The 129,639-nt window shown below is 48.8% G+C and overlaps 3 protein-coding genes and 3 long non-coding RNA genes across 8 annotated transcripts; 3 read left to right on the top strand and 3 right to left on the bottom strand.

Annotated features, from left to right (window-relative positions):
* Positions 1-25,301: 25,301 nt before the first annotated feature.
* Gm41405 lies at positions 25,302-27,249 on the bottom strand. Its single transcript, XR_875680.2, has 3 exons — positions 27,167-27,249; positions 26,507-26,721; positions 25,302-25,545 (listed from the first exon to the last, which is right to left on the bottom strand). It is a non-coding gene; the product is annotated as a predicted gene, 41405 (long non-coding RNA).
* Positions 27,250-40,540: 13,291 nt separating this feature from the next.
* Positions 40,541-44,351, bottom strand: Krt18 (keratin 18). The gene is made up of 7 exons (NM_010664.2): positions 43,893-44,351; positions 43,019-43,101; positions 42,588-42,744; positions 41,784-41,948; positions 41,547-41,672; positions 41,048-41,271; positions 40,541-40,726 (listed from the first exon to the last, which is right to left on the bottom strand). Exons 1-7 carry the CDS (start codon positions 44,286-44,288, stop codon positions 40,606-40,608), a joined length of 1,272 nt encoding a protein of 423 aa, NP_034794.2. The 5' UTR covers positions 44,289-44,351; the 3' UTR covers positions 40,541-40,605.
* A 10,966-nt stretch (positions 44,352-55,317) lies between these two features.
* On the top strand, positions 55,318-61,976 carry Gm41404. The gene is made up of 2 exons (XR_875679.1): positions 55,318-55,701; positions 60,197-61,976. It is a non-coding gene; the product is annotated as a predicted gene, 41404 (long non-coding RNA).
* Positions 61,977-63,121: 1,145 nt separating this feature from the next.
* Gm36026 lies at positions 63,122-66,424 on the bottom strand. The gene is made up of 2 exons (XR_875678.2): positions 66,032-66,424; positions 63,122-64,550 (listed from the first exon to the last, which is right to left on the bottom strand). It is a non-coding gene; the product is annotated as a predicted gene, 36026 (long non-coding RNA).
* A 1,800-nt stretch (positions 66,425-68,224) lies between these two features.
* Positions 68,225-75,856, top strand: Krt8 (keratin 8). The gene is made up of 9 exons (NM_031170.2): positions 68,225-68,669; positions 70,942-71,150; positions 71,927-71,987; positions 73,041-73,136; positions 73,629-73,793; positions 74,051-74,176; positions 74,494-74,714; positions 74,849-74,907; positions 75,434-75,856. Exons 1-9 carry the CDS (start codon positions 68,328-68,330, stop codon positions 75,625-75,627), a joined length of 1,473 nt encoding a protein of 490 aa, NP_112447.2. The 5' UTR covers positions 68,225-68,327; the 3' UTR covers positions 75,628-75,856.
* An 86-nt stretch (positions 75,857-75,942) lies between these two features.
* Krt78 (keratin 78) lies at positions 75,943-126,566 on the top strand. 3 transcript variants are annotated; one of them, XM_011245680.2, is made up of 13 exons: positions 75,943-76,986; positions 79,329-79,557; positions 79,943-80,079; positions 117,132-117,304; positions 118,634-118,708; positions 119,124-119,338; positions 120,278-120,338; positions 120,730-120,825; positions 121,545-121,709; positions 122,055-122,180; positions 123,926-124,146; positions 124,362-124,396; positions 124,478-126,566. In XM_011245680.2, exons 4-13 carry the CDS (start codon positions 117,143-117,145, stop codon positions 126,397-126,399), a joined length of 3,078 nt encoding a protein of 1,025 aa, XP_011243982.1. In that variant the 5' UTR covers positions 75,943-76,986; positions 79,329-79,557; positions 79,943-80,079; positions 117,132-117,142; the 3' UTR covers positions 126,400-126,566. The 3 variants fall into 3 exon arrangements, with proteins under 3 accessions (XP_011243982.1, XP_006521177.1, NP_997652.4); XM_006521114.4 differs by lacking the exons at positions 75,943-76,986; positions 79,329-79,557; positions 79,943-80,079; positions 117,132-117,304 and having other exon boundaries at positions 117,797-118,708; positions 124,478-125,646; positions 125,977-126,566; NM_212487.4 differs by lacking the exons at positions 75,943-76,986; positions 79,329-79,557; positions 79,943-80,079; positions 117,132-117,304 and having other exon boundaries at positions 118,280-118,708; positions 124,478-126,563.
* The last annotated feature ends 3,073 nt before the right edge of the window (positions 126,567-129,639 follow it).

Genomic DNA, 129,639 nt, shown 5'->3' with positions numbered 1-129,639 from the left:
GGTCTACATATCCAGTTCCAAGTCAGCCAAGGCTACATACACACAGACCCTGTCTCAAAACAAAACTAAACAAAACAAAATAACCCCTAAACCAGCCAACCAAACAAAAACAAAACAAGAAGACAGAAATACTTTTCTTAGCTCAGTATGGAGCACCACATACAAAAGTGGTAATCACCGTGCTTGGTAGATTGAGATAGAAAGATCAGTGGAAGGCAAGCTTTGACTACAGAACAAGTGAAGATCAGACTGGGCTACAAAGAGACAACGAGATCATTTGTCAAGGTTTGATAGCCGTACCTACCCAGTCCCTCTCCTTTAATTTGCTATTGCTTTTCCCCAATGGTTTTCAGCCTGACCACTGTATTAACTTCCTAGCTGGGTTTCTTGCCTGAAGGCTTTGTCTACTGCAATGCATGCAGAATATGGCTGCCACACGTCTTCCTGGAGGAGAGATCTGAACAGTTGCTGAGAAACATGGCCACACTGACATGGACAAAATAAGACTTTTTTTTTTTTTTTTGAGAGACAGGGTCTCTCTGTTTCATACCTTTGGCTGTCCTGGACCTCACTCTGTAGACCAGGCTGGCTTTAAATTCCCAGAGATCCACTTGCCTCTGCCTCCTGGGTGTTAGAATGAAAGCTAAATAAGCTTTTATAAGGCCGTGTGCAACCCACTGCCAAATCACTAATCCAAACCTCTCTCTTTCTCTCTTTCTCACTTTCTCTCTCTCTCTCTCTCTCTCTCTCTCTCTCTCTCTCTCTCTCTCTCTCTTTCTTTCTTTCTTTTGCTTTCTCGCTGTCATTTTGTTGCTTTTGAGAAAAGGTCTCACTATTTAGCCCTGTCTAGCATGGAACTTGCTATGTATATCAGGCTGACTCATAGAGATCCAGATCCTCCTGCCTCCTAAGTGTTGGGATTAAAGGTGTACAACTCTACATCTAGCCCTTTCTTTAGTGCATGCTTGGTGCCCTCAAAGGTCAGAAAAGGGCACCCGATCCCCAGGAACCAGACTTACAGACTGTCTTAAGCTGCCATGTGGAAGCTGGGAACTAAAGTTGGGTCTTTGGCAAAAGCAATGAGTACTTGTCTTAGTTTGGATTGCTGTGAAGAGACACCATGACCAAGGCAGCTCTTACAAAGGCAAACATTTAATTAGGGTTGGCCTGCAGTTCTAAGGTATAGTCCATTATAGTGGAAGTATGGCAGTGTCCAAGCAGACATGGAGCTGGAGGAGCCAAGAGTTCTACATCTTGATCAGAAGGCAGCCAGGAGAAGACTGGAAGAGACTATCTTCCACACTAGATAGAGCCCGAGCATTGGAGACCTCAAAACCCACTTACATGATGACACACTTCCTCCAAAAAGGCCACACCTCCTAATGGTGCCGCTCCCTATGGCTAAGCATTAAAACACATGAATCTGTGGCTGTAAAATATATTTAAACCACCATAGCACTTACAAATTCTGAACCATCTCTCCAGCCCCCTCCCTTGACTTTTTTTTTTTTTGAGATAGTGTCTACATAACTCTGGCTGTCCTGGAACTCACTCTGTAGATCAGACTAGCCTTGAGCTCACAGAGATCCCCCTGCTTCTGTCTCTGAGTTCCGGGATTAAAGGCGTGTGCCACGGAGCCTCGCTTTCCTTGACTTGTGTCCCTGTCATATATGCTGTTTATTCCTAACTTTCGAGTCCTGTTTTGGTCTCTTGCTCTTCTCTCTGTCTGGAATTCTTCCTCTGTTGGGGGTTGGTCTGGTGCCATGTATACAAATGTGAAATTCTGAACCTCAAGATCTGGTTGTGGTCCAGCATATACTTCTTAGAGTATATGCTCACACACGCAGCCTTTGTTGTATAAACCTTGCTCCCCAATTTAAAGTTGACCGGTTGATAAAAGGCTGGAGCCTGTGATAGGGCAATAGAGCTCGAGGAAGGCGGGACTTGAGGATCTGAGTTGGGTGTGTGTGTGTCTCAGGAGAGACCAGGGTGAAGAGCAAGGAAGAAAAGGACTGAGAGAGGAGGAGGCCGCCTTGAAGCCAGATGAATCATGAGCATATGGCCAGGAGAAATGCACCCTGAAGACGGGCTGGTGGAGCAGAAACAGCCCCAATGAGACTCAAACAGCAAGCAACAAGGGTTTGGATCTAGGTGAGACTATAGCACAGAACCTGCCCAATCTAGGCTTACAGCTTTAAATAAAATACCAGGTCTCTGTGTCTTTTATACAGGTTGGCTAGATTCATATACATTACTGTCAATGATGAAGCTTGTCCTTCAAGGTCCCTTTAAATGTCACCTTTTGGGAGCTGGAGAGATGGCTCAGTGCCTATGAATACTGGCTGTTCTTCCAGAGAACCTAGATTCAATCCCAACAACCCACATATGTTCAGAACTTTAACTCCACCCCCACCCCCACCCCCCAGGATCTGATTTGCCCTCTGGCCTCTATCTATTGTGCTGCATCTTCATGGTGCAAAAACATGCATGCATGCATGCATGCAAAACCCCTATATACATAAAGTTTTCTTTAATGGCAAATGCCTCTATTCCTAGCAAGGTCAGGTTGGTTTACAGAATGAGTTCCAGGATAGAGCTACTCAGAGAAACCATATCTTAGAGAAAGAGAGAGGGTGGGGGGAGGGAAAATTAAGGAGCTGTTTGAAAAGGGAAAGAAGCCCTTCATCTTGGATCAAGTGGCCTCTTGCTGACTGAGTCAAGAACCTCCACACAGCTAATAAAGCTGAAGCTGCTTACAGATGGGCTGCATGTTTTCTCAGAGACACCCAGACAACAATGTTAAAAACATCAAACTATACTCATCTAGGGCCAGGATGCTTGTAATGTGTTACTGTATCAACACTCGCCTCTGGACCCTAAATCTAAACAGCGCATCTCATAAAACTGTCTTCATGGGGTGGGAGATGGAGTTTCGTTGATAGAGGGTCCGCTTAGCATGCCTGAGACCCTGGGCTTGATCCTCATCTCTGCATAGAAGGGCACGGCGACAGAAAAATCCCAGCACTTGGGAGGCAGAAGTAGAGTACTCCGGTGTTTAGTGTGATCCTCAGCTGCAGAGGAAGTTTGAGGCCAGCCTCAGAATTCCCCGTGGGTGGGGGTAGGGGTGGGGTGGGGGTGGGGAGGTTGTAAGTAACATCTACCATTCTTTCCAAGGTTTAAACAACAACCTGAGGTAGACTTCTCTCAACTTCATGCAAGGGAACCAATGGGCTCATTAGCTTCCTTGTACAGGGAGCCTAGGTGAGGGGTTATGTACAGGAGTGTGGGTGCTCCCCAGCCCACAGCATCTGCAAAGCCTTACCTAGCAAGGGGAGGGTTTCCCTGTAGCTCTGCATAGATGGAGCTCGAACCAGTCTTGCCCAACCTAGCCCTTCCCCAGGCCAAGTGCAGAGTTGCCAGGTGGTTGGGAGCAGCTGGTCTCCCAGATGTGAATCTCATGCCCTCTGTGTGGGGTGGAGGCACATATACGTGCAAAAGTGTGCATCTGCACACACACAGGCTTAAAAAATACTTTTATATAAATAAATATTTTAAAAAGTAATCATTAAAAAATAAATGAATAAATTTTGTTATAAGCTTTGGCTGCAAAAGTATTCTGAATTGTTAAAAAGTTTATTCTCAAATGATCAGTTACAAGGCTTTGGTGGCTCAATGGGTAGAGCACCTGAGTTTGATTCCTTGAGCCCACACAGTGGAAGGGGAGAACAAACTCCTGAAAGCTGTGCTCTGGTTTCTACATGCAGGCATGCGCACAGAAATAAATAGATACATAAATTACATTTTAAAAAAATAGATGTGGAAAAACTTTGGGTGGCCTCTGAATTGACTTCCATATGGACCACCGTGTTTTCTAAAAGGTAAGTAATCAAAGTGTGTTCACTGGGAACTTCGAGTTTATCGTTAAAAACTACCCTAGCTGGACATAGATTGAGGCTAGCCTGGCTGTTCATCAACATCCTGTGTCAAAAGAAAGGAAGGACCCCCCCCCCCGACACACACACACATAGTATTTTATCTCTGATCTTATTTAGAATGGCCCACATGGGGACAATAAAAGACAGTTTGGGTTACTGGAGAGACAGCTCAGTAGTTAACATCTGCTCTTCTAGAGGTCCTGAGTTCAATTCCCAGCAACCACATGGTGGCTCATAACCATCTGTAATAGGATCCAATGCTGCCTTCTGGTGTGTCTGAAGACAGTGTACTCACATATATAAAGTAAACAAATCCTTAAAAAAAAGATAGTTTGACTTTTAGTCACTTTTACTATTTTAAAATTCACTACAGATACAACAGTCCCATATTCTCCAAGTCAAGACAGTCTCTTTGATAGTCCCCGAATGATGCTGCTTGCCTTGTTAAAAAAAAAGATGTGTTATTTTCAGGGGACTCAAGTTCAAATACCCTCAAGTGTCTGTAAGCAAGTGTGCAAAGCTACGTATGGGGCTGTGGTGTAGAGTCTGGAATATAGAAGAATACATGATCGCTGGAAGGCACTCACATTTTTTGTCTTACTATTTGACATCTGTCTACCACTGTCTCCCAGGAGAGCTAACAGTTGGTAATGATACTGACTAATCCACAATATGATGACTTCTGAGGATTCTCTGCTAGGCCATTTAGCTTTGCCCAAACCTTTTGTATCATGGGTCACCAATACCTATTCCCACATGCTTTAGAACCACCCAGTTGTCCTGGCACACTGTAAGCACACAGAGCAGTAGATCTGTATCGGATGAGTGAGTGCTGGGGATTTAGCTCAGCTGATGCAGTGATTGCCTAGCATCCGGGATGGACTGAGTTGGAGTCCCACAAGTCCAGGGTCATCCTTGACTACATAGTAATTTTGAGCTCAGCCTGGGCTACACGAGACCCTGTCATAAAACAAAACAAGTGAATACACACCAAACACTATACAGAGATTTCTAAGTATGATTTGGAATGGTGTGAACATAAAAGTAAAAGAGCCCCTTATTTTTACACTAAGACAGGAGGTAAAATTAGACAGATACTGATTCCTGTGCCAGTGAGAAGACAACAAACCTGAGAATCCTGGGAAGCAGAGAACTGAAGTAGGTGGTCCGTAAATGAGATGTGAATCTAAGCCCACTCTGCTTCCTGGTGTGTGGGTTGGGGTAAAAGAGATGGGCTGCCCTGTCAGACCCAGTCTGAAAGTATGGCTCTGCATGAATCTCAAGAGTAGGCTCACAGTTTGTATCAGACTGTCATACTTGAATGGGTAAGTGTGCTTTCTGCAGGAACATCTGCAAAACAGCTTTTAAGTGGCCAGAGGCCAGTGCACTTGCCTAGCATAGGAAGGTCCCAGGCTCAAACTCCAGGACACACACACACACATACATGCACACACACAGCCAGAGAGATTGCTTGTTGAAGTTCAGTTTTTGATGGCAGTAGATTAAAAACAATATAAACATCCCAAAATAAGGACCACTTACATAAAATTATGTGACATTCATTGAGGGGATACAGAGTGAGTTTCAGGACAGCCAGGACTATACAGAGAAACCCTGTCTTGAAAAAAAATACCAAAAACCAAAACCAAAACAAAAAACCCCATTTATTTGTACGTGCACGCGTGAAAGTCATGGAACAACTTCGAGGAGTTGGTTTTCCCCTTCTGTTGTGTAAGTCCTAAGGGTTGGACTTAGGTCATGAGGCTTCATGAACAATGCCTTTACAAGCCAAGCCATCACCCTGCCTCTGCTTTTTTGTCTTGTTTGTTTGAAACAGTTTCTTTCATATGTCCTCGTAGTATTGGCTGTCCTGAACCTCACTATGTAGATCAGGCTGGCCTTAAACTCACAGAGATACTCCTGCCTCTGTTTTGGTTTTTTGTTTTTTTAATTTTCAAGGCAGGGTTTCTCTGTGTAGCCCTGGCTGTCCTGGGTCTCACTCTGAAGATCAGGGTGGCCTCAAACTCAGAAATCTGCCTGTCTCTGCCTCCTGAGTTCTGGAATTAAAGGCATGCGCCACCACCGCCCGGCTCTGCCTCTGCTTTTTGAATTCTGAGGTCAAAGGTGTGCACCACCACACCCAGTCCAAGCCCTTGCTTTTGTAATAAAGACCAAATAAGGGGTTGTCGAGGTGGCTCAGCTGCCCTTGCAGAGGACCTGGGTTCCACAAGGCAGCTCACCACTGTCTAAGATGCCTCCGTGGGTAACAGGCACACACTTGGCTCACACAAAGACACACAGGCAAATACTCATACACATAAAACTAAAATGTAATAAGCATTTGTTGTTTGTGTGGTGATGGATAAGCAGAAGTCAGAAGCTGAGGTAGTAGGATTGAGGAGGACTGGGAAGTAGCAAGGTGGACATAAAGGATGTGCCAAGTGCTGAAGGAAAGTGGGAGGTGCTGGAGGGGACAGGCAACAGGGAACCTGGGATAGTTCGGGCACAAGTGAGATGACAGAGATTGAGAGTCACAGCCAGTTCCTTGACTCCTATCCACACCTCTAGCACGGCCCTTCATGACAGACTGGCATGGATGAAGCTCTGGAGGGGGATTTAGACCTATTGATGTTACCCACATTCAGCATACTTTAAGTGGAAAATTGGGAGAGGAACGCGGGACAGAGCGACCGCCTGTTAGTAGAACCGTCCAAATGGTGGCGCTGTAAGCCAGGAAATCAGAGCGCGGCACCGCGGCTGCTGGTTAGAAAGAAGCCGCTGCGTTTGCAGCTAGAAGGCCACCAGGGGGCAGAGAAGGGCAAGGGCCGCTAGGGCCGGGACTTCAGCTGCTATCAGTAGAGTGGAGACTGCTGATGAAGCTGTGTGAGGACAAATAAGCGGGTTTGGAATGAAATGTCTGAAGGGACAGTTCGAACGGTTATCCAAAGCGAAGCTTCAGACTTCCTCTGTCCCGAGACATGCACTTGCTCAGAGCCTGGCTCTCTCAGATGTTTGGTTTTCTCTTCCGTCTCCCTCTTTCTTTCTTCCTTAATACTGAACACCTCTGGTCACCAGAGTCCGAGAAAGCAAAGGAGACATCCATGAGGATGAGGTAGGAAGGGATTGGGTGTGTGTGCGCGTGTGCCAGAAAGCAGGTTGGGGAGGAACGGCTTTATTTGGCTTACATGTTCAGCTATCACGGAGGGAAGTCAGGCAGGAACTCAAACAAGGCAGACAGTTGGAGGCAGGAGCTGATGCAGAGGCCGTGGGGGAGTGCTGCTTATTGGCTTGCTCCCCCATGGCTTGCTCATTTTGCTCTCTTATAGAACCCAGGACCACCAGCCCAGAGATGGCAACGCCTACAGTGGGTTGGGCCCTCCCACATCAATCACTAACTAAGAAAGTGCCCTAGAGTTGGATCTAATGGAGTCATTTTCTCAACTGAGGCTCCCTCCTTTCAGATAACTCTAGCTTGTGTCAGGTTGACATAAAACTAGCCAGCACAACATGACTAGGGAGTATGGTCAAGGTAGAGAAGCCAGCCTAAGTGCTGTTGGAAGGGATGCGGAGGAGGAGGAGGAAGAGGAGGAGGAGGAGGAGGAGGAGGAGGAGGAGGAGGAGGAGGAGGAGGAGGCGGTGGCTGCATGAAGACAGGAAGTGATGTTAGAAGAGGGGGCGGGTCCAGACCTTGGCCAGGCTTTTCCACCCACCTAGGATGCCCTTCCACACCGGGTGCGCATTCATTTCCAACGGGTTCCTTAAGGGCCAATCAGAGGTCACAGCTTTCTTGATTCTCCAAGACAACTTTGTCTTTTAATAGCTGGATCATAATTTATATTACTGGATACTGAGGATAGACGTCTCACAGCAGTGCTAGCATGGTGTCTGGTCTAGTACAGGCAGGACAGACACACGGACTAATGAATGATTTGTTGATTTTTTTCACCTTTCTTTTAAGAAAGATGTATTGCGTTTAAACCATGCATATGTACGGGTGTGTGTGTGTGTATTTTATTTGTGCAAAGATACTCTCAGAGACCAGAGGTGTTAGATCCCCTAGACCCGGAGTTGCAGGCAGTTGTGAGTTGAACTTTGAAAGAACAGCAAGCACTCTTAACTCCTGAACTCTCCAGCCCTGAATTCCATGACCTTTCTGTTGAGGAGAGCGTGGAGAGAGGCAGACTGACTGAGAGACTCAGGTATTTCCCTCCGAGGCTGTTTCTGATATTTTGTACGTGAGCGTTCTGGGGTGTGGAGGTGTGTGTCTGCTTGAGTGTGTGCGTGCGTGCATGCATGCATGCGCCTGTTTGTCCTTTTAGGGCCCTGAAACTTCCAGGCCCTCTTGTGTTATCTTAGGAAGTGCATCTCAAGGGATGATTTTAGAGTAGACAAGGAAAGAGAAAATGGAGACAGACTCCTGTTCTCTGTCCTTCCAGTGGGCCAGACATCCAGACAGCAGGGTCAGAGGTGCAGGCAGGGGTGGGGTGGGGAGGGTGCCAAGCTGAGGGAAAGGCTGGCCCTTCTCTGCTTTGTATAGAAAGAACACACTACAGTTGTTTTCTCATGAAGATGAGAAGCTGCAGGGTCCTCTGGAATGTAAACAGCAGATAAGACTGCCCCCCTCCAAGTAAAGTTCATTTTCTTTAATCTAGAATACATACCCCGTTCTTTCTCACGATTTGGTTTTGGTCCCTTTAGCCTCTGTAGTCAGGTTCCTAATCTACCTCCACCCCTTCCTTCCTCAGCTTCTGTGTCTCTCTTTGGGCTTCTCTACTCTGTTATAGTCTCCTTTTACACATGACCTGAGCATCTGGACTTGGAAGGGGTCTCTCATTTAAATCAGTTAAATCTCTTAAGTTCTGGCTAAGAAGGTTCTGCCCCTCCCATTGTGGAATTCTTTCTTGTCTCTTTAGGAAGAAGAGAGCAGATCACATTTTGGCACAAATGCAGTGTTCATTCAAATAACTGATGCCCTAGATAAAAAGCCAAGGGCTGTGAGGCCAGGCTCTCCAGTTAGGGAAAGAGCAATCTCTCTGAATGGAGCCAGTGTAGTAGAGAGAGTAGAGGGGTGTCTGAGGAGAGAGCCCAGGAGCTGAGAGTTAGGAGAGGAAGGCCTCAGGGAAGGAGAGTGTAAAAAGGAGCAGGAAGAACCCCTGGCAGGCGGTGCCTTAGGCAAGCACAGGGCTCAAAGGGGTCTGGGAGAATGAAGGAAGGAGCCAACTATGGGGGACGGTGGAGATGGAATGTGGGGATAAGATTAGATTTTGTTTTTAACTTTGTGAAGTTTAATGATGTTTACAGAGCCAGGAGGGAGTGGAGACAGAAGGTGTGTGTGGTGGGGAGGTGGGGGGGGGTTGAAGGTAACAGGAGGAGGGAGGGATCACTGTGGACTGTTATCAGCAAAGGGCTAGGTGAAGGGTCATACACCGATCTCCATCCCTCCACCCCCACTCCATGTCCTCCTTGCCCTACCCTACAGGCCTGTGTGTTTGGGGGCTGGTCATTTGGCCTGTTTCTAGAAAAAAATTTCACATTATTTATTCATCTTATGTGGGGGAGGGCCAGGTGTCAGGGTGTGAGAGAGGAAGGGGGCAGAAAACTTTCAGGAGTCAATTCTCTCCATCACTCAGATCCCAGGGGCTGAACTCTGGTGATCATCTTGGCACTTTTATCCACTGAGCTATTTTGCTGGCCCAGACACTTGCTTATATAAATGTGTGTGTCATGCTTCTAAATGTGGGAAGAGGGGCTTCTACATTTTTAAACCAACATTTCTACTCTATAATGTCTGCCCCCTCCAAAAATGGCTCCCACTTTAATTCTACAAAGGAAGATTTCCCTGGACCCAGCCAGATGACTCTATGAGCCCTCATGGCTCTCACCACTCCCTGTCTCTACCCTATGTTACATTCACCTATCAGCATGTTACCCCCCCCCACCCCCCCGAAGCTCTCTCCCCTTCCTACTCCCCATGACCCTCCATCTCTGTAATGCTGGGCACAACCTTTTGTGACAAAGAAGAGCTGGATCTCAGGCTCCTAGCTTTTCCTGTGGACAAGTCTTTCTGGTGTAGGCATGGACATGTTGTTTTATACTCAAGACAGCAAGGCTGCACCTCCTCCATAAAGCTCTGGCTTTAGGAAAGGGGAGGGGAGCCTGTGTGAGGGATCAGGAGGAGGAGGAGGAGGTGTGTGTGTGTGAGAGAGAGAGAGAGAGAGAGGGAGAGAGAGAGAGACAGAGACAGAGACAGAGAGAGACAGACACACACACACAGAGACAGAAAGACAGACAGAGAACACAGGACTTGGGATCTAATGATGCCTGCCCCAGCATACCCAGTCCCTGTTGCCTGACACTCGCTGACATCACCATTACTGTTCTATTGAGTGTATAATTTACTTTTCTATTATCACTGCTACTATTTGGTATGTGCATGTGTGTACAGTGCACGGTACCAAACCCGGGGCCTCACATATGCTGAGCAAGTAATCTACCACTGATCTATTCCCACAAACAATGGTTATTATTATTTTGGCACTGTGGATAGAGCCTAGAGCCTTCTACACAGTAAACTCTCTTCCCATTCTGTCACTGAGCTGCACTCCCGGTCCTATGATTGGAATTTCATTCACTACATGAGCAGTAAGCTCCCTCTCTTAATGTGGGACATGTCACATCACACCGGGGTTCTATGGTTTATTTCTGCATTGGCATGCCATGAGCCTCTTTGAGTCTGGAGTTTGAGTTCCTGAGCCTCTGCCAGTTAGACCTGCTGTAAGGCTCAAACATTAAACAGACAATGGGGTTAGTTGATAAATTTACAATCAACTCAAAGCAGGCTGCTTTAAGGTTGAGCTTAGGGAACTTAGGACAGAGAGGATCATGTTGTCACCCACTGTGACTTACTACCAACGTACAAGTGCCAGCTCATCTTTCTAGGATGAGGAGAGGCAGGCCGCTCTCTTACTCTAGGGCCAGGCCTTTGAAGCCCTTCTTTTGGGAGCTTGGCACAGTGGCACACACCCGTAGTTTTATCACTATAGCTGCCAGAGGCAGATGATCAAAGTTGTCCTCAGCTGCACAGTGACTTTGAGGCCAGCGTGGGTTAATGTGACCCCTTTTCAAACACAGCAAGAACAACGGAAACAAGTCTTCCTGGTAATCTGCCTCTTTGCACATCTTCACATTGGGTTGGTTGACTGCTGGGAATGAAATGACTAGGTTGAATCATTTCATGCTAAGAGGCAGGTTTGCGAACATGACCTCAAACAAAAGAAGAGAGGCCCTGAGGCCAAATCTGCATTTTGACAGTGAGGGAAACTGTCTACATTGGACATGGTAGCACACACATCAGCAATATCCACACTGGGGAGGCTGGGCAGGAGGCTTGAAAGGTTCAAAGTCAGCCTGGGCTATGCTGTGAGTTCCAGGCCAGCCTGGGCCAGAGATATAGCTCGATCGAGGGTGTTTAGCATACACAGAGCTCTGGGTTCAGTCCACCGGAACTGCATGGACAAACTGGTGCTGTACAGCTGTAAACCCCATGATTGAAGGTGGAGGTGTGAGGATCAGAAATTCAAGGATTCAAAAGACCCTGATTGTGTGTGTGTGTATATATGAGAGACAGAGAGACAGAAGGAGACACACAGCACAGCCAGCCAGCTAGCCAGCCAGCCAGCCAGCCAGCAACACACACACACACATACACACACACACACACACACACAGAGAGAGAGAGAGAGAGAGAGAGAGAGAGAGAGAGAGAGAGAGAGAGAGAGACCTCGTCCTAGTCTAATATTCCAGACTGATGTGACCAGGGCACATTTCTTTTTGCCTAAACTGTTTTCTTCCAGCTTAGCCTCTCTTCTAAAACATTGCTTTAATCTACTCAGTCCAATTGTTTGTGTGCATTCTGCTCTCTTCTATGGGCCTCCTTGAGACTATTGTTCATGGTGCCCATCACGAATAGAGTGACCTCACAGCATGGTCAAAAATTACCCCTGGGTAAAGAAACAATAAAAGCTGAGTTCCTGAAATGTGTTCCACGTGTAGTTCTTTCATCTGCACCAATGCTCAGGGTGTGTGTGTGCGTGCCTGTATGCTTGTGTGTATAGTGTGTGCCAGTGTGTGAGTGTATGTGAATGTGTGTGCTCCTGTGTGCTCGTGTGTGTGTGTGTGTGTGTGTGTGTGTGTGTGTGTGTGTGTATGGGGGAGGGTGGTTTCCTTCAAAAGCCAGGAAGCTCTACCAGGGAGACCTGTGGTGTTCCAGGTATGGCTGCAGCAAGAGACAGGCAAGGGTATGGCTGATGAGCAAGGGCTACATTCTCTTGGGCACACAGACACTAGCCACTATCTGGCAAACAGCCACTGACCTGTGCAGCCCAAGTTCTCTATTTTGCCTCTCCCTTTGTCGTGAGTCTTCCCCTCATCCCCAATAAAGCTTCTCTAGGCCCAACAGGCATATGAGATCCTCGGCTCTAAACTTAAACCTGGATCTAGGTAACATGCCCACTGTCCCTTAAAGGAATTCTGGAACCCAGACGATACTCAGAAGTCAGAACTGTCTTGATTCTAGAAAGGAAATGTGGCATAGATAACAATTAATAGAGGAAAAAACATAGCAAGTTTCAAGGTGACCCTCAGAATCACAGGATTAGCCACACTTAATACTCCTGTGATTAAAACAGATGAATGTTTGCAAAACACAAGATGCACAAAGCCCACAGTTCCAGTACAGCTTTTACATGTGAGTTATCAAGAACTTTCTGGAACCTGGAATGTTTGCATGGAGAAGGGCTGGAGAGATGGCTTTGAAGTTAAGAATGGGCCTGCTCATCTCAGAAGATGGAAAGATCTCCCATGCTCATGGATTGGCAGGATCAATATAGTAAAAATGGCTATCTTGCCAAAAGCAATTTACAGATTCAATGCAATCCCCATCAAAATTCCAATTCAATTCTTCAACGATCTAGAAAGAGCAATCGGCAAATTCATCTGGAATAACAAAAAACCTAGGATAGCAAAAACTCTTCTCAAGGATAAAAGAACCTCTGGTGGAATCACCATGCCTGACCTAAAGCTTTACTACAGAGCAATTGTGATAAAAACTGCATGATACTGGTATAGAGACAGACAAGTAGACCAATGGAATAGAATTGAAGACCCAGAAATGAACCCACACACCTATGGTCACTTGATCTTTGACAAGGGAGCAAAAACCATCCAGTGGAAAAAAGACAGCATCTTCAACAAATGATGCTGGCACAACTGGCGGTTATCATGTAGAAGAATGCGAATTGATCCATTCCTATTTCCTTGTACTAAGGTCAAATCTAAGTGGATTAAGGAACTCCACATAAAACCAGAGACACTGAAACTTATTGAGGAGAAAGTAGGGAAAACCCTCAAAGATATGGGTACAGGGGAAAAAATTCCTGAATAGAACAGCAATGGCTTGTGCTGTAAGATCGAGAATCTACAAATGGGACCTAATAAAATTGCAAAGCTTCTGCAAGGCAAAAGACACTGTCAATAAGACAAAAAGGCCACCAACAGATTGGGAAAGGATCTTTACCTATCCTAAATCAGATAGGGGACTAATATCCAATATATATAAAGAACTCAAGAAGGTGGACTCCAGAAAATCAAATAACCCCATTAAAAATGGGGCTCAGAGCTAAACAAAGAATTCTTACCTGAGGAATACCGAATGGCTGAGAAGCACCTGAAAAAATGTTCAACATCCTTAATCATCAGGGAAATGCAAATCAAAACAACCCTGAGATTCCACCTCACACCAGTCAGAATGGCTAAGACGAAAAATTCAGGTGACAGCAGATGCTGGTGAGGATGTCGAGAAAGAGGAACACTCCTCCATTGTTGGTGGGATTGCAAGCTTGTACAACCACTCTGGAAAGCAGCCTGGCGGTTCCTCAGAAAACTGAAGATAGTACTACTGGAGGATCCTGCAATACCTCTCCTGGGCATATATCCAGAAGATGTTCCAACCGGTAAGAAGGACACATGCTCCACTATGTTCATAGCAGCCTTATTTATAATAGCCAGAAGCTGGAAAGAACCCAGATACCCCTCAACAGAGGAATGGATACAGAAAATGTGGTACATTTACACAATGGAGTACTACTCAGCTATTAAAAAGAATGAATTTATGAAATTCCTAGGCAAATGGATGGACCTGGAGGGTATCATCCTGAGTGAGGTAACCCAATCACAAAGGAACTCACACAATATGTACTCACTGATAAGTGGATATTAGCCCAGAAACTTAGGATACCCAAGATATAAGATACAATTTGCTAAATGCATGAAACTGAAGAAGAACAAAGACTGAAGTGTGGACACTCTGCCCCTTCTTAGAATTGGGAACAAAACACCCATGGAAGGAGTTACAGAGACAAAGTTTGGAGCTGTGTCAAAAGGATAGACCATCTAGAGCCTGCCATATCCAGGGTTCCATCCCATAATCGGCTTCCAAATGCTGACACCATTGCATATACTAGCAAGATTTTGCTGAAAGGACCCAGATATAGCTGTCTCTTGTGAGACTAGGCCGGGGCCTAGCAAACACAGAAGTGGATGCTCACAGTCAGCTATTGGATGGATCACAGGGCCCCCAATGGAGGAGCTAGAGAAAGTACCCAAGGAGCTAAAGGGATCTGCAACCCTATAGGTGGAACAACATTATGAACTAACCAGTACCCCAGAGCTCTTGACTCTAGCTGCATATGTATCAAAAGATGGCCTAGTCGGCCATCACTGGAAAGAGAGGCCCATTGGACTTGCAAACTTTATATGCCCCAGTACAGGGGAACGCCAGGGCCAAAAAGTGGGAGTGGGTGGGTAGGGGTGTGGGTGGGAGGGTATGGGGGACTTTTGGGATAGCATTGGAAATGTAAATGAGAAAAATACCTAATAAAAAGTATTAAAATAAATAAATAAATAAATAAATGGAAAAGAATGGGCCTGCTCTTGCAGGGGACCAGACTTTGGTTCCTAGTACCCATATCTGGTGGCTTACGACCTCTATAACTCCACTCCAGGGGGTTAGTGCCTCCAAGAACACCTTCAGTCATGTGCAAACTCACATACACTTATATACATGTAATTAAAAACCAAAATAAATCTTCCCAAAGAGCTTGGATAATATTGCAATACCCCCCACCCCCACTGAGCTAGAGCAGGAACCCAGAGCCTTCTGTGTCTGTGTGCGAGGCAGACACACTTTGAGCTCTGACCCTTGAGTTTACTGTGCTGTTTAACCATGGCTTGCGATTTCTTAGAAGGAGCTTGGGTGTCTGGAGAGCTTCCTAGGAAGCAGAGTGGAAGGAAATTCTAGAAACGGGGGCAGATGAGAGCTGGTTCCGGAAAAAAATTGGGAAGGTTTCAGCTTGATCAGAGTTGGGTTGGCCAACTGGAGGCAGGCTTTAAAGTCCTCAAGAGTGCCCTGTGACTGGCCCGAGCTGAAGACAGTGCCCCATGGGGACCAGGGCTTTGAGCGCTCACCTGGGCAGAGCCACACTCTTCATGTAGATGCTGTCCCTTGTCCAGGCCCAGGTCCAGGCCCGGGCCGCTGGAAAGCTAGGATTCCCTGATAGTGGGTGCAGGGACAAGACCGTTTTTTGTTAGTGCTCTTGGCTCAGCTTGGCCCCGCTGTGTGACTGGCTGTCCCTGCCAGCTCAAGGTTATCTCCCCTGTGATGTAGCGTCTGGGACTTGGCATTTAGGCCCGTGAACTCTTGGTACTGCTGCAGTCAAGAGCAAGGATTTAGTTTCTGGGACCCTAGTCACACAATTCAGTAAAGTCAGTGAACTTGTATTTACTGAGTACCTCCGGCGTGCTAGACCGAGCGGTTGCATATCAACAATTTTGTTCTCTTTTTCCTCATGTGACATGAACACCTGAATGGACACACCCCTCAGGTTCTGCGTCTACCATAGGTCACAGTCACCACCTTCCTGTGATTATCTGCCCACAGCCTTTGTTACGAATGAAACCTGTCGCCTTTGTTGTGCCTTTGTCTTGTGTTGTGTTGCTTGAAGTTTGGGTGAAGGCTCTGTTTTGAATGAGGGCTAAAACCCAGGGGATGACCTTGGGTCCAAGCTGTGCCTCTGCAAGGCACCTGCTTTTCCTTCCTTGAACACGTAGAGAATGTGGGAATGACCCCAGGAGCAAAGAGGAGATGTTAAGTGGTGCCTGGTACCTATAAATATTTGTTCTGAGTCAATACAAGACTGCAAAATTTATAGTTGTAGCAACTTGTTCTTTACAAAAACTGTGTGGATGACCAAGGAGCACCAGGTGATATCCATACCTAGAAAACCACTCTATCTTCCAAGTCCTTGGGCTGTGGGCATGAGTCACTGTGGCCCCAGTACACCTTTGTGGACAGTTAATATTTATTCAGTAGCTTTTATAATGTATGATTCTTTTCTCTGGTTGCAGTGACAGATGCTGAGACCTGCTATGAGGCTTTTGGGTGTCTGCAAGCTCGGGTAGAGAGAAGTAGGATGTTACAACTTGAGGAAATTCAACTACTCTCTCATTAGGTTCTTCTTGTCAGGTCAAAGAGGAGCTATAAAGGTGAGAAGAAGCTGACATTTGGAACATGTTTGCAATCTTTTGACTCAGAAGGCAGAGGCAGTTGGACTGGTAGGTGTTCAAAGCCAGTCTGGTCTACATAGTGAGACCCCACCTCAGAAAACAAAGCAAACCTGGCTTTGTGGCAAACACCTTTAATTCCAGCACTGGGGAGGCAGAGGCGGAGGGGGGGGGGATCTCAGAGTTGGAGGCTGGCCTGGTCTAACAGAGAAAGTTCTAAGACAATTAGGGTGACAGAGAAACACTGTCTCCCATAACCAAAACCAAAGTAAAGACTGGGGATGTGGCTCAGTGGTTATGGGTACTAGCCATTCTTCCAGAGGGCCCAGGTCTGATGGCTACTACCCACTTGGCAGCTCATAACTATCTGTTACTCCAGTACCAGGAGATCCAATGCCATCTTCTGCCTTCCGTGGACACTGCATGCCCATGGTGCACAGGCATACAAGGAGGCAAAACACCGGTACACAGAGAGTAAAGTAAGAGGAAAAGACAACAAAACAAAGGTAGAAGAAATGATTCCTATGGTAAAGAAAGGCACCTGTTGCCAAACCTCACAACCTGAGCTCGATCCCTGGAACTTGCATGGTGGAAGGAAAGAACCAAGCTGGGTGAGGTGGGGCACACCTCTGATCCCAGCACTCAGGAGTCGAGGCAGGCAGATCTCTGTAAGTTCCAGGCCGGCCTGGTCTACAGAGCGAGATCCAGATAGCCAAAGTTACACAGAGAAACTCTGTCTTGAAAAATCAACCAGCCAACCAACCTATCAAAAACAAGAGAGAGAGGGAAGGTTGGGCTCCAACGGAGAGATCTGCCTGCCTTTGCCTCCCTAGTGCTGGGATTAAAGGCATTCACTGCCACACACGGCTTGAAATAAATAAAAAATTTAAAAAGTAGTAAAACAGTCTTCCTTTTAAACTTAAAATACAGATAACAAATCCAAGCTAGAAAGATGCCTATTGATGGTGACATTTTGTTTACTTTCTTTTTTTGAAGATGGGAATGTGGTATGGGATTCAATATATAACCTTGGATGGCCTGGAACTTGCTTATATTATATACCTGGCTGATCACAAGCTTTCCTGCTCCTGCCTCCTGTGTGCTGGCATTGCAGGCAGGAACCACCATGCCCGACTAAGGTCCACATCTTAACTCTCTTTCGTTCTGTGTCTTTTCCTTGGGTGTTTAGCTGCAGAGCCCTTCTTAGCAGGCGGTCTGACTCATATTCATTTATTCATTCGCATATGCAACGTTTTCAGAAGACTATTAAATCCAGAAATTTCAATTAGAGTAATTAAAGCAATTGAAAATTGGTCACAGTGGAAGTATTTGTACTATAGAAGTTGACAGACACTACAGGTCACAGGTGCCTTTTACAAACATTTTCGTAGAGGCAGAGGGGAGAGGGAGGGGATGGGGATTTGTGGAGGGGAAGCTGGGAAGGGGGATAACATTTGAAATGTAAATAAATAAAATAATCAATAAAAATGAAAAAAAATGAAATCATATTGTGTGTGTGTGTGTGTGTGTGTGTGTGTGTGTGTGTGTGTGTGTGTGTAGTGAGACATTTTCAATCCCAGAGACTGAGGAGTACCAGAGCAGGAGGATCAGCCTGAGCCTGGTCTACACAAACACAGACACACACAGACACACACAGACATACACACACACACACAGACACACACACACACACACACACAGACACATACAGACACACACACACACACACACACACACACACACACACACACACACCTCAAACCACTCAAAACTAAAAATGTCCCATTTATTGGTGACTTAACACAGTTTGGAATGACCTAAGTCTGGGATATGATACTGAGCAAGCCCATCTCTGCTCACGGACACTTACAGCCTGAGGTGCACTGCACTACTTAATACAGTGAGGAACATTAGCCCCCTAGCTACTGGTGTGCATTTTAAAATGTAAAATAAATGACATTCCAAAATCATCTCTTTGTTCATGCAGCCACATTGAAAGCTGTATATGATTGGTGACTATTGAATACACAGAGGCCATTATTACAGAACGTTCCAGCACAGGTGCTGCTGGAGGCAGCAGGAAGAACAGGTTATGTGATCCAGATGAGACCTAACAAAGGAGAGAACTGAGCACTCTGCGTTGATGCCCCGTCCCCCCTGCCCTGCCCCCTGCACCAGGGTGGAAGTCAGCACCATGAACCCATGAGACAAGAACTACCACTGAGCTACACTTTCAGCCTGTCCTGGGGATTCTAAATGTTTTAAAATTAAAGTACACAAAACATTATGGCTGGAGAGATGACTCCATGGTTAGGACGGCTTGGTTTTGTAGAGGGCTTGGGTTTGGTTCACAGCACCCACATACTGGTTTACAACCATCTGTAACTCCAGTTTCAGGGGATTTGATACGCTCTTCTGACTTACATCAGGAGCCAGACACTCATGTGGTGCATAAACACACATGCAGGCAAATATTCATACACATAAAGTAAAATGAAATATACAAATGTATGTATATACAATATACACATATGTATTTTCATAAAAGAATAATAATTTGTTTTTTCACACAAGATATATTCTCACCTGATATACCTTACTTTTTTCTATGCATTTTACCAAAAAAAGTAATTAAAAAAGGATTTATTTATTTATTATATGTAAGTACACTGTAGTTGTCTTCAGACAAACCAGAAAAGGGCGTCAGATTTCATTACAGATGGTTGTGGATCACCACATGGTTGCTGGGACTTGAACTCAGGACCTCTGGAAGGGCAGTCAATGCTCTTACCCGTTGAGCCATCTCTCCAGCCCTGTATGCATGTTTATATGGAGGCCAGAGATCAATCTCAAATTTTGTTCCCTAGGAGTCAATGTTCTCTTTTTGTGTTTTTGTTTTTTTGAGACAGGGTTTCCCTGTGTAGTCCTGGCTGTCTTAGACCTCGCTCTGTAGACCAGGCTGGCCTCAAACTCACAGAGATCCGCCTGCCTTGTCTCTTGAGTACTGGGATTAAAGGCATGAGCAACCACAGCCTGACTTGCTACCCTCCTCCACTTTTTGTTTGTTTGTTTGTTTTTTCAGATTTATTTATTATATGTAAGTACACTGTAGCTGTCTTCAGACCATGTGGTTGCTGGGATTTGAACTCAGGACCTTCCGAAGAGCCGTTGGTGCTCTTAACCGCTAAGCCATCTCTCCAGCCCGCCTCCTCCACTTTTTAAAGACTTATTTTGTGTGTAGGGATATTTTGCCTGCATGTATGTATGTTCACCACATGGAGGTCAGAAGAGGGTGGCAGATCCCCTGGAAGTGGATTTATAGAAAGTTGTGGGTGCTGGGGTTAAGGCCTGGATCCTCTGCTAGAGCAAGAAGTGCTCAAAACCACCAAGCAAAGCCATCTCTCTAGCCCATTCACTTGCTTTTTGTTTTGTTTTGTTTGTTTCCTGAGACAGGGTCTGGAGCTGCCTGACTAGGCTGGGTGGCCAGGCAGCTCTTGAGATTTACTTGTCTGTCTGAAGTGCTGGGGTTACACGTGGAAGTGATGGGATTACCTCTCACTAGCCCCACTCTTGGCTGGGCGCCGCTGAGGGGCAACGAGGAACTGGAAGAGAAAACGGGCTTGTGCCCAGGTGGGAGCCACTGCCAAAATGATCGATAAGAAAGGTGCTGAACCCAAGCTGAGCTGGAGTGAGGCCGCGGGGCTGGAAGGGCGCACCTGCTTAAAGAGCAGCCTGGGCTCTGCGCCATGCTCAGTCAGTCCCGACCCAAACCGCGTGGGGAAGCCGCGTTTCTGCCTGCCCTCCCTTTGCCTCACCGCGTCCTGGGACTCTGGGTACGGGGTGCATGGTGGGCGGGTTGCCTCCCGGCTCAGCTGCGCATGCTCTGTAGTCAGAAGGTGGCGCATGGATGCCGTGATCCAAATGCCCCCCCGCGCTCCCCCCCGCGCCCCCCCCCCCCCCCCGCTGCCGCAGCTCAGCAACTCCAGGCTCCTGGTCTCATTGAGTCTATTGGAATTCGGGGCACATTTTCTGCGCCTCCTTTCTTCGCTTCCCGACAGTCCCTAGCTGGAAGGATCTTCTGATTTCCAGATAGCTCTTGGACTGGAGAGAACCTTCGAGTCTTGCGCTCCAACAACCCCACACCAATTTCCCAAGAAAAGTTCGTGGGAGCTCTTTGTTATCATAATTACCCAAAGAAGAATTAAATAATTTTGGAGTGCGTGCTCATGTAAGGGTCGGGTTTTTTTGTTTGTTTGTTTGTTTTTTGTTTTTAAATCAATCTTGTGGCACACGAATGAAAATCCCATCCTCCCACCCCCAGCATGCGCAACCAGGAGGATAGGTTCTGGGTCCTCCTTGGTAACATAGCCAGTTCAAGGCCAGCCTAGGGAGCAAGCTATCCTGTCTCAAACACAAATTCTGTTATAGTTTGACAAAGTCTGTAAGTTCGAGCCTCACAAGCTGGGGGTATGTGATAAATACAAAATCTTTATATATTTTCATTTTTACTATTAAACATTTTAAATTACATTTATCTATTTGTGTGTGTGTGTGTGTCTGTGTACATAGGCCTTGGTGCATGTATAGAGGTCAGAGGACAAACTTGAGCAGTTGGGAATCTATCCACTACGAGGGTCCCTGGAGGGAGCTTAGGTTGTCAGACTTGGGACTAGTCACCTTTGTTGAGCCATCTTGTATATGAGTATATGTGTTTATATGTGTGTGTCACATGTGTGTGTCCGTGTCCGTGTCCGTGTCCGTGTGTGTGTGTGTGTATGTGTGTGTGTGTGTCCATGGAGGACCTCAGATGCTCTGGAGCTGGAGTTACAAGCAGTTGTGAGCCACTTGAGGTGGGTGCTCGGAATCTAACTCAGGTCCTCTGGAATGTTGATACGAATGCTCTTAACTTGCGGTTTCTTGGTCCGCAGGTCAGTCAATGGTGTCTGCAAGAGAGAGAGAGAGTGGGGACTGAGGAACAAGAGACTGGAAGAATGGAGACAAGACAGGCTATCTGATCAAGTCTCAAGTCTTTTTATTGAAAGGCAACTATGGGCATATAAGCATAAGTCAGGGAGTGCAGCTGGAGACACGTAACCACAGGTCCAGGATGTGTAGGAGAAAACCAAGATGTTATCAGCGTGTGGTGGGCTTCTTGCAAAAACATCATGCTAGGAAAACAAGTCTCTCGTCAGGGTGGAAAAGTTCCAACCTGTAAGTAAATAGCCCAAGATGGCTGCAGAGATGATAGCCGCTTTCTGCTAAGAGTCGGCTCCCAACAGTTTCTGCTATCCTGTTTAAAATTGCAGTTTGACATCATTGTAAAGAGAATTATGCAGTTGTAGGAGGTAAAACAGGGATCCATGTACTTTTTTACCCAGTTTTTCTCCAATTTTTATTTATTTTATTTTTAAATAGGTTTCACTCTAGCCCAAGAGGGGCCTGAACTCACTACATAGGCTAAGCTTAGCCTTGAACTCCTAATCCTCCTGTCTCATCTCTGCAGTTCCAGACCTGATGGTTACACCTGGGGGGAATTATAGCACAATATCACACGACATCGGCATGGATGAGGAGCTCAACATTTGGGTTTATAATCCCAGCACTCAGGAGGCAGAGGCAGGCGGATTTCTGAGTTCGAGACCAGCCTGGTCTACAGAGTGAGTTCCAGGACAGCCAGGGCTACACAGAGAAACCCTGTCTCGAAAAAAACAAAAACAAACAAACAAAAAAAGAATGTTGCCTACATGGAATTATATGGCTTGCAGACTTTGGAAGTTGGCTGTTTTCAGTCAGCTAGTTCTCTGGAGATCTACCCAGGCTCTCAAACATCAATAGTTTGTTTATAGTTGAGTATTTCACAGGATGGATGGACCCCCCCCCCCCCATTTGTTTAACTGTTTACCCACTGAAGGGCATCTGGACTAGCTCCAGTTTTTACTTGGTCAGGATAAAGCCTTCATTCTTGTAGAATGTTTTTGTGAGTACAAGTTTTTATTTTTCTAGGATAAATGCCCAGAAGTACAATTGTTGTGTTGTATATTTGGCTTTTAAAGAAACTGCCAAGCCATTTTCCACAGTGACTGCACCATTTTACATTCTGACCTGTGGTCTATATAAGGGAGTCAGTAAATTCTTATTTTATGGGGGCTGGAGAGATGGCTCAGTGGTTAAGAGCACTGGCTGCTCTTCCTGAGGTCCTGAGTTCAATTCCCAGCAACCACATGGTGGCTCTGTAATGGGATCTGATGCCCTCTTCTGGTGTGTCTGGAGACAGCTACAGTGTACTCATATACATAAAATAAGTGCATCTTTAAAAAGTTATATGTAAGTGTATTTTGCCTCTGTGTGTGTATGTATATCATGTATGTACAGTGCTCTCAGAAGCCAAAAGAGGACATCGGATCTCTTGAAACTGGAATGGCAGACGACCATGAGCTAGCTGATGTGGGTACTAGGGACAGCAAGTGCTCTTAACGAATGAGCCATCTCTCCAGCCCCCACCTCCCCTTGTGATTCTAATACACATTTCCCTAGTGACTAAAGATGCTGAACATCTTTTCTTGTGTTCATTTGTTATTTCTGTATTCTCCTCTGGGGATATTTTTGTATTGGATAGTATTATGTCAGCTTGACATAAACTAGAGTCAATTGATAAAATGCCTCCATAAGATTGAGCTATAGGGCATTTTCTTAATTAGTGATCAATGGGGGAGGCCTCAGTCCATGGTGGGTGGTGCCATCCCTGAGCTAGTGACCCTGGGTTCTATAAGAAAGCAGGAGGAGCAAGCCATGAGGAGCAAGCCAATAAGAAGCACCCCTTCGCAGCTTCTGCATCATCTCCTTCCTCTAGGATCCTGACCTGCTTGACTCCATCCCCTCACTGTTTCTGATGATGGATGAAGCATTTGTATATGGAACCAAATAAACTCTCTCCCAGGTTGCTTATTGGCTGTGGTGTTTCATCACAGCGATAGTGACCCTGACTAGGCCAGCTTTCTAGCTGAATGGCTTCACTGCTGAGTTCTGGAGTCCTTCATGTGTTTTGTGGCTGTCATCACCGGAAGGGTTGCAAACTCTCTCCCAGTTTGCTGCATGCTCATTTGCATGCTTGCATCCTCTCTGTCTCTCTCTTCCCTTCCCCCTCCCTTTCTCCTATACTAGGGGCTAACCAGCCCCTCAATCACTGAGACACCTCTCGTCTTTTTGGTATTTTGTTTTTATATTGAGACAGGGTCTCACTAAACTGTCTAGATTACCCTTGAATTCACTCCGTTACCTAAGCTGGCCTTGGATGTTTGAGCTTTCTTGGAGTGCTACAGACTTTTTTTTTAAGATTTATTTTATTTATTTCATGTATATGAGTACACTGTAGCTGTCTTCAGACACATCAGAAGAGGGCATCGGATCCCATTACAGATGGTTGTGAGCCACCATGTGGTTGCTGGATGTGTTGCTGGGAATTGAACTCAGTACCTTTGGAAGAGCTGTCAGTACCCTTAACCACTGAGCTATCTCTCCAGCCCCCTACAGACTTTTAAAAAGTACAACTTACCAAGTCCTTGATTTTAAGTGCAACTTACCAAGTTTTGTTTCTATGAGGTGAGGCTATTATAAGCTACCACGTCTAAGAACTCTGCCTGGTTCTGAATCCCAAAGTTTTTCTCCTACTTTATTTTTTTCCCTAAAAGTTTATAGCTTTCCAATTCTTAACTTGAATTTGTGATAATTTTGAGTCGGTGCTCGTATAAGGTTGTGCGAAGGGTCGAGACAATTGCTCTTTGCCAGCATTGCCTCCAGCTTCCTTGGCACCATTTGTTGGAAAGGCTGGATTATTTCCATGGGATTGCATTTACACCTTTGTCAAAGAAACAGTTGAGCAAAGGCCAATGTGTAATCCAGCACTGGAGAGGCCTGGTCAGGAGGAGGGCAAGTTTGAGGCCAGGCTGGGTAGCACGATGAGATTTTCTCTCTAAACAAAAGTAAGTTGGACATCTTTGTGTGTTTCCTGGCTTCCTCGTGGTGTCCCCTGGTGGAGGTGTCTGTCATCTGTGATCCCTCTGCCAGGACAACATACAGTTTGAATTACTGCACTTACATAATGTCTTCACACCTGCAGGTTGTTTCAATGATTCTTTCCACCTTCCATAACAGCCTCATCTATCCTAGCTCTTATATTTATATTTCCAAGATTTAGAGTAATCTTGTCTGGATCTTTAGGCCATGTGCGTGGCAAGTGTATGCCTATGGTCCTAGCACTTTGGTGATAGAGACAGGATATCAGGAGTTTAAGGTCAACTTGACGAGTTGAAGGCTACATAGTGAGTTGTGGGCTAGCCTGGGCTACATGAAACCATGTCTCAGAAAAACAAAAACAAAATCCCATTTTACTTGCTGATTTTGGTAGCTCGTCTACTTTCTTTTTAAATTTGCTAGTCTTATCAATTTTATTGGTCTTTTCAAAATAAGTACATCTTTAAGGCTATGGTAGAATGCTTGTTTTGGATCCCCAAAGCCCTGAGTTCAGTACCCAATCATAGAAAACAACAACAAAAACACATAGGTTTTTTGTTTGTTTGTTTGTTTGTTTCATTGACTTTCTCCCTATTTTTTCTGTTTTCACCTTAGTTTTTATTTTTGTTTGTTTGAAACCAAGGATTTGCTATGTAGCACAGGTAGATCTTGAACTTGACATTTGCTTTGCCTTGGTCTCCCAAGTACTGGGATTATATCATTATACATGACAACAATAGCATATCCCTACTTAAAATGTGAATGTTGTGTAGGCAGTATATAATTGGGTCATGCATTTTGAGTTTGGGGATTGGTTTTATTATTTGTTTGGAAACAGGGTCTTACATATCCAGACTGACTTCAGTTGTAAGTGACAATGGCCTTCAACTTCTGATCCTCTTGCCTCTGCTTAATGCCTGCTGGAGGTACAGACATAGACCACACCTTGTTTTATGTGGAACTGTGGATGGATCTGCAGCTCCTAGAGGGAGGGCAGAGAAAAGTTTGCTGTTTATGGCAGGAGGAAGTGGAGATGCCTTTGGGAAAGGGAGACCTTAAGTGTCTTTCTACATACACAAACCGGTGTAGCAGGCCAGAGAGTGCCCAGGAGGCAAATAAATTTATGATTCATAATTAGTAAATATTTGATTTATAGATCCATACCTATGAAGCCTGGTTACATAAAATTTCTTGGGAAAATACAGTCATAAATGGAAGTTTATTTATTTGTGTTTTCTATTTATTTTATGTATATGAGTACACCACTGCTCTCTTCAGACACACCAGAAGAAGACATCAGACCCCATTGCAGATGGTTGTGAGCCACCATGTGGTTGCTGGAATTGAAATCAGGACCTCTGAAAGAGCAGTCAGTGCTCTTAACCACTGAGCCATCTCTCCAGCCCCAATTTAAGGTTTTTTGAGACAGGGTTTCACTATGTAGGCCTGGCTCTCCTGGAACTCACTCTGTAGACCAGGCTGTCCTTGAACTCAGAGATCTGTATTATTCCTCTGCCTTCCAAGTACTGGGACTAAAGGCCTGTGCTACCACCACAACTGGCTATGAAAGGAAGTTTAATATATAAACTTGTCCTATATAATGCTACTTTTCCCAGAGATATTTGTTGCCTTATGAAATTTTAGTTTTCTTTTTCTTTCTTTTCTTTTCTTCCTTTTTTTTTTTTTTTTTTTTTTTTTTTGAGATGGGATTTTGCTGTGTAGCCCTGCTTGGCCTAGAACTCACTATGTAGACCAAGCTGGTGTAGAACCATCTAGTCCTCTTCCCACTTTTGCCTTCTAGACCCTAGGATCACAAGTGTGCATCATCATGCCCACTTAGTGGTTTTGTTTGTTTCTTTAGATAAAGCCACCTATAGTCCAGGATGGCCTTGAACTCACTATGTGGGCAAGGATGACGTGAACTTCTGATCTTCCTGCCTCACCTCCTGGGACCACACAGGTGTACGCCATGTTGGGGATCAAGCCGAGCTCCGTTCCCAGCCCTACTTCAGTCTTGTCTGTTACACAGATTATCACCTCACACACAGTTCTCAGGCTCCGCTGTACCTCTGTCCCTTTAGCCACAAGCGCATTCTTTGCATAAACTGGAGCTGAGTCGCCTTCACTTCCTGCTACCGTTGAGACAACTCATCGAGACCTTAAAGCAAAGCATATTTTCATCCCTCAGTTCTGTAGGCCAGAAGTCTGACCCATGACTCACTGGACTGTCATTAGGTGAGGGTCTGGATGGATGCCTTTCCATCTGGATTCCCATGAGACTGCCCCGTAGCAGTGTTACCTGAGGTGCTGTGACGGCAAAGGCGGTGTTCACCATCTAAGGACATACTGAACGTCGTCTGTATCTCCGTCAGAGAGGACAAACCACTCTGTCTCTCACGACAGAAAGACGTAATTGTCTCTGTCCTGGTTACCATGGCTACTGTGCTCATACCATGGGAGCAGTGTCAGAGGTAGCTGAGAAATGGAGCTTACCAATAGCAAGACCAGAACATCCGATGCACAGGTTCTTAAATTCTTTGTCTCCCAGGGACCCCCCGCCTCCCATCTTGGTGAACATTCACAATACATGAGAAGAGTCTTACATTTTTGACTTATTTTAGTCCGTGACTCCATTTCTGAGAACTCTTGGTCACCAATCCCCCAGTCTTCCAAGTCCTCAAACATCTGACCAAAATTAGCCACTACCCAGGAATCAATATGGATCTGACCTTTGACCACCTTTCCTGAAGGTGGGCCATGAAATAGGAATTAAGAAGTCACATGAGTCTCTGCTCTTTGGATGAGAAGCTGAGTCACATGCCTGACTCTAAGGCTTTAGATCATGTCTAGTTTGTTCTGGGTGCTTCAGTCTCTCTCACTTGATGTCCTGGGGAGTGGTGAATTCTCGCCAGAGTGTAGGAGGCAACCAGGAGCCATTTTGAAAGGAAGGTCCCAAGGCTTGCTGACTGTTACACTATGGGCTGGACTAGCTGTAACCTCACACATCAAAGCTCCAGGATTTTTGGTTACTTGGCAACTGGATAGAGCAGGTGTTTTTGCTATCTTGTATGTCTTTCTTAGTGGCAGGGACTCCAAAGTCCACAGTCTGCAGGAGCCCTCTGGCATTCTTCACGTCTGAACTCCAGAACCGTTATTAGACTTTGAGTTTTCCAGGGAGTTATGAATGGAATAAACCTGGCATATTATGCATCTAGCCAAGGCATCTAGGGTCTATTAGCATGATATTATCATAATCTTATGAGACGGTGAGGCATTCAGAGGTCTTTTTTTTTTTCAAAATAAATATTTTTATGTGCACTTTGTTTTGCCTGCATGTCTTTCTGTTCGTGTGAGGGTGTCAGAAGCCCTAGAACTGGAATTATAGACAGTTATGAACTGCAATGTGGGTTCTGGGAATTGAACCTAGGTCCTCTGGAAGACTAGCCATAACTTAATAACTGAGCCACCTCTCAGCCCCAATGATGATTCTTTTCTCTTCTGATACAAGGTTTCTTTGTATAGCCCTGGCTGACCTGGAACTCACTCTGTAGATCAGGCTGACCTGGAACTCACAGAGATCCACCTGCCTCTGCCTGCTGAGTGCTGGGATTAAAGGTGTGCTGGCTATGGTTTCATTTTAAGGAGGAATTTTCTCAATTGAGACTCCTTCCTCTCAGACTCTAGGTTCTGTCAAATTGGCACAGAACTACCCAGAACAAACAATAAGCTCTCTTTAATGCTCAGCCATCTCTCTAGCCTCCAGTACAACATTTTAAAAGAATGCTACTTTATAGTTCATCTCTATAATCTCAGGAGTCTGAGGCAGGAGGATTGTGAGTTTATAGTCATCCTGTGTTGTATATTGCACTTTCCTTGGAAGGTAGAGGCAGGCAAAATTGTATAACTCCCAAGTCAGTCTAGGCTACATAATAAGACCCTGTCTTAGAAAAAAGAAAAAAGAAAAAAGAAAAAGAAAAGAAAAGAAAGAAGAAAGGAAGAAAGAAAGAAAGAAAGAAAGAAAGAAAGAAAGAAAGAAAGAAAGACGGATTCTGTGGTAGAGATCTGCACAGCTGTAAGGGTGGGCAGCTCTCAGAAAGGTTAACAACAACGAATCTGCTTTATGGGTGGTGATGAACCCCAATTCCTTAAGGATAGAAGTGTGTGTGTGTGTGTGTATTCATGCACAGATGTGCAGATTTGTGCTTTAGGATTGAACCCAGGGCGCCTTGTACATGCTAGGCTCTACTATTGAGCTATTTCTCTAGTCCTTTTATGTCTTTTAAATATCTTTTCAGGACTGGGGATGAAATATAAACATTTTTAAGTCCATAGACTGAAGCAAAGGGTTGCTACAAATGATTTAATTTAGTTTAATTTTGTATGTATGAGTGTTTTACCTTCATTTCTGTCTGTACACCACTTGTGCCTGGTGCCTGCAGAGGCCAGAAGGAGGTACTCGATCCCTGGAATTGGAGTTGCAGACAGTTGTGAGCTGCCATGTGGGTGCTGAGAATCAACCTGGAGTCTTATGGAAGAACAGCAAGTGCTCTTAACAGCTGAGGCATATTTGTGCCCAGAATTTGCTGTACGTTTGAGGCTAGCCTGGGCAACAGAGTAAGATCTCATCTCAAAAACAAACTGGCAGGGAGGCAGAGGCAGGCATTTCTGAGTTCAAGGCCAGCCTGGGCTACAAAGTGAGTTCCAGGACAGCCAGGGCTATACAGAGAAACTCTGTCTCGAAAAAAAACAAAAACAAAAACAAAAACAAACAAACAAACAAAAACAAACAGGCAAATGCTTCGTCAACTGGCAAGTTTATCAGTGTCTCAGTGAAGGGAAAGTCCTCTGTGGGCGGGTGAACTGAAACACACCCTTAATCTCCAACATTCTTCTCTCTCCAGCCTTTTGGATTCTGTTCTCCATGTTATGAAATGACTTTCCGCTTTAGTATAGTAAGTCTATTGAGTCCATGATTTACCCAGTCATAAAGGAGACGAGATGAACGTGACACTCCCCCCCCCGCCCCCCCCCCGCCCCCGCTAGAGTTAGCACGTGATGCTTGGACCCTCTGAACACTATACATAGATAGCTACAGCTTCATCTGAAACCCCGACTCTTCCTCTCCCGCCCAGCACTTTTCAGATCCAGCCCCACATAGTCTCTAAGTTTGTGCTGTATACACTCCAAAATTCTTGTGATTCTCTGTACTCATGAGTCTTCTCTAGGCCTAGCTGTCATGCCTGTCACTGTCGCCTTACTTCTGAGGGATCCACGCATATTAGCCTCCTTGGGTAAAGCTGATGCAGAACCTCTAACCAACCTCTTTGATGGAAAATCGGTGGCCTTTGCCAGCCAGTGAGATTTAGAAGGCTCTGGTCATAAAGCATCCAAGAGTCTATCCCAAAATCTTATTCTTAGGATATAAATAATAAATGAACCTCAGTTCATCTCCTCCAGGATTTCTGTAAGATCCAGACCTAACTCATCAACCCACAGGACCGGCTTCAGCTACATTAGCTGGTAGCCTCAGGAGTTGACGTATCTACTTGGGAGGAGCAGCCCTGTTCTTATTGGCCAAGCATTTAGTTCTGCCGGCTTCCCCGAGTTCTCACTGTAAACTGGTCAGCACAGCCTGGGCATCCATACCCCTCTAGAGCGTTTGGTTTCCTTTCCCTGCCATAACAGCGTGTGTCAACAAACACAGAATCTTCTGAAGTCCTCTCTCAAAGGCCAATTCCCTCTGAGGGAACCGACTGAAGTAAACAGAGACAGCAATTTAGCCAGTTACAAGGAGGTGATTTTCAAGCCCAGTCAAGCCGGGTCCCTTTCTCAGAGTACTCATGATTGCAGTACGCATGCGCCATCCCAGTCGGGGAGCACCTGGGAGCCCAAGATTACTGCAGCTGTCACCCATGGGTCCTGCTCTCTCCCTTCCCTGCCTCTGCCTCTCTGTCCTCACAGAGGGAAGGGCTGGCTGCTGAACATGGCTTCAGACACACCTGAGAGCCCCCTTACCAGCTTGTTACAGCAGCAGTCAAATTGGCAGGAGATGGGCTCCACCCCATTTTTGCCTTTCAGATACTGTTTCTCTGTATCTGATCACATCCTAGCAGCAGAGATGCCTAAGGAACGTACCTTTTAGCTTTTTGGTCTCCAGTGGAAAGGCTCAGATTTGAGTGTCAACCTATCCCATTTACTTCCTTTGATTTTGCCACCAGACAGCCTTGATTTGAATTCTGGCTTTGTGCATCTTAAGCTGTGGGACTTTGGGAAAGCTATGTAGAGGCTGGAGGATTGAAGGAGCGTATTATTCTTGCAGAGAACCCAAGTTCAATTCCCAGTCACCACATTTGGCAGCTCACAAGTGTGAGTGCCCGACTCGCCAGCAAGAACGACGCCACAATAGGATCCTTCTGCAACACGTTTATTGGGAGAGCTCGATTGCTTAGGCGAAAGACCCTGAGCCCAGAAATGGTGCTGCTTATATAGGCCTAGGAGTGACGTGTCCATACCTGATTAGTTATGCTATCAGTACCTCATTAATATGCGTCGGGCCAGGCAGTGACTCGGCAAAAAAACTCTTATGCACATGTGCACATTGGTTGTTTACCCATAATCACGGGCAGTGGCCAGTGGTAGCCAGCGCCATCTTGTAATGGCGTTTGCGGCTTCCCACACACAAGTGCCTGTAACTCCAATGGCAGGGATCTGACATTCCTCTGACCTCTTTGAACACACACACACACACACACACACACACACACACACACACACACGTACACACACGTACACACACTTATAATAATAATGATAATAATAATACTTTAAAAATCAGATATTTTAGCCAGGTGTTGGGGAATACACCAGGAATCTCAGAACTTGTGAAGCTAAGGCAGAAGGATTTTAAGTTTGAGGATAGCCTGGGCTATACAGTGATTCCCTATATTAATAAATAAAAGAAGCTCAGTGAGGTGGCACAAACCTTCAATCCCAGCACTCAGGAGGCAATCTTTACATAGTACGTTCCAGAGCAGACCAGCCAGAACTACATAGTAAGACCTTGTCTTAACAAAACAAAAACAAAGAAAGAAAGAGAGAGAGAAAGAAAGAAGGAAAGAAAGGAAGGAAGGAAGGAAGAAAGGAAGGAAGAAAGGAAGGAAGGAAGGAAGAAAGAAACCCAGGTGTGACAGTGCATGCTGATAGTCCTAGTACTCAGGGAGCAGGGGCAGGAGGATCGTTGCAAATTCAAGGCTGGCTGAGTCTACACAGCAAAACTCTATTTCAAATAAAAGAAAAGAAAGGAAAGAAGAAAGGAAGGAAGGAAGGAAAGAAGGAAGGAAGGAATGAAGAAGAAAATGGTGGGGGTGGGGGGCCAGTAGGATGGTTCAATGGGTAAAGGTGTTTGCCAAGGGAGCTTGATGACCGAGTCTGATCCCTGGTACCCCACGTAAGGACAGGTGTGGTAGTCATTCCCACATTCCTGAGAGGAAATGGGAGGTAGAGCAAATAGACTTATCTGGAAGCTTTCAGGCAGGCTGGTGAGCATGGAACTCCCTGGGGCTAGACTCTGGCAACACAGCAGAACAACCAAAGAGAGAGGTTGCCTTAACAAGGTAGGAGAGACCTGGCTCCTGAACGTTGCCCTCTGACCTCCACAGCATGCTGGGACACACACTCATCCACATTCACACACCATCGTACACAAAGGTGGCAATGATCAAAGCAGTGCTGCAGATTTGTTACATTTATTTATGTGCATGAGTATTTTGCCTGCATGTGTACCAGTGCATGCCTGGTGCCTCTGGAGGCTAGAAAGGAGCACAGAATTCCCTGGAGATAGACTCTTGTAAGCTGTGATGTGGGTGCTAGGAACTGAACCCAGGTCTTCTGCAAGATCAGAAAGTGCTCTTCACTGCTAAACATCTCTCCAGCACCTATAATTTTTATTCATTTATTTATTTAAGCTGGGTGGTGGTGCCTTTAATCCCAGTGTTGTGAGGCAGAGGCACATGGATCTCTGAATTCAAGGGCAGCCTGGTTTACAGAGTGAGTTCCAGGACAGCCAGGATAGTTTTCAGGAGTCAATTCTCTTCTATCTTGTTAAGGCTTTTCTCTCTGTCTCTCTCATAGGTTGTACTGTGATTCTGCAGTTCTTTTCTCAAAAAAAAAATTTTTTTTTTAAAGAAAAATACTGGTTGGAGAGATGGCTCAGCTTTTCCAGAGGTCCTGAGTTCAATTCCCAGCACCCACATGGTGGCTCACAACCATCTGTAATGGGATGCGATGCACTCTTCTGGTGTGTGCTTGAAGACAGCTACAGAGTACTCATATAAATAAAAGTAAATAAAGAAAAATACTTTGCCTCTGATCCTTCACATTGCTTGATTTGTAGGGTTGAGTGGGTTAACATAGCACATGTCAAGAGCTTGGTGCAGCATCTGACACAGAAAGTGCTCACTGAACGCTGGTTATTGTGACTACAATTATGTGATTACTTCCGTTATTGCCACTGTGAGAGCCTTTCCAGGAGGATGACGGTGTGAATAACATACTGTTTATCTTCAAGGTGTTTATAACCTCATGAGAGAGGTGACATAAATAGCCAAGTGTGTCACGTTGCAGATTAAAACCAGAACAGCTGAAAAAGACAAATCTGAAGCTCAAGAAATAGAGCTGGAGGGATGGAGATGTGGGATTTCTCAGTAGTTAAGAACACCTGCCGCTCCTCCATAAGACTAGAGTTTGAACCCAGCATGTCAAGTGTCAGGTGACTTACAGTTCCTGGGGATCCAGAGCCCTCGTCTGGCCTCTATACACACACACACACACCACCACCACCACCACCACCAAATAACAGTAGAATAAATAATAATAAAAATATAAAATAAAAAATAAATAGACCCGGACACAAACTGATGGTCCAAGGAGAGGGCTCAGAGGGCTAGCAAAGCAGGCAGGCAGGCAGAGGTTAGAGTCAGCAGTGAAGTGATTCTGGTCTTCACAGGAAAAGAATTCCATGGTCACAGAGGCTGAAAAGACGAACACAGAGGAAGTTGCTAGACGTCAGTGCTGTCCCTTGGGCAGTGTAGAGCACAGGAGAGGTAGGGAGAAAAACTTTGGATAAGGCAGTCTGACTGTTTACCCTGTCTTTATAATGTCCTGAGGGTTTTCCAAGGAAGAAGGAGTGTGGTAGAACTAACAGGAAGTGGTGTGGGCGAGGATACTAGCTTACACTCAGAATCACGTCCTTCCTTACTGCTGTGCCAGGTCTACACTCCTACCTCCCCCAGTCTTGTCTCAAATGTCACCTGTTTCTACCCAGTCTACCCTGCCTAATGGTCTCCTCCTCCAAGATATCAAAGCCCTAATCCCCGGGGCCTGTGAACATGTTATGTGACCTAGGAAAAGAGACTGTGCAGCATAAACCAGTCATCTTGAGATGGAAAGATTATTCTGGGTGGGTTTGGTCCATGCCTATAATCCTGGCACTTGGGAGGTGGAGTCAGTAGGATCAGGAGTTCAAGGTCAGCCTCTGTTATATACTGGAGCAAGTTTGGAGTTTGAAGCCAACTTGGGCTACATGAGACCCTGTCTTAAAACATCCCTTCAGAGAAATTCTAGATTGTCTAGATATATCAGAGGTAATTAAAAGGTTACACCCCTAGCCATCCTGGAGGGATTGTAGCAATATAACAGTAAACATAGCAATCACAAAATGACACACACAACAACCAACGTTTAGTGTGTTCTATCTGTGTCAAATATGGGCTGTGTTACCTCATTTAATTCTAACAACCCTGTGAACTGGGCAGTATTATAATATAAAACCTATTACAGATGAAAACCTGAGGCTCAGAGAGCTAAGGCATCCTTATTCTTTTTCTCTCCTTCCTCACCCCTCATTTTTGCTGTTGTTGGGACTGTAGCTCAGCTGATGGGTGCCTGTCTATCATGCCCAAAGCCCTGGATTCAATACAAATAAACAGTCAAAGGAAGAGGAGTGTAACCTAAGGTCTGCAAGAGTTCTGTACAAGGGTGGTATACTCAGGTCATCCCAGCTTGAGGGAGGGCATCGAGGTCATCAATGCCTATATGGTGAGTCTGAGGCCAGCTTGGACTATAACAGACTATGAGACCTTGTTTTTCTTTCTTTCATACACATACATACATACATACATACATACATACATACATACAAAACAAAAAAGTCTTGTAGGAAGGAAGGAAGGAAAGAAGGAAGGAAAAAAGGAAGGAAGGAAGGAAGGAAGGAAGGAAGGCAGGCAGGAAGGAAGAGAGTGGAGTCAGAAAAAGATAGTAGAATTGTGGGCTAGAGAAAGAAGAGAACCCAGGGAAAGAGTTGTGTGAATGAAGAAAGTGTGTGTGTGTGAGAGAGGGAGAGAGAGAGGGAGCGAGACTCTGATTGAAAGCTATTGCGATTTGAGGGGTAAGGGTACAGATCAGAGGAAAAGAATTTACCAAGTATATTCAAGGCCCTTGGTTCAGATCCCAGCACCACAGAACCCCTGAAACCACGCTATTCTATTATTGGTGGTTGGAGGTGGAACCTTTAGCCAAGGGCATAGGTAGACTAGTAGACAGTTTTCAAGGCAAGGAAAAAAGGTCCTGTCACCTCAGCTCAGAGCTCTGTAGACTAACGGATGGTCTTGTAATGAGACACATACATCACTCTTACGGGAAGATTGGTTTGTTGTGGTTCATATTTTTCTGTTTATGAGGCAGTCCTTGCTATGTAACTCAGGCAGGCCTAGAACTTGCTGTGTGGTCCGGGTGGGTCTCAGACTTGCAGTCATCCTCCTGACTCTGCTTCCTGAATGCTGGCATTCCAGATGGGGCTCCACTACACCTGGGTTTTGGGCAAGTATTTACCACGGTGACAGGAAACATATCAAACTTCCCAGTCTTGATCTGCTTTTCTCCACAATACTTAAGTTTCTAATACGTTATACAATTTATTTTATTTACCTTGAATTGTCCCTCTCTATCTTTTAGTATATGAGCTCTATAATAACTATACGTATATACAATATATTTATATTTTCTTCAGCTCTGTATCATGGAGCTGTTCTTGCTGAATGGATGCTGTGCATCATATCGAGTCGGGGGTCGGAGCAGAAGCAAAGATGGCTGCAGTGTTTGTTTTCCTGGCATGTTATGGGTTCCTGAAACTTTACAGAATGGAGCAAGACTGACCTTCAGAGCTGTTTGGGAGGCTCAGGCAGGAGGATCACAAGTTCAAGGCTTGCCTGGGCTACAGTGTAAGTTCAAAAGGGAGCCTGGGTGACTTAGCAAGACCCTGTCTCAAATCAAAATTGAAAACAAAACAAAACAAAACAAAACAAACAAAGAATTGGTGGTATAGCTCAGTGCTATAGTGTTTGCTTAGCATGCCGGAGGCTGTAGGTTCAATCCCCAGCAGAACTTTTGTTTGTTTGTTTTGAGACAGTCTCACTATGTAGACTAGGCTGCCCTAGAGCTCACAGAGATCTCTGCCTCTGCAGCACTGAATCAAAGGTGAACCCCACTATACTCAGCTTAGTACCTTAATATACAATGCCCATCTTTTTCTTTTTTTTAAATTTTCTTTCTGTTTTTTTTTTTTTTTTTTTGTTTTTTGTTTTTTGTTTTCTGTTTTTGTTTTTTCAAGACAGGGTTTCTCTGTGTAGCCCTGGCTGTCCTGGAACTCACTCTGTAGACCAGGCTGGCCTCAAACTCAGAAATTCGCCTGCCTCTGCCTCCCGAGTGCTGGGATCAAAGGCATGTGCCACCATGCACCGGCCATCTTTTTCTTTTCTTTCTTTCCTTCCTTCCTTTTTTCTTCCTTCCTCCCTTTCTTATTTTCTTCATTTCCTCTTTCTTTCTTGCTTTTTTTTTTTTTTTTTTGAGACGGGGTTTCTCTGTGTAGCCCTGGCTGTCCTGGAAGTCTCTCTGTAGACCAGGCAGTCCTGGAACTCAGAGATCTGCCTGCCTTTGCCTCTCAAGTGCTGAGCTTAAAGCATGTGCCACAATAACCTAGCTAACCCCCCCACACCTTTAAAAAAATTGTGTTAGTTATAACCGAATTGGAAGAATGTCGACAGACACAGATTTGGAAACAAGTCTCCAACCTTCATTACGTCCCACACCAAATCAGGTGCAACCATTAATTCCAGTTTCTTATGTATCCATCAAGAGATCTTTACATAATCGTAGGAATTATCTAGCTAAATAGTTTTACTTTTGCTCCAAGGGCATCATATGATAGATACATGCTGCTTGCAGTGTTCGGTACTATTGACTAGTTTATTATCTGAGCTGAATGGAATGGGACACGTACAGCTTGGGACAGGTGACTCTACATCATCACCTTGGGATGGGTCATCTTCCTTTTTAGTGCGTAGGGACATCGCAGGCTGCCCTGCAGGCAGTCGCCTTTCCCTGCTGGGGAATGAGGAGAATTCGGGTTTCTCCGGTAGGATGATGCTCAGTAAGAACGGGTGCAGCTTGACCTGCGACAGGAAAGAGTGCTTTGGAGCAGACACTAGGGACAACATGGCCTGCCTCTTAGGATCTCCAAGGAGATTTTCAAATATTTCCCCTGAGCCCTGGAGCCTCACCCTTGAGCAACTGAGTTAGAATCTCTGAGTTTGAGGACTCAAGCATCAGCGTTTGTGTAAGGCTTCCTGCACGAACCTGGCCAGCCAGCCATCAAGTCAAAGTACACCAACCAGGTGTTGTGGTACACAATACCACCCCAGCACACAATCTCAGCAGTAGGGAAGCAGAAACTGGAGGGTCACAGGTAGGGCTACATAGACAACACACACACACACACACACACACACACACACACACACACACACACACACACACACAGTCAGTCAGTCATTTAGACACCCCACCCAACAGCAAAACCCAACCAACCAACCAACCAATCAAAATAGAACCAAAATCAAGTTAGACACACTCTAGAAAGAACCTAGAGATGTGAGCTCACTTCTGCTTCAAGTTCCTATCTCTGCAAACTCAGACAGGTCATGTGATGTCTGTGGCCTTTACTGTCCAACTCTGATCCAGAGCCAATAATAGCCACTGGCTTGCATACCTCACAGGATTGTAATGAGGATCAAATGCGTAAGAGCCCTGGGAACTGCGAAGCCCTGTGTATACGGGAGGGGATAATCAGTCAGGTGCCTCGGCTCAGGTTTCTCGGGTCAGCTTGATTCAACTTGATTCTGCTGTAGCCGCCACTCAGGCCCTGCCAGGGACTTTCTGTTTGGCTTTGGGCAGGCTTGGCTTCCTGCTTTGAGAAGACACATTTGATGCCATACCTTCATATTTGGAAGACAGTGAAGAGGGATGGGGCAAGGAAACCATCTCCATTGCTCTTCCCATATAAATCTCAGAAAGTATGGTGCAGCTGTCTCTCCCCACAGCTCTGTCTCCTGCAGACACCTGCTAGGGAGGGAAGATAAAGTAGTGGTTTGAGGAAATGGATCTACATGATCAACGGAACAAAGGATCGATTGCTGTATTCATTCAGGAAAGGCCGGTGTGAACAGTATGAATCATCTCCCCTTGTTCGTAAGCAGAATGTGCTCTCTGAAAGTCAGATGTGAGGGGCCCTTCCCACAGAAACTTCCAGTTAACTTCTTGTGTAACTCGGACCTTGCTCGGGAAGGCGCCGAACATCCTCCCTTTACTCTCTGGGCCTGCACTTAGTGTATAGCTGCGCTGGGTGCTGATACCAGGGATTTCTGAGCTAGTGCTCTCCTCTGGGTCTCAGGAAGTGAAGGTCACAAGTGACGTGACCTTTATTTTTCCCACTCTGGAAACCCTAAACACACTGCTCTTCTCAGTAAACACTTTCCTGCCTGAATGGTGACTATTACTCTCCCTCTCTCCTGACATTCCACTTCCAAGGATCCTTGCCTGCCTCCGCTCAGCCTGAAGACTCAACCCACCCCTGACATGCTGTATAATCCAGCTTCTTAGCATCTTTATAGGCTTTTGGCCTTTCCCATCACCATAATGTAGTTTCCACAGTGGTAAGGATTCTTTTCTGTCTGTCTTATCCCAAGCACCAATCAGAGCGATTGGGGCGGAGCAGATGAGTAGAAACCTCCAGGTCTTTGGTCTTAAGATGTGAGTTTTGTGAAGGAAAACCAACAGGCAATTTTATTCAGTGTATATAGTGAAGCTTAGCACAGGGCCTGGCCTAAAGTAAGTCCTTCACATGTGTGTTTAAATGGTACGATTTTTTAACTAAATTACTCCACAGACATGCTCATGGAGTGCAAAAGTACACATAGATATCAGCTGCAGACTTTTGCTAAATTAAAACTGCTAGAGACCAAGACATCTCTAGGAACTAGAGTATTTGGGTTAAGTAACTTTGTACTCCATTCTATAGCTGCAAGCAGCTGTTCAAATGAGTGAGGTGAAGGCTTTACTTTGTAACCACACTGGTCCTGAACTCTGAGTAATCCTACCTCCCACTTTAGCCTACAGAGGGCTGGGATTACAGACCTGAGCCACCACATCCCCCATTTCAAGATACATTGTTAAGTGAAGGATGTAGAATTGAAACAATTAAGGTGCAGAACTTATAGTATAACCCTACATCTATGAAGTAAAATAAAATATTTGTATATGCCTGTCCTAACGAAGTATTCAACTGGGATAAAGTACTTTGGGGGAACAGAGATTTGTTTTCAATTTTATTTCCCTCTTTCCTTTTGGACAATATATTAACTTCTATAATTCTTGAAACTAATAAAGATACATTATCCCCCCAATTGAAACAGATTGTTATTTTTATTTTAAATCATATTATTTACTACTATTAGTAGTAAAGACAGGACCTCTCCATGTAGCATTGACTGTCATGAACTGGCTATGTAGACCAGGCTGGTTTCAAACTCACAGAGATCCGCCTGCCTCTGCCTCCTGTTGCAGGTGTATGCCACCATGCCTGGTCATGTTATTTCAGACATGTGTTGTTTCCATTGCTTTGTCCTATAGCTCCAAAACAAAGCCCAGAATGGTGCCATGGGGCTCCTATTTTTACCTGCATGGTGCCCACCCTGGTGCCTACCTGAGATCCACCATGTACATTGCTTCATGTTCTCTAATCATGTCTCCTCACTTCTGGCCACACCCCTCTGAAGAGTGTGTCTTCACTGAGTGTCAGAGCAGAGCCCAGGGGAGCACAGGTTTCTGGGTAGTGAGTGTGGGATGGGGTTTGAGAATCTTTGGGTGGGAAAAACTAAGATTTAGGCAAAGGAAAAAGTAGTAGAACAGGGGGCGAGTTTTCTCTGGACTCTGCTGGAGAATTACACATTTTTTCTTTTTTTCTCTTTTCTCTCTTTCTTTTTTTTTCTTCAGAGAGGGTGCTGTAGACTGGCTTTGAACTCAAGATGTTCCTGCTTCTGTTTCTTTCCCAGGTGCTGGGATTATAGGCCTGTGTCAACATGCTTGGCTTCCCCAAGTCCCTTCCTAGACTCCCTTATGAGACAAGGTCTCATGTAGCCCAGGCTGGTTTCAGATTTGCTATGTAGCAGATGATCACCTCAAATTCTTGATCCTCTCGCCACTACCAAGCTCAGAGATTTTAGAAGCGCACAACCATACCCAGCTCTTGTTTTAGCAGGATATTTGCATGTGATGCAGGTTGCCCTGGAACTTGCTATCTAGCCCAGACCAGCCTTGAACTCACGATCCTTCTGCTTCAACCTAAACCATGTGTGTACATCACCACCACTGGCTTCTTCACCAGGTCTCTTGAATGGGAGGTTCTAATTTTATTACACTTTCACCTCCACCTAGGACAGTCATATCTCCTACTTCGTCTCCTAGATGTCTCAAGAACCCAGACTTTTCCTCTCCCACAGGCCAGTCGTGTGAAACTCTAGGGTCAAGAGACTCCTGCCTAATGTTTGTGTGCGCAAGCAGGAAGACTGCCAAGGAAGACACAAAGTGATGTCCAGTGAGCTCTCAACTTTTATTGGTCCCTCAGTTCCCAGGGGTTCCCTCCTTCTCTGCCTCAGTGCCTCAGAACTCTGGTGTCATTAGTCTCGGACACCACTCTGCCATCCACGATCTTACGGGTAGTTGTCTTCTGCACAGTTTGCATGGAGTTGCTGGAGTCCAGGGCATCGTTGAGACTGTAACAGATGACCAAGCCTTAGTTATAAACAGCCCAGAATAGAGGGGAGACAGAGTATGTGGAAGAAGGGTTCCCTGAGGCCCTTCCTTACCCCCCCAAAGTCTCCTCAGCCATTTCTTCCAGAAAAGAGGCACTCGGTGCCATCCCATGGACAGCCAGGGATAATATGTAATCATTCTTTTCTCACGGGAGGGAGCCCATAACTCACTCACTTGAGGCCACTGGTGAGTGGTTACCAACAAACAGACCTTGGCACTTCCCAAAGCTCCGGGAGTGGAGAAAAGCCCCTCACTTGTGTGGTTAGCAGGGTACCACTCACCTGAAATCTTCTCCATCCTCCAGCAAGCGGCGGTAGGTGGCAATCTCTGCCTCAAGCTTCACCTTGATGTTCAAGAGGGCTTCATATTCCTGGGCCTGGCGCTGGCCCTCTGCCCGAGTTTGTGCCAGCTCTGACTCCAGATGCAGAAGGACCCCATTGAGCTGCTCCATCTGTGCCTTGTATCGGGCCTCCACATCCCCGAGGCTGTTCTCCAAGTTGATGTTCTGCAGGACACAGAGATGGGAGAGTGAGTCTCTACTCTTAGCCTGCTCAACCCTTCTTTGAAAGGGTCTTGATGCCTCTTGTCTATCAAATGCTAGGCTACAGTGTGGGAGCAATGGAAAAAAAAATCAAATAGAAGTGATTCATCTTAGGGAATCGCTTGATTGGGAATGGGGGTGTGGAGCAGGCTTAGGGGTGAGACAGTTGGGGCTGGGGCCACCAAGTGTCTGAGGTCTGGGCCTAGCAGAACTGCAGCAGGTGACTGGAGGATGCTCACCTGGTTTTTCATGGAGTCCAAGTCAATCTCCAAGGTCTGGAGGGTGCGTCTCAGCTCCGTGAGTGTGGTCTCAGCGTCCCTGATTTCGGCAGACTTGGTGGTGACAACTGTGGTACTCTCCTCAATCTGAAGGGTGAGGAGGGTCAGTCATGACCTGCTGTCCTTGGCACCTCCCCTTCACACAGAGCTTACCTTAAGCGGAGTGGGGGCGGGCAGCTAGCCTTTCCTAGTTTGTACCTGCTGAGACCAGTACTTGTCCAGTTCCTCGCGGTTCTTCTGAGCCAGCGCTTCATACTGGGCGCGGATGTCCGCCATGATCTTGCTGAGGTCCTGAGATTTGGGGGCATCCACTTCCACAGTCAATCCAGAGCTGGCAATCTGGGCTTCCAGACCTTGGACTTCCTAAAGAAGGCAGAAATAAAGGGGGGTGGCAGGTGACACTTAAAGTCAGTTCAGCCCAGCCTTTCATTACTGATGGCCTTTTCTAGAAGGTGATGTTGAGTGTAAAGGCAGAAGAGAGCAGAGGAAACCCTTGGCAAGCCTAAGACTGGGCTTCTGCTCCAGCTGGTTGGGAATGCCACTCCTTGACAGCCTGAACCTGCCACTCGCTGGTGATATCCTCTCCTCGTTGTAGCTGCTTTTTCCTTCCACAGATCTTACCTTAAGCTTCTTCCAGAAGGCCCACATGAGCACCAGCTCCTAAGACTGGCAGTCCCCACCTTTGCCTCCAACTCAGGGTCTTACTCACACAATCTCTGTTTTACTAGACTAAGACAGGATGGCATTGAACTCAATCCTCCTGTCTCAGCTTTCCAGGAGGTAGTGATGCACAAGCCAGGCCTTAACTGGCTTAATGTTATCTTGACTCTCAATAGTGTAACTTAGGTGAGCCATAGAACATGTGTGAGCCAATGGCTCTGCTCTTAATCAAAACAGGCTAACAGCCGGGGCTTCTGCTTCCATGCTAGGCTGCTTTGGGGGCAGCCTGGCCCGCCTAGTCTTGGCCCTTAGCTCCTAGGCCTGGTCAGTGGCCCGGCTTACCTCTTCATGATTCTTCTTCATGAACAGAAGTTCTTCCTTGAGTGCCTCGATTTCTGTCTCCAGCTGCAGCCTTGTGATGTTGGTGTCATCTACCACCTTGCGGAGTCCATGGATGTCGCTCTCCACAGACTGGCGCATGGCTAGTTCTGTCTCATACCTGAAGGAGTGGAGGTGATCAGAGGGCCTGAACCTTCTCAACCAGTGCCACCTCCATAGACTAGCCCCGTGCCCACCATAAACAGTCACGGAGTCATTCCCTTAGCACGATTCTTGGCCTTGGAGCGTTTGCTTAAACTGGGCTGCACAGATGAAGAGCTAACTCAGTAGTCAATGAACCCTAACCTGAATAAACTTCGGAAAGGAAGGAACCCTACTCTAATACAGTTCTGGGAGTAGGCCATTCTTAGCTCCAGCTGCAGCCCCGGACTTACTTGACTCTAAAGTCATCGGCGGCAAGGCGGGCATTGTCGATCTGCAAGACGATGCGGGCATTGTCCACAGAATTCGCAAAGATCTGGGTGGATTAAAGTGGAGAGAGTCGCTTTGAGAGTTCCGGGTCACATGAGGGTGTGTGTGTGTGTGTGTGTGTGTGTGTGTGTGTGGAGAAGTGGGGGATGAGAAAACACGTCTTGTGTTTCAGTGAATCCATCCCAGTCCCAGGAACAGTCAGAGGCGTGTATTTCTGTCTTCCCTTCCCACCTGAGCCTCCTCTCCCTTCCTGGATTCCTTGCCCCTCTGCCAGGGCCTGCACTATCTGGATTGCTTACAAAAGAGCAGCTTCCAACAAGATTTCTCTGATCCTCTCCTGGCATCTTCTCCAGGTGCACCTGCTAACCCCCCCCCCCCCCCCCGTCCTGGGACGCGCCCCCCCCCCCCACTTGTCCCGCTGGCCCCTCCTACAGGTAAGCTCCTGTTTACTCCTAGATGACTCAGCCTTAGCCACATCCGCTTAACCCTCTAACTGTTCCTACTGGAAAAGAAGTGAGTGTCTGAGTTCATTTTATGATTCCCCCACACACACCTTTTTATTTTATTTTTTTTCCAATCCTGTTCTCTTCCCACTACACTGCTTGGGGGAAGCCGGCTCGCGTGTGTAACCACTACGCTTGGAATTCCTACAGGTTGTGGGTGAGAGTCCAGAGTATTCCTAACTCCGTCCCATAGAGTGTGTGTGGGGGGATGTGGTGAATGTGGAAAGAGTGGAGGGAGTCAACAGCCCACACTCTATTCAAGTTTGGGGGTGTGGGCACACTGGATAGACAGAACAGCCCGGAGCTACTGCCCCTCCCCCCTTAGGCCCCTTACCTGAGCCCTCAGGTCTTCGATGATCTTGAAGTAGTGGCCCCAGTCTCTGACGCCCTGGGGCCCCTTCTTCTCCAGATGTTCCCGGATTTTGCTCTCCAGTCTCCTGTTCTCAGTTTCCAGGCTCTTCACCTTGTCTAGGTAGCTGGCCAGGCGATCGTTCAGGTCTTGCATGGTCTCCTTCTCGGTCTGGATTCCACCCATTCCCGCCAGGCCTGCGGACCCCACAGAGCCACCCCAGACAGAGCGGGACACGGATATCCGGGACCCGGAGCCCCCAGCACCTGCATAGACGCTGGCTGCGCTGCTGGCAGGCCGGACCCGCTGGCTGGGAGTTCGCACAGAGCCCAGGGACCGGTAGTTGGTGGAGAAGGTGGTGGAGCGAGTTGTGAAGCTCATCTTGTCTGGAGAGGAGAGCGAAGCGAGAGACCAGAACAGGAGTTCCGCCGCGGAGGGTGGCAGTCCTCGACCTGTTGTTATATCGCCGCGGGAGGAGGTAGGGACCTCCCCCAGCAGGCCACGCCCCAGCCACCGGAGCCGGGGGCGCCAGGATCGGGATTCCTGTGACCTAACAGGTCGCAGCCCTTCTCCACTTCTGCACACGCCCTCAGCATACCTGCCATCCTCACCGACACAGGGAGTGGATAACTAAGGGGTGCACAAAGGATAGCAGGTGGTGTTAGCCCCTGAGTGTCTGTTTTCAGGGCAAAAAATGGCGTTTTAAATATCCGTTTATTCCGGGCGTGGTGGCGCACGCCTTTATCCCAGCACTTGGGAGGCAGAGGCAGGCGAATTTCTGAGTTCGAGGCCAGCCTGGGCTACAGAGTGAGTTCCAGGACAGCCAGGGCTACACAGAGAAACCTTATCTCGAAAACAAACAAACAAACAAACAAACAAACAAACTCCATTTACACAGACAGAAGAGGGGTTCACTAGGGTGAAGATTTTGTGGCATGTCGCCAGCTTAAGTCTGGGGGCAGTCCTAGAACCCCAGGAATCCTGGGGAAAGAAAATTGGGAGCTCAAAAAGAAGAGAAACACGAACCTGAGGGCAGGTCTCTTGGTTTTTCTGCTCCGGCCCCATGGTTCCAAGACACTGCTGTGGCTCCATAGGGAACCGTGGAAATACATATCCTCAAACGCGTGGGTACACATGTCCTCATTCAACTCATTCCCTGGAGGCTTTATCGGGGCCTTTGTGATTATGTAGAAGAGGTATCCCTATGTCTGGACACCTACCATTTACCTCCTCCTCCTCCTCCTCCTCCTCCTTCTTTTTTGAGACAGGGTCTCATGTAGCTCGGGCTGGTCTTGAACTTTCCATGTAGCTGAGGATGGCCTTCAACTCCTGATCTTCCCGTCCCACTTTTGAAGTGCTGGGATCCCAGGCATGAGACTCCATCACTTTCAGGTTACAGGGTGCTGAGGACCAAACCCAAGGCCTCATACTCCTCAGGCAGACCACTTTACCAGCTGAGAACACAGCCAACCCAAGAGCACATAGATTTAACCAGTATTTGCTAGACACCTTCTAGTAGCTATGGGAACAGCAAGGAAGAGAGAACCACTGTCCTTCCTGTAGATTATACTGTGTCTGGACAGGTTGGGGTCTGAGTCCATAGACCAGATATGTAGAAACAGCTAAGTTTGAACCAGATTGCCTGCCTCTCCATCCCCCACCTCAACCTCTGCCACCCCCTTGCATCTGTCCCCTTCTCCTGCTCCCCGGGCCTTTTCTTCGGTCCTTCCTGGTCAATTTTTATAATGCTTTCTGGCTTTCCAGCTTGTTTTCTGGGGGAAAGAGCCCCTCTGCACCCCCGCACCCCCTCCTCGCCAGCTGGATGACCACTCCTGCTGAATGAGGAGGGAGAAACCCTGAGGTTGGAATCGGTCAGCACCAGGAGCCCGTTTTTCCGGCAGGACTTGGTGTTTGCTATACCTGTGGCCATGCTCTTTGCTCTGGAGTGGACCTATTGATCCTTATCGAGCGAGCGGCCAGCTGAACTGACTGTGTGAGTGCGAGCACACAGAAAAGTAAAATCAGAAGAGCAAGGGGGAGGGGGAGGGGCTACGAAGAACCTAGGTCAGCAGATCAGACTAGAGGGAAGCAAACACAGGGCTGATGCATGCTGGGTGTGATGGATTGTTCGAAGCCTGCCTCCTTCTGGACCGGAAAACCTCAGCGACTCCGTGGGACTTGGCTGGGGAGCCTGGGTGTTGCCAGAGACAGCCAGGCAAATGGAATGCAAAATAACATACAAACAAATGCCCACTGGCTTTGCCTAAAAGCTCCTGGGGAGGGGGTGTGTTTGGAGATCCCAGGCTTTCAATTTTACAAACTCTCCCCCCCCCACCCCCCCCACCCGAGTTCCACAATTGCTCTATTTTATAGAACTATACAATGAAGTGTACCGATGGGCAACTTTTCGCTGTTTTTAAGCTTTACGTTTGTTATCCAACTTGGATACTTTGCTGGTTGGGTGACTTCAGAAAGTCACTAAACTGAACTTCCGTTTTGTTTTTCACTTCTATGGGTAGAAGAAAAAAAAAAAAGAATCGTTTGTCTATCTTCTAGGAGGCAGTGCACGGGAATGTTAATACAGCACTCACTGCTGAAGAAATAGGAGTTACTTATTGCAGAGTGAGGCCTCCGTCAGGAGGGGACGGGAAGGAAGCTTCAAGTCACCGCCAACCACTGGTGGACTTTCAGTTCTTTCAGTAATGACTAGAAGACCCTAGAATTCTTCTTTAAGCCCCTGGGTAGATCCTGCTTTGATCCTGCCACACCCCTGCAGTGCTGGTCCGTCTGTGGTGGGAAGGTTTGCTGTGTGGCCGAAGAGCTGCAGTATCTCCTTATCTCACAGCTAACGTAGATGGTCGCATTCCTGACCTCTTGCGGCATCCGAGCAAATACCGACCTCCAGAGTCCGGTGCCAGCTTGCCCTTTTCCCAGCAGTACCTGATTTTTCTGGAATCGGGCCTTAAAGCTCGGCCTGACAGGCTTTAGAAGGGTTGGGGAGAGTGGCGTGAGGGAATAGTTTCGATCCAAGATCCCCGGGGCTGGGCCTCGGGGCTGTGGGTGGCCAGGTGAAGAAGGGGATGGAGCAGTAGCAAAGCCAGGCCGGGGGATGGGGGTTGGGGGGAAGGGAAGAGCGAGGCGGCCAGCCAAGGAGCTTTCAGAACAAAGACCAGAAAAGAGGAGGTTGAACCGTGGGGTGAGGAGTGGACTGGGGGGAATGTCTGGGGTTGGGGGAAGAAGGAAGTGGACCTTCCCCCAGGCCCTGCATTCCCTCATCCCGCAGAAGGGGAGGGAACTTGCACTGCAGGTTTAACTAGGAGAAAGCTCAACGGGCGACACAGGGGTGGGCTGCGGCTCCCTCCCCTCAGGCCTCCTCTCCCACTCTGATATGCACTCTCCTACCAGGAGCTACAGCCATGCTCCGTGCAAACTAGATAGTGGGAGATTAGAGGATTAGAGAGGATTGTGAGGGTCTGGAGTCAGTTGGTCCAGAGATTGTTATCAGTCAGGCTACTCCCCCCTCCACCCCATCCCCCCAATCCCTGCCCAGCTCTGAGGAAGTGTTCAGAAAGTCATTCCAGGTCTGTGTGGAGGGTCTCTGCCAGTTCCACCATCTTTCTTGGAGCACACTATGTGGTCCAGATTGGCCCTGGAACTCAGAGATCAGTCTCTGGGTCGTCAGGAGTTCGGGGAATAACAGGGGTGTGCCCTGTGATTATTAATCACTTTTGAGACAGTTTCAAAATGTTGCCCAGGCTGGCCCTGAATATATGATCCTCCAGAGAGCTGGGGTTACAGCCCGAGCCTCTCCTTGAAGAACTAAGTGACTCAGGTTGGAGAAAATGGGAGATGAGGTAGGGGAGAGTTTTAGAGATAAGGAGACTCAAGTCTCCCTCAGAGCAGGTGGCTGGAAGAATGAGGTGGAACTAAGGGTAGAATGAGTTTGGTGCAGAATGGGCTTGGAGGGGCAGCTCAGCAAATGGTTTGGGTTTAATCAGTTACTGAGAAGGGTGAGCTGGGCAGGTGGGGCACACCTTCAATCCCAGCACTGGGAAGGCAGAGGCAGGAGGGCCAGACCTTCAAAACACATAGGGAATTTGAAGCCAGTCTCTCCAGGGCTCTCCAGGGCTCTCCAGGTGCTAAAGCTGACACCCTAGAAACTCCATGGCTCCTGCTTTCCACTCCAGCCTCCCTCCTTAGGGTGGCTTTGCCTTCCTTCCCTTCCCTTCCTGTTCTGTCTTCAGGTGCAGCCCCAGGACCTTAGAGCCCCCTCCCTAGAGTCTGCCTAGGGGAGAACATTCACAGCCCCTCTTTGGTGTTTTGAGACAGGGTCTCTCTGTGTAGCCCTGGCTGCCCTGGAACTCACTCTGTAGACCAGGTTAGCCTTGAACTCAGAGATCCACCTGCCCCTGCCTCCTGAGTATGCCAGAATTAAAAACACGCACCGCCACACCAAGCAAAGGACATGATCTTAAAGCAAACAGCATTAGTTTTGATTTCTTCAACAGTAGCAATGTAGGGCTAAGGGGTGTGGCGCTAAGGGCAAGTCTGCAACAAAGAGAGTGAGACAGAGCAGTAGCGTGGCCAAGAATCTGTTCTAAAAAAACACGTCGCCAATCTCCTGTGACCGATACTTTTCTCTTCCTGCCTTTTGACTTGGCAAAGCTGCAGGCAGTGAGTGCCTGGAGAAATCTCCTTATAAGTATGGAGAAAACAAAGGCTGGAGGTGAGAGAAGCAGGCAGTTGGCAGTAGGTGTGTAACTGGCCGTCTTGCAAACTGGAAAGAGGCAGCAGCGTCTACCCTACCCTTTGTGTCCTTGGTTGGGGTCCTGGATCCCTGCATAGCACTGTGCAGGGTCCTCTCTGGAGTCACTGCCTGAGAGGATTTAGGTAGAACTTGAGTGTGGAAGGAAGGAAAAGATGTGAGAGAGATGTCCAGTGAAATGGCACAGTCCGTAAAGGCGCTTGCTGCTAAGCCTCAAGACCCGAGTTCAATCCCTGGAACCCACATGGTAGAAGGAGCTCACAACCATCTTCCGACCTCCACATGTGTGTGCACTCACAAATAAATATGGGTAAATATAAAAATGGACAAGCCCTGGCCCGGTGTGCAGTCCTTTAATCCCAGGACAGGAAGACAGAGACAGGAAGATCTCTGTGAGTCAAGGCTGGCCTGTCCACAGAAGAAGACCCTACCTCAAAATAGACAAATACAGTTTTAATAAAAATAAGGTTTTCCAAGGAGATAGGGATGTGACTCTCTGGTGCAGTACTTGCCTAATATGTACAAGGCCCTAGTGTCACAGCAGGAAGGGCACCATCCCCTCGGAGGTGGCAGGGTGAGTGGAAGGTTTCCCTAGCAAACATGGCAATGCACAGCAAGGCTGCACTTTTTTTTTTTTTAATATAGAAAAAGAAGCCAGGGATATGTTTGATGGAGGCGCGGTATGGTTCGGGAAAGGGGGTGTCTTTGCCAGCCTATGCTGAGGCATCTCTTCCCCCTGAGGTACCAGCCACACAATAACTATGTAGTATAGAATAGAGTTTATTCAGGGCACGGGGAGGGGAGTTGAAGGGGTAGTAGAGACAGAGAGAGGGAGGGAGGGGGTAGGGAGAGAGGGAGGGAGACAGGGAGAGGTAATAGAGCTGTAGAGGCTGGCCATGAACACATAGAGGTGGGGGAGGGTAATGGGGAGAGAAGGGACACAGTAGGAAGAGGGTAAGAGAGCAAGCGAGTGAGGAGGGGGCAAGCTGCCCTTTTAATAATAAGTCAGGCATACCTGGGTGTTGCTAGGTAACTGTGGGGTGGAGCCTAGAAGGAATGCTAACAGCTCAGCCGTTACAGAAAGTCGAACCCTGCCACTCTTTATGGTTCTATGGTGAGAAGACCAGAGGCAATGGACGTTGGTAGCAGCAACCTCTGAGCCCAGCGAAGAGTCTTGAGGAAGTGACATTCAAACTGAAACAGGAGCACCCATTGCATTAGTAGATGGCAGAGCTGGTAACCTGCCATGCCCCTCCCTCTCCTCCTCCGGTTGGGAAGGGCAAGGGAGGTGTGTGAAAGGCGACCAGAAGGCCTCAGTGGAAAGCTGGTGAGGAGAGTGGAGTTCCAGACATCTGAGGTTGACACGAAAATGACACCAACTGTGTGAGAAACAAGGGAAGGAACCAGGCACGGTGGTGCTTGTCCCTAATCCCAGCACTTGGGAGGCAGAGGCATGGGAATCTCTGTGTGTTCAAGGCCAGCCTGGTCTACAGAGTGAGTTAGTTCCAGGATAGCCAGGGCTATACAGAGAGAATCTGATTAAACATAAGCAAGCAAGAAAACAAATAAGTAAAATGAAAGTATAAGCAAGAAAAGGCTGGGCGTATCGGCTCATTTTTATAACTTTAGCACTGGGGGTGGGTGAGAGGGTTCATGAGTTCAAGGTCAGCCTCCACTACATAGCAAGTTTGAGACTAACCTAGATTACAGGAGACTGTTTAAAAACAAAACAAAACCAGCTGGAGAGATGGCTCAGTGGTTAAGAGCACTGACTGCTCTTCCAAAGGTCCTGAGTTCAAATCCCAGCAACCACATGGTGGCTCACAACCATCCATAATGAGCTCTGACTCCCTCTTCTGGAGTGTCAGAAGACAGCTACAGTGTACTTACATATAATAAACAAACAAACAAATCTTTTAAAAACAGTCATATACATAAACAAACAAACAAACAAACAAAACAAAACCAAGTGAGCTAGAGAGATGGCTCAGTGGTTAAGAGCAGTGACTGCTCTTTCAGAGGACCCAAGTTCAATTCCCAGCACCCACACAGCAGCTCACAACTGTCTATAGCTCCAGTTGTAGGGGATCTGACACCTTCACGAAAACACACATGCAGGCAAAACACCAATGCACATAAAAATATATAAATAAATAGATTTAAAAAAAACAAGTCAAAACAATAACAAAAAGCAGCTCTGCTATGGGAAGTTGGAGGGAGATGGGGAAGGTGGATGATCAGAGGGGTCTGGGTCCGAACAAGGATGACTGAAGCTCATAGAAGGGACACTGTTATGTAGCCCAGGCTGTCCCATTTCTGCCTCCAAGTGCTGGGACTGTTGGTGTGTACTCATCTAGCTTGGCTAAAGCACTGCTTAGAGCCAGTTTCTGATCTACATCTCCTCCTCCTCAGTCTTTTCTTCTAAAATTTATTTTATTTATTTATGAAGTAGTTTTGATCTGTAGTAAAAATTGGCATGGGACTTACTACACAACCCAGCTGGTCTCAAACTTGAGGCAATTCTCCTGCCTCAGTCTCTCAGGCACTACAAGTAAGCTTGACTCTCCGTGCCCAGCTTATATCTCTTCCTCGATTTGTCCACTCAAAGCTTTTGCCCACCACAGAAAATTATGGGCTTAAAAATTATGAAAATTTGAGACTTTAAATATATATGTGTGTTATATGTACCTATGTTGTATGTGTATATATTAACACGTTTATATTTAAATTCTTCATCACATATGATTTACAATGTCCTTTTTTTTTTCTTTCTTCCTTTTTAATTTATTTTTTGCCTGTTTTGTACTGTTTTCAAGATAGGGTCTGATTATGTAGCCCTAGCTGTCCTGGGACTCAGAGTTCCCTGTCTGTGCGGCCCACTGGGATTAAACATCTACAATACTATGCCTCACTTCTTTTTTTTTTAACTTGTTTTTTTTCTCTCTCTTTTTTTTAATTAGGTATTTTCCTCATTTACATTTCCAATGCTATCCCAAAAGTCCCCCATACCCTCTCCCCTATGCCTTGCTTCTTTTGTCAAATTTTTTTTTATATTGTCTCTCTCTCTCTCTTACTCTCTCTTTTGCTGTCTCTCTCTCGTGCAAACCTGTGTGTCTGTGTGTACGTGTGTGTACATGTGTATGTGTATACATGCGTGTCTGTACATGAGTGAGTGTGCGTGTCTGTATGTGTGTCTGTGTGTGCATGTGCGTGTCTGTGTATGTGCGTGTCTGTGCATGTGTGTGTGTGTACATGTGTGTGTGTGTCTGTGTCTGTGCATGTGTCTGTGTGTGTACATGTGTCTGTGTGTGTCTGTGTGTGTATCTGTGTGTGTGTCTGTGTGTGTACATGGTTCTGTGTATATATGTGTGTGTGTGCGTGTGTGTGACGGGCACATTCTACAGAGCACCTATGGAGTCTGATGACAGCCTCTCCTTGACAGTCAGTTCTCTCCTTTCACCATGTGGTCATTGGGGATCCAATCAGATATCAGGCTGGAGCCAAGCACTGTTACTGTTGACCCATCTTGCTAGCCCATCCTTTTCTTCTCTTAACAACATCTCTTAATGAGATGTTCTTAATGTTTTGTTGTTGCTTTGGCTTTTGAGACAAGGCTGGCCTTGGATTAGCTGTGTAGCTGAGGATGAATGACCTTGAACTACTAATCCTCCTCCTCCCACTTCTACTACCACAACATATACCTCTTAAAACAGCAGTAGCCCACGCTGAGCATGTGTGGTGCATCAGGCACAGCACTTTACAGACATCACATTGCTTAGTTTCAAGCAGTTCAGGGAGGCAGTGTCTGAGCTTCAGGCAATGCCAGGCTTCTGGCTTCAGAAGCAGGCGATGCTGCCTGCCAGGCAGGGATTAATGGAGGTGGTCCTTAGCTGGTATTATTTAGCTATTCAGTTTGGAACCTGTTTAGTTAGAGTTTCTGTTGCTGTGATAAAACAGCAGGATCAAAAGCAACTTGGGGAGGAAGAATTTCTTTTATCTTACATGTCCACATTATCCACATCGCAGTCCATCACTGAAGGAAGTCGGAGCAGGAACTTAAAGCAGGAACCCGGAGGCAGGAACTGAAGCAGAAGCCCATGGTCCTTACTCGCGTGCTCCTCATGGCTTGCTCAGCCTGCTCTCTTGTATGATCTAGGACCACTTACCCTGGGATAGTACCAACCATAGTGGGTGGGGGCTTTTCCATATCAATCATTGCTCATGAGAATACCCTACTTGCCTACAGGCCAGTCTTACGGAGGCACTTTCTCAATTAAGATTTTCTCTTCCCGGGTATATTTGGGTTTGTGTCAGGTAGGCAAAAGCCCCCACCACGGCACCTGCAGATTTCAGGTGAGATATAAAGGTGACCACTGAGATGGATGGGCAGCTGCCATGAATGTTCTGAGAGGTTGGCTTACCCAGGGATTACCCAGAAGAAAAGAGATGGAGGCAGATTCGAATAGCCTCTGTGGGGGAGTTCCCCGTGTTAGCAGTGCATCTCAGAGTTCCAAAGGGCACAAAGTACACTATTAAGATTGATGGTTGAGGGGCTGGAAAGATGGCTCAGCGGTTAAGAGGACTGACTGCTCTTCCGAAGGTCCTGAGTTCAAATCCCAGCAACCACATGGTGGCTCACAACCATCCGTAATGAGATCTGCGCCCTCTTCTGATGTGTCTAAAGACAGCTACAGTGTACTTACATAGAATAAATAAATCAATCTTTGGGCTGGAGTGAGCAAGACCGGAATGTGCAGAGTTCCTGAGTTCAAATCCCAGCAACCACATGATGGCTCACAACTATCTGTACAGCTACAGTATACTCATATACATAAAAATAAATCTTAAAAAAAAAAAGAATGATGGTTGAGGTGGAGAGATGGCTCAGTGGTTAAGAGGACTGGCTGTCATTCCAGAGGACCCAGGTTCAGTTTTTGGCTCTCATGTAGTGGCTCAAAACCATCAATTCTAGTTCCAGGAGATCTGATACCTTTTCCCAGACTTTAATGACATCAGGCACCCACTTGCTGGACTTGCATAATGCAGGCCTGACACTCACGCACTTAAGATAAAATAAAAAATAAAATCTTTTTTTTTTTGTTTTTTTTCCGAGACAGGGTTTCTCTGTGTAGCCCTGGCTGTCCTGGAACTCACTCTGTAGACCAGGCTGGCCTCAAACTCAGAAATCCTCCTGCCTCTGCCTCCCAAGTGCTGGGATTAAAGGCATGCGACACCACTGCCCAAAAAAATAAAATCTCAAAAAAGAATTGATGGTGGCAGCCATGGGGACCTGCTTGGGTAAGAGTTCATGATTTGGTAACAGAAAAATTCAGTGAAGATTCCGGTCCTTCATACGAGCCAAGAAACCCCTCTTTAGCTGGGAAGGCTTTGCTGGTTTTCCCTACTGGATGATATTCATTATGCTCTCTCTCTTCTCTGCAGTTAGAGCAGTTCCTCATTCTTTCTTCCCTCTGACACAGAAGTCGGAAGGCCTCTTATCTTAGGCAGTGTCTGTTTCTGGTCTCAGTTGAGAAAGCACACACAAGGCTTGAGAAGGGTTACAATGTTTCTCTAAAATGGGTGGCCCCTCCTCAGCTCTGGGCGGGCTCCCACTTGGCCACAAGGGGGTGCTGGGTCAGAGCAGGCCTCGGTGGCGGTGGCACACATGTGGCACACATGCTGGCAGCAGAGCCTTGGGGCTGGGTTTGGCCCCACCCCTTGTTCAGGACCTTTGCTCCCAGCCGGTCAATGCTCTGGCCCTAGTTGCCATGGCAACCTTTAGTTTATATAAACAGAGTCGTCCTCATGGTGTCCAGGTAACTGACACCTAAGTGTCTCCCCAGGGATAGGCTGGAATTTCAGTGTCCAGCCCCTAAACTTACCTCAGGGGAGGCCAGAGGAGGGTGAATCATTGCATTTTGGTCCTTTACCATATTTGGTCTTGTCCTGCTGCCCCTCGCCCAACCTATGTCCTCCTAGAGTTGGGAAGGGCTGGAGAGAAGGCCTGGGACTCACTGGGGGGGGGGGGGGCATTAGCACATGTAGTGTGTGTGTGTGTGCAGGGGGTTGGCTTTGCCCTGCTACCCAGAGACTTAGCTGCCAACCCTAGGATCCGAGAGAGGCAGTCATTGATCATTTCTTCCCTATTCTCCACATTCTTGGATCCGGCGGAGAACAGAACCTGTCTGGGTGGAACCGGCTCGCACACCCGCTCTGCTGAGCAGAACAGGGCAGTGTCCTGAGGAAGGTGCTACGGTTTGCAGTGGGAGAGCTGTGGGCATAGAACCCCAGACCCTGCTCGAACCCTGACCGCTACGCATGGCACGAGTTGCTTCTCAAAGTCCTGGGTTCCTTACACGAAGATAAAGAAAATTATACTGAACTCCCACCAAGGTCATTGTGAGGATCCGATGGGACAATAAATAAATAAATAAATAAATAAAGGAAAAGTGTTCACAGTCCGCTCACGGGCTGGAGTTACAGTCAGGGTGCTTAGCTATACCCACAGCAAGAGAAATCTAGTCCAGGGTGCTTAGCTATACCCACAGCAAGAGAAATCTAGTCCAGGGATGGGACAGATAGTCCAGGGATCTAGTCCATGAGAAGCCTCCTGTTGGGAGGCTTCTCTCTGGATGCTGGGGGGAGGGGGGAGGAGGGCTGCCATATTGTGTTCATTCAGCAAATGTTTGCTGAATGTTGGGTGTGTAGAGCTGGCAGGGAGTCTCAGGCTTCAGCAGCAGGTGCAGGTGGCCAAGAGGCACAGGACGAGGAAGGGAGGGCACAGCCCTGGGAGGCGGGCTCAGCGTGGCAGCCAGTGCCAGGTGGGCAAGACTCAGCCTCAGGGGACAGATGAGAGCTATGACCTTTATTCAGAAGGTGATGGGAAGCCGGGGCTTGGGAATGGCAGGATCAAAGCAGTGTTTGTAGAAGACTGGTCTGCCTGCGTGCTGGCAGAGGACTACTCAGATCGAGTGGGGGAGGAGACAGGAACATTTCCTTACCTGGCAAGGGAAAGTGTGGTTACCAGAGGTCAGTGATGTCATCGATACCACCTGCAGAGGGGGGTGACTTGCATATCTCCCTGACAGGTCTCACTTGCCTGTGAGGAGGGAGGGGAGCTTGGCAGGGGGTTGGGGAATTTCTCAGGGACACCAGGAACCAGAGAACAGAGCCTCCTTTTTCTCCCCTGTCCCTTTCCAGGTCTGCTTAGGGTGGAGGCATGACAGGGGCCACAGGCCTGACAGTAGGCTGTCTCTGTTTCTCAACTCTGCTCTGGTCTCCTAAGTTGGATCTAAGGTTTTGAAACTCACAGAAAGAGAAACCGTTGGGCCGCATTAACTTGAGATTGTCAACGAGGGCTCAGAACGGAGGGGAAATCGAGGGACCGTGTTGTGCCTTGCTTTTAGGGCTGGCTGATAAGACTCTAGGTCCCTAGCCTTCATGAGAATCAACCACCTGGCCCACCTCTGCACCTAGATGTGCAGAGAGGCAGATCCCCTCTGCTCCCATTCCACTTCAGAATGACCACACATCCGGGAGTGAGTCAGGTGTGCCTCAGGCCCCAGCCCTGGGTTCTGACTCAGCCTGAGCTCTTGGAACCTCTGGAGAGCCGGGGAGATAAGGTTTATGGCTCTGGCTTGGGTAAGGCCGTGCATACAGGCCACCCAGCTGCATTCCACCTGGGAGAGAGGGGGATGGCTCACTCAGGCTTCCTCAGGAATCAGACTGTCTGACAGCTCTGGTTTCAGAAGCCCATTAAACATCTCAGCTTCTGGAGGTCATAGCTGCATGCTCAGGCCCTGTCCTGTGGAGGCTTGTTTTGCCCACTATGTGTTTGGCAGCTGGGCAGCCTGATCCTGACAAGAGAGAGAGGGAGAGGGAGAGGGAGAGAGGGAGAGAGGGGGAGAGAGGGGGAAGAGGAGGGGAAGAGGGGAAGGGGGAGATAGGAGAAAGGGTTCTGTTTGAGGTCAGTGTACTGAGAAAGTAAGTTGAGGCAGACTAGCCTGGATCTTTTTAGGTAAGGGAGGGAAACAGGAGAGAGGGGCCAAGAAAATTCTTTGTTTCTTTCTTTTTTGAAACAGGGTTTCTCTGTGTAGAACTCACTCTGTAGACTAGGCTGGCCTCAAACTTAGAGATCTGCCTGCCTCTGCCTCCCGAACGCTGGGATTAAAGGTGTGCTGTACCAGCCCTCAACCGAGGAAACCTTATAATTGTGTACTTTATCTTACACAAGAGAGAACATAGGCAACAGGCCCAAGCCAAAGCTGATGCCTTCCTCATGCTGTCTGCTGTAGATCAGCAAGTAGCTCCTCCATGTAACTCAGCACCCCAGAGACTCACTGGCACCGGAACTCAGCTTAGTCCGGTCCCAAGTGGAATTTTCTTGCTAGTTTACATTGTTCTAGATTAAGACAATTCTCAAAACAAAAAATTTACTGCATTTTGTTTAAAAGAAAATACCCCCCCCCAGGTGTGTTTGTTTGTTTATTTTTTGAGACAGAGTTTCACTAGGAAGCCCTGGACTAGCCTGACACTCTATACACCAGGCTGGCCTGTGCCTCCCTAATGTTGGGATTAAAGGCCATATTCCACCACCCTGGCATTATATTTTAATTAATTAAATAATTTAATTAGTGAATGTGTGTGTCCACATGGACACCATGGTGTGCTGGTGAAGGACTAAGGACAAATTGGGGAACAACTTTTTTTTCTCCTACTATTTGTGTCCCAGGGATCAAACTCAGGTCTTCAGGCTTCGTGGTGGCAATGGCTTTACCTGCTGAGTCATCTTCCTGACCGGAATTTTGTTTAATTTGAGTCATAACTCCCCAAAACAAATGGATTTTGACCACAAATCCTAGTGTTCTTTGGAAGTGTGTGGTGGGTGGATTGGCAGATGAGAGAGGAAGTGAAGATAGCTAGTTTGGGGGTGAGTGGGAAAGGTGGCTTATCTATGTTTAGGGTTCCCCCCCCCCCCCGGCCTCCCCCCTCCCCCGCTCTAGTCTCTGGACACCACCTCCCTTATCAGAGGTGCTGGCTGGTCATAGTCTGGGTGCTGACAGATCCAGAGAAGAGGGAACCCAACTTTGGGTATTGGAGCGGGGGTGGGGTGGGGAGAGGTAGGGGGTGAGAGGGGTGGGGAGAGGGGGGAGGGGGAGCCAGAGAGAGAGGGAGAGGGGGAGGGGGAGGGGGAGGGGGAGGGGGAGAAGGGGAGGGGAGAGGGAGAACCATGCTTCTGCCCAGGTACAGTATGCTCTATGGCCTCAGGGGATGTCCCTGGAGTCCGCTCTTCCACATCCTCATCTGTGAAAACAGGGTGTTTGAACAGTCTTCCTGGTTTTAGCTGAGAGGTTTTAATGGGTTATAAAGCAGACACTGTGCGGGAGAGTACCGGGAGCAGAGGAGACAGGGCCCAGTTCAGGCATTCACTGGCTTCTAAATTTTAACTGCCAGGCTCGGGACCCTTGGCTTATTTCTCATCCATGGTATGGATTACAACCTTAAGGAAACCCTAGGCGTACCTGTGCATACCACATGCCCAACCCTGTGATGTCCTGTGGAGCCAAGGCTACACAGTAGAGGCTCTAAGCTGGTAGGCCAGAGGGAACCCATGTTGGAGGCTTCCTGGGGGAGACTGTAGGCAAGGCCAAGGTAGAGGAATGGGTGGATAGGGCCTTAGGACTGCAGAGGTGGAATGTTCATGGGAAGCTGTCAGTCAAAAGGGACAGGCTCAGGCCACGGGGGGGAGGGGGGGGGAGTAGGGAATGACTGGGCGTGGAGGACATGGTGCCATGGGCCCATGGGTCTACGAAGATGTCTAGGAAATCAGGGGAGGTGCAGTTGGAGGCTTTGGAGTGAGGGACACTGGTTTGGAAGTGAAGAGTCCCCTCCCCTCTCCTGTTGGGGCGGTCCCTATGCTTTCTGGGTTCCTGAAGCTGGTTTTCTGTCACCAGTAACTCTTGGTGGCCCCTAGCTGTCACCTGGGAAACCAGGGCAGGCTAGGTGGGTGATACGTTGGGGACTGGATGACAAAGTTCTGTCAGGAATGCAGAAACTGCAGAGTGACTCCCGTTGCCATGGGAACATACCTAACAAGTCTCAGAGGCTAAACTGGCTCTGGCTGGCCTTGAGCCAGTCCAATCTCACTGTCTAAGTCAACAGATTTCTTTCTCTGAGACCTATGAATGGGTCACTGTGTGAGGATTTGGAGTTATCTCAGCCCATAGAGACCAGGGAATGTGAACGATAGGTGTGTTAAAGGGTAGTGAGGAGCAGGTTAGTTCTTTAGCTAAGCTAAGCCTCTCTCTCTCTCTCTCTCTCTCTCTCTCTCTCTCTCCTTCCCTCTCTCTCCCCCTACCTTTCTCCTTACTTCTTTCCTCCCTCCTCCCAGGTAGGAATGAAACCCACCTTCATTCTAGGAAGAGCCCTACCACTGGGCTGTATTCCTAGTCTGGTCCGTCTGGTTTTATCTCATGGTAGACAAGGCCAAGTCAGCCACTGGACCCACTCAACCAGCATGTTCCAGAGTTCAATGAGATGGTTTTCTAGTGCAAAATGTATGCAGTTTGCAAGGCAGTCAAGGTTTCTGTCCCACGTAGCATTCCACAGCACTGGGCAGAGGTCCTTTACTCATGCTGGAGTCCCTCAGTGGGGATAGCTTAGAGACTGGGCAGATAGTGACTGTGTGACTTGATGTGATCGATTTGTGTGGCTTTGGATTTGAGAGCATTTTCTTTGTGTTCTTGACAAGCACTGCTTTTTTTTCCCTACTATTGTTTTATTTTCTTAATTACATTTATTTCTATGTGCATACATGTGTACATAAGAGGGGAACATGTCCTATGGGTCTTGTGGAGTTCTTTTCTGCCACAAGGGGCCTGTAGGTTTGCCTCAGGTCACCATTGCCAGCCCGACTATTGCCTCCCTCCAGCCCCAGCAGGGATTCTCTGTGTAGCCCAGGCTGTCCTGGTACCACCACCCAGCTTGACTATTGCTTCTTTTATTTGGACACATTTCCTAAGTGGAACCACGGTAGAAATTACTTAGAGGCTTTGGAAGTCGCCTGGGCCTGGGCCTGGGCCTGAGCTCTGACCATATTACTCTGGCAGGAGGAATTTTGAACTTTATTGTTTGTATTTGCAAGTGGGAATGCTGCCTCTCCCACTGGCTGTTTTAGGATCATAAGTAACATATGCAGGAAAAGAAAGGACACTGTGACACTTAGAAGCCAAACAAATGAGAGCCACCACTGCCACTGCCACTCTCCTGCCCACCCTCAGAACTGCCTTTACCACTGGCAGGGACCAGGTCACAGGCAGGGCACCATTTGCATGGCTTGCTCCCTAGGGACTGGATTTGCAAGCGTCTGCTTTGCATGGAGGGTGATTTTTGCCTGTTATCTCTTCATTACAACCCTGTAGAATCCTCTCTCTTTCTCTCATCCCAGTTGCCAGCTCCTTTTGGGTGGTCTCAAGCCTTCTCCTGAGCAAACTCTCCTCTTCAGTCGTCTCTTGTCGCCCGGCAGGTGCTGCAGAGAAGACACTCATCTGTTCCAAGGAGACTGTTTCATGCAGAGGGTGCCATAACAGTCAAGCTAATGTGACCTGAAGCCCATGACTGTGCTCCAGCCTGTCCCCTCTCTGAAGGATGGACAGACAGACATATGTACATTTCTGGTTGGTGAAAAGGGATCTTGGAAAGGCTAAGTAACCAGCTCACCTCACACAAGAAACTTCTCATTGCACCTGTCCTGGGCTGCAGCGGGACACTAGAACTTTTGAGAAAAAGCAGGGACCCTCCCCTAAGTGCGAGGGGTCTGATAGGTCCCTCGCCTATCTCAGCTGGGTGAGCTTGGGTGCACAATGCCTCCTAGCCGCTATTTAGTGCTGTCCTGCTTCTTCAGGCCAGTTGTGAAAACTAGGTAAGAGCAGAAAAGCTAGGGATGTAACTCAGCGGTAGAGCAGGAGTTCAGCATGCCCCAAGTCCTAGGGCTGATGCCTCCCTCCCTCCCTGCACCCCCCAAAAGAAAATGTCACCTTTTTCCAGTGTGGCATGATCAGCAGGGGAGAAAATAGGTCACCAGGTCACCATCATCAGCCTTTGCTAACTACTGAGTATACTCTGGCCTTTCACACACACACTCACATGCACACATATACACACAGACACACACACATGCACACACACATATACACATACCTGTCCCACCTGTTCCACTCTTCCCTAGGAATTTTGGGCTTGGCCCCTTGGCTTTTTACATTTTCATATCTTTCTAACTACCTTTTTTTCAGGTTTCTGATTTGTTGTTGTTCGTTTTTTTAAAGACAGCATCTCTATAAAGCCCTGACTGTCCTGGGGTGTGCTGTGTAGAGCAGGCGACTTCAAACTCACAGAGATCCACCTGCCTCTGCTGCTGTTCACACACTTCTGGTTTGTAGCTGTTTGTTGTGTTTTGTTTTTTGTTTTTGTTGTTGTGTTTGTATGGGGCTGGGATTGAACCTAGAACTTCACAGTGAACAACAAGTACTCTACCTCCAGCCTTTACACCTTACTTTTCTAGTCTGGGTGTGGTAGTGCATGCCTGTATTCCCAGCACTTGGAGAGGAAGCTGAGGCAGGAGCATTGCCATGTGTTGAAGGCCAGTTTGGATTACATATCAAGTTCCAACCCAGCCTGGGTTACAGAGTCTGACTCAGCTATCCTACCAGACCCTCATTATTTATTATTTTTCTAAATTTAGCTTGCTCAAAGGTTCCCTTTCCCTAAAAGTTCTACAGCACATGTCTTAATCCTTTATTTATGTGACATCAATGGTTTGTTGGCAAGACATCGGAGGCTGGCTCACTGTGTATGCTGACATCTTCATGAGCCTGTAGCTCTTTGGGGTTCCACATCTGTATTTGTGTACATTTGAGTCAGTGCCAGTAATGAACATCTGTTGTTTTTGCCTGCCTGGCCTCTCCCACTTCTCATTTTGGTGAATGGCCTCTTTTCTCTCCTTGCATTAGTTTGGGTGGGCCTGACCCTCCCCGATTTCCCACTGGCTCATCTTGGGATCTGTCTGGCTCAAGTGATAGCATTTTATTATTCTCCTGACCAAAGGCTTGGTTCAGAAATAGGCATGTGATCTGTCAGCTGATGTAGCGTCACCCTTGGAATTTCAGCTAGACACATCTGGAAATAAGCAGTCCCTTGGTGATATCCATCCTAGTCACAGCTTGGGGACAGCCTGCTGAGGAGGAGGGAGAGTACAAGCCAAATGCACTCCCAACTGAGAAAACAAATAAATGATCTTTTATGCTGAAGCTGGGTTGACTGGGTATCAGTCATTTGCTATCAAGAGCCTAGTTCTGTGTTGTGTGTTGGACATGTGTGTATGTGTGGTGTGTGCTGCTGTGCACATGTGTCTTATGCACATGTCACAGGTATAGGAAGGCAGCGTTTATGAGTCTGAGATGGTGGGAGCAGGGCGGGAAGAAAGGATGGCACATGCACTTATGCTCATACGCATCATGGGGATGTGAGCAGGCCAAGGGGTTGTGGGCCACACGTATGAGAGAGGAGGAACACATGTGTATGTGTGAGTGTGTGTGTGTGTGTGTGTGTGTGCGTGTGTGTGTGCTGTGCTCATGGTGAAAGGGAGGGAGGGGCTCTGAGGACAAGTTGAGGTTGTGTGGAATGGGAGTAGACCTGTGAGTTGCTCTTCTGGGAGAGAACCTGAGGTCCTGCCTAGCTTTGCATTCAAATGTATATGTACCCCCAAAAGCACCTGCCTGGCCAACAGGATGGCTCAGCCTGGAAAGCCATGTGCTACACAAGCCTGGTGACCTCAGTCCTGTCTCCAGAAGTCACATGAAAGTGAAAAGACAAAAAACAAACAAACAAAAAAACAAACAAAAAGTGAAAAGAGAGAAGAGACTCCATAGTTTCCCCTGACCGATTATCACACACATGTTCAACTGTTCATGCACATGCCATGCAACCTCAGTTTGACCTCACAGTCCCTCTGTCTCACACACACACTCACACACACTCACACACACTCACACACACTCACACATACTCACACATACACACATTTACATACACAACTCACACACTTACATACACTCACACACAGACACACATACACTCACACACACACACACTCACAGATACTCACACATACACACATTCACATACACAACTCACTCACATACACTCACACACACTCATACACAGTCATATACACATGCACATACACACAGTCACACACACACATACACACATTCATACACACACTCAAACATACTCACATACACTCACATACATACTCACACACACACAGATTCACATACACACTCACACACACACTACTAAAACTACTTATAATTAAAAAATACAGCCTGTCTATTATCAGATCCACCCAACTACAATCATCAGCGCTTTCCAATGGCCGAAGACAAATTCCTTAGATAATCGAATGTTATATAGACTCATAAAATTTTTGTTGATGTTGGTGAAGCTGGAACGATCAGAGGCAGTTTAGGCACACCCATGAGTATCAGAGGAGGAAGCTGACAGGGGAGCGAGGTTGGAGCACAAAGATTTCCCCAGAACAGAGGCATTGCTCCCTCAAGTCAATGGGGACTGTGGGCAGGGCTGGCCTTGGGGCACTCCCTTCTGAGGAGCCTCCCTCAGCCCTTCCTCTCCAAGGTTGCAGTTGCTTTTATGGCTGATGATCTACTAAAGCTCCTGCGATATCGGGGTGTCTGTGGCCCCCAGTTCTGAGCTGTTTCTAAGACAGCCCTGGATGCGGCTGTTTCTTTGCTGTCTATGCTTCGTTGCATCAATCAGAGGGACCTTCCTAAGCCAGAGTCTCCTGGCCAGGGCTGTGCAGAGTGATCTCTGACCAGGTACACATTGGCCATCCAGCCCTCTGTGCATCCAAAGCCCCTATCTTCTTACGCCTAGTCTCAAAACCCTCTGCTCTCCATCCTGCCATTCACATGACATGACTGTGGAGAACAAATGGTGATGGCCTTGGCCATGGTGGGCTGAGACACTGAGGCTAACACACCTCCCAAAGGCCACCCTGCCATTGTCTTTTCAGGGCTCTTCTGGTCTCTGAGGCTTCTCCTTATGTCACTGATCCTATGAATCTGGGAAACAGAAAGGACACTTCTCTTCATCCGGGAGACAGTGCTTAACATGTAGTCCTGGCTGACCCTGAACTTGCTATGTTGCTGAAGATGCGTATAAACGTCTGGTCCTCTTGTATCGACCTCCTGAGACATAGGATTACAGGTGTGCACCACCATGCTTAGTTTATGTGGTGTTGGGGATGAAACGTCTGTGCATGCTGGGCTGGCACTCTATCAACTGAACAGCCCTTGGCCCAAGAGTCTCTTCTTGGCTAGTCCAGAGCACCCAGAGCCAGAAGCATCTGCACCTGACTTGTTAGCTTCCTGGGGTACTCCGGAGAGTTATAGGAAAGCCAGGCATTCAGAAATTCTTAGCCAGATCCCACGAAGCACAGGCTTTTAGGAGTAGATGACTGGAAGATGTTCTTTTCCAACTTCAAAAGATTCCCATTAAGGGAGGCTCTAGAATGTTCCGAGGGACCAGAGAAGGTAGGAAAGGGCCAAATGAAACTTGGAAGTTTTCATTGTAGACCCGGTGGGCTTCAGGTGGCAGCGGTGTGAAGAAGGAAGCTTCGCCATCTCACTTGACCCTGGGTCTTCCGGCTTCTTGGGGCCGATGACACAGTCCTTCCCATCAACTATGCATCTTCTGGTGCTGTATGTACCAGAGTGAACACTCCCTGACTTGGAAGCTTGATTCTCTTCAGGGTAGTCAGTCCATTTCCCGTTTTGAGGCTTTAATTATCAGAGCCATGACTTAAAATGAAGAAAAGAAAAAAATATATCAATCACTCGAGCCTGGTGGTACAGGTCTGCAGTTCCTTGAGTCTGTCTGACAGGCTGAGGGAGGTGATAAGCTGGAGTGACCTGGACTACACAGCAAGTTTAGCCTGAATGAACAACCTAAACAGTCTCAAAACACTGGAGAACGGAGAGAAGGCTGGGGATGTAGCTCTGTGGTGGATCACTTGCCCCCTCCGTTTGTTAGGCGCAGACAATGAACAATGTTGCCTGGAGGCACACAGCAAGGAACCAACAATCAACTTAATTACTTGTTCTGTGGCTTACAGATGGCAGTCCACACCATCTGTGGCTTCCTATTTAAGCTGTTCAGCTGCATACCCCCAGCTGTTTATACTCCCAGCTGTTTATATGCTGCCGCTCTCAATATTTAAAATTGCTCTGTTGTTCAAAGTGATTTTGGTACTTTTAGGACATTACCCCCCATGCAGGGACGGCCTTTACTTTGCCTCCTGTTCCTAGCCCAGGGTCTGGTGTACAAACTCACTGCTCTTTTACGGAGCTCATTTATGCTTCTGCAACACCCCCCCTTTCCTCCTCTGAGACAGAGTCTCTTGTTCTCAGGTTGGCCTTAAACTCAAAATGTAGCTGAGGAGAACCCTGAACTTCGCTCCTCCTGCCCCAACCTCCCAAGTGCCAGAATTATAGGCATGGATCACCACGCCCAGTTATGTGGTACTGGCACAAAACCCAGGTTTTGTGGCATGCAAGACAAACAATTGAGCTACGTACGTCCTAAGCCACTAACCACCCCATGATTATATTTTTAAAATTACTTTCATTTACTTGTGTATATGTGTTCAGTGGCAGAGGAAGGCTGGGTCTTAACATAGGAGGCCTCCTTTTCCCCTTGGCTTTCCAGGAAAGACATATTAGGGCAGAGCTGTCTGTGCAGGGCACCCTCACCTCCTCACAAGTGTGTATGACTCTTTTGTTGAACAAGCTTTGGTGACCACAGTGGCCAGAGACAGCCTTACAAGGACTTATACCTGTGGCTGCCCTAGTTTGGTTCTTTCTTCTCTGACCACTTGGCCCTAGTCCCTGAGCCCTTTCCCTTTTACCTCTATCTTGGGGAAGTTCCAGGACAGAGCAGCTCTGGTTTCTCTTGCTGAGCAGAGACCATATTGGGAGGGGCTGGTTGGGGGGGTCTCTGGAAATAACAAAGAGTTGACAAATGGTAAGCCCTGGGTTGAGCTTTGAGCTGCACAGCACAGGGGTCTCACCTTTACTGCCTCCTTACCCACACCTTGAGAGACACTCCTGGGACCAAGAAACCAGGCAGCTAGGGTGGAGGAAGCTGAGATTTCAGAAAGAGAGCTGGATGACGAGCTTTTACGAGTTGCCTAAATCAGTCCTTCCCTTCAGGTCCCTCCAAAACTGGTGTGGGGGAAGGGGAGAAAGGGAGAGTTGGCTGTCCCTCCCCAGGGCTGTCATACCTGTCTGACCAGCTGCTCCGTTTCTCCTTCCGCTTTCTCTCACAGCTCGGTGCGGCGCCGGCCGCGGTTCCCTCCCTTTGGTTTGCTGGAAAAAAAAATCTCCAATCTTGCTGGGTGTGGGCCTGTGTTAGAGAGGGGGTGATAAACACACACCTAAATTGATTTTCACCTGAAAACGGAGTGTTGACTGAGGGGGATGTGAGAGGGCCTGGTGTAAATAGGATTTCCCTTTTCCTAGCATGCTGGAAGCCCAAGGCTGGGGACTCCTAGCAAAAGACAGGCAAGGAAGGAATATGGTCTCTGTGCAATCCTTGGGGATTTCTAGATTGGTCTTTCTGGAAGTGTCCTCAGACAGACAGACAGACAGACAGACAGACAGACAGACACACACACACACACACACACACACACACACAGGTAGGGGTGGCTTCTCAGACAAAGAGGGAGAGAGGTGTGCCGTGTAGGGAAGGAACATGTCTGTGTGTCTCTAGGGGTGACTTTCTGGGTCTCTGTCCCTTTTGGCAGGAACATATATGTGCCCATCCTGGGTCTCTGTCCCTTTGCCTATATGTGCCCATAGAGCAGTCCTGGGTGTTTCTCCTAGGGGGGCGGAATCCATAGACAGTTCTCTTAGTAGGTGCTTACTCTTTTCCCTGGCTATGGGGTGGTGTCTGCTACCGCCCAGTTCCCCAGGGAATTTGGATATCTGTCATCTATTGGTTTCCTTAATTGAGATCCACCCAATCCCCACATCACACCCTGAAGTGCCTTCCAGAGAGCCCAACCCATCAGGTAATTTAATTGCAGGTGGAATCTTTGCCTTGGGGACCCAAACCTCTTGCCTGCTTGCTCCACCCAGGCCTGGAGGGCCTTGCTCTGCTCCCCAGTCTCCAACCTCTCACAGGTGCAGGCTGTGCCCCAGCTTGTTCTCCTGACTCACTCTGATAATGGGATAATGAGTTCAGAGAGACAGGTGCAGGGAGACAGGGTACTATCCTCATCACATCTGGCCAGCCTGGGGCCGGGGGCAGAGGAGAAGGGTCCAGGTGGCTGGAGAATGAGTCACCACCAGCAGGGCCATCCCGTTCCAAGGCACCATGAGTCACTGCCCTGGCAGCCTGGGGAAGGTGTCTCCAAAGAAGCGATTGCAACAAAGCCCCTGTGCCTCTATTCTCTGGGGTCTCCCTTTTCTGCCTTGGCCTCTGTCCCTCAGTCTTTGTTATTCCTCGAGGCCTCTGTCTGGTCTGGGGAATTCTCTCGGGTCTGGGTAGGAAAGGAGAATACTGTGCTGTGTCCAGAGAGAAGAGCTGCGTTTGATTTCTCTTTACCTTGCACAAGAGAGAAGACAGCTAGAAGCCTGTGTTTCATTCATTCCTCAAATATCTACCTACCTTCCCACCCCCCTTTGCCAGCCTATGGGTGCAGGATGCTGCACAGGTAGCGGGGTGGGGTAGTGGTGTTAGCTGTAACCTGGGCAGACAAAGCAAACAGGAGCTTGGGAACGAAAGGGCCCTGCTGGTCAGCCTGGCCAGCTCCACCTAAAGGAGGTCTCTTGGAGGTATTAGGAGAGACCAGCCAGAGATGTGGTGGATGAGGCACACCCTCAGTCCTAGTGCTGGCTGGTAAAGGCCGGTGCCGGCTTTGGTTAGGCTTCAGGGTACTTATACCCCCAAAGGGGTTGTGACCCCCCCCCCCCAAGATTCTGAACCACAGGATATTTGATATGTCACCTCTGGGAAAACATAGCTCTATCCCTAGAGGGATTGCAACCCACTGGTGGAGAACCTACAGCATATCTGTTACGTGACTCCCGAGGAAGGGCCCTTCCGACCTTCCTTGAGTTTCAACTTCTAGTGAGTTCTAGTAGCTTGCCTGTGTTGAGTTGAGACCCAGTGTTTTAAACTAAAATGCCTGGGAACCCTTTCAGCCCAAGTAGTTCTCACAGGAGGGCAGGAGATAAGACAGCTTAGGTCAGAGATCCCAGGCTCACTTCCTGCCTTCACAGGGATCAATTGCTCTCTCCTGGATTTTTAGGGTGGGGCTGGAGAGGGATCCCGGGTGGGAACAGCTCTCTGCTGCCCTCACCTGAGTCCCGTCTGGAGGTTGCAGACGTTGGGTTAGGCCCTGCCCTCTAGTGTCTAGCCACTCAGGTAAGAGGCCCTTTTCCCTCCCCTGGGGCTGGCCTCTTCTTTTATAAAGGGCCTTCGCTGGGCGCTGTCCCACCGTCTAGAAGCAGCTGCTTAGCTCGCTCTCGAACCTCCGTCTTCAGCTCACTGCCTTCGCTCCAGACTTCACCATGTCCATCAGGGTGACTCAGAAATCCTACAAGATGTCCACCTCCGGTCCCCGGGCCTTCAGCAGCCGCTCGTTCACGAGTGGACCCGGTGCCCGCATCAGCTCTTCCAGCTTTTCCCGGGTGGGCAGCAGCAGCAGCAGCTTCCGGGGAAGCATGGGCACCGGCGTGGGTCTGGGCGGCTTTGGCGGGGCTGGTGTCGGGGGCATCACAGCCGTCACGGTGAACCAGAGCCTGTTGAGCCCCTTGAAGCTGGAGGTGGACCCCAACATCCAGGCTGTGCGCACTCAGGAGAAGGAGCAGATTAAATCCCTGAACAACAAGTTCGCCTCCTTCATTGACAAGGTGAGACCCCTCTCTTCCCGACTAACCGTCCTGCGCTCGCTCTTTCTTCTGCTGACACAGAGATGCGTACATCTCTCCTCGCACCCCCCATGAGCTCCTGTTGGGACCCACCCATTCTGGCCACACTCTCTTCTACTTCTCTCATACCCTTTGGCTTGGGCCCAGAGGGTCTGAAGTGCTTGTGACTAAATCTTGGAGCACCTTCCCATTCACTGGAGGGCCTGGTCCCTTCCCTGTGGCTTTGCTCTCTGGTGGCGGGGACGCCCCCTCGCCCCCCCGCCCCCAACTGCCCCAAGGTTTCCTCATGGTGCCCCGTGCATTGTGTATTTTTCTATCTTCCTGTTAAATAATGGAGGGCGGTGTAAGGATTTTAGAAGGTTTCAGGTGTCTTGATTGAACCCGACAAACGCATATGGAGGTCTTTGGTGCCCAAGGCTAGAGAGTGGGGGCTCCAGGCTGAGTCACTGCTCGGCCCCTGCCCTGCTCCAGTGGGCGGGGCCGCTGTAGAGCCAGGGCGGAGGTCTTGGGTCTGCCCTTCCACCAGGAGTGGGGTGGGGTGGAGGGGAGGGTGAGTCTCAGGGCTCCGCCTCGGGAAGGCCCGTGCGAGATTCAAAGTCTGCGGGCGTTGGACACTCCGCTCCTGTTTCACGACCTGTTAAGACCGGAGTTTATGGCCTCAGATAGCGTCGGCCTACCCACGCCCCTCTGCGAGCTTGGCCCTTGTACCCCTTTCACTCTTTCTACGGTGGCTCCGCCCCAACTGCCTGGTTCCTTTGCAAGCCGAAAGCCAGGCCAGGTTTTGCAGTCCTGTGGCACAGTGGCCTTCGTGGCCCCGGGACGATTGGCCCTTTTTTGCTGACTGGCTCCTGAGAGGCGGTGTGGGAACGGGAGGAGGGAAAACACGGGGCTGAGCCTGTGGAATCACAGGACGCCCCAGGAGCGTCTGCCTCTTCTTCACAAGGGTTTACTAGCTCCAACGGTCCGGTCCCTAACTCCCCCTAGAATCCTGATGGAGAGCAGTTGGCTCAGACATGGCATGTGCCTTGTGGTTACAGGGCCCGGCAATTTCCTCCAATGGGCCATCTTGTCAAGTTTGACTTCCTCTTCTGTAAAATGGACACGACAGGCCCCAAATCAGTTTCTCTGCCTGTTCAGCTCAAAGTGTGACGAGCTTTAGCAGCACCTGGCCCGAATTCAGCATTCCATTAGAATGGATTACTTGGGTTATTATTATTATTATTATTATTATTGTAATTACGGGGAAGAAAGGATTTATAGTGTGGGTTGTGGGAAGGTAATCCGATTGTTCCCACAGGATGGCTTTCTAGTTTCCCCCCAGTTTAAAAAGTTAGCGCTCCGGCCTGAGAGTGTGAAGTGCATTTTGCTCCTATGGAGCAGTCAGGCTATTATCCTTACAAAAGGCTTTTCCCTGTACCACGTCTTGGATTGTGCGCTCTAAGATGTGAAGGGGGCAGGGAGGGCGGGGTTGGTTGTGGACAAGTGGGAAGAGGGTCGTGGGACTCCCAAGGCTAAGGGGTCTCCAAGGCTGCTCCAACAGGGTGGGAAGGATGGAAGGAGACGTACCTGCCTGCTCTCTTGCTTCATCTTCTGCTAAAAGTGGGCCCTTGTGGAGAAGGGGCTCCCAAAAGCGCCTACCTGAGCCTTCTGGAGCTATTTGCAGGGTTGGGGAGACCCAGACCAAGTTACACAGCTCAGGGTAACAGTAGTGTTGCTATAGGAAGCAGGGAGAGAGTTCCCTACAATTCCCAGGATCTTTATTCAAGATCCCTTCGAATGATCATCGATAGTGTGATAGATGCCATTCTCAATCCTACATACAAGGTAACGAACAGAAAACGAGGCTGTGATGTATCATCTATTCAAATAAAAGCCCCTCCGCAGCTACAGCTGCAGCCTCCCCCTCCGCAGCTATGGCTGCAGCCTCCCCCTCCGCAGCTACGGCTGCAGCCTCTCCCATCCCAAGTCCTGGAGGAACATGGCTCCCGACGCTGCCATCACCAGGACACTGCACTATTTCCCCAGGACATACGTGACCACGGGAAGGGACAGTGATTCCCTCCCTCCCTCCCTCCCTCCCTTCCTCCCTCCCTCCCTCCCTCCCTCCCTCCCTCCCTCCCTCCCTCCCTTCCTCCCTCCCTCTCTCCCTCTCTCCCTCCCTCCCTCCCTCCCTCCCTCTCTCCCTCTCTCCCTCCCTCCCTCCAGATCCTGACTATAGCCTGATGTGGAATTTTTTCGTGTCCTCCCCATGCAGGTGCGCTTCCTGGAGCAGCAGAACAAGATGCTGGAGACCAAGTGGAGCCTGTTGCAGCAGCAGAAGACGTCGAGGAGCAACATGGACAACATGTTTGAGAGCTACATCAACAACCTCCGCCGGCAGCTGGAAGCCCTGGGCCAGGAGAAGCTGAAGCTGGAGGCTGAGCTTGGCAACATGCAGGGCCTGGTGGAGGACTTCAAGAATAAGTGAGCCCCCTCCCTGAATAAAGTCCTCTTACGCCGCCTCACTTTTGGGGGGCACGGGCCTATGTTCTCGTGACCCTCTGCATAGGGGATAGTTTGGTCCTGTGGCCACATGGTCAGTTTTGCTTCAGTCTCAGGACTGTCTAGCCCAGGACAACAATTTCCTGGTTAGGTAGTGTGTACCTAAGCTGGGTGCATGTTTGTATTATTTCACTCAGGAGACAGAGGCAGGAGGATTGCACAAACACACCCTAATTTCAAAGTGAGTTCTAGGCCAGCCAGAACTACATAGTAAGATTTATTTATTTAATTTATTTTGCACTTAAATGAGAGAGAGAGAGAGAGAGAGGCAGCCAGCAGTTCTCACTTTTTTACTTTAACAGCTATGATCTGGCAAGCTCTCCAAAGAGTGCTCTGAGGTCCCATGACAGGATCCATGCTAACTCTCTTAGCATGCCAAGTCTAACGTGTATCTGGAGACTGCTTTCCTGCTCCAGGCCTCCCCACTGGCTGAGCATAAGGTTGGGTGGGGGTTGGGAAATGAGTATGGGGGGCAGAAGGACCAGCCTTGCATGCCCTGTATCTCTGAACTGAGATATTCATCTCCCCTACCCCCCCCACCCCCCGTTCCCATCAGAGAGCAAGGTAGGGTAGGATTGTCTCTCTTTGTGCACACATTTCGCATGTACAAAGCCTTGGGCTCCATCCCTGGCAGCAGCAGACCCAGGACAGCCTTTGCCTTCACCTTCACCCGCTGACTCCTGGTCTTTTCTTACCAGGTATGAGGATGAGATCAACAAGCGTACAGAGATGGAGAATGAATTTGTCCTCATCAAGAAGGTGAGGGTCTGGGGGTAGGGCTGCGGAGATGGCACAGAGGTTAAGAGGACTTGCCTTTCTTCCAGAGGACATGAGTTCAGTTTCTATTAGCCATATCAAATGGCTCACAACTGCCTGTAACTGCAGCTCCGGGGAATCCGATGTCTTGGGCCTCTGAGACACAGGAGACACCTATATGCAGACACAGGAGGAGACACCTATATGTAGACACAGGAGGAGACACCTATATGCAGACACAGGAGGAGACACCTATATGCAGACACAGGAGGCGTGGCTTTGGGATTTAGATTAGGAATTCTCTGGGACTTTCTAACGAGCTCATTGCTTTCTAAGTAATAGGACAAATTCTTTTGCCAACCGATGCCTTCTAGATAACAATAGAAAGGTAGACAGGATAGAGAGTTAGCTTCCTGCCATTAGACAGAATACCAGATATCAAGTTGGACAAGGTTATCGGTCTAGCCTAGCTTTCTGGAGGGGTGGAAGCCTGCAGGAAACAGAGATAAAGAAACATGGCTGGAGGGCTGGTGAGATGGCTCAGTGGGTAAGAGCACCCGACTGCTCTTCCGAAGGTCCAGAGTTCGAATCCCAGCAACCACATGGTGGCTCACGACCATCTGTGATGAGATCTGACTTCCTCTTCTGGTGTCTGAGGACAGCTACAGTGTACTTACATATAAAATAGATAAATCTTTAAAAAAAAAAAAAAAAAAAGAAACATGGCTGGAAATGGCTCAGCAGTTGAGAGCACTGGATGCTTTTCCAGAGGATCCAGTTTCGATCCCCAGCACCCACATGACCGCTCACAACTGTCTGTAACTCCAGTCTCAGAGGCTCTGACACCAAGACATAGACACACGTACAGGCTGAATACCAATGCACATGTAATAATAATAATAATAATAATAATAATAATAATAATATGCATGGTTGCATGGCTGGGATCCAGGGGAATAGAAAGAGGCTGGGTTGGAGGATCGGCAAGTGTCAACCATGGGCAGATGTTGGGGAGACCCTGCGCACTGAACTCGGGCTCCTTGCCTTAACCCTCAGGATGTGGACGAAGCATACATGAACAAGGTGGAACTAGAGTCCCGCCTGGAAGGACTGACCGACGAGATCAACTTCCTCCGGCAGATCCATGAAGAGGTACGTTCTCAGGGGCTGGAACGGACTGGACCTCCTGCCTGTCAGTGTCCTGCTCTGCACCAGCCAACAGGCTGTTTCTGTCTTCCGGCACACCGATTAGCAAGGGCCCTCTGTTCAATAACCACAGGCAGCGGTTATAGAGGCTCTGCTCCCTACTTGACATGGGGAAGTAGGCTGAGGAGTGAACTAACCCACTCCAGGTCCTCATATAGAGTGGGAACCCAGCCTAACTTAGGCTCATGGTGTCCTCAAAGCCCCTCCCCTGGTCTTTGAGCTGTTTTGAAGACCCCTCCCCCCGGCTGTTTAACTAACTTCAGGTTTCTCTTGATGCTGCCCTTCATGGCTCAGTTTTGACCCTAATCCTAACCCTGAGTCTTCCTTCCACTGTAAATTTGATGTCTTCAAACCCTGGCTCTCACTTGCTCCTTTGTCAGGTTGCAAAGGGTCCTGTGAACAGGGACAGAGCCTTACCACCCACCCCCTGCCCTACAGGAGATCCGTGAGTTGCAGTCTCAGATCTCAGACACGTCTGTGGTGCTGTCTATGGACAACAGCCGCTCCCTGGACATGGATGGCATCATCGCTGAAGTTCGTGCCCAGTACGAGGACATTGCCAATCGCAGCCGAGCTGAGGCTGAAACCATGTACCAGATTAAGGTAAAGAGCAGGGGGGTCACAAGCCTGGGTCTCCCTTCCTGGCCCGTTCTGTGTCCTGGATCATTGAGGAGGGAGCAGAGAACCAAATCCCACGCTGCCTGCTGTGGACTGGCTCCACACAATGGAGGCCTGGAGGTCTGGAAAGGGGCCTTCACTGGTGTGTGCATGTGAGTGTGTGTGTGTCGGTGTGCACACGTGCAGGAGCTTGGTGGGTGAGATGTCAGCTGAACCCTCACCTCCCTTCTTGCCCCCTGCAGTATGAGGAATTGCAGACCCTGGCTGGGAAGCACGGGGATGATCTGCGCCGCACAAAGACAGAGATCTCCGAGATGAACCGCAACATCAACCGCCTGCAGGCGGAGATTGAAGCCCTCAAAGGCCAGGTACTGGTGGGCTCTGCCAGGACTGGGAAGAGGGGGAACAGCTCAGTTGCTCAAGGACTCGCCTAACATGCCCAAAGTCCTGGGATCAGTGAGGCATAAAACGAGGCATGGTAATATGCACTGGTAACTACAGCAGTTGGTAGGTTACCAAAGGAGGGTTGCTGTAAATTCAAGGCCAGCCTGGGTTATATAGTGAGTTCTAGGCTAGCCTGGGCTTCAAAACAAATGACAACAAAGAGAAGCCCAGTGCGGATGGGCCTTAGGGAGGGACATACACCAGATGCCACCTGGGTGCTCATATGTCTCCTTCCCCACAGAGGGCATCGTTGGAGGCAGCCATCGCTGATGCTGAGCAGCGTGGGGAGATGGCCATTAAGGATGCCCAGACCAAGCTGGCTGAGCTGGAGGCTGCCCTGCAACGGGCCAAGCAGGACATGGCCAGGCAGCTGCGCGAGTACCAGGAGCTTATGAACGTCAAGCTGGCCCTGGACATCGAGATCACCACCTACCGCAAGCTGCTGGAGGGGGAGGAGAGCAGGTGGGTTTGGAGGTCTCAGGAAACTGGGAATGGGGAGGGGTGGGTGCTGCCCGGAGCTCTCCTGGGACTTGGATTCTGCTCCGGGATGAAAAGAGTCACGGGTTGGCCCTGATGCCCCACGCATCTGGTTACAGGCTGGAGTCTGGGATGCAGAACATGAGCATTCATACGAAGACCACCAGCGGCTACTCAGGTGAGAGTCCTGGGCCTTGGGGATGGAGGGTAGGGGGCCCAGGAGGTCAGGGTGGAGGTCAGGGCTTTGAAAGACGCTGTTCTCAAAAGCAGTTGATAGAAACAAAGGGAAGGGGTTGGACTCTTGTTCTCAGCAGAATTCCAGGGTGATTAGAGACAGACCAAGGACTCAAATAATATGCTCAGTAACAGAGTCCCACACAAATGCTCACCACGGGCTGGACCTGTGCTACGTTCCTCATGTATGTTATTGTCTTTTACGCTTCTTCACATTCTTCAACCTCAAAACTCCCTCCATGTAGCTTGAGAGACGGGCTCATTTGAGTGCTAGTCAGGGCCTTGCAGCTAAAAGGGGAGCTTTTTTGATGTTCAGTCTGCTTTTCCGTGTGGATGAGGAGTGACCCAGGCAGGAATCGGTCAGGTCTATACCAGCCTCTCCATCTGTGGTTGTCAGAGGGTGACTAGGGAGAAGAGGCTCTACGCCCATGCTCACACAGCTGTCTCTACCCCTTGTCTCCCTGGACTAGGAGGACTGAGTTCATCCTATGGGGGACTCACTAGCCCTGGCTTCAGCTACGGAATGAGCTCCTTCCAGCCCGGCTTCGGTTCTGCCGGGGGATCCAACACTTTCAGCCGCACCACCAAGGCTGTGGTTGTGAAGAAGATTGAAACCCGAGATGGGAAGCTGGTGTCCGAGTCTTCTGATGTCGTGTCCAAGTGAATGGCCACTGAAGTCCTTGCCAGCCTGAGCTCCTGCAGCTGCTCAGGGCTCACGGGGAGACAGCTGTATGGCAGAGTGCAGGGAACTAGAGACCCGTCCGAGGATCAGCCCTAATCCTCTGGCCAACCTTAGGAGGAATTTCCTATCTGGGATATCCCAATGGCTTCTGCCTCCCATCCAAACCCAATTCAGTTGTATTTTCTAAAATAAAGCCTCAGCTGGCTCTGTCAACTAGCTTTGCTATGTATGCATTCGTGTAGGTGGGAGGGGGTGGGCAGGAGGCTCCTTCCTGGGATATGTGCAGAGCAGGAGTCTTTCTCCTCCAGGCTGTTCCAAGAGAATGTCTTGTTGGTAGCCCAGCTCATACTCTGGCTATGGAATATGGTTCTTAATCAATGCATTGCTTCTCACAGTTTACATCAGGGTCTCAGATATCCAGGTTCACTCCAGCTTTGCAGCACCCTTGCCAAGGAATCAGGTTTTGGGTGGTCCAATCAGAGAGAGAGAGAGAGAGAGGGAGAGAGAGAGAGAGAGAGAGAGAGAGTGAGTCAGTGCACTGTACCCCAGACCTCAGGCATCAAAGTGGCTAAGTGGGGCATGGAAGTAAGGACTGTCCCATTTTCAAGCCTGTCCTTGGCCAGACACATAGCTTCCTTGTGTTCGGCCTTTCCTATTTCCTCAACAGGGATTTAGGAGGTCTGGTTTCCCACCCTTCCAGATGTACAAAGTCTATTTTTAGTAATAGGGTGTGTTGGGTCTGCCATTTCTAGATGCCAGGATAGTTCACTATAGGACTTGGCACAGATTCCTGGGTTGGCCCCTGTTCCTCACCCACACCTACACCCACACTGCTCTTACTGCTTCTGCCTCCCCGCTGTAATCTTGATAGAAAGGGTGTGTGTGGAGGCCAGTGTTTGCCTGTGGAGGGTGGGCCGTATGCTTATGGGTGTGTATAGGTCCATTGAAGTGTGTGAATAGGTTTGCCTATCTGTCAAGCAAGTGTCCCAAGGTTTAGAGCAGGGGAGGAGAGTATTAAGAGACAGCTGGGTGAGGCACCACCAACACCATTGCCACCAATACGGAGTTTCCCACAGTCACATGGTCCATGCAGCCCTAGGCTAGGTGTGCATCAACCCTTGGCATGGCCTCTGAGGCTTTTGCTGTTTCAGATTTGTTGAAAACTGGTGGAGAACTGGAACAGAGGGGACAGGAAATCGACCAGACTGAACAGGAAGTAAGACCAGACTAGACAGGAAGTAGGAACAGACTAGACAGGAAGTAGGAACAGACTGGACAGGAAGTAGGAACAGACTGGACAGGAAGTAGGAACAGACTGGACAGGAAGTAGGAACAGACATGGTATGGGAAACTCCTACTTATCTCCCAGTCCCCTGACTTCAGCCTTACCACCTTCCTAGCTACCTGGCTCTGTGGATCTGGGCTTTTAGGCTGTCATTGTCCTTCCAAGCCTTCTACCATGCTCAGCCAGAGCCAGGGAGCCTAAGTAAGGATCTTAAGTCATAATTGTGTTAGTCAGAACCTGGGCTCCAACAGCCCCAGTAGATTGGGTCTGTCTGCCTATCCTTATTTATAAGGCAATTAAAGAAACCAATAATAGTAGTAAAAAAAAAAAAACAAAAAAAACAGAGAAAGGACTCTTTAACATGGCCACATTGGGAAGAGGAACAAAGAGACAGAGTGATACCCCAAATCCATTTTTAGGATGCTGGGTTGAGGTTTGGGGTTAAATAGGACACTAGAGCTATGCATAGCTGGGCAGTCATGGCCAGGGAATGGCCCCACCCACCACTGAACCATCATTTTCTTGGCTCCAGCGAGGTGGTCTGACAACTTGTCAATCTGAAGGTGAAGGCACATCCTTTGTGCTTTCAAACATTTACATTTTATTATTTATTTATTAGTTGGGTGTAGGTGTGCATGTCAATGTGGAGGCTAGAGAACCACCTATAGGAACTTTCTCATCTTCACTCTGTGGGTCCTGAAGGTGGAATTCAGGTCGGCAGGCTTGGCGCCAGGTGTCTTTATCATCTGAGTTATTTCCATGGTCTTTGTACTCTTTTATTTTATTATTACTTCTAATACAGGATCTTACTGTAGCCTAGCCTAGACTCCCCGTCCACCTGCCTCAGATGGGATGACAGGTGTACACTGACACCCTTGGAGGTAAATGCAGTTTTATTACCATTTACAAACACATCCGAGTGAGTCTCTGGAGACAGGAAGAGAATTATTAGGATTGCCCTGGGCAATTAGAACATGCTGAGAGACCTCTTGCCCACTAGTGTCCTAAGTCAATATTTTCAGTTTGGCCACACCCAGCCTCGAAGCCACGCACCTGTCTTATCAGGTCCCGTTGCCAGGCAATGGGTGGGTTGGGAGCAGCCTCGGTTCACAGTTCCTACATGATCACTGAATGTTTGCTGAAGGAAAGGCAATACAGCTCCATGCTAGAACCCTGCGGGCTTCCATGTGCACTCACCATGGGGTAAGGCCACCCATTGCTCAGGAAACCCTTCTTTACCTGTCAGGATTTATGTATTTATCTACTTTTATGGGTACAGGTGTTTTGCCTGCATATATGTGCACACATGTGTCCCTGGTGCCCATAAAGATCAGAAGATGGTGTTGGGGCAAGAGTGTTATAGACAGTTGTGAGTTGCCATGCGAGGGCTTACTGACAGTTGTCAGCTGTCTTGTGGGTGCTAGGAATTGAACCAGAGTCTTCTGGAAGAGCAGCCAGTGCTAAGCCATCTCTCCAGCTCCTACTTTTGATTGCCAGCATCACATAAACTGTTATCCCAGCACTCAGGAGGTAGAGGCAGGAGGATCAGAAGTTCAAGTTTGAGGCCAGCCTGAGCTACAGGAGACTCTGCCTTGATGAATGAATGAATAAATGAAATGAATGAAATACAGCCTTTATTTACACAAGGAAACTTGGAAGAATAGAAGATGAACATTTTAAAGCATACCTAGCCCCGAATACTTGTAGGCTCTCCATCTGGAGAGTCAGCCAACCACAGATACAAGCCACTCCAGGAGAAGGGACTGCACCCATTTCTCAAACATTCATATTTCCTTTCTTGTCCTTATGACCTTATGAAATAAAAACAGTCTAACATTATGTAGCATTTACATGATATTAAATGTAGACTATCAACGACTGGTGTGGCCCATGCTTCTAATTACAGCTCTTGAGAACAAGAGGATGTGAATTCAATGCCAGCCTGAGCTTAATAGCTAGACTTTGCCTCAAATAAAAAAACCAAAACCAAAACCAAAAAACAAAACAAAACAAAAAAACCAACCCCCTCCCAAACTCAAACCTAAACCTAAACCAAAAATGAAAAACCAAACCCAAAACCAACCAACCAAAACAAAACAAAAAACCAACCCCCTCCCAAACTCTCCAAAACAAAAGAAGAACAACTCCTCACTCCCCCCAAAAAAACCCAAACCCAAAACCAAATCAAAACAAAACAAAACAAAACAAAACAAAAAAACTCAAACAAATTAAATATAATCAAAGCAAAATGGAGACCAAGTTATAGGATGGCATGTTAGGTTCAGGTCGGATCCTGCAAGGTTTTATTTGGGAGACAGTTACTCAGTATTTGGTACCCAGTGGGTCCTGAAGTCACTTTTTACAAGGGCTAAGAGCACCTATGGCTTTGTCCCTGCAGGGCCCGTGCTTAAATGAATGACAGAAACAGACATGGCCACTCCTAGGTATGGTGGAGGAGGAAGTTTACTGCAGATAAGAAGAGCACAGTAGCTATGTGACCTCTGAGAGAGTCCAGAGTGAACAAGACCCCGCGTCAGGCGAGGAGACATGGAGAGGGCAGGGGAGAAGGGAGAACAGCTGCCAGCCAAGAGAAGTGGCCTGGGCCAAGAGACTGGCCAAGAGAGCAGGTAAGAAGATCAGGTAACCAAAATGGCTGGGTTATATAGGGAAGGGCAGCCCAGCCCAAGAGAAGTTTAGGGTAGAGGGCAGGGCACACCAGCCAGGAGGGCCCTGTAGAGGATGCAGGGGTATTAGGAGAACCTGGAGTCTAGATCTGCTTTGCTGTGTTAAATAGGCATTTGATCCGTTTGTTCTGGATTCAAAAGCTAACACTTACCCCCTGATAGCCCACTGATGATCCTGAAAGGCAGGCTAGGTCCCAGAGTCACCAATTTTCTTTTGGTCACACTGTATTTTTTTTAAAAAAATCACATACAAGCTAATTTTATATTTAAAAAATTGAAATGTAATCTATTATTTAAGTTAATTTAAATTAAAAATTACTTTCTGCAGTTGAGTGGGCCAGACAGGCATGCTATATACAATTCAAGAGCCCAAGAAGGCCCTGGCCTGCCCCGTTGCCTGGTTTCTCTTGCGAAGGGCAGCCGAGCTGTGTGTCCTGTGAGTTGTCCCAGGTGATGTCTGTGAAGGTACAGTCCCTCAGGTTTACACACGGCTACACATTCAGCAGTGTTGACTTGTGCAAAGGGCAGGGAACGGCATGCTGCCATCCTCCTGCTTTGACTCCATGTAGCGTTGGGAGGAAGGGATGGGGAAAGGGTCAAGAGTGGTGGCCCTGACAGCTATGGCGCTTCATTTCCAGACTCTCAGTGCTGGCATGGTGGCTCGCCCCTCTTGCATCCTTCCTTCCTTATAGTTCAAGACCCTCTCTCCAATTTGCCATCACCCCTGTTTTCCAAATTTGTTTTTCTTCAGCTCCATCCTTGCGACTCGGGAATGCCAGCCACAGGACAGATTCTTAGGGACCTTGACACGACATGGTTGTAATGGGCCAGCCTTGGCTAACCACAGAGCCCTTCACTCTCTTCCTTTTTCTTTCTCTGTGAGGTCCTGACTGTCCTGGCACTCGCCCTGTAGACCAGGCTAACCTCGAACTCAAAGCTTTGCTTCTTGAGTGCTGGGGTTAAAGACATGCACCACCGTGCCTGCCCTTTGCTCTTTTACTGAGGTACTTTGTGTTAAGTCAGTGTCCCACCCGTTAGCCATACCCCCAGATCCAGATGTCCCCTGAGAAATACCCAGCTCTGCAAGTTTTCCTGCTGCCCAGATCAGGGTCTTTCCTGTTACTTGCCATAGTGGCTGTGGCTATTCTTGTTTGCCAACAAAGACGGCTTCTGGGAAGAGGGAATCTCAATTGATGAATTGCCTCCATCGGCCACAGACAAGTGTCTGTGGGATATTTTCTTGCTTGCTAACTGAAGGAGGAGGTCCCAGCCCACCGTGGGCGGTGCCATCCCTGGGCAAGTGGGTCTGGGTCGTATTTGGAAGGCAGCTGAGCAAGCTGGAAGCATTTCTCCTTCCGGATCTCTGCTTCAGTTCCTGCCTCCAGGTTCCTGCCTTGGCTTCCCTTGATAACGAACTGTAATCTGTAAGCCAGATAAAGCCTTTCTTCCCCCAGTGGCTCTTGGTCAGAGTTTTTAATCACAGCAGCAGAGAAGCAAACTAATACTCATTGCCTTTTCTTTCTGAGACAGGGTTCATGTAGCCCAGGCTGGCTGCAAACTCTGTATGTAGTCAAGGATGGCCTTGAACTCCTGATCCTCTCGTCTCCACCTCCTGAGTGTTGGGGTTATTCATGCGCGCCACCTGTTCTGTGGTGCTAGGGATCGCCCTCTGGACTTCCTCCGTATGCTTCATCCCTAGGAAGACCTCCTTTATAGAGCATTTGCAGAGACAAGGAAATTGAGTGGAATTTTTAGAGCCCCCACACCCTGTTGTATTAGCTTCAGTTGTCAGCTTGCCCAGGCTTACCGTCACCTGGAGAGAGAGACTATCAACTGAGGAACTTCCTCCATCAGATTGGCCTGTGGCCACCTGTGAGGCATTTCCTTGATTGGTAATTGATGTAGGAGGCCCCAGCCCACAGAAGCAGTGCTATCCCTGGACTGGCAGTCCTGAGCTATATGACAAAGCCCGGGTGGAAGCTTGGGGTCAGAATCACAAGCAGTGCTCCTCTGGCTTCTGCTTCAAGTGTCTGCTTTGAGTGCCCGTCTTGGCTTCCTTTGATGATGACCTAGAGCCTAAATCCTGCCCCCTCGGTGATTATTACAGAAACAGAGTCAAACCGGGACACACCCCTTCTCCCAGAAGGCACAGGCAACCGCCCCTTGCCCGAAGCGTTTCTTGTTATGGAGTCTGTGGCTGACTTTAGGATGCAGTCAGTGTTGGGAATTCTGTAAACTTGTGTCATGTGTCCTCTATCATCTTCTCATATAGAGTAATTTCATGGCCCTTAAAGTCAGAGTGGACTTTCACAAGACCCCAATCAGGGTTTAGTTTCTCCATTACGGGTGTCTATTCCCAAGATAAAGCCCCAGTCCTGGCTTGGCCTTGGGGCTGTGCTGGGTGTGGCTCCGCCCACCCGTGGGGTGTTATTTCTATTTGAAGCTGTAGTTGCAACAATTCAAACGTGTCCCTGTCTAGCTTACAAGTGAATAAGACTCAGTCTTTGGCTATTTTATTTGGCTTTGACAATTACTGGGGGATGGGGTGTCACCCCTAATCTACTTTTCATTTTCTTTTTAGAATTATTTATTTTATGTATATGAGTACACTGTTGCTGTTTTCAGACACACAGAAGAGGGCATCGGGTCTCATTACAAATAGTTGTGAGCCACCATGTGGTTGCTGGGAATTGAATTCAGGACCTGCCTACCTCTAATCCCTCCAGTAATTTTGACTGTAGCCATTTTAATTTAATCAATAGTTTAAAAAATACTTATTTATTTTATGTATATGTGTATCAGATCCCATTATAGGAGGTTGTGAGCCACCATGTGGTTGTTGGGACTTGAATTCCGGACCTCTGGAAGAACAGCCAGTGCTCTTAACTGCTGAGCCATCTCCCCAGGCCCTAACCAGTAGTTTTAAATTAAGGACCAAAGTTTGTTCAACAAAAGCTGGTAAATGTGAGGATTCACTCACCTTTCTTTCTTTCTTTCTTTCTTTCTTTCTTTCTTTCTTTCTTTCTTTCTTTCTTTCTTTCTTTTTTTCTTTCTCTCTCTCTCTCTCTCTCTCTCTCTCTCTCCCTCCCTCCCTCCCTCCCTCCCTCCCTTCCTTCCATTGTGTGTGTGTGTGTGGAGCAGGCTCTGTTTTAGAAAGAGAAATCCTGGCATTGTGGTCTGATAGGAACACATGACTCAAGTCAGACCCTGAAAACGAACCCTGGGTAGGAACAAAGACCTGGGTGGACATTAGGGCTCTGTCAACTATAGGATCTGTGATATGAGATATGTCACCTCCCATGTCTTCATTTCAAGGAAGAGAGGACAACTGAACCATGTCACAGAAGTGGTGAGGGGCAGCAGCATCCTGATGGCATGAGGGGTTCCTGAACTAACAAGAGAAATGACATTTCTATTCCTCCTAGTTAGGGTTTCTATTGTTGTGATAGAACCTGGAGGCAAGAGCTGATGCAGAAGCCATGGAGGGATGCTGCTTACAGCCTTCTTCCTATGGCTTCCTCAGCCTGCTTTTCAGAGAACCCAGGATCACCAGCCAGGGATGGCACCACCTTCCCCACTGATGACTAATTGACAAAATGCCTTACAGGTGGATCTCATGGAGGCATTTCCTCAACTGTGGGCCCTTCCTCTCTGATGACTCTAGCTTGTGTCAAGTTGGCACACAAAACCATCACTCTTTAGGAGATGGTCTCCGTGCCTTCTCTTTTCTGTCACGTGTCACTTCCCACAGGAGCGGTGAGAACACAGGGGCCAGAGAAGGCGCCTCTCTGGTCTGTGATTGTGTCCTTCTCCGTGAGGCTTCATCACTTCCCTGTTTTGTTGAAAATAAACGAGAGAGAGAGAGAGGGGGGGGGGGGAGAGAGAGAGAAAAGTTCTCTTCTTTAAAAAAAAACAGAAAAAATAAAAGATTTACTTTATGTATTCGGGTGTTTTGCCTGTATTCGGGTGTTTTGCCTGTGTATACTTTTGCTCACCACATGAATGTGGTGCCTGCAGAGGCCAGAAGAGGGCGTTATGGAGCTATGGCCGGCTGTGAGCTGCCGCATTGGTGCTGGGATTTAAACCTGGAAGATCAGCAGGTGCTCCTAACCACTGAGCCATCTCTTCAGACCCCTCTCCATCCCTCCTGTACTAGCTTCCAGTCCGAAGTGGTCAGGTGGGCTTCGCCTCACCTGATTCTCTGAATATGTTCCTGGGAGGCAGGCTTGCAAGCCAAGGCATTTGGTGGTAGGGTTTAGATCAGAGCAACAGACTTGGATCTACGCCCAAGCTTTTGGGTGAGGAGAAGTCCTCACCTGCCCCTTGTCCTCTAGTGGACACTGAACACAGGATCCGTCCTAGACAAGCTATCTCCTAAAGAGTGGTATACTGGCTGGTTTTGTGTGTCAACTTGACTGCTAGAGTCATCAGAGAGGAAGGGCCCACAGTTGAGGAAATGCCTCAATGAGATCCAGCTGTAAGGCATTTTCTCAATTAGTGATCAATTGGGGAGGGCTCGGTTCGCGGCGGGTGTTGCCATCCCTGGGCTGTTGATCCTGGGTTCTATAGGAAAGCAGGCTGAGGAAAGGATAGGAAGAAGGCGGTAAGCAGCACTCCTCAATTATGCCGTATGGGTCTCTTTATGCAGGTTTCCGGCGCCTCCTGGTGGACAACGTGAGAACTGTCTTGCAATGTAGGGAGCGGCTCCTTTTTCTCATTTCAAATGTCCAATTGGCTACCTTTGGGGTTGACCTGGCTAGCAATAACATGGATACCTTGAAGAGAGATTTTTTTGGTTTAAAAGATAAAATTTCCAAATACAAACAGGAGCCAGGCAGCCAAGGTAAGGGTGGAGTGGGTCTGGGGTAAGAAACTGGACCCCTGGCTTGCACTTGAACATGTTCACAGAACACTGCGGCAGATGTGAGACTTACTTTCTTCCAGTGCAGAGCGGAGTGGAGGCACAGGGCGGCTTGCTTTTCCGTCTCTAGATAAGATGGCTCACTTGCAACTAGAAATGATTTCAGCGGGACAGGCAGGAACGATTGGATGAGGGGAATGGATTCGTTTGCCACATATTAAGGATTATCAGATTAAAAAAACAAACAAACCAAGAAAACAGAGGAGCGGGATATGGTGGTGTATGCAGTGAATCCCAACACTTGGGAGACAAAAGCGGCCTTGGAGTTTGAGTTCATCCTGGTCTACTTCATGGGACCCTGTCTCACAAAAAACAAAACCCCCTAAAAACAAAAACAAAAACAACAACAACAACCAAAATAAAACAAAAAGCAAACAAACAAAAAAATCCTAACCAAACTTAATGAAAAGGAGAACATGACCACACCTGGGTGTGGCTGAGGGGAGGTGTTATTTATTTATTTATTTATTTATTATTGCATCTACGAGAGAGAGAGAGAGAGAGAGAGAGAGAGAGAGAGAGAGAGAGAATAGAGAGCGAGCAGCCAGAGGCATCTGGAAGAGTCCAGCAGGGAGAGAAACTAACAGACTGAAAGCAGCCAGCAGAATAGATCAGGCCATGAGGGTGGGGTGGGTGAGATGTGAGTCAGAGAGGAAAAGGAAGGAAAGGCCAAGAGAGGGGACCGGGAACTGAGAGCTGAGGACCAATAGAACCAAGAGAGAAAAGAGAAGCTGGGGGGGGGGGATTGAAGCTCAGGGGGAGAGGTTTAGGGTAGGGGTGGCTGGGGTGGGGTGGCCAGAGGCGTTGTTGTAGCACCTCTCACTCTGTCAGTCCTTTATCGGAGGCGCAGGATCCCTTCTGGGAAGAAGCCAAGGAGCCAGAGGTGTATGCTCACCCAGACAGAGCCCATGTTCCCAACTCCTGATGGGACTCATGGGACTCTGAATGGCCCAAACCCGCTGCCACGAGCTGCTTGGCCCTCTCTCCTCGTTCTACCTGCTGAGGTGGGGGGGAGACAGTTAAAGACTGCTCATGTTCACCGTGGTGGCCACTGGTCACAGGTGCTTGCTGAGGCTGCTTCAAAACAGCTGGTTTGCTCTGAGAGCTGCTAACGGCGCTAAATCATATATCAGATCTGGAAGACTTGGTATCAGAAAAAAGAATGTAAAGTGTTGTACCACTGTGTGTGCTGTGTATGCATGTGTGCTCCACCTGTAATCGGTGCTGAGGGGGTAGGTAGAGGTGGAGATGGGAGCATGTATGGTACTTACTGGCCAGGAAGCCTAGGAGAATAAACTGCAGGTTTGCAAGAAGCCCTGTCTCAGGTAGAGGGGCTGGTGAGATGGCTAAGCAGGTGAGGTGCTCCTACCTGATGCCACTCCGAGCTGAATCTCTGGAACTCACATGGTGGAGGGGAAAGAATCAATTCCCAGAAGTTGTCCTCTGACCTCTACATGTGAGCTGTGGCAGATGTGTGCCCACACAAGTATGTCTGCACAATATAAGTGTAAAAGAATAAAAATAAAAAAAGTAAGGTGGAGAGTCATAGAGGAAGACACCTGATGTTAACTTCTGGTCTTCACACACACACACACACACACACACACACACACACAAACACACACACACATATACAATGCACATACACATTCACACACATGCACATATACAATGCACATACACATGTGCACACACATGCACACACACATACACATATACATATGCACACACATGCACACATATGTACATATACAAATGCACATACATGCACATACACACATGTACACACTACACAATGCACATATACACATGCACACACATGCAAATACATGCATCACAGAAACAAGTGCACACACACACACACATGCACAGACACTTGTACATACACACATGCATGTACACACCCACAGTCACAGCCACAGCCACCTCTGTATGGACATGTGTACATATCTACATGAGCATATACTACACACACATACTTATGTTTGTAGGTTGGTTGCATGTAGACTCAGACTTAAGATACATGGGGTTATATAAAGTATTATTTTAAACTTAATTTCTCAGTACATATTGTCCCAGGTCTGCCGTGTCAGCACTTGGGGGTTGAAGCTCCAGTGATCGAGGTGAGCCTAGGCTGAGACCCTGTCTAAAACAAGCCAGAAAGATTATAAGCTAGAAGTGGCGGCACACACCTTAATTCCAGCACTCAGGAGGCAGATGCAGGTGGATTTCTGTGAGTTGGAGACTACAGTGATTTCCAGGACAGCCAGAGATACACAGTGAGTCTCTCACAAAGTTCTACTGGTGGCTCTCATTTATGGCTTATTCTTCTGTCTGGCCAGTGTCCACCAGCATCTTTCAATGCTAAGGAGAGTGGGCAGCCACAGCCCTCGTTTTTTGTGGTCTTTCCTGGTTTCTGCCAAGGAATCTGGTTCCAGAGTGGCCACAAGTTTCAACTTTGCAGTAGAGACCTGAAATTTTATATGAAACCAGATTTCTATATTTATTTATTTAAAAATTATTTATTTTTATTTTATGTAAATTGGTGTTTTGCCTGCCTGTCTATGTGAGGTGTTGGATCTGCTGAAGCTGGACAGACAGTTGTGAGCTGCCATGTGGGGGCTGGGAATTGAACTCGGGTCTTCTGGAAGGGCAGCCAGTGCCCTCAACTCCGAGCATCTCTCCAGCCTGAAACCTGATTTTAAAATGCTAGCCACTAGTCCAAATATTTAAGGACTCCATCTTGGCCATCCTCGAATGGGTCACTAGAAACTGTTTCTGGAAATTGACTCTAAGCAGGGACACAGAGGCCAGAGGGACAAGCTTGCCTCGGTGACAGCTCTACAGGACCCTGAACAGGAACACACGGCAAAACCTGGCTCCTCTCTTTTTTTGAGAATCACTGCTGGTCTTGGGGCACAGTGCTTGGAGTGGGGTGGGTGGGTGAGGATTCAGGACACAGAAATGCAGCAGAGGGAGCCTGGGCTAGCTATTAAAAAAAAAAAAACCTCGGTGGTCTTTGTTTAGCGTTATACATAAACTGCACTAAAATGCCTTTCAGAAAGTTAAAGGTGTCACTGTCTTCAGACACACCAGAAGAGGGCATCAGATCCCATTACAGATGGCCGTGAGCCACCATGTGGTTGCTGGGAACTGAACTCCTGACCCCTGGAAGATCAGTCAGTGCTCTTAACCGCGGAGCCATCTCTCCAGCCCTATTTCTCCTTTCTTAATTCCAGAGAAAATCAGTTTTGTTCTAGGAATGCACGTTTTGGGGTTCTTAAATACTTCATTAGAGAGCCTTCTGCACAGGTTGACATCTGTATGAGAGAATCCAATGGCCAGACCTGTCTTCTGTCAAACCGATGGCTCCCAGGATGTGACCTATCTTCCAAGCTCTTGGATTTTCAACGTTTCCTCCCAGTCTGCTGCTCAGGGTGTCTAGATCCTGAAAGGCTGTGCGATGGAGGGACGTTTTTTTGAGTACACCGGAAGTACACCATCTTTCCACTAGAGGGCAGCAGAGGAGCACGGAGGAAACTGCTCTGAAACCCAGAGCCAAGCTTGCCAGCCACGTGCAGCTCCCATTCCATGAGCGAGATCGGGGCGGGTCCTGGTCACAGCCTATCATTGGCTACAGAGGCATGTTTTGTGCTAATCAGGGGAAGCTCCTATTGTTTTGGGTAGGACGTGACGTGGTGAGTGACATTTGTGTGGATTTTAGTCTCTATCCACGGGAGTCCCACACCTTGCATTGTTGTAGTGTGGGTGGGAGGTGGAGCTGAATGCCAAGAGATGTGAGATGTCCTGGGCAGCCTTGTTTGTGAAGGAAAGTGTGCACTGCGGGTTTAAATACCAGAGGAGAGGCACCAAGGGCTTGTAGCCACATTGCCTCACTTGCTAGCTGTTCCCCATCTGTCCAGCAGGAGGCAGCACCTAGCTCCTGGAGCCAAGCAACATTTTTAGAGCCTTCGGAGGCTGAGGCTGGAGGTCCATGCCTCCTAAGGCTGGCGGATGGAGAAGGAGGTAGACCAGGCTCCAGGGGGCACAAGCATGGCGGCATCAGAAGGGCACACCTGAGTTACTAGGGCTTAGTTGGCCTATGTGAGTCCCCAGATCACAGGTCCAGCTCCCTGTAGTCCTGGGGTCTCAGAGAGGACAGTTGGGGTCATGCCAGAGTGGACCTTAAATGTTTTGCTTCCCAGTTTAGTGTGTGTGACTCCGTTTTACTGAGTAGGAACACACAGGAAGCCACTAGCGTAAGGGCCTGCCTCACGTGACTGGAGACCACGTATGCAGCCATTCCTTTCTCTCTGCTGCCAAAAGCAGCCGGGCTCCTGTCAGGATCCTCGAAGGAACCACGCACTATCTGCTCTTTGCGGCTGTGTATGCCTGACCCCAAATACACTTCCAATGCCTTGCCTGTCCATTCGGTGGGCACTTGGTCTCTTAGTTCAGAGATGACCCTCTCTGTAAGTCTTATGGCCCTGGAGGCTGTGCCTGCATTTCCTGTATCTACCACAAGGCTCTCATCCCTTAACTCACACGGAGCTAGGACAGGACCTGTGTGAGGGGAGGGGTGCTTGGCAGGAGAGAGGTGGTCTTGAACACCTGCTGTCTAAATGGAAGCATCTCCTTTGCCCTCTGGAGCTACAGCCTTCCCATCCAGGGAAGCTTGGCAGGGAGTGAACTTGTATGTGCACGTGCACGTGAGCGTGCGTGCGTGTATATGTGCGTGTGTGTGCACATATGTGTGTGTACGTGTGAGTGCGCATGTGCGTTTGCAAGTACGCATGTGCGTGTGTACGTGTGCGTGTGTGTACGCATGTGTGTGTGTGAGCACGTGTGTACGTGTGCTTGAGTACCACGTGCCTTTGGGACCAGAGGCAAGCTTTTGTAGAGGTTGTATGTGCACAGGTACAGACAGGTATAGGCAGGCACATACAGACATGCTCATATTGAATCAGAGAACAAAGGCAAACATATGAGAGAGACATTTGTTACTTGCACAGAGAGAAGCACTGCATAGGGCACAGAGCTTCATCCGGAGTGTGATGCTACTGAAGTGGGATCCAGCCTAAGGCCTGCAGTGGGGCTGCTACACTGTGTTGCTTGATTGACAACCAGCAATGTGAGTGCAGAGGAACCCACAGTGTCACCCAGTGTTGTGCGAGGGACTTTCCTGACTCTTGAAAAAAGTGTGAGCCGGGCAGTGGTGGCACACGCCTTTAATCCCAGCACTTGAGAGGCAGAGGCAGGAGGATCTCTGAGTTCAAGGCCAGCCTGTTCTACAGAGTGAGTTCCAGGACAGCCAGGGCTACACAGAGAAACCCCGTCTCAAAAAAACAAAACAAAAACAAAAAAAAGAAAGAAAAAAGAAAAAAGTGTGTGTGTGTACATGTATGTGTGAGTGTATGTATGTATGTGTGCACATGTGTGCATGTATGAGAGTATGAATATGTGAATGTGTGCATGTGTGAATGTGTATGCATGTGTGTGAGTATGTGTATATATATATGTGTGTGTGTATATATGTTAGTATGTGTGTGAGAGTATGAATGTATGAATATGTGTACATGTGTGTATGTATATGTGTGTGAGTGTGTGTACATGTGTGTGAATGTGTGTTTGTGTGTGTGCATGTGCCTGTGGAGGCCAAAATAGGTCTGATGGATCCTCTGGAACTGGTGGTTGAGAGCCACATGATGTCTGTGCTGGGAACTGAACTCTGGTCCTCTGGAAGAGCAGGCTGTAACAACTGAGCTATCTCTCCAGCCCCATTTTCTGTGTCTTGAACCCAGCCCTTTCTGATTCCTCTTCTATCATTCTGTCATTGCTCTGCCTCTCCTCCAGCACTGGGATGTGAGTGTATGCATATGTGTGTGTGTGTGTGTGTGTGTGTGTGTGTGAGAGAGAGTGTGTACGTATGAGTGTGTATATGTGTAAGTGTGGGTAAGCATGTATGCGTGTATATGTGTGTATATATGTGCATGTGTGTATATATACATGTATGTGTATTGAGAGTGTGTATATATATATATGTGTGTGTGTGTGAGAGAGAGAGAGAGAGTGTGTACGTATGAGTGTGTATATGTGTAAGTGTGGGTAAGCATGTATGTGTGTATATGTGTGTATATATGTGCATGTTTGTATATATACATGTATGTGTATTGACAGTGTGTATATATATGTGTGTGTGTATATGTGTGTGTGAGAGAGTGCGAATGTATGAATATGTGTATGTATGTGTATATGTGTATGTACAAGTGTGTGAATGTGTATGTGTGTGTATGTATATGTATGTGTATGAATGTGTATCTATGAATATGTGTGTGTTTATGTGTGTAGGAGTATGTATATGTGTGTGTGAGTGAGTGTACATGTGTGAGTGTGTATATCTGTGTGGGGGGGGGGAGAGGAAGAGGGAAAGGAAGAAGGAGAAGGTTTGGGGAATTAATTTTGCCCACTAAGCCATCTTCCCAACTACATGATTGTTGTTGTTCTTAGAATTTCTTCATGGCCCACTTCCTCTTGGGCAGCAGGTCTCAGCAGACCTTGGTTCTCATGGCTCTGTGCTTCTCCTCCTGGTTCAGCAGCTGGTCTGGGAGAGGACATTGCTTCTGGGGCAGTGTCTCCTAGGCTTAGCATAGCTTTGAGTGTTTGCTTTATGTCACCAGGAAGCTACTTGAGACTGGGGGGATCAGCTCTAGTGGAAAGGGGTCCATCAGAAGAAAAGGAAGGCCTCAGAGAAGGGGAGTTCTGAGCTGAGTGACTCTTTCCTGAGGGGTCTACCTAGCCAGCATGGCTTCTCCTTCAGGCCCCCAACCCTGCTGTCGAGTACCTGTTTCCCTTCCCACTACTGGCCTGCTGACAAGGGCCAGCCCCATCTGGCCCAGGCCAGATGCTGAGGTGGCAGGCAGAGGAGGGGGTGGGACGGCCGACGTGCTGGAGCATGGGCAGCCTGCCCTGTGCTGAGCTGGCATCTGGTCCTGAGAGCAGGTGGGGCCCCACCCAAGCAGGCTGGGGCAGGTAGGGCAGGCCCGTCTCCAGCAGGGAGGGAGGAGAGGTGATGGGGCAAGTCTGGGCTTTGCTTTTGCCAAGGTGGAAGAAAAGTTGTGTGTGTGTGTGTGTGTGTGTGTGTGTGTGTGTGTGTGTGTGGCAGCGCTGTGTCCTGTAGGGATTCCTGTGTGTGGGGATGAAACGCATCACTTCTGAGTCTGGGCACACTTGTGTTTGTGACTGTCTATGCATTTGGTTCACATGCATGCCTGTAGTCCTTCTGTGCCATACCCAGGCATCCATAGATATAGGCAAGGGGTAGTGGGTGTTGTGTGAAGGTCTAGAGTGGATGCAAGTCTGTGGGAAGGCCAAGTGCTCAAAGGATTGTCCTGTGTGCCACCCCCTCCCCCCACCAAGAACTATGTGGCTTTTGTATGTGGTGCTCAGGGAAGACACTCATGGGAGCCAGTGCTCAGACTTTTTTCTAAAGGCATCTGTGTGTGTGTGTGTGTGTACACATGTTTGTGTGTGAGTGTGCATGTATACATGTACATATGTGTGCCTTCGAGAGAGTGTATGTGCATATGCATGTGTGAGTGTGTGCATGTGTATGTGTGTGCATGCACCCCTGTGTGTTACTCTTTATGTACACAAGTAGCCCAGGTGTTAGTCCCAGAGGCAAGAGCCGGCTGTGACCTGTTATGTGAGTTATCTGGAGAGCAGAGAGTTTAAGATTTTAGGCTGAGTCTTGAGTGGATCTGGCCAGACCCAGGACCAATTTGTTCCCGTGTCTTACAACTGTCATAGTCTGTCACCTTCCTGCTGGTTCTCTCTCTCTCTCTCTCTCTCTCTCTCTCTGACTGACAAACGATTGTGAGTCTGCATCTTCTCATTTTTATCTATGCTGTGTTTGTATAATAGTCTTTCTGTTTTAGGGACGGAATGTAGGGCTTCCCATACAGTAGACTGATGTTCTGACAGTGAGCTATGTCTTGAATCTAATTTTTTAGTTAAAAAAAGTATTTTCTTTTTTTTTTTTTTGAGTCAGGGTTTCACTAAGTTGTCCAGACTGGCCTTGAACTCACCCTTTAGCTCAGGCAGGTCTTCCACTGTCTATCCTCTGCCTTAGCCTCCAGAGAGCTGGAATTATAGGCCTTTGTCACCACTTTGAGTTGTGTCCCCCCCCCCCCCAGCTTGATCTTCTAACACCAGGCACTGGCCACTAGAAAGTACTGACTCAGAAGATTAGGCAGATCCTCTGAATATTGGTATATTTTGTTATACAACATAGAAAACTGGATTACATGCTAAAATCATCAGAAGAGTTTCCGGCAGTAAGCCGTCAACTTCCTGATTACAGATACAGGCTATATACATGTTTGTGTGTGTGTGTGTGTGTGCATTTGTGTGTGTTATTGTGTAGCCCAGGTTAGTCTAAAACTCACTTTCCTCTTATCCTCACTCTCCTAAGAGCTTGGATGACAGATATCTGCCACCAGCCTCAGCTCTGTTTGTCACACACATACACATAAATAAAAATAAATCTTAAATATTGTTTTTACCTGTGAGTGTGTGACACACTGCATGAGAATATGTATGTATATGTATGTATGTATGTGTGTATATGCATGTGTGTATGTGTGTGTATGTATATGTATGTGTGTGTATGTATGTTTGCATGTGTGTATGTGTGTAGGTCAGAGGTCAGTGGCAGGTATTTTCCTCAACTGTCCACCTTATTTATTTTTTGCTTTACCTTTGTATGCAGTGTGGTGTGTGTATGTGTGTGTGTGGTGTGTGTGAATTCATGTATAAGTCAGAAGTTGACAATACGAATCCTCCTTGATTGCTCTCCATTTTATTTACTGAGGCAGAGTCTCTTGCTGAGCATGGAGCATGGAGACTCAGTTAGGCTAAGCCAGGTCCCTTGCCCAGGGATCCCCTATCTCTGCCTCCTACAGCCTGGAGGGATCCTCCCTGGGGCAGGGGGCACTGGAGCTGGGCTTAAGGTAGCCCACCAAGATTGTCTTTTTTCCTCTTTTTTAAAATGTAGGTTTTGAGGATCCAAACTCTAGCCCTTAAACTTTGCAACAAGTTTCCCCCAACAACTTTCCGCCTCATTTTTTGATCTGGGGTTTCTCAGTGAACATGGGGCTTACTAATTATGCTAGGTGGGCTGGTCAGGGGGCTCTAGGAGTCTGCTTGTCTCCTCTTCCCCAAAGCTGAGGTTACACCACACTCTTGCTGTGGCTGGTTTTCATTTGAGGTCTGGAGATCTGAACTCAGGTTCTCATGGTTGCCAGCAAGCAGCAAGCACTTTACCCACCAAGCTCCTTTTTTTTTTTTTGCTTGGTGCCTGCTTCCCCATGTCAGGGTTTCACTTTGTATTCCTAGCCTGGAACCTTCCTAACAGTTCTTAAAACAGCTGTGTGTCCTGTGGAACACGAATGTGTATATTGTACTTGCACATGACCTCTAGACACTGATGTAGTCATGTGTGTGTGTGTGTGTGTGTTTTTCCCCTACACATTGTTGAGCTGAGTTGACTGTGTCCTCCCTAGCTGGAGATTGGGCACACCCTGTCAGCCCCTCCAAAGCCCACATGAACTGATAAATGGCTTCTTTCTGTCCCCTACTCTGTTCCCTCCCTCCGCTTGGACATGAAAACCCTGGGTAAGGCTGACGGTGGTGTCCCTAAGTTTGCTGTAGTGTGATGGGTTGGCTTCAGATTGCCACTAGCTAGGAACCTGTGCAACCAAGGCAGTGAAGGAGCTGTGCTGTCGAGCTTGGTGGCCCTGGGTTCAAGCTAGACTTCCCCTTCTCTTGTTCAGTGTGGCCTGGGACAGTCACCTTCTCTAGCTGAGTTTGACCTCTGTGAGGTGTGCCTGGTTGATTATTCCATTCAGAAGGTAGGATGTTCAAAAATGTACCACAGGGTTTGGTTTTGAGTACCCAGGGCAGTTGAGGGTTCTTTTCCTTCCTAATGATCGCTTGTTGTTGCGCTTTGAGATTACATCAAGACTGCTTTGGAGTCTTGCAGGACTGGCTGGCCATGGGGCTGGAATGAACACCTTGAGCCTAGGTTATGGAATATAATCTGGCACGACCTACAAGTGCCCTGGCCACCCGGCCATGGAGTGGCCACAAAGGAACAACCTGTAGACTCCAGAAAGCCAGCTTGTCCTCTGGGCCTGCCATGGTAATGCCTGCAAACCTCAAGGGGGTAGACAAAGTACTTCTGGTACAAGCACCCTAACACCACCCATTTCAAAGTAACTGAAGCCCCCTTCCCCACTCTCCATAGCCACTGAAACTCCTTAGCCCCCAAGGCTAAGTTATGCTCTCCCCTTCCCCCAGCGGGCAAACTGTTCCAGAGGTCCAGATCCGCCACCCCCACCACCCCTGGGCGGTTCCCTGCTGACTCAGGCTGGCCCGGCTTAGCGGGCGGGCCGGGGTGGGAAGAGGCCGGGCACAGGGCCAGGGCCGGGTGCGGCGGCGGGTGAGTCACCCGGATCGGGCGCGGTGGCGCCGCCCGGCCCCAGCGGCCGTGGGAGCGCTCGGGCACAGCCAATGGGCGGCTGCCACCCGGCTCGCGCCGCCACGCCCCCTGGCTGCAAGCCGCCCAGTTTCCAGCTCCCTGGCCCCCGACGGACCCCCGACCCTGGCAACCTGGGATTTTTGCGGACTTTGCTTCCCCATGGAGGCTGCGGGGAGCAGCGTGGGGCTCAGGAGTTGAGGAGAGAGCAGCTTCTATAGTCCTTCCTGCTGCAAACCCCACTGGTCAGGGCCACACTCCAGGTCCCCAGGAGGCCCTGCCACGCAGGGGGGGCTCTGGGTCTTTACTGTACCCACGCCACCTGCTGGTTAGGGCCACCCCAGGTCCACAAGAGGACCTGCCCCACATGGGGGCTCTGGGTTCTTAAGTGTCCACAACACCTGTGATTAGTGCTACCACACACCTTCAGGAGGCCCTGCCGATCAAGGGGGCTCTGAATCCTTACTGTGCCCATGACACCTGCTGGTTAGGGCCTGCTTCCCCAGGAGGCTCTGCCGCAAATGGGAGCTCTGAGCCCTTACAGTGTCCCTCTGGGTTCTTTCCAGGTAGTGACATTGGGGTACCCAGCACCTTCTCAAAGAGGGCAGACTCCTCTGTTTGCCAGTCTGTGCTGGTTGAACCCTGGCACAGTGTCCTTGGCCAAAGTTTTCTGTTCCCAGACAGCCACACTACCGACTACTTTCTGCTTCAGAAAACAGTCATGGTACTAAGAAGGTCATGTTTCTAAGACTCTAGTGACCCTGGCTCTAGTGGCCAACCTTCTCCAGGCTTTGGCCTTGGCACAACCGATACACACAGGCTCATCAGCACAGAGGCCCAGGCAAGTGTAGATGGCAGGCCTGGATTGTCATATACTCTATACAAGCACAGGAAGAGACAGAAGACTCTCTTTTTCTTTTTTTCTTTCTTTTAAACTGTAAATTACTGTGAAGATAAAGTGTCTGGTAATTTACAAATCCTCAAGAAACAGTAGGTCTGATTCTCTCTCACACAGACACAGCCCCACAAACACACAGCCCATGAAGACACAAACACACGCCCCCACGAAGAACCTCAGACACTGACACATGTTCAGATACACATCAATAGAGATACATTTGCACAGATCTGCAGACACAACTAACCCCCCCTCCCCCAAACCAGGAAAGCAGAAACCCCCACAGCAATCATAAAATCCAGTTTTACTGCCCAGGGTGTGATGGGAACCAGCAGCCAGCTGGGCGGGGGCAGGAGGCCTCAGCGTCTGGGCGGTGCCTGCTTTGCCCTGGCTCCCACTCAGCCCCAGGGTCAGGACGCCTTCATTTTCTGACACGCCCTCCTCTGTCCCCAAGAACAGTCACCCCATCCTTTCTCCACTGTTGCCTAAAAGCAGGACACACCCTCTTGTGACAACTGAGCCCTAGGCTATCCCCCCACCCCCACCCCCAGTGTGTACCCTGCTAGCAGGGCCTGACAGCTTTCTGGGTAGGTTTGGGGTCTGCGGAGGTGCTCTTTCCCTGATAGTCCTCTGGGTTGAGGGTTCAGCTCTGAGGACGTGGCTGCTTAGCCCTCTTCAGCTGGAAGGGAGTAGAGAGGACTCCAGGCCCTGAACAGTTTCCTGGTATCCCCTCTCCGCTTTGCCTTGTGGTCCCTGTCCTCAGCTCTTGAGGCCGCAGGAACTTTAGAGTCAGAGAGAGCTAGGAGGAGGCCCCACGTCTGGGCCTGGGTTAGCACCCGTCTCCTGATGAACTTAGGCCACGTTGGCCTAGCCTTCCACTTAGTATTTCCCCATTGCTCTCATACCCGCCTCCGCCCTGCAGTGAGCATCAGAGTCTTTCAGACTGACCCCCACCTCACCGCCGGCCCCCACCCCACCACCTCACCGAGTCTAGCCCTTCAAGGAAGAGACTCACACTGGGGGTCACACACTGACTCTTTAGGGATAGGGCTGTGATTAAGAGCGGGGCTCTGGTCCTTGTGACTAGAAAAGTCCTGAATGCTAGCTAGTGTCTGTTCCCTCCTAGTCCCTGGCCATTTTCCTGTGAACAGATCTGCTCTCACTATAGTTTGACTTTGCCAGGGTCTGGGGTGGGAGATGAGATCCAGAAGGACTCTGGCCTTGACCTCTGCTCCTAGTAAAAAATGAATGTCAGGTAGAGTGAGACTATCAGGTGACAGAGGACATGGGTCCTAGGAAGCCTGGTAAGAGTCACCTGGAGAAGGGTTTTGAGGGAGAGGGGACAAACCAAAGGGACACCTCGTCTGCATGGCTAGGGATCTTGAAGAAGGGGACAGTACTTGTTCTGTCCCCTTTATGGAACCCTCTGTGACTTCTATCCCTTTGAGCTCGTTCTGAAGGTTGACCACAAGGGACCAGGTGACCTTTTGATTAGAAAGCCGTATAAAGGTGAAAGGGCCAGGTGGAGCTTGGATGTCTTTCTCACTCCTGGTCCTTGATGTCTTATCTACAGGGCAACCTCCAGGGCTGGCTGGACACTGGTCATTTTCAGGGTCTGGACTCCCAGAGGTTCTGGGACATGGCAATCACTCCACTCTCTGTTCTCTTCCTTCTCAGCCACGCTTTGCCAGCCTCTGCACCCCTGTCCTGACCTACCGAAGGGTCTCTGGAAGGCTAAGAAGGGCTCCCTTCAGTATTTGGACTCTAAGCAGGCCCCTTTCTTTTTTGCCTTTAGATTTTTCTGTCCCCCACTTTGCCCCTAAGGCTTGGATGAGCCAGAAGGGTGGGGCTCCCTGTTGGCAAGACTCAATTTTGCTGGCTGGGAGTTTTTCAGGGTGCTAATTAAAAGGAACCACCCAGAGAGAATGACTTCACTTGTTCTCACACACACACCCTTCGGCCCTGCCCTCTCCAGTGGCCCCATTCACACGCCGGGGCGCACTGCGGGTGGAGGAGCCCACGGCAAAGGCAAGACCCTTTGTGTCTGTCCACAAGCCAAGTGCAGGCTCAGAGCATTTTTAGCATTTCCCCTCCTAGTCCAATGTTGCTGTGGCTGCATTTCCCTCGCTGGTCCCCTCCCTGCTGAAATAGACAGGCAGAAACTGACTCTGGGTGGGAAGGAAGATGGTGTCTTCCCAGGTCACACGCACCCCCCCCCCCCCGCCCCACTCTCCCAATAGGAGCGCTGCTGTGAGGAAATCTTTCCCTGGCTGGGATTCCGTCCAGTTCTCGGGCTTCATCCCCTGTGGAATGGGCCTCACTGAAGAGAACTTAGTAGGGCCACTGTGTACTGTGGTTTTGAGGATCTCTCCGCATTACTTACTGTCTTCTCTGCTCCCTAAACTCTTCCCAAAATGTGGTCACGATCCCTTTCCACTCTGCACTGCCGGGTGGCCACGTGAGCCTAAGGTGGGCTCTGATACTCATGTTGGAATATTTAATGATGGTTCTTAGAGCCCAACTCTCCCAAATACTCTTGCATCGCTTTTTGGGAAGACCACGTTGACTCACTTGGTCTTGGTTATTTAGTGGAGGGGCGAAATGGTAACTTTCTGGGCTGACTCAGGATCTGGGAGATCCTGGGTGCTAGGCAGCGTTAGAACCGCTGGGAGGCGAAGAGATGCCACGAGCAACCCCAGTGGGGAGAGGGGAGGAGCTAGGCTATTTCCCAGTCTCCCTGCATTCTGGGATTGCCCTGTAGGGGTCGCCCTAAGCCAGGTTTCCACAGATAGCAGCGGCTCATTGCTTCTTCAGAGTCTGGGTCGCATCTCCGACCCTCTGTCCCCCAGTTTGAATTCTTTCCTTCCTCCAGGGTCCTCCAGCTACCAAGAGTCCAGGAAAGGGCACAAAGCAGGGACAGAGACAGCTTGTGACCTAGAGGCTGTGAAGTGACAGGAGTGACAAGTGTTGGTGGCTAGAAAGAGCACATGCAAATAGCATGCAAACGAGCATGGCTGGACCGTCCTGAGTAGCACCTGCCAGTCTGGGCCCAGGCAGGCATCCTTTTCCTAGCCCTGGGTGAGGATAGAAGCACCTGACTCTTCCCTGGCTGTGTAGACACGTGCTACCCCTTAAATGCCACCATAACTCAGGCAGGGGCTATCGTCCTCATTTTACAGATGGCTCCCATGAATGTTTCTGCTTTCTCCCTTTTCTCTCTACAGATCAGATCGCAATCCCAAGTGAGCGTGGGACTAATTCAGCAAGCAACCCTTCTCTTCCAGTAGGGTCTGTTGCTCTCCGGTGCAGAGATACTGAGAACCTCTAAAACACCACAGGAGGGGGAGGATGGTGTCATAGGGGTGCCAGCTTTCATCTGCCTGGGTCCCACTGCTTGCTTTGTTGTCTCATGAGGGGGTCACTTGTTCAACTTCTCTCCCTTCTCTAGGTTGGTTGCACCTTTTCCTTTGTGTTTGTGTGGGGCCTGGGATTTGGAATTGTCCTATCTAACTCACCAGTGACTTGTTGTCTTCTCAAGGCCCAGGGGCTGAAGGTGACATTCCAGGAGGGAGGAAGACCTGTTCCAGCTCTGCCTCAGGGAGGAGTCCATCTTTGGCTCCTTAACACCATAGCCTCTCCAGCGTTCTCCATTTTCTGGGTCCTGTTCTTTCTTCCCTACCAGCCTGCTCAGCCAGGTCCCCCTTCTCAATGCCGCTCTTTTGGTTGCTGAATTCCTCTGAGTCCGTCCCCCCCCCCCCCAGGCTTTACTGTTTCTGAATGTTACCATCACTTGGGCCTCTACAAGCCCTAGACTTCTACCCAGGCATGGCTGTGAGGACTGAGGCTTGGGGCAGAGATGTTGCAACCTGACTTGACGGGGGGGGGGGGGGGGGGAGTTAGGCACACACTTGCTTTCCAGTTCCACACTATCTGCACCCTACACGAGCCCCTGTGGTCACGGTTCCCACGGAGGTGACCAGACCTTTGCCTCCCCACCTCTCTCCTCCATTCACACACCTCCCTCCTTCCTGAGGTCATTATGTGCATCTTTGTCGACTGCACCACCTAACACTTCCCCAGATGTTCCATCTGGTCTGAGCATGGCTCTTTCTCCCAGCCCCCCAGATAGGGGAGTATCAATGCCAGAGGGCAGATAGACATAGGATTTGGAGAGGAATTACAGTCAGCTGCAAACTCCAGCTTTGGTTGTGGGATCTCGGTCAAGTCCTTTTAGGTCTGCAGAGCCTTAGCTTTCTTAGCCATAAAACCAGGTTTAGCCAGAGGTGGCCTATGTAAAGCACCTGGCAGATATTAGCTTCACATATAATGGCGATCTTCAGGCATGGTGTCAACCACAAAAAGTGACTTCCTGGAAGAGGCCACGAGGAAAGCACCCCCATCCCTCCCCCTACCCATGCCCTCTCAGTGCCCTTCCCTCCTTGAGGGTGCCTCCCTTAGCCCTTTCCTTATTTTGCTCTGGAGAGATGTGGGTGGAGCAGAGCTCTGTCCCTGGAAAGGGATGGTGGTGGGCTCTGAAGGTCCCTGCCAGTTGCCGGTAGCAGGAAGTGGGCCTGCCTGAGTAGATGGTCTGAGAGGTTTCTACAGCCTGGAAGGGGCAGAAGCTCTCATCCAGTCCTTCACAGGAACAAGGGTGGAGAAAGGGCACCAGCCTACGGGGCTTCCCTACAGAGAGCGAGCACCCCGTGCAGACTGGCTCTGGTCTCCTTCCAGTTTCGATCAGAGGGCGTTGTGAGGCTTGGAGGGGTGGAGTTGGAGGCTTTTCTTTGGAAACCCTCAAAGCTTAGGAGGAGAAGAAAGTCAGGTCAGAGACTATCTTACAGCATGGAACCTTGCTGTCAATGACAAAGCACTCATGCCGAGAGCTATGTGTCTAGGATGTGTGTGGGGAGTCCAGACCTCCACATACAACCTCAGATACCAGCTCTTACACATTCATAACACCTGTCCCTGGCACACTCTCCATCCTGCATGCCCCTCTTACACTCTTTACACACTCAATATGCAGCTAAATGTTGCATACACGTGGGCCATGCCTTTATATATTTTCTCCATTTTATTTTTCTCTGGAGGCAGTCTGTGGGTGTAGCCCAGGTTGGCCTCAAACTCCTTGTCTTCCTGTGTTAGCATCCTGAGTGTTGGGATTTCAGGTGTGTACCACCATGACTACCCATTCATTTATGCTCTTGTGAGCGCACACACACGGTTCCAAATGAGCGTGCTCTTGGCACATTCCCGTTCATGCTTCTCACAAGCTCCCCCAGAGCTGAAGGAGTCCCAGAAGACTGGTATCTGATAGGGCAGGCCTGGTAGGTGATTGAGGAACAGGGTCTTGAGGTTAATGATGAAAGTTAACAGCTGGTGCTTGGCTTTCATTCTGAGGGCGCTGCAGGTATAGTCTTGTCTCACACACACCGTGTTCCCAGGAGGAATAGAGATTGTTATTCCCTGGTCACAGATGGGGAAGCTTAGGGAGGCCAGGCCTTTTGCCCCAGGTCCCACTGTCATTGCTCTGTGGAGATAGCACCTGACCCTCACCCTCAGCCCACAGAAACCCATTCTCTTGACTCTCAGCCTTACTTGGCTCCTTGCTTGAAATCCCTTACTAGAATCCCTGGCTTTAACTTCCCGAGAGTCTAAGTCTCATGACTTTGCCCAGGATCAGCTGTGACAGTTAAGTCCCCAGGAGAGTCACCTCTCTCGGAGGCTCCTTTGTATCAGTGATTTGTTCTGATATCAGGCATCCAGGAGCTGGTGGGGAAAGGGGGCTTCTGGGAGACCTCACTGCAGGTTCCCAGGACAGTTCGGGCTGCAGGATCCTAGGCTACCTGCAGGGGGAGTCGAGTGTGGGAGAACCCTGTCCCAGCTTGGAATGCTGGGAAAGAATGTGTCCTGGAAAAGCCTGGATGCCAGCTAGGACCAGGATGGGACTGTGCTGCACTTTCCCCCTCTTGACCCCCCCCCCCTGAGGGTGCATGCGAGTGTACATGTGTGCGTGTGCGAGAGAGAGAGAGAGAGAGAGAGAGAGAGAGAGAGAGAGAGAGAGAGAGAGAGAGAGAGAGAGAGAGAACACTCAGCCATACACTTGGATTTATACGACGCAGATAGGGAAGCCTGTCGAAATCTTCCTGTGTAGTGTGATCTCACTATAAAAATACATAAAGATAAGGGTAATTGATGGTCCCACTGCATGGGAGGCAGTGCCACTCCAAACATGTGCATATATGCATACATATACGCACATGCTTAAGCACAGGTCATAGGCGTAATTGTAGCCCATAAGACCCATGCTGGCTTTTCTTCTCTCCTTCTCTCTACTTTTCCTTATTTATATCCAAGGTCTGATGTGCGCTGGGTAAACACTATTCCTGAGCTGTGGCCTCAGCCCAGGCCTGGATTTACAGCTGTTGCTTAGAGTTGTACCTCCAGCTCGAGCAACATCCTGTTCAGAGTAAGTCTAAAGTAAACACATGTCAACTGGAGGATGCTGACCGTCTGTATTTGTGAGTGTCCGGAAGGTTGTACCCTGATGTTCTGTTGGCTACTTTCAGGGGGATCTAATTTTTGAAAGGGTTTTGTTTTATTTTTATTTTTTCCTAAATTTTCTCTTATTTAAAAGTGTATTACAGGAGCTGGTGAGATGGCTCAGGGGGTAAGGGCACTGACTGATCTTCCAAAGGCCTTGAGTTCAAATCCCACCAACCACATGGTGGCTCACAACCACCCGTATTGAGATCTAACACACCTGAAGATAGCTATAGTGTACTTATGTATAATAATAAATCTTTGGGCCAGAGCGAGCAGGGACTGAGCAAGTGGAGTTGACTGGAGAGGGCAGAGGTCCTAAAAAATTAAATTCCCAGCAACCACATGAAGGCTCACAACCATCTGTACTACAGTGTACTCATATACATTTTATATATATATATATATATATATATATATATATATATATATATATATATATATACACACACACACACACACACACACACACATTTTTTAAAAAGTGTATTACAGTTAGTTATTTGCCCATGTTATTTTTATGTGTGATTTGTTGTATGTACATGTGTAGGCATTCACACTTGGAGGTCAGAGACAATTTGTCTTTCTTTCTACCATGTAGGTCTCTGGGATTGAACGCAGGTTCTCCGGCTGGACAGCAAGCTCCTTTGCCCACGGAGTCATATCTCCTGCTCCCCCGTACTTTTTTCAAATGTCATTTTATTGTCTGTTGTTTTAAAAATGTGAACAGTGGGCTTGCATTATTTGTATATAGGACAGGAAACACCACAGGCTTAGCCCTGGGACCCCCATCCACATTAAAAATGACGACTAGACTTAAAAAGCCAGGCACTGGGGGGAATCTGCTGGTCCCTTCAGCTCCTGCACCGACCTCATCCTTCACCAGTTCCTTCCAGGCTCCTGCCCACAAGCTTAGCTGGTTCACCTGCTGGGGTTTCCTGGCACCCTAGCAGGCAACGCAACAATGGGCTCGCTGAGTCAGGAGTTGGGAGAGGGCCCTGGGATGCATAGGCTGAGCCAGCCAGAGAGCAAATAGCTTTTGGACTGAGAGTAACCAGGCTGATGTTGCAGCAGGAAGGATTAAGGTTAGACAGGAGAGCTTCCCGACTGTATAGGAGGCTGTGCAAGCTGACAAGGTCACAGAGCTGTCCTCACTGCTGGAGGCAGCAGGCTTATTTGGCCACCGAATCTGAAGTACCCACAGTGCTTAGCTTTCAGATGGTGATGACAGTGAATTTGTCTGACATAGGGGGTGCTGAGGTCCCCCTCTGTGTTCCAGTACCCCCACCTCAGGTTCCAAACTCAGGATGAAGCAGCCCTGGTCTATCAAGTGCTTGTCTGGCTCTTGCTATGTAACCTTAGCAGGTAGCCTCTCCTCTCTCTGCATTGAAACAAGGGCACCTTACAAGGCCATTTGTTGGGACTCTCTGCTCTGTCATTCAGTCACTGGCACATGTCAGGCCTCTGGGACAGGTTTGCTGCCAGGTGGGCTCTGGTGGCTCGGTGGTTTGGACCATATTCTCTATCTTCAGGCCTGGTGGTGGCTGCCCAGATTTTAGGTAGCCATGGTAGACCCTTGGTCCAGGGTGCTGCTGTCTGCTGCCCCAGTCCAGAGGTCTTCCCTGGCCATAATGGCCATGCCGTGACCCATGACCCGACAACGGGTGTGACTCAGCTTGGGAAGGAGGATGACTAGATGGGGATTTTGTGCTTGTCTTTTGAGGGAGTGAGTGGGTTAGGGGTTAGTTAAGAAATTCGGGTTATTTCCTAACGTCAGAAGCAGTGCCTCAGCGAACTGTCCCTTCAAGCCTGCTTCTCTCTCTCTCTTATTATTATTATTTTTTCTTTTTTTTTAAAGATTTATTTGTTATATATAAGTACACTGTAGCTGTCTTCAGACTCCTCAGAAGAGGGCATCAGATCTCATTACAGGTGGTTGTGAGCCACCATGTGGTTGCTGGGATTTGAACTCAGGACCTTTGAAAGAGCAGTCAGTGCTCTTAACCGCTGAGCCATCTCTCCAGCCCCGTCTCTTTATTATTATTATTATTATTATTATTAATAATAATAATAATAATTCTATAAGACTGAGTAACAATATGTGATCCTAACTGACTCAGAACTCTCCTTATAGACCAGGCTGGTCTTGACTTCACAGAGATCTGCCTGCCTCTGTCTCCTAAGTGCTGAGATCAAAGGCGTGAGAGGCCACACCAGGCCTTCTTATCTCTCTATGAAGCCTGCTTTTCATTTTCTTTCGAGACAGGCTCGTGTAGCCCAGGCTGCCCTCAAACTATGCAGCTGAGGATGACCTTGAACCCCCGATCTTCCTGCCTCTACCTCCACCCGGGATTTCAGGGGTGGGGTACGGTGTGTAGTGCTAGGGACTGAACCCAAGACATGCATTGTACCAACTGAGTTAGCCCTCAGGCCTTTACCCCAGGCCTGACACCAAACACTGCTCTTACATAGCCTAAGATGGACCCAGGGTCTGTCTACCTCAGTTTGCTGAGTGTTAGGATCGCAAGTGTATGCCAGCACACTTGGTTCAGTTCTTATTTTCTAAGGTTTATGTGTGTCAGGGGTATGGGCCTTCACCTCTGTCAGAGTTTCCCAAGCTTTTCTGGGACAATGACAGTAATAATAAAATTATTTACATCACAGTGGTAGGCTTACTTATGCAGAGGTGCCACAGTGTGCCATAGTGTGGCATCACCCTTCACTGGCTGTGAGGCCATCTTCATTCTTCAGAGCTGGTGGGGACGCTCAACTGTGTCTGTTAGTGAGCTGTGGATTGCTCTTGTAGTTTGAATCTCACTCCATGACACAGCAGGGCTCTCTGCATGGCTTAGGAGAAGGCTGGAGAGCTGGTGGAGGCTGGGATCTGGCCCACGAAGCCTCAGCTCTCTCCTAGCCATTCTGGTCATCCTCATGTACGGGAACACTGGGAACATTTCCCCAGGAGCAGCCAGGCTGCCTCTGGGTATCGGAGGCTGTCCTTGGTAACGTGCCTCAAAATATTTACTGAGCCAGGGCTGTTGCTAGCAGTAGAGTACCCAACCACCCAACCGGCAGAACCTGATTGGATCACCAGGGTAGCGCTGGGGGCTGGGCCCAGGTTGGCAAGTCTGGGCTCTCAGCTCAAGTCTTGTAGTCTGAACACACTTCCTTCTTCCCTCTCAGGAGCCTCCAAGTTTTGTCTAGGAACGTGTGTGATGTTCCTGCCTCCTCGTCTGTCTGGGACAGTCCCACAGTCAGCCACAGTGGACACATTCATAGCAAATGGGAGCTGTGCTTCCAGATATATGGGAGGCCGAGGCAGGAGGACTGAGAGGTTAAAGCTAGCCTGGGCTTCATAGGGAGTTCAAAGGCAAGTCTGGGTAATTTAGATAGACCTTGACTCAAAATGAAAAGAGAAAAGAAGGTCGAGGGCACAGCTCAGCGATGCTGTACTTGCGCAGCACCCGAGGGGTTTTAGCTTGGATCCTTGGCAAGTTCTGGAAACAGCCTTGTGTCCCCTCACAGACCAAGAGTGAGGAGAGCTGGCTGTGGGACTGGAGCCTGCCCCTGCCACACTGCTGGGCACGGTAGGGTAGAGGACAACACTCTATTCTCCCTGGGCCTTCCTCCCCAGCCCTTCGTCAGGAAGTACAGGGGCAGCCACGCTGCATCAGCTCTGGGGCTCTCGGGGGCTTCCAAGACTGAGCTTGGAAGACCCTTAGGTCTCTCTGGGATCTTAGGTAATTGTTCTGATTGCTGTGTCCATAGAATGGCCCATCCTGCTTCCTCGGGGACAGGGGTGAGGATGTGGGAGAGAGGTGCTAAGAGGCGGCCTGTAAATGTGTAATTATCACCCCACTGTGTCAGCCTTCTATCCCACTGTCCCTTAGAACGCAAGACAGCAAGACACGGGCTCACTTTAGGTACAGTTTTGCAAATCTCTTCTTGAAGCATCTGTCTTGGAAGTGCTCTCTTTCTTGGCTTGGGGCCTTGCTCTGGTGAGGGGCTGCACAGACATCAGGAAGCATACCCATACCTAGTTGTAAATGAACCCATCCTCTAGGGAGTGCTGCCATTTTCCTGCAGCTTAGAGAGGACAACATGGCTCTCTGTCCCTAGTGAGGCAGGAGAGGGGCGGGGGCAGACAGTGGGAGCTGTGCTGTCCTGACTTGGGCAGAGGAAGGGTGGGCGGGCTACTGTCTGTCATGACACCAAGAGGATATCTGTACCAGGCTAGAAATGGGGAAGTGTTGTAAGGGCCAGAGCCTGGATGTCATCCATAGTAAGCCAGGTTTAGTCACCTGTCCTAAGGCAATTTAACAAACCAGTCTTTTCCTGCTTGTTGAATGTGGCCACTCTGGGAGGCAGGACAATGACCCACTAATTTCATCTTTGGGTCCTGGCATAGGTTTAAGTTTAAGCAGAGGACCAGGCCTATGTGGAGCTCGGCCGTCCAGACTAGAGTGTGGTCTGGTCCCTGAACTATCATTGTCTTGAAGTTGTAACTCTTAGGGAAACAAACTCCTCCCCCCCACCCCCACACCTTTTGGCTGGCCCAGACATTAACTCTTTCTTCTCCCAGTATGAGGTTCCTGGAAATTCTAATTTCTGGGAATTCTAATTTCTTGGAATTCAATAGTCTGATAGCTGGGTATGCTGGTTATAGGTTACCACACCTTGCCTGGGTGGGCCTTACCGCCTCCCGCTTGGGGAATCTTGGACCCTTCTGGTGCCCATTTAGTTATATTAACAACACAAGTGTGTGTTTCCTCGAAGGAGACCAAGGTGGCCACAGACAGACCTGTTACATATTAACAATTAAACCCCGCTTGCATATTCATTAAAAATTAGAATGAACCCCTCAACGTGCAGTTTGTGGAGTGTGATTGTTTATAGTCTGGATAGGAGAAAAGCAAGCTGGCTTGAATTTCATTCAGTACTTGGGAAGTAGGAAAACTGGGGAGGGAGCTCTCTCTGGGTAGCTCTGGCTATCCTAGGACTTGACATGTAGACTAGGCTGGCCTCGAACTCACAGAGATTTGCAGGCCTCTGCCCCAGGCGTGTCTTGAGTTCAAGGCTGGGCTACATAGGATACCCTGCCTCAAAACAATAACAGTGTCGATGATGATGGTGGTGGTGGTGGTGATGATGATGATGGTGATGACGATGTTGATGATGATGGTGGTGGTGATGGTGGTGATGATGATGGTAAAGAGTACAGGTAAGGATACCTGGCAAGCCCTCAGTGACTGAGCAAAGCTGAGACGTTCTGGTACTGAGCAGATGCAAGTGATGGATATTTGGAAGAATCAGGATACCCAAGATTAGAGTTTCTCAGCTGCAAAAGTCAAAGCCCAGACTATGATGACCAGTGAGCAGAAGTCACTGTACTGTCCATGGTGGGTGGGTGGGGAGAGATGGCCGGGATAAGTAGTATGGGGGTGGTCTCTCAAACAATAACCAGCCCAAGTGAATGTGGTCTAGCTTCTAACCACAGCCAGCTCCATCTTCATTGTCTCTGCTCACAGGCTCTGAGCCTCTATCCCCCTTGAGAGGACCTGGGTGTCCTGGATGGGGCCAAGAACAGCACCCTCTGATGTTGTTGCTTCAGGAAGACCCCAGCTCCTGCCTGCTGGTTCACACTTGCTCCAGTGGTACTCCTGTGATTTATCATATGCACTAGTTCCACGCTGGGTCGCCACTCCCTCTTCCTCTTTCATGGGATTGCAAGGACCTGTAAATCAGAGACCTTCACTAATCTCCACTTGACATGGTTGGTCTAGCCCAGTGTCTCAAATGTGCTATGTGCTTCATAAATGTTGACAGGATGAATATATGTTGAGATGGGTTTTCAGTTTTGGATCTGCTATGTGGTCTTAGGTTAAGTTGACCTGCCTCTCTGGGCTTCTCCTGGCTAAAGTATCTTCCTTCAACACTGATATTCCTGGGTTCCTGGGAGCATCACTGTATGGTGTTAGGAGCAAAGACTTGGGAACCCAGCCACACAGAAGCAAATTCCGTCTGCGATTTATAAGCTGTGCAGCCTTCAGCAAATTAATTGTTCCCACTGTGTGCCTCAACTCTGTAGGCTCCTCTTCTGTAAGATGGTGCTAGTAATAGAAGTTTCTTCCAGGAAGCAGGGACCAAAGAGTTGGCATGTGTAAAGTTGGCATGTTAGCCTACATATGAATGTTTAATGTATGTAAAGTGCTATGTAGGCCCATTAATTTTAATTATTGGAGTCAAAAGCTCATTGATATTCTCCTTCTCCTCCCCTCCTCGTCTCCCTCCTCCTTTGTGTGTAGTCAGAATGGAAATTTCCTTACCACAGTTTTGGAGGCTGGAAGTCTGAGAACAGGGTGCTAGGGGTGACTGAGCTCCCATGTTGCAGAGGCCGGCCTTCTCATGTAGAGCACAGATGTCTCATGTAGACCATGGCCTTCTCATGCATAGCATGATCTTCTCATGCAGAGCATGGCCTTCTCATGTAGAGCACAGATGTCTCATGCAGAGCATAGCCTTCTCATGCATAGTATGGTCTTCTCATGCAGAGCATGGCCTTCTCATGTAGAGCACATGTCTCATGCAGAGCATGGTCTTCTTATGCAGACCATGGCCTTCTCATGCAAACCATAGCCTTCTCATGCATAGTATGGCCTTCTCATGCAGAGCATGACCTTCTCATGCAGAGCATGGCCTTCTTATGCAGAGCATGGCCTTCTTATGCAGAGTATGGCCTTCTCATGCATAGCATGGTTTTCTCATGCAGAGCATTGTCTTCTCATGCAGATCATGGCTTTCTTATGTAGAGCATGGCCTTCTCATGCATAGTATGGTCTTCTCATGCAGAGCATGGTCTTCTCATGTAGAGCGTGGTCTTCTTGTGCAGAGCATGGCTTTCTTATGTAGAGCATGGCTTTCTCGTGTAGACCATAGCCTTCTCATGCATAGTATAGCCTTCTCATGCAGAGCATGACCATCTCATGCATAGTATTGCCTTCTCATGCAGAGCATGGCCTTCTTATGTGTAGCCTCTCCTCCCCCAGGGTTCCACTGTTTACACCTGGATGGAGCTTGCCGCTCAATCGTTCTGCCACGCCCACTGCTGGAGCCTGCCGCTTTCCTGTTCCGAAGCCATCATGTGGTCACCTGCTACTGGACCCTAAGATTATTTGGCGGGAATCGGGCCCCCTCCCTCTGCTTCATAACTGCGTGCGGAATAGTAAAATTGAGCTTTGATCAGAATGCCTGTCTTAGCTGCATCCTTTTCTCGCCCGCCTAGCCCTTCTTCTCTTCCAGGTTTCCAAAATGCCTTTCCAGGCTAGAACCCAGGCTGTGATCTGCTGGCCAGACACAACACTCATATAGAACATGGCCTTCTCATGCAGAGCATGGCCTTCTCATGCAGAGCATGGTTTTCTCAGCGAAACTGCACATGGTGGAGGGAAAGCAAGGTTGCTCCTTTACTAGGCCTCTTCAGGGCTAAACAGCATAAGGAAGCAAGTGTGGACCAGCCAGAGTCTTCCTGAAGCAACACCATCAGAGGGTGCTGCTCCTGGCTCATCCAGGATACCGGTCTCATGTTGTCCTCTACCAACCTGTAGGGTCTCAGCACTCTTCTCTGAGACCCTAGCTCTGTTCCTGGACCCCACCAACCCCCCAGGGCAGAGAAGCATCCCAAACATGAGACACATGATTGAGCATGAGTGCTTGCATACATGCCTTAAGAAGGGGGATAGAGGCTCAGAGCTGGTGAAGCTGGAGCTGGCCCTGGTTGGAGGCTAGACCACACTCACTCAGGCTCCCTTTATGCCTTTAATTTTTCTATTTTAAAATCCTTATACCAAATATTTTATGCATATGCTTGTAATTCTGGCACATGGGCACAGGACTCCAGCCTGGGTGCCTGACTTTTCCCTTTCTGTGGGCATTGGCTTTTCTCCATCTGTAAGATAGGTCCTCTTCTTCTAAGAACACTGGAAGACTCATTCACTTTCACATAACGAGTGCTTGTCCACTTAGTCCAGGGGACACAGTCTAGCACAGGTGAGGAGGGCATGCACGGTGGTCCAATGTGAGGCACCCAGGCAGGGAGCAGAGTAACAGGTAATTGGTTGAGTAGAGTTGCTGCAGCGCAGACAAAGGCTCACTGGGGTCTAGGAGGGATGTGACTAGATGTTTGATGTCCTTCCAGGAGAGTTAGGACAGTGGGGCTGAGTAAGACCACAGCTGGGTGAGTCCCAGAGGGAGGGTATCTAGTGATGTGCTACAGGGATCTGTTCACACTTTCAAGACTGTGCTAGTAGACCAACCCCTTCCCTCCCCATTACAACCAAAGCAGTTTCACCCATGTCCTTTCTACTCTTGATTTTGTATACTCATGAGTAGATCTTCTGTGGGGTTAGATATTCTCTGGGTGCAAAAAGGCCTTATCTATCATGTCCCCATGCACAAACGTATACATACACACACACACACACACACACACACACACACACTCACAAATGCAGATGCACATCTGTGTGCACTCATACACAGGTGCATACATGTATATATATGCACACATGCGCACACTCTCATATGTGTGCATGCATGTATACACATGTATGAACACACGTGCACACACACATGAAAGTGCCTGCACACACACATACATATGTAGGCATGTATGCAAGCGCTCATGCTCAATCACGTGTCTCATGTTTGGGATGCTTCTCAGCCCTGGAGGGCTGGTGGGGCCCAGGAACAGAGCTATGACCTCAGAGAAGAGCACTGAGACCCTACAGGTTGTTAGAAGCTGAAAGATATATGGAAGCCACAACATAAGACTGGGCTGGGATTTCTTCAGTCATCAAATCTTTATTGAGCCCTTGCTAGATAGACATCAGCTGCTGTTCGAGGTGCAGAGGACGGAAGGGAGCTACAGGCAAATCTCTGCCCCTGTGGAGCTCAGGGCCTCACATCAGGATGCTGAGAAACAGACTGAGTCAGTTTGACACTGGGCATGGTAGGGAACAGGGAGGACACAGAAAATGGCAGAGGGTGGATGGGCACAATGCTACCATTTTGGTTTAGGCTGTGTGGCCAAGTAAGGAAGTTCTTGAACACATGCCTGAAGGAGGCAAGGGGGCAGCCTGTATGGCCATCTTGGGAGGGACCATGCAGGAAGGGGAATAGGAAGGGCAAAGGTCTTGAGGCATTCCTGGCATAGTCCAGAGTAAGCCAGGGGATGGCCAGGCTCAGGCCCTTTTCATGTTCTGTTCTTTCCTACTTGTATCATTTTTAATGTCTGTTAAGAGAATATCAGACTCTTAAGTTTTCATACTGGATCTTTGGCCTCCGCAAAATCCTTAGCACAGTGGTTGGCACACAATAGGTGTCCTGAATGAATCTATGACAACTGGGAAAAATAAAACAACAACAACAACAACAACAACAACAACAACTCAAACCAACCCCACCCCCAGTGCCTGGCCTGGAGAAAGGGGGGCAGAGGACACATGTCACACCACCTACGTGTGGCTGCACCGCTGGGCTGTGCTGAGCGTCAAGGTCCAGTTTGATGATTCCAGACAGTTTTCGTTTTGCTGCTGGTGACCCAGAAGCTTCCCCTGCACCTCCCTCCACCTCCAAACTTTGTGGCCTTATTTTCTTCTTCCGACCCTTTCATACAGGGATATAATGGAGTTTGATCATTTCACCCCAATACCCTCACCTATTCCCTTCTCACATCTACAGATCTCTTTTCTCTTTCAACTGGTCTCCCTTCCTACTTTCATGTCTTATTGGTGGCGTTTCTACCCATCCCCTAACCAGGTACCTGGACTTTAAGTGCCTGCTCTTTGAACAATAGTTAATTATGCATGTTATGTGTATATGTGTGCATGTGTGTATATGTATACATGTGTATGTGTATATATATGTATGTGTGCATGTGTGTATGTGTGCATGTGTGTATATGTGTGCATGTATGTGTATATGTGTGCATGTGTATGTGTGCATGTGTGTATATGTGTGCATGTATGTGTATATGTGTGCATGTGTATGTGTGCATGTGTGTATATGTGTATGTGTGCATGTGTGTATATGTGTATGTGTGTATATGTTTATGTGTGCATGTGTGTATGTGTGTATGTGTGTATATTTGCACTACTGGAGGTGGGAAAATAGCTTGTAGGAGTCAGTTCTCTCCTATCCAAGTGGGTTTCAAGAACAGAACTCAAATTTTCAGGCTTTTGGGTAAACCTGTACATAAAGATCTGTCTAATAACCTGTTTCTCTGCTAGGCTCTACCTGCTGGGCCATGTTGGTGGGCTTGTATTGTCTTATAAATGACTTCACATTTGTCACAGGGGGATCCTGTGTGATTGTCTAAGATCGAAATTTGCCAGGCCTGGTGGTGTAGACTGGTAATCCAGGTACTCCAGACACCCAGGTAGGATGATTGTTAAGTTCAAAGCCTGCTCCTGGGCTACAGAATTCGTTCAAGGTAAGCTTAGGCAACTGAAGGAGACTCTGTCTCAAGATAAAGTAAAAAAGAGGAATCAGGCTGTAACCCAGAGCTAGAATGTTTTCCTCACATTCACAAAGTGAATCACAATCACAGACACACACACAGACACACACAGACACAGACACACACACACAGAGACACAGACACACACAGACACACAGACACAGAGACACAGACACACACAGACACACAGACACACACACACACACACACACACACACACACACACACACACACACAGAGTTCATCTCTTCAAACTAACACTGTTGGATGCCTACTGAATGCTACCCCTCAGCTGGCTGGCGGCCAGGCCAGCACACATTGTGGAGTGACAGGGTCTTTGAGGGTTTGGTTTGCTTCATGAGGCAAAGCCAGAGGCTCATTTGGGCAATGTGGAGGCTCCTGGATTGAGGGCAGGAGGTGCGCTGGCTTCATTCCGTGTACTGTCTTCTGTGTGGGTGTTGTTGGTTAAGTCCCTTAGATCCTAGACTGAGTTCCAGAGCAGACATCATGTGAGTTCAGCTGGTGCAATCTCTCTGGTTACTAAGAAAGCATGGTCTGTTCCTGCCCCACACCCTCAGGAGCCTGAACAGGTCAAGTGCAAAACAAAGGCATTGGATCCTGTGACCTCATAGCTTCTTGTGGATCTCATGCTGCATAGCGTAACAGGCATGGAATCGTCACAGACGTGGATTTGACCCCATGCTTGGTGTGACACCCGTCCCCCTTCAACACAAAGTGGGAGAAAGATGTTTGAGCTCAGTCCCTGTGGGACCCCAGAGATGTACGTAAGCAAGGCCCACTGAGGCAGCAGGCAGGGAGGCTCCAACTCCTTTTTCTCTTTTAAACAATTTAATATCATTGGACATGGTGGCATATGTCTTTATTCCCAGCACCTGGGAGGCAGAGGCAGGCAGATTTCTGAGTTCGAGGCCAGCCTGGTCTACAGAGTGAGTTCCAGGACAGTCAGAGCTACACAGAAAAACAAACAAACAAACAAACAAACAAACAAACAGCACTGTATCTACATCACTTTTGCCCCTTCACTCCCTCCAACCCCCTCCAACTCATCCCATGTCACCCCCACATTTATGATCTCTAATTATTATTGTTACTGAGTCTATTTAGCTTGTTTCATGTGTACATGTGTTCAGTGCCAACCATTTGGGACTGGACAAACTATGTGGGGGCTCACTCTTGGAGGAGAATGAGTGTCCCCTTTTTAGCAAACACTGATGACCTGTAGCTCTTCATCTAGGAATGGGGCCATGTAGAGTTTTTCCTGTCTACACTGCCCACACTGTCAACTGATATTGTCACAATGCTGGTCTTGTTCAGGCAACTGTATGGTTGAGAGTCACCGTGCTGCGTCCCTGTCATATAGAGAAGATTCGACCTCACAGCAGATGATCTGGTCCCCTGGCTCTTGAAATATTTCTGCCCCCTTTCATGGTTTTCTCCAAGCCTTAGGGATTGTGTTGCAGATGTAATTGGGGGTTGAGCATCCCACTGTCTCTTCTTCTCTGTATTTTGACCTCTAGTGTCCCCACGAAATAGTTTTTACCTCTTGCAAAAAGAACGCTACTTTGGTGAGGGATAAGAGCTACATCCATCTTTGAGTATAAGCTGAAGTATTTAGAACACAGAATTAGGAACTGGCAATGTGGCCACTCCAGCCATGGGTAGCTGGCCAGGTTTACAATACCAGGCACACATTCCCTCCTGTTGAGTGGACTTTACGCCCAATTAGACAGTGCTGGTCACCCTAAGATAAAGGTGTCCCTATTGCACCATCGTGGGGATCTTTCTGGTCCAGTCACTGTGATCAGAAGCTTTACAGCTGGGTAGGCCTGTTGATTGCTTTCCCCTTGGTGGCATGCATAGCACTTTGTCACCACAGGGACTTTCAGGAAGTTCCTCCAGGTCCTGGGCCCTAAGTGTGCGAGTGTGTGGTGTCTTTATCAATAGGGTCTTAACTTATTTACTGCCTTTTTCGAGGCAACAAAGGGCAATGACAACAGCCGGCATTGTTTTTAGTCTCTTGAAGTGCCATGAACTAAAAACTCAGAGGGAGATTTCCCATGCTTGGTACCATTTTTTTTTCTCTAGATAGTCTGTGGCTCTTGAAAAGAGCAGTATCCCCACAAACGTCACAGCCCCATCTAACTACTTATGTATGTTTACACAGGCACGGATGTATTTTTAAGTAAGCATAAAATAGGATTTCCCTAAGCTTTTTCAACCATCCTTGGTGTTTTCTCTCCATCTTCTCTCGCCCCTCATTGTTTCTTCCCTCTCCCAGATGAAGTCCCTCACCCCATTTTCTCATTTCATAGAATGGGTGCCCAACTATCTCCCTCGCTACAGCCTCCCCCACCCCAGCATAAACCCTTTTTATTTTCCTGTCTCCTGTGGTTACTCCAGGTTACATACATGTAGAGATTCGGAGCTAGACTCCACAATTAGAGAGAGAATGTGGCGTTGGTCTTACTGGGTCTGGGCTGCCTCAGTTGGTAGAAAGTGGTCTAGTTCCGTCTGTTAACTTAGAAAGTTCGAGGCTTCAGTTTCTTTTGCTGTGTAGTATTCCACTGTGTCTATGCATCACATGCCCACTGCCATTCGCTGTCACTTGTTTCCTTGATCTTAGTCATTCTGATTGCAGAATGTGAGACTCAAGGTATTTTTCACATCTTAGTATCATCTATCTATCTATCTGTCTGTCTGTCTGTCTATCTATCTATCTATCTATCTATCTATCTATCTATCTATCTATCTATCCATCCATCCATCCATCCATCCATCCATCCATCCATCCATCCATCTATCTATCTATCTATCTATCTATCTATCTATCTATCTATCTATCTATCTATCTATCTATCCATTCACTTATCCATCTATCCATCCATCCTATCTATCTATCTACCTATCTATCTATCTATCTATCTATCTATCTATCTATCTACCTACCTACCTATTCATTCATCCATCTATCTACCTACCTACATATACATCTATCGTCTATCTATTCATTCTATCTATCTATCTATCTATCTATCTATCTATCTATCTATCTACCTACCTACCTATTCATTCATCCATCTATCTACCTACCTACATATACATCTATCGTCTATCTATTCTATCTATCTATCTATTCTATCTATCTATCTATCTATCTATCTATCTATCTATCTATCTATCTATCTATCTATCTATCATCTATCTATCTACGTGTGAGTGTGTGAATGTGTATGTGTGTGTATATGTGAGTTAGTGTGTGTGTGTGTGTGAGCGATGCTACACACGCATCTATGGAGACTGAGGACAACCTGTGAGAGTTGGTTCTCCCTGACACCACGTGGGTCCCAGCAATTGAACTCAGGTGCTAGGGCTTGGCAGCGAGTGCCTTTACCTGCTGAGCTATCTCATAGCCCCTCAAAACAGTTTTGCATTTTCCTGATTGCTAAAGGTGTTGAACACTTTGAGATATTTATTATGCACTTTATCTCTTCTTTTGAGAACCCTCTGTTCAGAACTATAGCCTACTTCTACTTTTTTTTTTTTAAATGGATCATTTGTTTTCTTGGCTCTTCCTTTTTAGTTCTTTATTTTATATATCCTGGGTATTAACCCTCGATCAGATGTATGGCCGGCAAAGATTCTCTCCCACTTTTGGCTTTCAGTTTTATGAGGTCTTATTTGTCAACTGTTGGGCTTAATTCCTGAACGAATGCGTCTTATTGGGAAAGCCCTTTTCTGTACCTGCGTCTTGCAGGGTGCTGATTATGTCTTCTTCTAGCTGTTCAGCATTTCAGGTTTCACACAGAGCTCTGCTCAGAGTTGATCTTTATGCAGGATGATAGATATGGATCCAGTTTCACTCCTCTACACGTGGGCAAAGCTTCCTTTTACAGTGCCTCTGACTGTGGTGGGGGATATTTTGGGGCTGAGGTTTTAGTGGGGTCCAAGTAGATTCCAGGCAGCTCAGTGTGCCTCCCCTTCCTCTATCCTGGCAGCTTTCTCTTGGATCTTTTCTCTCCTCTTTTCTGGCTTCCCTGACCCCTCATACCTTGCTTGAACTTCTTTGCTACCTCTGCCTCCTCAGAGACGTTCTTCATGTCCGTCGATGTCCGTCGAGGCGATGCCGGTGGCTGGGGGCTTTTCACTCCTGGAGGGAGCGGAACCATGTTGTGCACAGCTGTCTGGCTTGGGTGGAGCACCTGTAGGGTTGTGCTAATTGCCAAGAATGATTTCCTCATAGCATCTCTCCAGCGTTTGGTGAGTTTCTGTTTGTTCTCCTTTGGAGTCACATCCTCAAAGACCCCCAAATAGTCCACCCTCAGCATTCACCAGGTGTTCGGAGAGGAAGTGGAACAGGGCCATTGTTGTCCCACTAAAGGAAACCCCATGAATCAGAGATGAGAGGCTTAGCAGTTCCCCGGGAGTAGCTGGACCACCTGCAGGATGAGGAGACCCTGCCTCAGGCTGGAGGTTGGACCACAGTAATATTAGGTGAACATCCCTGCTAGACCAGGGATGGGATCCATCCTGGGAGAATCCCAGACCCTCTGTTTCTGCTCTAGGCATAGTCTCCTAGATGCACAGTTTATTTTGGAGTGGCTGCCACTCATTTATCCACTGGAAGGGCTTCAGCTGGAGGGACCTGGGGTAGTGTGTTGGGAGGAATAGAGCACAGGATTGGCTGCTGCTGTATAGATCCTGGCTAAAGATACCTGCTCGGTGTGGGGCAGGTGCTGTCTCTTGGATGATATTGCTGGGTTGGGCCAAAGGAGGGACTGGGTGCCCTGCTTTTCTGTTCATTTCTACATCATGGTGTGTCCTTGCTGCACAACCTCTGCCAGCCTGGCTGTTCAGGGTCTGTGCTGTCTCTGTGGGGTTGGATCTCACTTTGGGAGCTGTGCTCTCCCTTGTCCAACTTCCCCATGCTACCCTCTCCTCTGCACAAACTTTTCTCACTCTTTTTCCAGGAAGCCTTCCTTGAATACCCCCCAGTAATGTTGATGCCTAGAACCGTGGCTCAGATCTTGAGATGCTTGCATGTTGTTGGCTTCTGGGGCAGGGACTGGGTCTCCTACCTCAGGCTCTGCACGTGCCACGTACCCATTCCCCAGGTGTGTCAGAGCAGGTCAGCCGCAGCAAGTGGCAGACACAGTCAGACTGAGAACATCTTGCTCTCCAAGGCCCAGCCCAAGGACGGGAGGGGATAAAAGTCTCGTGCCAGGGCCCCAGGGCAGAAGCACATACACCGTGACCATCTCCAGTCTGTCTGAAGCTGCGGGCCTGTTTGTCTCTGCCATGTCTCTCTCTCCATGCCGGGCCCAGAGGGGCTTCAGCGCCCACTCAGCGTGTTCTGCCTTTTCAGGGGCTCGGGGCAGGACTGGCTTCAGCAGCAGGAGCCTTAGTTCCTCCAGGAGATGCAGAGGAAGCTCTTGTGGGAGGGCCTGGGGGGCAGAGACCAGGCAAGGGATACGGTTTGGGCAGGGTAAGGGAGGGCCTGGATTTTCCCAGTGCCCTCCAGGGGGCATCCAAGCAGTGACTGTCGACCAGAGTCTGCTGACCCCACTGAAGATCGAGGTTGACCCCCAGTTCCAGGTGGTGAAGACACAGGAGACTCGAGAGATCAGAAGCCTCAACAACCAATTCGCCTCCTTCATTGACAAGGTGAGGGGTAAACAGCCTGGCCCCCTGCCTCTGGGCCTCTCACAGACAACTGCTCTAGACAAGATGAACTAGAGTGAGGAAATCCAACCTCCTGCCGCTTTTTCTAATCACTTCAGTGGCAAGGATGTCCTCCCAGGGTCTAGTTAGAGGCTTTCTGGTTTGCCAATGCCCCGCTATTCCATGGCTGGGACTCAGGGACACAGAGAAGCTGGCTAGTGATGAGAAGGAAGTCTGATCTCTTGTTGCATCCCATCATGGATATGCACAGGTTCTTATGGGAGGGCTTGAGGCTCCTCTGCACAGGCAGGGGTGGAAGGCAAGAAAAAGGGGTCCATAAGAGGGTCTCTAGGCTTCCCTCTCCAGAGGCTGGGCCAGGGAAGTCCCAGGAGTCTCAGGACCCTGTGTCTGGTTATAGGTGCGCTTCCTGGAGCAACAGAACAAGGTACTGGAGACCAAGTGGGAGCTGCTGCAGCAGCTGCAGGGCAATCGCAGCCCTCAGGGTCTAGAGTGCATCTTCGAAACCTGCCTAGCCCGACTCAGGCAGCAGCTGGAGGAGCTGCAGAGAGAGCGAAGGGCTCTGGACTCTGAGCTGAAGACCTATCAGGACCAGGAGGATGAATATAAGTCCAAGTAGGGCAAATGCTTGGGTGTGGTGTCTGGGGGGTGGTGCGTGATGCTCTGCCTGCCTGAGGGTCTCCCAAGTGTCCAGCACCCAGTGTTGCATGACTGACCTCCATTCTGGCTCTTGACTTCCTCTCTCCTCATTCACAAGGTTTACCTGTAATATGTAGAGGAGACTCCCACCCCCATCCAGGCCCAGAGAGACCTGGGGAAAATGTTGAAGGCTCTCTCCAGAGGGCTGAAGCCTAGCCACAAAGGACCATGTATTTGGTCAGGACTGGGAAGGGCTTATTTAAACAACATCTTGATAGCTTTCTCGAGAAATTCCTGTTTAGCAGGCTATGAGGCTGACATGACTCAGATGTGCTCTGGTCTTGGGTGGAGGAAAGTCACTTTAGTGCATACATCCCCAGATCCATGGTGTGATTTATGGCTGGACTGTGGTTCTAGACCCTCTACCTGGGCAGCCTGGTTGGGCAGACAGCCCTGGGCTGAGGGGTGGTGAGGGCTGGAGAGCGAGGGCAGGCCTCTTGCTTCTCCCAGCTGTGGTGGTTTCTACTGTTACATTCTGGGAAAAGGTCATCTCCTTTTGTGGTCCTCAGGGCTAGTTGGGAAGCAGCAGGATGGGGGCCAGGGGGTAGAGGAAGAAGCACCCAAAGTTTCATATCTGCTGTGGAGTGTCCTGTTGCCATGACAAAACCCTCTTTTCCTGTTCAGAGGCCTCTGAGTGCTTGGGAAACCATCAAAACACGTGGCCTGCTGTCCTCTGGGATACAGGCTGAGAGTCTGACACAGGGGTATAGAGAGGCCGTGTGAACCCCCTAACAGGAAATGAGAGAGGTCAATGGTGGCTCCTGACTTGAGGCCTCTGAAGACACTCAGAGTTTGGTGGTACAGAATGTTGGGGTGGGCTCTGACTTGTGCCTGACTCCCCCTTTCCATTTGCAGGTATGACCAGGAAGCGTACAAGCACGCCTCTGTGCAGAATGATTTTGTGGTCCTTAAGAAGGTGGGAGGGGCTCAAACGCCCAGAAAGCCCCTACTATGTCCTAGGCCTGGTCCTGGGCTGGGAGGCCAGAGGGTGGAGATAGTGATCAAGGACACGTTGGCACTCTGAATGTAGTCACCCTCTGACAGGATGGGATATTTACCTAGACACAGTGATTTAAAGCCAAGATCTGACTGAAGTGCTGTTTGACAGGCTCTGGGCTTACTACAGGGTGGCAAGAGGCAGGGGCAGAAGTAGAGGCAGCACAGAGGGTTGGGGTTAACCAGGGACAGCATCCTGCAGATAGTGCTGAGCAGGGTGGATGGGGAGAAGAAAGGGGGTCTTCAGACACAGCAGCACGGGTGTCCTGAGAGGAAGTGGGGCATGCACGGTTTCTGTCTCCTGTGCCCAGGACGTGGATGAGGTTTTCCAGAGCAAGATGGATTTGGAAGGCAACCTGGAGTCTCTGAAAGAACACGTCTGCTTCTTGACACGTCTGTATGAAGAAGTAAGGACCCGTGAAAAACGGGGAGGAATTAGGAAAGGGGACAGGAAGGACAGGCTCCCTGGGGCCAGGAGGGGAGCTCCAAGGAGGGGAAGCCTGTTAGAATAGCTTTGGTTTGTGGTCACTCATCATTTGACAGTTAGCTACCCAACATCAACATGAGAGTCCATCAATGAAGTACTAGATGAAACCAGATGAAACCCTCATGCGCTTCTGTCAGAAGGCAGACAGAAGCAGCAGTCTCAGTGAATAGAAATCCCACCCTGGGCTAGAAAATGGTAGATGTTACAGAGGACAGGGAGGGTTGGAAACAGGGACAGGTGGTGGTTGCAAAGAAGCGGGATGCAAAAGGCGAAATCAGTCTGAAACATGAAGGAGGGAGGAGCTCTTCAGTCAGGTAGATGCTGGGACTGAGGTCATGTCCTCAGCCAGAGAAAATGTGAGGTGACCAATGTAAGTGGGGTGGGAGGATTGTGGGAAGGGGGGTGATGAGAGGTGAGAGGGGAGGCAGGGACAGGTGACCTGGGGCCTCGTGGGTATTTTCCCTTTACTATCCACACTTCAAAAGTCACCGGAGACCACCTCAGTGATCCTTACTCTGTGAATCTGGACCCCCACTGGGTGATGGGCACATGGATGGACATTCAGGCCCCCTTCTCCCCTGAGGGAGACAGAGGATAAGGATCCATGGTGGTGGACACTGAACTTGGCCTCTTCCATAGGAACTGGGACAGCTGAAGACGCAGGCAGACGACATGTCTGTGGTGCTGTCCATGGATAACAATCGTTGCTTGGACTTCAGCGACATCATTGCTGAGGTCCGTGCCCGTTACGAGGAGATCACGCGGACTAGCAAGGCCGAGGCTGAGGCTGTGTTCCAGACCAAGGTGCTGTGGCCCAAGGAGCAAGATGGGAAGGGTTGGGTGGTCCTACTCACACGCCAGGGAGGTCACCAACTCTGGTCCTATTGGGGCAGCTTTGATAATAAACTTGAGGTTTGGGGCTCAGAGGGTAGCGCTGTGTCCATAGCGCAGGAGGGGGACAACAGAAATGGGGAGACAGGTTTGGACCTCTGCAGGCATGCCTATCATGTCCTGAGCTCAAGCAGTTGATGACCATTGGGAAGATGCAGACACTGGGAGGCACCTCAAGAGGTGGGAAGATGGCATGTACCTGATTCTAGGGTCAGAGGTAGCTCCAACTCAACCAGCGGCGCTACTTTTGTGCCTCAGTACCAGGAACTCCAGGAATCAGCCCAGCTTCAAGGGAACAGCATGAAGGAAGCGCAGGTGCAGATTTCCCAGCTTCGGCAGGCCATACATAGGCTGCAGAGTCAGATTGGGAGCCTCAGGAAGCAGGTATGTTCCCAGTGTCTATAGCTGCTTGGTGTCTTCTTCCTCCACCACTAACTGTCTGCTTCCCAGCTGGGCTCATATGAGGATGTGTGTGTGTGTGTGTGTGTGTGTGTGTGTGTGTGTGTGTGTGTGTGTGTGTGTGTGTGTATGTGTGTGTCTGGGTAAATGGTTGGGGCTCCAGATCATTTCGTGGAGACAGATCTGAACTGCTTGCTCTCTGTGAACTCCACTCTGCATGCTAGCTTTCTGGGGCAGAGCCTCTGTGTGTGCTTGACACTGCAAGGAGGACCATCATTTACAGTCCGCACTCAGGTAGACATCTTGCTTTTCACCTTCTTGGGGGAGAGAGCTACTTTAGCTCTCAGCTCATCTCTTCTTCTGACTCTCCCTCCACAAGCACACAGGAACTTCAGGTCAAATACTTTTCTGGTTTCCCTTTGGGAAACGTGTATGTGAGAGATGGGGGGAGCCTGAGAAAAGGAGATGTATGGAGCCTTCTCAGGAGATCTCAGAAGGCTGAGGAGGTCTGAGGTAGCCTGACCTTCCAGAGAGTGCCCTGCCCTCTCAGAGGGGAACGGCGATGACTTACTAGCTACCAAGTTTGTGCTCATGTTTCTCGAAGCAGAAGACTGGATTTGAGACCCCCCAGTGGGTGGTGAGCATAGAGTAGTCAGGTAAGTATTTATGTGGGGCACGTGTGAGATGCTCAGTGGGTAGTGTTATCCGGACTCCCCTTCTCATGATTTTACAGCAAGTCCTCAAATATGTCTGCGCATCATGTATGTGCCTGGTGCCCATGAAGGCCAGAAGAAGGTGTTGAATTCCCTGGAACTGTAATTACAGACATTGCAAGCCACCACGTGGGTGCTGGGAATTGAACCTGGGTCCTCTGGAAGAGCAACCAGAGCTCTTGACCATAGAACCCTCTCTCTACCCTGCAGCCCATTATTTTATTTATGTATTTATGTATTTATGTATGTATGTATGTATGTATGTATTTATGTATTTATTTATGATTTTTACTTTTATTTTTCACGTGATTTGGCATTTTGCTTCCATGCATTCTGTGTACCCACTTTTAAACTAAGCACACCAGGGCCGGCCCTGAGGAGTCATAGCCTCTTCCCACTGTATGTACTTTGTCTTGGAGAACCCACCGCTTTTTCTGCACAGGCCTGAGAGACTGATACTGTCTCAGAGTTCTGGGTCCCCACTCAGCCACCTATCACCTTTCTGGGACACAGAAAGGAGATCTTGTTCCTGTGCTGGGGACATAGCAGTGACAGCTTTTGGAGGATTTCTTCCTTCCTGAATCTGAGTGGATGCTGAATCTCCCATACCTACCTCTGCTTCTCTCTTTATACCTCCTACCTTCTCAGCATCCAGGGACTGGATTTAGGATGTACCCTAAGTACCATGTGCTATCCTGAGATGTTTAACTGAGTACTCCAGTCAAGATCTTGCTTCCAAAAAGATCATGTTCCGAGGTTCTAGGTAGACGTGAAGATGTTGGGGGACCCTGCTGAGCCCTCTGCCATGGGAAAAGAGACTGTTGGGCAACGTTTTTTCCCCAAGGATGAGAGGGGCCAGGCATGGGTGGTCATGCATAATTTTGAGTGCATGAAATCAGGGTCTGTCTGGGTCCTCAGATTATATCCATGGTGGGTGTTTTGATCATCCCTGTCAGGCTTACGACTGCTCTCTCCTTCATTTCTACTCACCCCCCCCCCCCACAACCCCTGCCCCAGAATGACAGTCTGCAGTCGGCCATCGCTGATGCTGAGCAGCAAGGGGAGATGGCTGTGAGGGATGCCCAGGCCAAGCTGGATGAGCTGGAGGCTGCCCTGAGAACAGCCAAGCAGGACATGGCACAGATGCTACGTGACTACCAGGAACTGATGGGCACGAAGTTGTCCCTGGATGTGGAGATCGCCATGTACCGGAGGTTGCTGGAGAGTGAGGAGTGCAGGTGGGGGAACTAGGGAGCACCTGGGCTTAGGAGGCTGGGTTTGGGGAGGACGGAAGGCCCGTGCAGGCCTCTCTTTGCTAGAGGGGATTTTGAGAGGTTTCCTGACCCTGTTAGTCACTAAGGGCAACTAACCCTGCTGGGAGGGAGTTAAGGTGGGGGATTACAGTCTTTACAGCCTTTCTTAGCATTTCCCCTTTTCTTCCCTCCTCTTCCAGGATATCCACGGAGCACACCAGCCAGGTCACTGTGTGTGAGTATGAGGGGGTTTGAGAGTAGGGTTCTCTTGTGGTGTGGAAGACCCTGCTGTGACACCAATGCATTTTCTTGGCAGCTATAACAGAGGGCAGCATTGTGCCTGGAAGAACTTGTGGAGGCCAAGTAGTTGTGCCTGGAAGAATTGGTACAGGCCAAGTGGTCATGCCTGGAAGGGAATGTGGAGGTCATGTGGTCATGCCTGGAAGAGGATCTGGAGGCCAGGTGACCATTCCTGGAAGAGGATCTGGAGGCCAGGTGACCGTGCCTAGAGGAGAATGTGGAGGCCAGGTGACCATGCCTGGGAGAGGATCTGGAGGCCAGGTGACCATGCCTGGGAGAGGATCTGGAGGCCAGGTGACCATTCCTGGAAGAGGATCTGGAGGCCAAGTGACTGTGCCTGGGAGAGGATCTGGAGGCCAAGTGACCATACCTGGGAGAGGATCTGGAGGCCAGGTGACCATTCCTGGAAGAGGATCTGGAGGCCAAGTGACCGTGCCTGGGAGAGGATCTGGAGGCCAGGTGACCATTCCTGGGAGAGGATCTGGAGGCCAGGTGACCATTCCTGGAAGAGAATCTGGAGGCCAGGTGACCATTCCTGGAAGAGAATCTGGAGGCCAGGTGACCATGCCTGGAAGAGAATATGGAGGCCAGGTGACCATTCCTGGAAGAGAATCTGGAGGCCAGGTGACCATGCCTGGAAGAGGATCTGGAGGCCAGGTGACCATGCCTGGGAGAGGATCTGGAGGCCAGGTGACCGTGCCTGGAAGAGAATATGGAGGCCAGGTGACCGTGCCTGGGAGAGGATCTGGAGGCCAGGTGACCGTGCCTGGGAGAGAATATGGAGGCCAGGTGACCGTGCCTAGAGGAGAATGTGGAGGCCAGGTGACAGTGCCTGGAAGAGAATATGGAGGCCAGGTGACCATGCCTAGAGGAGAATGTGGGGGTCAAGTGACCATGCCTGGAAGAGAATATGGAGGCCAGGTGACCATGCCTGGAAGAGAATCTGGAGGCCAGGTGACCGTGCCTGGAAGAGAATATGGAGGCCAGGTGACCATGCCTAGAGGAGAATGTGGAGGCCAGGTGACCGTGCCTGGAAGAGAATATGGAGGCCAGGTGACCATGCCTAGAGGAGAATGTGGGGGTCAAGTGACCATGCCTGGAAGAGAATATGGAGGCCAGGTGACCGTGCCTAGAAGAGAGTGTGGAGGCCAGGTGACCGTGCCTGGAAGAGAATATGGAGGCCAGGTGACCATGCCTGGAAGAGAATCTGGAGGCCAGGTGACCGTGCCTGGGAGAGAATATGGAGGCCAGGTGACCGTGCCTAGAGGAGAATGTGGAGGCCAGGTGACCGTGCCTGGGAGAGAATATGGAGGCCAGGTGACCGTGCCTAGAGGAGAATGTGGAGGCCAGGTGACCGTGCCTGGAAGAGAATATGGAGGCCAGGTGACCATGCCTAGAGGAGAATGTGGAGGCCAGGTGACCGTGCCTAGAGGAGAATGTGGGGGTCAAGTGACCATGCCTGGAAGAGAATATGGAGGCCAGGTGACCGTGCCTGGAAGAGAATATGGAGGCCAGATGACCATGCCTGGAAGAGAATGTGGAGGCCAAGAGGTCATTCCTAGAGGAGAATGTGGGGGTCAAGTGGTCATGCCTGGACAAGAATGTGGAGGCCAAGCAGTTATTCCGAGAGGAGACTGTGGAAGCCAAGTGGTCATTCCTAGAGAAGAATGTGGGGGTCAAGTGTCCATGCCCAGAGGAGAATGTGGAGGCCAAGTGGGCACTTGTGGCCACAGAGGCTGGCAAGGCAGCTTTGGGTCTGGAGGCTGCTCTAGCATCGTTACTGGTGGCTTCGAGATCCCCCAGGGATCTGGATACAGCCCCACCATGGGTTCCTGTTCCGTATCTGGCTCAGGCTTCAGTTCTGGCTCTGGCTCCAGCTGCCGCACCATCCTGAAGAAGACAGTGGAATCAAGTCGGAAGATGTCTGTCATTTATTGAGTGACCAGGCAGTCACATCCCTTCTGAGCCCAGAAGCCTTGCTCTGAGCTCATCCCCCAATGTCCAATGTCCACAGCCCGAGGCAGCCCACTGGGCACTGGAGAAAGTCAATAAAGTCTGGCTTGCCTGCTGTCCCAAGTGGTCAGGGGCAGGTCCTGCTCTGCATACTCATTTGCGTCTCATTTGTGTGTGCCTGTGCATGTGTGTGTGCACGTGTGTGTGCATGTGTGTGTGTGTGTGCATGCATTCATGTGGGTGGGTGTGTGTGTGTCCCACACAGTGCATAGATTCTGCCCTCTAGCCAGAGTTTTTACTCCCTTGTCTATGGTCTTTATTTAGGCTGGCCTGGAAGACTAGGCTTTGGCAAGACTCTAACCCTAGTTCAAATACGCTTCAGTAGGAGGGAGTGCTAGAGGCCAGTAACTGGAAGCTGGAGACTGGAACTCAAGAGCCTACTTGGTCCCTTCCCCTACCCTCCTGCCTCTGTCTTGTGAAGTGTTACACCACCCAGTCCCTGCCCACTCCTTCCCCTCTTCCCAAACTATGTTCAGAGCCTCAGTCTGATTGGCTCTTTGATGCTGTGAACCAGCACTGTGGCTCCTCTGACAAGCACTGGGCTCCACATCTCTTCTGGTCTGAACACTTAGGCCACCCCCAGTGCAGTCCCTCCCACCTGTGAGACTGGGTTTCTTTCCAGCCAAGGATTGGCTTTCTGCCATGAGTTCAGATACCCTGTGTGGCGAATGGGGGTTTGCGGGAGGTTGCTTTTTGTCCTGTCCCCCTTTCTGTGGCTCAGCGATACCTCGGGCAGCCTGCTCCCTGCTTCCTCCCACCACAACCCCAGAGCCTTGTCCTCGCTGTGGCATTCCTGGCCTGGAACATCCCAGCTGGTGCAGTTCAGCCCAGATGCTTGGCAACAGCTTTGAAATGGATTCCAAGGGCGTTTAGAGGAGAGGTGGAAGGGCAGAGACCAAGGTTCCCTATGGCAAGTGTAGATTCTATGCCATGCTTACCAGCAATTCAACTCTGCCCTAGCCTGCACACCTTACCAGAAAAACATAGCTTGTGCATCTCTCCAGCCCACTCTCCTTGGAAGGAAGCCCGAGGACTATCTACAGTGTCAAGTGTGTCCTATGGTGTCTCCCTGGGCAACACAGCCATCCTATCAAGGAAGTTCTTTAGGGCTCTGGTGTGTCCCTGAGGTGCCCTTTGAACACACTGCTCCATCTCCCATGTCCCCATGATGTCTGGTGGCTCTTGAAGCTTGTTCCCCCATTAAGATTGTTTGCTTGAATTTGCTCTGGTCCCGATCTTAAGTGGTTCTCTGCTCCTTCTTCCTAAGTCTGGATCAAATTTTTCCTCCTCCTAGAAATCTTTTCTACTGTCCCAGGTCTGAGCTGCAGGACCCTTCCTGTGCCCTGCATATTCTGGTTGCTCTGTTGCAGTCCCTAGCTATACATTTGGTTCTAATGGGGGATACCCTGTGTCTCTATTAGCCTGGTACCACTTGGCTGTTTTTTGTCCCCCTGCACACAGGAAAAGGATCTCATGGGGATTTGAAATGATGTCCCTAGCCCCAGTGGATCCCTGAACCTATCTGAACTTGAGCCTAGAAATATCTTTCTTCTCTTTCAGAAAGCTCTGAGGGAAGCCATTGACTCGGAAGTCAGGGTTGGGATGAGGAGGTTCTGGGTTCTGGGTTGACTTCTCCACTCACTCTGCAGGCTGTGTGGGTCTCTTTAATGTTTCTCCCCTGTTCCCTTTCCTGCCTTGAGCTCTGGAGAGAGAGGCAGCGTGGCCATGCTGTCAGCTCTGTGGCCTGGGCCGAAGGATGTCTTGAAGTTCTGCTGCTGCACTGGGGGAGGGCAGCTGCAGGATTCCTCATTACTTATCTGGGAAGAAGCCATGCATGCCTACCTGTGTGCAGAAGACATGGGAGGGAGGGTGCTTGGGTCCAAGTGCTAACACTCCTGGTGATGTGATTTTGACGCAGTACACAATCTCTCCATACTTCAGTGTTTTCATCCATAAGAAAACTCTGAGAACAACCCAAAGTGGTAGCTGGGTCTGTAATCTCAGATTTAAGACGTATAGAAAGTAGGGTTGTCATGAGTTCAAGGGCAGCCTAGGCTACATGAATTCCAGAAAGCTGAGCTGCAGAGTGAGACCCCCATCTCAGGACAGTGAGACAGACAAACGCAGCAGCAGCAGCAGCAGCAGCAGCAGCAGCAGCAGCAGCAGCAGCAGCAGCAGCAGCAACAGCAACAACAACAACAACAACAACAACAACAACAACAACAACAATAACCACTACCACCTCTCACTGCCTGGCATAACCCCAGTCAGAGTAATTTGAGTTCTAGTGAAATATACCTTCACTTTCCATCTCCCTATCTCCAGATGAGGAACTTCTTAATGGCTTTGTCCTGGCAGTGCACATAGTAGGTCCAGCCCACGTAGTGAATTGTGCTCAACCCTCACCTCTTTCACAACCCTGATTCCTTTATGTGTTGAGAGCTGAAGGGACCTTATAGGAAGGATTACTTCTCAAGGCTTAACAAGAGCAGGAGGCCAGGGACTTCCCAGGCCACAAAGCTAGGAAGCAGCCACCAACGGCTCTAGTGAATGGGTTAACTCTTTCACTTTACCTGGGACCAAGGAGACTTTCAGTGTTAAACTAGGACAGGCCAAAGAGGAGCAGGGCATCAGCTGCCCTGTGTAGAGTTGAGGAGACAGGAGACTTGGCATGGATCAGAGAGTAGTTTCTGGAACAGTGTGTGTGTGGGACCCCAGGGAGAAGTGTGACGCTGGAGGGTAGGGGTTAGCAAGAATCCCCATTTCTCTCTCTTTTGATCTCCTCTTTGGTTATCATCATTGGACAAAGGAAACAAGAGAGCAGTGCCCAGCTGTGAGGAAAGTGGGGGGTGTCTCTGAGGTAGGATGGAGATAAGGGAGCACAGCCGGAGTGGGGGAAGGCATGCCAACCCTACACGCAATGTGCTCAGGGCACACTGGGTCACACAGCTGGCTCTCAGTACGCACAGATGATGGTGCCGGGTCTTACTAGATTGGAAAGTCCTACTTCTCTTGGAGGCACCTTCCCCTGTGTCTTCCATGTAGTTCAGCATCCAAGCTGTTAGGTATTAGGGATACAAGTTGCCGTTATCAGCTATTCTGACCCATGCTTTTGGCAGCAGTAGCATTACATCCCTCATGCTCCTGTATCCTGTCAAAGGAGCG

This window comes from Mus musculus, chromosome 15, assembly GCF_000001635.26.
Source record: "Mus musculus strain C57BL/6J chromosome 15, GRCm38.p6 C57BL/6J".
Classification (NCBI taxonomy): Eukaryota; Metazoa; Chordata; class Mammalia; order Rodentia; family Muridae; genus Mus; species Mus musculus.
This window is presented reverse-complemented; position numbering and strand designations above follow the sequence as displayed.

What these genes read in the sequence shown, in the direction of transcription:
- Krt18 (NM_010664.2), bottom strand. Translation starts at nt 44,288, where the DNA reads ATGAGCTTCACAACTCGCTCCACCACCTTCTCCACCAACTACCGGTCC. An exon ending in TCGAAGACCTGAGGGCTCAG is followed by an intron (nt 43,102 to 43,892) that starts GTAAGGGGCCTA and finishes TAATCCACCCAG; the next exon opens with ATCTTTGCGAATTCTGTGGA. An exon ending in GCCGATGACTTTAGAGTCAA is followed by an intron (nt 42,745 to 43,018) that starts GTAAGTCCGGGG and finishes CCACTCCTTCAG; the next exon opens with GTATGAGACAGAACTAGCCA.
- Krt8 (NM_031170.2), top strand. Translation starts at nt 68,328, where the DNA reads ATGTCCATCAGGGTGACTCAGAAATCCTACAAGATGTCCACCTCCGGT. An exon ending in TCGCCTCCTTCATTGACAAG is followed by an intron (nt 68,670 to 70,941) that starts GTGAGACCCCTC and finishes CTCCCCATGCAG; the next exon opens with GTGCGCTTCCTGGAGCAGCA. An exon ending in TTGAAGCCCTCAAAGGCCAG is followed by an intron (nt 74,177 to 74,493) that starts GTACTGGTGGGC and finishes CCTTCCCCACAG; the next exon opens with AGGGCATCGTTGGAGGCAGC.
- Krt78 (NM_212487.4), top strand. Translation starts at nt 118,343, where the DNA reads ATGTCTCTCTCTCCATGCCGGGCCCAGAGGGGCTTCAGCGCCCACTCA. An exon ending in GAGGATGAATATAAGTCCAA is followed by an intron (nt 119,339 to 120,277) that starts GTAGGGCAAATG and finishes TTCCATTTGCAG; the next exon opens with GTATGACCAGGAAGCGTACA. An exon ending in CTGGAGAGTGAGGAGTGCAG is followed by an intron (nt 124,147 to 124,361) that starts GTGGGGGAACTA and finishes CTCCTCTTCCAG; the next exon opens with GATATCCACGGAGCACACCA.